Source organism: Embiotoca jacksoni, unplaced genomic scaffold (genome assembly GCF_022577435.1).
Source record: "Embiotoca jacksoni isolate LCO1_2020_lvr unplaced genomic scaffold, fEmbJac1.0.p SCAF_15, whole genome shotgun sequence".
NCBI lineage: Eukaryota > Metazoa > Chordata > Actinopteri > Embiotocidae > Embiotoca > Embiotoca jacksoni.
The window spans coordinates 11443776-11571275 of NW_027185285.1; the positions used below are offsets into that span (position 1 = coordinate 11443776).

The 127500-nt window shown below is 44.0% G+C and overlaps 5 protein-coding genes across 8 annotated transcripts in view; 2 read left to right on the plus strand and 3 right to left on the minus strand.

Annotated features, from left to right (window-relative positions):
• slc29a4a (solute carrier family 29 member 4a) overlaps nucleotides 1–7277 on the plus strand; it is a 20177-nt gene extending 12900 nt beyond the window's left edge. For all 3 annotated transcript variants that reach the window (XM_069149604.1, XM_069149602.1, XM_069149603.1), the window contains exons 8-11: nucleotides 10–130; nucleotides 410–597; nucleotides 3088–3328; nucleotides 3491–7277. In XM_069149604.1, coding sequence (XP_069005705.1) covers nucleotides 10–130; nucleotides 410–597; nucleotides 3088–3328; nucleotides 3491–3636 — 696 coding nt within the window. In that variant the 3' untranslated portion in view covers nucleotides 3637–7277. The remainder of the gene's footprint in view (nucleotides 1–9; nucleotides 131–409; nucleotides 598–3087; nucleotides 3329–3490) is intronic.
• A 7233-nt stretch (nucleotides 7278–14510) lies between these two features.
• Nucleotides 14511–61184, minus strand: tnrc18 (trinucleotide repeat containing 18). 2 transcript variants are annotated; one of them, XM_069149606.1, is made up of 30 exons: nucleotides 61004–61184; nucleotides 58876–59233; nucleotides 46767–46904; nucleotides 43532–43636; nucleotides 41298–43085; nucleotides 38915–39002; nucleotides 38509–38738; nucleotides 37133–37279; nucleotides 36192–36376; nucleotides 35353–35767; nucleotides 34045–35040; nucleotides 33819–33964; nucleotides 33572–33705; nucleotides 33310–33423; nucleotides 33013–33196; nucleotides 32604–32919; nucleotides 31407–31619; nucleotides 28695–28859; nucleotides 27712–28175; nucleotides 27099–27233; nucleotides 26319–26460; nucleotides 26108–26225; nucleotides 25189–25264; nucleotides 24372–24480; nucleotides 23940–24056; nucleotides 23164–23316; nucleotides 20524–22301; nucleotides 20172–20408; nucleotides 19817–19891; nucleotides 14511–19130 (listed from the first exon to the last, which is right to left on the minus strand). In XM_069149606.1, exons 2-30 carry the CDS (start codon nucleotides 59090–59092, stop codon nucleotides 18924–18926), a joined length of 9192 nt encoding a protein of 3063 aa, XP_069005707.1. In that variant the 5' UTR covers nucleotides 59093–59233; nucleotides 61004–61184; the 3' UTR covers nucleotides 14511–18923. The 2 variants fall into 2 exon arrangements, with proteins under 2 accessions (XP_069005707.1, XP_069005708.1); XM_069149607.1 differs by lacking the exon at nucleotides 61004–61184 and adding an exon at nucleotides 60462–60828.
• A 7414-nt stretch (nucleotides 61185–68598) lies between these two features.
• actb2 (actin, beta 2) lies at nucleotides 68599–73209 on the minus strand. Its single transcript, XM_069149608.1, has 6 exons — nucleotides 73102–73209; nucleotides 71255–71384; nucleotides 70681–70920; nucleotides 69827–70265; nucleotides 69531–69712; nucleotides 68599–69415 (listed from the first exon to the last, which is right to left on the minus strand). The coding sequence occupies exons 2-6, from the start codon at nucleotides 71375–71377 to the stop codon at nucleotides 69272–69274; spliced, it is 1128 nt and encodes a 375-aa protein (XP_069005709.1). The 5' UTR covers nucleotides 71378–71384; nucleotides 73102–73209; the 3' UTR covers nucleotides 68599–69271.
• A 27439-nt stretch (nucleotides 73210–100648) lies between these two features.
• Nucleotides 100649–118486, plus strand: fscn1a (fascin actin-bundling protein 1a). The gene is made up of 5 exons (XM_069149609.1): nucleotides 100649–101706; nucleotides 112435–112591; nucleotides 113592–113713; nucleotides 115456–115623; nucleotides 115999–118486. Exons 1-5 carry the CDS (start codon nucleotides 100860–100862, stop codon nucleotides 116205–116207), a joined length of 1503 nt encoding a protein of 500 aa, XP_069005710.1. The 5' UTR covers nucleotides 100649–100859; the 3' UTR covers nucleotides 116208–118486.
• A 7668-nt stretch (nucleotides 118487–126154) lies between these two features.
• rnf216 (ring finger protein 216) overlaps nucleotides 126155–127500 on the minus strand; it is a 19077-nt gene continuing 17731 nt past the window's right edge. Inside the window, exons 16-17 of the mRNA XM_069149610.1 lie at nucleotides 127201–127270; nucleotides 126155–126851 (exon numbers count right to left, since the gene is read on the minus strand). Of these exons, the coding sequence (XP_069005711.1) occupies nucleotides 126448–126851; nucleotides 127201–127270 (474 nt within the window). The 3' untranslated portion in view covers nucleotides 126155–126447. The remainder of the gene's footprint in view (nucleotides 126852–127200; nucleotides 127271–127500) is intronic.

Below are 127500 nucleotides of genomic sequence, written 5' to 3' on the forward strand. Positions count from 1 at the left end.
TCTCTTCAGGGAAACGGTGGGACAGGACCGTCCAATACAGAAGAAGGCGTTGAGGACTTTGTGGGTGGTACATATGTGCGGTTTGACGCCCCGAAAGCCAAGATAAGGAGGAGCTGGCCCGGTGTCCGAGGTACTCCCTGTTATAATCTTGTCTACTCACTGCTTAATTACCCTCTGACTCCAACAGATGGATTCAAAATTTAAATGCATCCCCTGGTGATTATTGGGATGAGGAGCGTGTTCTTAGCGAGCTGACCTGCACAAGTGAAGCATTAGAGTGTTAAATATGGCCCTGTGTGTGTGTGTGTGTGTGTGTGTGTGTGTGTGTGTGTGTGTGTGTGTGTGTGTGTGTGTGTGTGTGTGTGTGTGTGTGTGTGTGTGTGTGTGTGTGCGCATGTTCTCTCACCAGACATGATCGTGCATCGTTACGTGGTGTCCCGTGTGATCTGGACCTACATGCTGTCCATAGCCGTGACCTACAGCATCACTCTGTGTCTGTTCCCCGGGCTGGAGTCGGAGATAAAGAACCCCATGTTAGGCGAGTGGCTTCCCATCCTCATCATGGCCACCTTCAACATGTCCGACTTCGTTGGCAAGGTGAGTTTATTTTTAACCTGTCATGTAAAAACAAACAACAACAAAAAGATGTTCAGACAGAGTAAAGACAGTGAATGTAAATAGGCCTCACACGCCTTGATCAGACTACATTAATGTCAAGGAGCATTTTTTAGATATTATAACTTACCAGAATTTTACCTTTAATAAAAAGGTGGTTTCACTATTCAAAGCATGTACATGAGCCTACAGAGCTCCTTGTATCCTGTGTCGATGTAAGCGTAACCATTTCACTAGTTTCAGATATTTCCTCCCAGACGTTTGTGTGCTCAGACAGTGTTTCGAAATTGTTTATTGCTCGAATAGAACAGTTTTTATTAATGTTCTTAGTGAGACTGCTTTTAGTGCCTCGACCTGACTGGAGCTCCAATCAGCCAAAATAACTGAAACCACCTGTGTGGGTATGCCGGGCCTAAAAAAAACAAAAACCTTTTCAACAGATCATTATGAGATCTTTATTCATTTCAAATCTGTTTAGGATTTACAAAATTACACTAGAGGAAAACTTTTTCCCGTCTTGTGCTCTGTTTTAAGTTTAGAGAGTGGGCACTACCTTTTTTAAAAAAAAATTTTTTTAACACTGATTGAACAGTTTAGGAAAATCTGTGTTTCCTTCCATTCACATTATTATTTGGCTACATAGTTTATTTCAACTGGGAAAAGGGTATTAATCACAGTTAAGTAGGTGTTTTCACACATCTATGTTGTTGTAGGCTGTAAGAGTGAGACAGAGAGGTGAAGCTGTTAGTAGACGAGTGACAGGTGTAGAAAACGGTGGCAGTTTTCCAGTGCAGCGTTTATCATAGCTGTCAGAGGACAGAGGTCCAGTTTCCATGCTCTCACTGTATTTGGCTTCAGCAGGTAGCAGGTTTTTTTTTTTTTTTTTTTTTTGGGGGGGGGGGGGGTTGAAATTGCTCTGAAGCCCACATTACATCACCTGCCAAACAGACAAAGTTAGCATCTAGCTGGGGACGTAGTGGAACATATAGCAGCTATAGAGCCTCTCAGGCTCTATAGACCAAAGACGGAGATAAAAACAGATTGATCATTGGACGCATAGGCAAGACAACTTGAAGATACAGCTGGTATTCGTTAACTTAAGGCCCTTTCAGATATGGGATGTTTAACATTGTTGACTTTGCTGAACCGTTAAAGTAACAGTGAGTGACTCGTACATTAATGTCCCTTTCAACTTTATTCGGGCGTATAAACAACATTTCAGAAAGCCCTTTGATATGCAACCAATCAACTTTACACTTCCATTAGGATTTTTCTTTTGCAAAATATTTTTGCCTCAACAACTTCAAAAAATTCTTTGTTTTCAGTCAAACCTGTCACATCTAAAGTATGTGATGGACAAAGGTTGCAACCTTCTTAGTGTCATTACCACGGAGGTTGTGATCGTTAGTGACACTAAAAATGTCTTTCTGTCAGTTTGCCTACATCCATAATTCTCAGTAAAGTATTGAATCACAGTAAATAAATCTCAGTCTGTGCCTTTTTACTCATCTATAATAAATATTATTAGAGCCCATGCCTGTAAACAAGATGGACATGTAGTTGTGCTTTCAAATGTTCCATGATGTCGAAATGTTTTAGCCTTTGAGTTCATTAAGTTTCATAAAAAGCTTTGATTCAGGTTATAGTAATCATTTTGCAACCTTTAATCACCATTATGTGTATGACATGCAGTATGTTTGCTGAATGACATTTACATCTCAAGTTACTTCCTCAAGTATAAAATGCTCTGGATTAACTTGGATACCAGTATTGTTATTGTTTTCTGATGATCCCAGACATTATGAGGATGACTCCGGAGCATTGATTGTACCGCACATCAAGCATCACGGCTCTACAGCAGACAGAAAGAGAAAGTCATACTTAAACACCAGAGCTGACCTTGTGAAATTGTTAAAGTTGTCGCCCCATTTATTAAACCTGAGAGTAAGGCTGAAAAAAAAGTCTGATTATTTTTGGATAATTACACTTTGCCTAAAGGATTTAGTCAAATACTCAGAGGGAACTTATCTGGTGTCCTTCGGTTATAAATTTGACTTCGAAGGGAGAAAAGTTTGTTCAGTGAAAATTGTTTGGGTTGTATGCTGTGACTTTGTCCTCATGGCAATTAAAGCATTTTGTTGAAATGGAGGGGGAAAAGACAGATAAGGTAGGAGAGGAGAAATTAAATGGAAAATGGAAAAAGGAAAATGAAGGTAGCTTAGAGGTTTAAAAAAAAAAAAAAAAAAAAGAGGTCAGGATAAGAAGTAGAGGAGAAAAATATACCGATATAAATTAGTTTTCTTTTGCATTTTGGCCTATTTGTAATTCTCCCTGGCAGGTCACTTCTTTGTAAAGTGCTCTAAGCAGTAGAATTAGTGCACAGCAGGGTCTCATGTTCAGCAAATCCACATTTCATTTCTACCTTTCATTTGAAGTTTTCACAGAATATAACACCCCCTGCTATCTCCTCAGATCCTGGCAGCGCTGCCGTACGACTGGTCTGGAGGCCGCCTGCTCTTCTTCTCCTGCCTCAGAGTGGTCTTCATCCCTCTGTTCGTCATGTGCGTGTACCCAGCCAGCGCACCCACCCTGTCCCATCCCGCCTGGCCGTGTCTCTTCTCCCTCCTCATGGGAGTCACAAACGGGTATTTTGGGTCCGTGCCGATGATCCAGGCTGCTGGTCAAGTGCCGCCTGAACAGAGGGAGCTGGCAGGTGAGCGTTTACACCCATTCGTGACAAATAATTGTATGCAGGGAGGGGTACCTTATAAAGGCTTAAAGACACATTATAACACTTTATATTTGCTTCAGAAAACTCACCCCGACCCTGGATGAGATAGAGTTATTCACTGCTCTCTCTGTGTCCCTCTACCAGGGAACACTATGACAGTCTCGTATATGACAGGACTGATGGTCGGCTCTGCGGTGGCGTACGCAGCTTACAGCTTCACCGCTCCAGCAACAGGAACACACCCCCCCCCGCTCAACGTGCACGCACCTGCAAACGCTACAGGGTATTGAATGTTCACATAAATTAAAACACACATATATATATATATATACATATATATATATACATATATATACATTTACACACATGCAGCACGACCAGCCATTTTCACAAGACTGATGGACTCAAGTCCAGCTGCAGAGGATGACAAGACATCTGGGAGGAACTCAACCCCCCCACCCCCCACCCCCCAAAAAAGGAAAAAAAAAACAACAACCTGGCATTTAGTTTTTGGAGGAAATGATGTGGAAAATAAAGACACACATTTCTCCACTCTCTGGTGATCCAGTGACCTTCAAACGTCTGCTGTGATGAACTTCCCCGGAGGTGCAGAACAGGAGCTGTGCCAGCGGGCCGACAGAAGCCCTGCGAGTGTCACACGGTGAAATTACAGCGTGCATACGTGCCAACAGATCGTCTGACATTTGTACAGTGTAAAGTCAAGAGATACTCTGCAGCAGGAGAGCGAACGGCTCGCCACTTTAGAGGAGACCTTGTATCGTCTATGTTGCATTTAATGATTTCTCAGAGCTGTTGCTAAGTGGAGAGGTGGTGTTCGGAGTGGGTCCTGAAATGGTGATTCATATTTAGGTGATATCCTCTCACTGCAGTCGAGGGAGCCCTATTTAACTTCTAGTGAAACAGAAGTTATAGCATTGTTAACTTCTATGTTACATATTTGTGAGTAAATTGGATTATGTGGACTGAGTATTGTTATGATAGAGAATTAAAGTATTGGAAATATAATTAATGTTTCTGCAGAGTGAAACACAGCACCCTGCAATCCACTAGCTAACGGCAAAGTTTTATAGGATGTTAACTAGTTCCTCTAAATCACATTTGATTGAACACGTTTATATCTCACAAGGGAAGTTCACAAGGAAAGAGAGGGAATGATTAAAAATATATACTATTTTTGACATGTATTTAGCACCTAACAAGATAACTGAACAGTTAACATCACGACCCAGATTTTGAACATCCTGGGTTTTTGTTTATCTTTAACGTCATGCAAGATAAATTCATTTCCACCACATCAGAGTCGGTCCTTAATTGGCTTTCCTCATTAAAAAAAAGAAAAAAAAAAGAAAGTACTATAAATTAATGGTAAAAGAAACAGTGTCAAAATAAGGAAATAATAAGCAAATTTCACATCAATTCTTGCACTCACAGGTTAAAAAAAAGAAAATGTTAAAGTGGTTTGTGTCCTTCTGAGCAGTGCCTGTGTTTAACGTCCATGTCGTAATGTGGGATATCGGGGGGGAAAAACATTTAGTGCCAAAACGTCTGCCTGTTTGTGTCATTGGCTGAGCAAAGACTGAATGTTAAGTTGTAAAAATACAGACTGAAATGCACTGAAGGCATTGAAGAGCTTTTATTTTCACTAACGCAAAGCCTCTAGAGCGAATCAGAGTTCTATCTTTTGTAGCTTTATTTGGTAGAAGTGGTCTGGAGAGCTTAAAGCAGCAGCTTCTCAGTTCCTCCACTTTTCCTGTTGGATTGGATTAATTTTTCAGTGATTCAGTGAAGATCAGCGGAGTTCGCAGTTTATACATTATGAAGAAAAACAGGCCTCAGTGTAGAAAGCCGTGAAGTGCACTGCATTATGTAGGCGACGGCTTGAACGGAGCTGAACATCGGCTCCGTTTGAAGAACGGTAGGGTGCCATTTGGGAGCTAACCTCATTACTGTATGTATGTCCCGCTGTGCGAGGGGCAATAGATTTCCTGAGGCCTCACGGAGAGCTGCTGGGTTTGAAGGTGATTTGAGTTATTTTTGGTCCAATGTGTCATTAAAGGACATGAAAAGTCTCTTTTCTTCTCTTGCTCTCTCCGTCTCAGGTAGAAAAAAGACATTTTAGAGGGAGGGAGATCCCACTTTTCAAATGATGCATTTTTATCAAGAGTTCATGTTGAATTCACACCTGTCTGAATGACTCAAAGCAACAGTTTTAATGTCTAGAGAGGACTTTGAAAAGATACCTCTCTCCTGGTTGCAGCAGCCAGTAGAAGAGTTACAAGCTGCAATTCTCTTATTTTTGCGAAACTATTTCTTGGGAGGTCATTGGGGTCGACCAACAACACACACACAGGTTGTTGTTTTTTTAAAGCTTTAATGAGCTTCTGAGGGACTTGTAGGCAAATTCAGTTTTTTGAACATGGCAGGCTCGCAGTTTCAAGTCTTTGAGCTAAGCTAAACTGAGTAGGTGCCATGTCCACAATTTTATTTTGCTACTATAGGCTTCATAATTATAACTCTGGGCAAGAAAGAGAATATGTCAAAGATAAATTATTCAGTGTCGAGAAAAATGGTTTTACTGGTCTGAATAAAATAGTAAGCAGAAGTAAAGAAGAGCTGTTAGAAATAAGTAGTGAAATAAACTGTTTAACTTTAAACTGCTCAGGGGAGAAACTGAATCCTGCAGAATCAGACCACAATGATTTCACCACTTTAAATCTTAATGCTGACCTACTGTGAAACTACTGTATGCACATTCAGTTTTTATTTTTCATTCACCATTTCATGGACTGGTCCCTGGCATTATTTGCTGTATCCAGAGGGATTTATGAAGAAGAAAAAGCTTCACAAAAAAAGAGATCACCCAAAATTACCACAGCCGACCACTCTGACAAAATCACCATGACAGCAGCCACAGCCTAAAAGAGAAACGTGTCAGGAAAACACATTAAACAAGAGGCAGAAGGTATATTTGGAGAGCAACTAGACTGAGCTGTGGAGCAGAGGGCAAAGGATTATTTAAAGTGGCTGTGGAGTTTGAAGGTTATTCCACAGCTGGGGAACGACTTTCACAGAGACATGGAAACACATTGACCTGTTAAAACTGGAGGAAAAAAAATATTTTAATTATACACTTTATTTTATCCTCAAGGTCTGATGTCTTTCAGTCTGCCATGTGACTTCCTGTTTCTGTTTCTTCAGGCACAATCTGCGATAACACTAGTTTTTCTCACTGCTAACAGCAAAGAATTTCATCCGACACATCACACTGACTATTTTAGACTGAACATGTGACTGCACACTGTGAAATACCAAGATGGTGTAAAACGAAAGATGGTGCATATAGGTACTTTGTATAGACTGTATAAATATCCGTTGTAACATATGATATTTTGCAGATGACATTTGTGAAAAAAGAACAGTTTAAGAGCTTTAGGGAGCCTTCATAAAGACCAATTAAAGAATTTGATGCCATGAGATTAATTTGGCCTCCTGCTGGTGCCGATATTGCATGAAGTTTGGGTGTCTAATCAGCTGCTGCTGCAAAATCCTTATGTATAACTAAAGGTTTAAACCAAGTTACTCATTTTCTGGATTTTTCAAGCCTAGTTTCAGAAGTGGAGGGGAATTATCTCACAAAGTTAACCAGGGCTGGAAGCAACTTGCGGCTATTTGACCCTAAATGTTTAAGTCCTAACAATAGTTATACTTTGAAAATCATATAGGCTACAAAAATTAGCAAATTTGTGAGTAAAGGGGAAATATCTTAAATGACATGAACCGAAATTCTATTCTATTTAAAATATTTTTCAGGATTCCTGGTTTTGGTTTTGGATTTTGAGTTTTCACGTAGCAGTCTGTTCGGGCCCGACATTGTACAGCAACACTCAATAAAACACTTGTTTACATCTTTGCCTGCTGCCTCCATGAGTGTGTGTTGCTGCTATTTCTGCAGTTGTGTATTTATGTCGAAGGAGAAAAGACTTTATTCACATCTTGTGGTTTAGGTCAGAGCGCCTTTGTCTCTGTCAAAACAGGAAGAGGAAGCAACCACATTCAGTCGGTGGGATCTTTTTTTTTTTTTTTTTTCCCTGTTTAAACAGCTGACAGGAGAAGAGATCTGTAACCCCAAACTCCAAAATCTCACAAAATCTTTTTCCTGCTTTTACAAAAGCTTTTTACAAATGCAGCCATGATTATAAATGTTTGATCATTTTATCACTGTCTTATCTGGGCTTGTGGAAAACATGAAACATTAGAAGGAGGTTTGAAGGATGAGCAGGCTGTAGGTCTGCTGTGTGTCTGGAGGCAGTGAGCGGGTAAATGAAGAGACGGGAAACAACATGATAGCGAGTGTCTGCCCTGCTGAGGCGTTCCTGAACCAGACTGCAGGGATCAGTAGATGAAATAAAGGTAATGCCTGAGACAAATCTGTATTTGCTGCTTCCATCCAGCAGAGAGAGCTGCTGCTCAGAGGATAACACCAAGGACTGAGCTGCAGCAGGACTTCACACTGAAGTGGATGTCAGTGGTGAGCTTGTACATGGATCAGAGGTTGTGTCTCCCCAGAATGAACCAAAGAGGTTCCAGGAAAGAGAAATTCTCCTTTTTTGATGTTTGACCCTTTTTGTCACTGGTCTACACAACCATTGGTGAATCATTTTGACAAACACCTTCTCCTGTATGTTGCGTTCACAGTGTTATTGAAGTCACAGTGGCTGCAGGTGCATGCATGTACCTGTCTGGGTGCATTGCAGGCTCGTACGAGTGTCTAGTGGGGTTTTTGTGTGTGTATTTGTGTGCAGGAGTGCTAATTTTGGATGTGGCTGCAGGGAAAGAAAGTCTCTGGAGTGTGACAGAGCTACTGATCATTAGTCATTCTGCTCCACATACTGAGGAGAGGAAGAGAGGAAGAGCAAGATGGAGGAGATAGAGAAAGCTAGAAACACACTGTGGAAGTCTGTTCTCCACTTAGTGCTTCAGCGTTTATAGGGTCTAAAGCTTTTCAAACACACTGCATTGTCTTATTGTCAGTCACATGATAGTAACCCTTGTATCTGTTGTTAGTGCTCCCTTTTCTTTGAATTAAAACCATGTGCCTTATCTGTCTTCTTTTGAAGTTAATATCAGATTTGTCTGCCTCTCACATGTTTTGCAAGAAACTGCATGACTTTACGTCATAAAGCACCAAACTTCTCTGCCATCCGCCTGTTTATTTGGATGAATTGAAGCTTTGTATTTTTACTGATGTGAAAATGCAACAAGTGCCATTTTCACATCAGTAAAACGACTTCTTTAATGCCGCAGTCCTGTGAATCAAAATCAAAAGAGGGAAACAGGAGACATTGAAACTGTAATGCATTTGAAAATGGCATCTGAAACTGTTGGACTGACCCGTCACTTTATTTTCTGTAGCTTGTGTATGATATTTGCCCTTTATTATGAGACAGATATGAATCATTACAAGACAAGCTTCTGAATTTGTGCTAGTCACGTGAACAAAAACTTGTTGGACAATTTCATTTTTTACAAGTAATTATGGGTCTGTATTTTTTTTTTACTGAGAGATTTGAGGCCCCTTTCAGGGAATATATCAGAAATAATCCAGATATTCACAGATACTTATGATAGAGAAAGCAACAAAAGAAACAAAAAATTAAAATTCAATGAATTATATAAAGTGTGGAAGATGTAGGAACGTGTGTCTATAAGTCGGGGTTTGTTACTGTAAGTATTTTTAGTGATTCAGTGACCTGGATAGATTTTCTCAACATATACAGGACCCAGTACTTGTTCTGGAGTGTGCGTGTAAAAATACTTAATAAAATGAAATTATGTACAGGCCCTATTTGTTACTCACTGATTAATGCTCTTTTTGTTGTCGTCGTATTCAGTACTAACATGCAATAGTACCTAAATCTCTTAATAATGAACTGTCTATTTGTCTGTGTTTGTTGATGACCTCATTTTAGTCCTCCCACTCCTGTTCTGCATTTCATGGTCACAGCTAAATTTAAAATGTTGCAAAAATAAAAGAGCCTTAACAGAAGATATGAGAAAAAGTAACACCGCAGATCTTTCCTAATGTTTTCTGTAATTAACTGCACCATCATTTCTTAGCATCAGATCTGTACGTAACTCTGTTTTGTTTTTTTCCACAATTCTTCTACTTTTGGAAAAAACTACGGCATCTCCATCTCTCATCAGGTTCCAATTATCTTTCTGACCTTTAACTTTCTTTTTCCAGGATAGAGTATTTTAGCCCAAACAAATTGGGATTTGCCTTAACAGCTTAATGAATAAAGTAGGGAAGATAAAGACAAACAAATGAATGTTACATCCAGAGACAGAGAGGGCTGAGACTATAACCAAGGTGAAAGAGATTTTGAAAAATGGCAAAAAAAAAAAAAAATGTATGAAGGAAAAGGTGATAGATGAAGTGTGAGGTGTGAGATGTGAGAGAAAATCCGAGAACAGGTTAGAAGGACAGGCCGAGGCATCCTCATAAGAGACACAATGCTTGGATAAGTCTCATAAGTAGGATGGATAGAGGACGATAAAAACATTCTGCCCTGTATAACAAGATATAAAAATGAAATATGACAAAAAAATGTTCTGAAGGTTTGAGCACAGGGCCTCTCCCACAGGTGGCAGCGTTGAGCTGGAGAGGACTTTACTCCTCTGCCCCTGTTTCCTATTCAGATTTCAGATTTAGTGACATTTACCATAAAATCAAGTGAACCCGAAGCAGGTTGTAGGTTTAAACTTATTCACTACGTACTTACAAGTGTAATAATGTAATTCAAAATGCACTATACACTGTGTAATTTATGATAATTTGTTACAAAAAAATGTTAATACAAAATGCTGAATGAACAAACAAAATATATACTTTCAGCTCTTTAATAGCTCCTTTTAAAATAATTTAAAATTGATAATTTAAAACTTCAAAAAACATACATGTGACATAAGTGAAAAATTGCAGACCAGTGACACTGTAAATTGTTATTTTTCTTGGGGTGTTTTTGGCTAATTGTCTCAAGCTTTTTCTTGCATATGATGAGTTAGAAACAAAACTATGTGAAAACCTCCACATTTACTGATAGAATTACATTATATAAGTCAAGTAAATAACTAGCCTTTAATTATTGTACTTTCCATAATAATAGTAGTCATAAACATTTGAAATTCTATGTAGGCTTTTGTGTGATAAACTAATACCACTTAAAATCACCTATAGTTTGATATAATATTAGCATTTTCACTAAAAAAAAAAAAAAAAGGCTCCTGCTTCCTTGAATTTCCTAAACTTTTGAAAATAATAACTGATGTAAATCTAAATATACATCAAGTTACATTACCCCAAAACATGCAGAGGAGGTAGAGGTGCATTTTTTTTAGTCCAGAGTCTGCAAAACTCATCAGGCTGGTCCCAACAACCTCCACCAATCATAAGGGGGACGACAGCCTGTACAGTATGTAGCTTTGGAGGCCAAACCCAGGGGGAAAACGCCCACAGAGCACCTGCTGCTGCCTCCAAAACAGATGAAGGCAAAGTAGTGCATCACCATTTTTATGAACTCATATCTTACGTGGGTTTTAGAGCCTGGACAGTTTGGGGACACTGAAGAGAGATTTTAGAAACCAACTCATGTCGCCCCTTTTTTTTTTTTTTCCCCATATAAACGATGTCCATAACTCTTAATTGGAAGGAGCTGCCAGTCTTCAGCTGTCAGGTATTCAGTGGACATCACCTCGTCTTCACAGCTACAATGGGACTTCATTCACACTGATTCTCCTGTCTGAATACCCAGGACGGCAGCTGTGTGTGTGCGTGCGTGCGTGCGTGCGTGCGTGCGTGCGTGTGCGAGCGAGCGAGAGAAAGAGAGAGAGAGAGAGAGAGAGAGGTAAACATGCCTGAAATACAAAGACTGTGATGTTTCATTCATTACATTGTCAGCATGAATAATAGATAGCTAATTGAAATGCAGTACATCACGCACGCGCACGCACACACACACACACTTCCATATGGGATTAGACTCTGAACTAATATTTGTAAAACTCAGTTGTCATTTCACATTCAAATTTATCACAAGAGGGAAAAGAACAAAAAACACAGTGATGAGTGAGAGAGATCAAAAGGCAAAGAAAACAAAGACACATGCACGCACGCACGCACACACACACACACACACACACACACACACACACACCAAGCAAAACTGCAGAGGAGGGGGTGGGGGGAAATTAAAAACTTAAAATTACAGAGGAATTACAGAGTAAACTAGAGTTGGTTGGAAATGCCTCATCCTGAAGGATATCCCGTTTCAAGGTTTTTTTTTTAAACCTAGAATCAGAACCTCTCCCAACGAGTCACCAGACAGACCTGAGTGGTCTTGAGGTGATTAACAGGTTAATGAAGATAATTCAAACTTCCAGCGAACTGAAGGTCGGCTGCAACTCGGCTATTTAAAAATCACTTTTCTGTTTGTCACGACCTTTTATTAAACCAAATAAATAATCTTTTTACACTGCACTGTGACTTTTATTGTAGTATTTCATTTTCCATTCATTTATTATTTATCTGTTGCTTTTATATTTTCTCTTGATGGCTTTTATGTTTTATGTAAAGCACTTTCAACTGCAACATTATCCTTCTGGTATTATGTTTCTGAACACCTGATGAATGCATGGAAGTCCAATACCAGTTTGATTCACCTGCCACAGACCGACTACTGCAAATGTTCCACCAAACAGTTCCCCCCGGACACAGTTTTGCATGCTGGACGTATGTCGCTTAAGACGATTGAGACCGGTTTCAAGAAATAAAGAGAAGTCAGAGTGTTTTCCCGGCCTCACAATGATAGGAGGGTGCAGTCAGATGATTCTCCAGCGCCGGCACAGGTTAAGATTAAGTAAGACAATGCTTACTCTTCTTTTATCTCTGTTTTTGGTCTCCACCAACCCCTGCGGGAAGCTGCGAGATGCTTCGTTATATTCACTAACTGTGTTGGTCTGCTGTTAGTTGCCGAGCGGGTCGTGTGCAGCGAGTTATTTCTGAGATTGTCTGCTTCTAGTGAGAGCGAAACCAAAATAGTAAAGTTGTAGGCGAGAAAACCAAAGCAGTCACATGATAATTCTCTGTGCCTTCGTATTACATTTCACACACACATACACACATACATACATACATGTGTATTGATTGAAGTCCCTTAAACATACAGAAATGAATCTAGCGCTCATGTTTAAAATGTGAAACTTTTCCTCTTCTGGAACTAAACTCGGATGAAATCAAGAAATTCGGTTTCATGATAAAAAAATGATGTTTCGGGGGGGAAAACAAATTTCAGCTTGATGTGCTTGTTGCCAATAAAGCAGAGAGATGGAGGTAAAATTGGAAGAAAGAAAGAGTGAAGAAGATGGAAAGTATTGTTAGAAAATAAATTAATGCAGAAAACTTGTTTTTCTTTTTGACAAAACAGAGTTGAAGGACAAACACAGAGTTGTGAAAGTCTGTGAGGAGACTCCAGTCTGAATAACAAGCTTTTCAAACTGTTGTGCTCAGCGTGTATTTGAACACCCCCTCACTCAGATACCTGTCTCCTGGGAAACAGTGTGCAACACACACACACACACACACACACACACACACACACACACACACACACACGGCTGCTAGAAGAGCCGAGAAAGGTGGTGGTGGTGAGAGGGAGGGGGGGAATTCAAACACTCACATTTACAAAGACACACGCACACAAACACACAAACACACATACTCTCATCTTGGCTCCTTCTGCCCCCTGTGGTTACGCTGCAATGGAGCCTCAACCAATAGAATGCCTCTGTTTGTGTGATGTCGTCCAATCAGAGCGCAGCATACCGACACACCCACAGGAGGATGTGCAGGGCAATGCTGAGGTAGGATGGAGGGGGAGAGTGTGTGTGTGTGTGTGTGTGTGTGTGTGTGTGTGTGTGTGTGTGTGTGTGTGTGTGTGTGCGTGCGTGTCATAGGAAGCTCCCATCAGGTTCTGAGGTATGCTGATGCCGGTCCTTTGGGGGAAACACAGAGATGTCTCACTGTGAAACAGGAACACACACTCAGTTCATGTCAGCAAAGATTTAATTACACGTGGACACACAGGAATTCAAAAGACAAACACACAACACACACACACACACACACACACACACACACACACACACACACACATATTTTTAACTGCTTTTTGAGGGCAGAGTCATGAACAGTCACCAGTGGAAAATGTGTCTCCATGGTCAGCTCTGCAGCTCAGCAGAGGAAGCTGAACTTTCCTCCATTTTATCACAACCAGCAGCTTCATTACCGGGCTGCCAAAATGGAGGCCTGATGGAGTCCACTATTGATTAAAGGAGCAGTCTGCACAAACTGAAACCAGGCACAAGAAAAAAAAAAGAAAACAGTTGGTTTAGTGGGCTGCCTCCTCTGGTGAACGTGCAACCTGCAGGAGATGAGGTGATGGAGGGGAACGATCAAAACGTGCAATCGGCTGAATGTTCATGTGCACATCTGTTTTCTGGACGAGACCGAGAAATAATTGATGCCACAATCACGTCTAAGTTTCAGCCAGCCTGTTAGCGTAGCTTAGCATAAAGTCTGGAAACGGGAGGAAACGGCGGGCCTGATGGCAACCTCCAACTACCAGCACTGTCTTGATAATAACAAGTGTAGAAAACCTTTAAAAATAAGTTTCAGTGTTATGGGGATAACCTGGTGGATAAAATGATGCACTTTGGTTTTTGTGTTAATTAAATAGAAAATATATAACATGCCAATTCATTTTTTTTTTTTTATTATTATTACGCTATGATAAACTATCTGCTGGTTGTAGCTTGATATTTAATGTAGAAATATTAAGACCATCAAAATGTCCAACTATTCCTTTAACATATCTTTTCAGGTACTACGTGAAGATAGTTAGACGAACTAACACTAAATAAAAATGTGTTCATTTTCCTGCAAATGTATGCGTCGGTGTTTTGGCAGTTTGACGGGCACATTAGTGCAATTAAAAGCACCGTTATCAGAAAACAGAAAAGCTTGAATAGTCAAAAAAAAAAAAAAAAAGTTTGGTTTTCATGCCAGAGACTCAGAAGACAGAAGAAATACAGTTCCATCTGTTTATTGATTAACTATAAAATATTGAGTTACTAAAACAATTTCAAAGAAACACTGATAAGCGTGGTTGCTGTCTGTAAAAAAAAAAAAAAAGAAGAAAAAAAAACAGTCCTTACACATATAGTATAGGGTGACAGAATATATCTGGTTTCAGATTTATCTCTAAAATGTATTCTTTTTGCATTTTTACAAGATTAGACATGTGTACAAAGTATATTCTGATAGCTTTTTCTCCCCTCGACGGTGAAGGATCATTTACAAAACTTAGATGATTTTCTTTTTATTTTCAAAATAATCTTTTTTTTTTTTTTTTTTTTTTTTCTGTAACAGGACGATAACGATACTGAAGGAACAGCAGACGAAGAACCAGCCTCCAGTCCACCTCTCTCTCTCTCCCATTCTCTCTCTTTCTCTCTCTCTCTCTCTCCCATTCCTCTCTCTCTCTAGCAGCTAGCTCCCAGTGCCTGTCAGCAGTATTGCTTTAGAGGCGTGGACGATTGTTCAGAGAGGGGAAGCAAGGGGGAAACAAAAACGACAGAAACATGCAAAAAAAAAAAAAAAAATTAAAACAAACAAAAAAGAAACAAATAACAGGTGAAGAAAAAAATAATCACAGCAAAAACAATTCTTTCAAAAGACAAGCTAACAACACACGCTCAACAGAATTTATACAAAGTCAAGCCTTTTAAAACGTATGGCACCAAATGAAAGTGAAGGCGAAGTGGGGAACGTGTGAATGTGTGTGACTCTGTGTGAAGGCCTCAGGCTGGGCTTTGGATAGAGATAGGGGGCAAATAGAGACTGGAAGGCCATAACACACACCTTCAAGGGTTACAGGTGTGTGTGTGTGTGTGTGTGTGTGTGTGTGTGTGTGTGTGTGTGTGTGTGTGTGTGTGTGTGTGGTGATAGCAGGAGATAAGCGCGTGATGCCTTATCAGTTGCCTTGCCTTCATCCCACAGACAGACAGAGACAGACACACACACACACACACACACACACACACACACACACACACACACACACACACACACAGAGACAGACAGAGAGAAAAAAAGTGCTTTAGCAGCTCCAGGTGTAAACAAACATTCATAACGGGCACTTTAACTTGTTCACTCTGCAAACAGCGGTGCAACCTGTGTATCCGTGATGCTCCCCCGGCTCACACACCGGCCGGAGATCCATTTTGGCCGGCTGCCTCTAAAAAGCTTCGGGCTTCTGACCGCAGAGTGTCAGCGTTCAGACTGAAAGGAGCCGACATAAGAGCAGCATCTGGAGGAGCATGTGGGGCTTTAGCAGATAAGATTTGACTAACCTCAGAAAATAGAACATAGAGTCACTCTGTACCTGGTTAATTACTTTAAATACAAACAGACTAGCAGCACTTTATCAAACTTTCCTTTACTGGGTGACTATCATGTCTGAATATTATATAAATGCACACTGAAATGCTACTATACTGGCAGACGTCTTTTGTCATTTAACAAGAAAAATGCCACATTAACAACATTAACATCTCGGGTTGTCCTCCAGGCGTCACGCAGCTGTCTCAGAGTGAGTAAAAAAACACCATCATAAAAAAATCTGACAAATGTAGACAAACGCAAACGATCTCAAAAGAGTAGAAAATATTAAACCTATTGAATATCAACAAGACAATCTTCAATCTCTGCAGCCAAGCAGAGCAAAGCAGAGAGAGGGCAACGTGGTTAATAATCACAGATGTACACAGTGTAACATATACTGTGTACACACAGTATACTTTATACTGTATATGTGATACAAACTTTGTACATAATAATATAACTAGGTGGGCGAAGAGCTCAGGAACGGCAGGTTATCTGAACTATAAATCAAGAAGATGAAAGGCGTTTCCCGCCGTCAGCAGACTGGCGGCAATTATCTGATAATTCCTCGGCACCTATAAAAACCAAGAGGATAACGGTGGGATAAGTGGGCGGGACCTCAAAAGACATTTGGCGAATCATCATCATCATAAGGCCTGGGAGAGTAAGGCTGCCCAAAACACTCACAATCCTGAGCACGACATTCAACAGTCTCACCCTATAACACGGTTAAACTAGGCACATGGAAGAAACTCACAAGCAGCTACAAAGAACCACAAAGAAGAACGTGTTAGAAGGGACGTGTTCGCGCGTCGGTTTATCTGGTGAAGGGGAATCACTGGATGCAGAGGAGAGTCAGCGGCGGGAGTGTTTAGTAGATACACAAGGAAGACGTAAGACACTCCCAGTCACCGACCCTGCGTTCCAATATCCATACCACCATACTATTTAGGATGACCCAAAAAAAACAACAAAAAAGATTTAGTATGTCCCAATAAGTTAGACGTAGGACGCCAAAAGTACCAGGATGTCCTACGACATCCGGTCGTTTTTTGCAGTCTGCAGGCCAGGACGTTACTAGAGCTCTTCTGACCCACAATCCTTTGCGCAGCGGAAGAGATGTTACATCGACCGAGCCGCCGAGACAGTCGGTGGCGCTAATGCTGCGCCCGCAAAAGGAAGGAGGAGGAGAAGAAGCATTAAAAGGAAGCCTTACTCTTTCCAGATCGCATCCTTTTCCTTTTTACTACAAATGTCGCGCTACGGATCGCGACGGATATGACAAAGTGGGTCAAAGCTCAAGATGCATTTTTATGATGGAGTAGTACGTCCCAATTGTATACATACTACATGCAACAGTAGATACTTTTTAAGGGGAGCTGTAATCCGTACTAAAAGTAAAAAGAAATAGTACGTGATTGGGAACGCAGGGCGAGTCTCCTCTGCAGCGGAGCTCATTCAAAGTGCACTCGGGTCAAACAAGATTGCTTGGAGGGCAAAATGTGATTAGACAGGATAAAGGTGAACGTCCATAAAAAAAAACAGCAGAAGCAAAAAAAAAAAAAAAAAAAAATCTAAGAACATTTAGAGGTTGCAAACACTGCAGACAAAATGAACCACAAAGTGTGGGAGATGAGGGGTACAATTGAATTACGTTGATCTAATGAAGGCTGGCAGCTCGGTGGTGAATATCAGCGCCGCGACCTTGATGCATCTCGGACTGACTGCAGTGTTTACAACCCTGACAAAAAAAAAAGAAAGAAGAAATCCACCCGCTGGGACTCCGACACTGCTCGTACATCAGCTTGTACTCTTCAGTGCATTCACAGACGTACTTTGTGATCAAGTGTTGTGTTTTTTTTTTTTCTTCCTTGGTTTTGCTTGCAAACAAAAAAAGAAAAGGCGTTATACATTTTTAAGAGCGCTTTTCAACACCCTCCAGACGGGCCTGAAGGCGCCACATCTCGTGGCTGTGGAGATACTCGTGTCTCTGCCTCCTCTGGGATCTATTTGTCCTCAAAAGTGTTGTTAAACTCAAAAATGGGCAAACAACACAACACAAGACACATCGGCGGCAGCTGCTTTTGTTTCAGTGTTCTTTTAGGGTGGATTTTTCCTTTAAAATAAGGAACTCAAAGATGAAATGAGAAGTGCTTTTAATAGTACAAGATTCCTTCCTCTCTCTTTAGCCTGAGTCCCTGAGGGAGTCCGAAGTTTTAGTAGCATACGGGCAGTTTTTCTGCCCGGGTTAGGCTTGTCAAGGGGAATCGAAGGTGTTAACTTAAAGGAGGCTAGACTTTAAGTGTATTTCTCAATTGCTCTCTGTTGGACACCGATGGAAGGAGTCTACCTCTCTCTCTCTGTGAGCCTCTTCCTCTCTTTGTCTGTCGCTCCTGCTGTTCTGTAGATACATTTATATGACTGTAACATGACTGTAACATCACCACGGCAACATCATAATCACAACGTCACACCGGCGGACACCTGTGTGTGCGCGTCCGTCTGTCCGTCCTGTCGGGGCGGACGGACCGACACGGGCCTCTCTCTCCTGTTTCATCATTCACAGTTCATTAAAGCTTTTCGACTGTTTACCTCTTTAGAAAAAAGTACTCCGACATAAATCTATTACATGAAAATAAAACACTCATATTTTCCTCTATAGAACTGTGTTACGTGGGGTGAGTATTTACATTGTTTTTGTGCATGTGTGGGCATACGTGTGTGTCTGTTTACGCAGGGTATTATTTACATGTCAAAGGAGACCGAGGCGCTCGTGTGTGTTCTGCAACTTCCCCACGAACACAACAAGCAAAACAACGTGTCACTTAAGTTTGTGTGTGCAAATGTTTCAGGTGACGTGTTCCTTTTAATACTGTCTGTAGTGTCTCCCGTCTCTGTAGTAGTAGCTGTCTGACGTACGTCACGGCATCAGAGTGGGTCAGTTCGTAGAGATCCGTCACGGATGAATATCAGTGATTAGACCACAGGTTTGACTCCGAATGAGGTCCAAAGTACGTCGCGCCATGATTTGGTTTCATAGTGAGTTTCTGTGTTGGTTCAGCAGATGACCGGGACTCCGTCTGTGTTGAAGATCATGCCAGTGGTGGGTTCGTAGGTGCCGGCCAGGTAGTAGAGGTCTTCGCTGTCGGCGTAGCGGCGAGTGTGGGTCATCTGCTCGTACTCCTCCACGCTCACCACCAGGCACTTGTGGCTGACCGTCTGCACGTCGTTCTCGTCGCTGTGAGACGACTGGTAGAGGGCTCGCTGAGACAGAGACACACGCTTTTATTCTGAAAATACTCTGCGTCGCTGATTAAACATCGGCAGGTAGCCGCGGCTTTTCTGAGTGAAATTTACTGCATTCAACTGTTGTTCCCTACGGAGAACCGAAACCCTCAAAATATAGTACAACATTAAAAAAAATAATAATAATAAAAAAAAAAAGAGTGTAAAAGCAAATATGATGCAAAACTTTAAACTCCAATTCGTTGGTCAAAAAAAGGCTGGCATATTGATTAGTTGATTATATTTATGTAGTGTGTCTTAAAGGCAGTGTGAATTTAGGAAAACTGCCAACCACTGAAACACAATTGCTGACCCCAGCAGATAAAGTTCTGTTTTTAGATTTACCCCGGAGCCACAGGCAGATACCCAAAAATACCTGCCTGTCTCTGTAATAGGAAAACAGAGGAGTTGAAAATATAATAAGTTACCTATAGTTTTAATTACAAATTTTAAAAAAGCGTATACGTCTATGCAAGTATAAATCTTTATATTTCATAATTATTTATTGATGTGTTCAGTTCTGGTTTTTCTTCTCCTCTGATAAACCATTTAATAGAATTTTCTGGCAGGAGATGTCTCCATACTGGAATAAAAAGCCACAGGATAGGAAGCCTAAAAATGTGAAGTGAAAACCACAGGTAAAATATAATACATGTTCTTCTCACCTCCATGAAGTCTTTCCTCTGGATGGACGAGTGCAGAGCTGCTGGTAACGACTGACCGCACATCTGATCCCAGTTCTGAGGACGAAACCAGTCGGACATGAAGGAAGAAAGTCATCAAACACTCAACTTACAGCCTGACAAGTGTTTCTTTTATGAAATGGGTTTGAATGAATTACAAGTGTCATGACGACCTTTTAATGATACAGTATCACTATGTTATCAATAAAAAAAAAATGAAAAATGATTGTAGAGGGTTTAATCAGTGTAATAAGTCAAATATTTCTTCATAAATGATCTGCTAGTTACAAATATTTTACAGTTTATTTGATCAAAGTAACTAAGTATGAACAACCACCTTCTTGTCGGTGAGTTTCTTGCCAGGGTTGGTCTCCTCTGGATGATAGAACCAGTTGACCCGGACCACCATGTTGCTGCCCCAGGACTCCCACATGCTCTGGATGCGGCCAATGAAGGGCAGGTTGGGCCGGCCAGCGGACAGGAACACGGCACAGTCCCCGATGCGGATCATCTCTCGGCCACGTACAATGGCCTTATAGAAGAGCTTCTTAGCTTTGCCCTTCATACCGCGTCTCTGGAGGGGAACAGAAGAGGAAAAGAAGATTGGTCTCAGAGTGAAAGGAGTGACATTTGGATGAATATATAGGTTGATTTGTTTTGTTCTTTTTATAAAAGATTTTTCTCCTCACCTGAGTGGGTTTCCCAAACCACTTCCATAGCTGTCTGGCTGGAAGGAAAGCAGAGATTTTGGGCCTGTTCTCCACACTGGGAAGCCTCTGACGTTTAGCCAGCTCCTTGGTGGTAGGAAGGTGGACCCCCTCTCTCCGCTTTGGCCTCCCCGCCTTCCCCTCTCCTCCGCTGGGCTTCGGTTTCGGAGGACGACCCCTTTGCCCGGAGCCCTTCCCGGTAGCTGGTTTGGCAGGTTTAGTGGCAGCAGGAGCAGCAGGAGCTGGAGAGCTGGAAGGGGAGGAGGACCGCGAGGGAGGAGACAGCTCCTCTTCCACCACTTTGACCTCCGCCTCCTTCTTCACCTCCACTTCTTCCTCTTTCACTTCTTCTTTAAGTTTGTCCGGTGCTGGAGGCTTTTGGACGAGGCACGGTGGAGGAGTCGGGGTTCTCTCTTCATCTGAGCTGCACGAGGAGTCATCAGTCGATGAAGAGGATGATGAAGAGGATGATGATGAAGAAGATGAGGAGGAACCAGAGCAGGATGTAGAGGAGGAAGAGCAACTTGAGGTGCATTTCTTCTTCTTCTTCTTCATCTTCCCTTTCTCCCCCTCTTCCTCGGACTCGGAGCTGCTGCTGCTCTGAGATTCCTCTTTCATCTTTCTCTCCTCTCTCTTCTCCACCTCCTTTCTTTCCTCTTTTTTAGTTTTCTCCTCTCTTAAGTCCATCTCTGGTCCTCTACCACCGCCTCCCCGGCTATCTGCCTTCTCCTTAGCCAGCATCGGTGCTTTGTAAGCGGAGTCTTTCTCGGGCAGGCCAGTTTCTCTATCTGGAGCTCTCAGTTTAGCCTTTAGCGGTTTCTGATTGGCCGTGGCTGTGGCGATGGGGGTGTGGTCTCGCCGGACACCCCGACCCTCGAGCATCATGAGAGCTTTGGTCTTCTTGGTTTTGGGGGAGGTGACGCCTTCATGGTCGAGCTTAACGAGGGGTTCTGCTGACAGGGTCTTCCGCCTCACTGCCGAGCCCCCGTCACTTTGCCCCGAGCTGGACTTGGGTCTGGAGATGGAGCTGGATCTGGAGGACAGCTGGTCTGATGGCATCTTGAGTTTGGGTCTGGGGGCAGAGGATGATGATAATGAAGATGATGATGATGAAGATCTGGGAGTCAGGGAAGAGCTGAGTTTGCCTGGTGGCAGCCTGGAGATGGAGATGGGGCTGGGCAGGAGTCCAGAGCTCAGGCTGGTTCTGGAGCTGCCGTGATGGTCTGAGGAGGGTTTGGTTTTGGGTGAGGAAGATGAAGTGGACCTGGGCGTGGATGAAGCACTCGGCTTGGGTACGGTAGATGATGGCGTCATACTGGTCCTCGACATGGGCCTGTTGATGGTGGGACTGACGGTGGTGTTGTTCTCTCTGTCCCTGCGCTGGCTGTTGTACGAGCTGAGGTTGGGCTCACTGTACAGGTCCACAGTCAGGACTTTTCCATAGGTGGAGGGGTAGAGGGAGGGTGGGAGGGAGCGGGAGGTTTTAGGAGCAGGAGGCTGCGTTGAGCTGCTCTTCCTGGGCACCGGGCTGGGAAGCGTAGGGCTACTTGTGGGGGACGTAGAGGAGCTCTTGCGCCCTGCTTTGGCCTGAGTTCCCATCGTTGGGCGGGATGCGGGTCTCGGCTTCTCCTGAGCCGTTTTCTGGACAGAGGAGGTCCTCTCCAGGGCCGGCTTGGCTGGAGCCGGGGGTCTCTCTGTAGACTGGGCGGAGGAAGGTGAAGGATCAGCTTTCTCCCGAACATCTGCGTTCATGGAGGCCTCTGTGGGCAAAAGAAGGAGAAAAAAAGAAAAGTGAATTTAATAACTTGCTTTTGTTAGCCAAAGCAGTGTAACTGGGTTTATGCTGGATGTGCTGACATTTTCATTGTGTGGCTTCATGATTTTTGTGGTCTGCAGCCTCACATGCTGAGCGGGGCAGACAAATCAGCAAGGAAACATTTCTCAAATGAAACTTGCATTCAAAAAGTGCTTACCCAGTCGAAACACGGCCAGCGTCAGCAAATCGGACCAGCGACAACATGCCTTATGTTACAACTAGAGCTGTCTGAACTTTACAGAGCAACAAAACAGCTGTTTGAGCAAATTCATTAAACTGATAGCACAGTTGATAGACATTCTCAAATATGAGATGTCTGATGAACCTTCTGTTCATTTATAAAGATGACTCATCAGAAGATGATCAGCCTTTTACTTCTTTCATGAACTCTATGATAATTAAAACAAAGAAAGCAACAAACTGCAGTGAACTCATTTCTAGTATCACCCCCAATACCAACAAATATTAAGTGAATATTAAATACATAAGGTGCACAGTGTGATTACACTACACGGTGAGCACTGAGCCAAATAATGTGAAATCCACCTCTTATGTTTATGATGCTATGAAGACACATCTGGCTCCAGTGTGTGAGCAGATGTTCTTTACTGGTTCCATTGAATTCTTTGAAGTAGTAAACAGTCATTGTCAGTCATTTCTGTGAAACCACTTAATTCTACCTGGTTCACTGATAAAATCAAGCAAGTAGCGTGAAGATGAACTTAAGCTTTCTCCCTCAATGAACATGAGAATTTAATGTGACAAAACCAGACCGTCCATGACTCCTGCAGATTGTTTTAGCTCACCTGGTTTGGGTTTTGGTTTGCGACCAGGTTTTCCTTTGATCTTGGGTGCGGTGTCCTCTGGCTTTGTTCCCGCCTCTTTGCCCTCTTTGCTGCATTTGCGAACCCTCCTCCTGGAGCAGCTGGCCACGAGCAGCGCAGGGGACGGCTCGGCGCCTAGACAGCAGAAGAGTTTTGAAAGTTCTTTGTGAAGGACGCACATGACACGCTTCTCACTCTTAACAAGAAACAGCAAAAACTACTGAATAAAGGTCTGCTAGTACGGGTTGTCTCATCTGAACCGAGATTTTGGGCTGTTTTATGACACCGTTGTGCAGGTGTGTTGCACTCTGCCGTGTTCAATCCCTTATGAAGCGTGTCGGAAGCACCTCACTTGTGAAATGGAAAAATATTTATACAAGCCTGTGATGTGCAGAAATCAACAGAGGCACCCACAGAGAAAAAAACTAACGTACCGAGCCGTTTAGGGCTCAGCGCTCACTAAATATTCATTTTTTTTTTTAAGGAGCAAAGTGCTTCATGTTGTTTATCTCCGCAGGAAGCCCTATTTCCTTCACTGTATTTGACGTGAACACTCATGAAGCCTGAACTCTAACCAGTCCTGGGAAACACTTAGGAGACACTACAGTCCTCAATGTTAAGCCTCATTTGGCAGATGGCTGCATGTACCTTAGACCACTTCATTTTCATTCAAATGTACAAATGAATGTGCAATGACAGTGTGTGTGTGTGTGTGTGTGTGTGTGTGTGTGTGTGTGTGTGTGTGCGCGCGCTCTCACAGTGGATCTTGTAGTCTGGTGGCAGCAGTCTGATGTGGGAGAGGGGGATGCGGCCTGTGTCGCCATCGTCGAACTCCACCGTGATAAGATCATCATTCTCGTCAATATCCGAACTTCCTGTTTGGGGACAAAAAAATAATAACCACAGGTCAGCAGTCAACACTTGATTTGGACATGTTTTCGACATTAAAACAGCTGATGTGACGTGTTTTGATTTGAACTGCAAGATTGTTTCTCATTGTGGACTACAGCAAAACTAAGAAAGTGTTGAACAAGAACAGAATCCAGACCAGTTATATCAAGATCTTTAACATTTATTTCTGCTGCCAGCTACAATCAAACTGTTCATGTAACGTGAGGATAAATCATATCATGGAGGTGGTGTGTGTTTGTTTGTGTGTGTGTGTGTGTGTGTGTGTGTTGTTGTCGCACCATTGACTACACTGCCGGGGTAAAGGCAGCGGTACTGCTGGCTCCAGTAGGCAGCGATGCGTGTGCCCTCCGGGAGATAGCGCACGGATGGAGGCTTCACATCGATGATCTGAACATACAGAATGTCGAGACGACATCAACCACCACAACATATTTCCCGTTACACGTGTGCACAATGCTTTCACTTTTCCAAGTTCCAAGTCCTCAGAATGGCAGTACGACCTGAGGTTGTACAAACATTGTGTATTATTACCCGTGTGTGGTTTTTTTTTTGTGTGAGTGTGTTCTGGGCAGCTGATTGGTTCCAGCCTGGATGCTTTCAGGATAAAGGCTGCGTTTCCTCAGCTTCTACGTGACTATCCGCTCTTTATTTCCCCAATCAGCTGGTCAGCCAACATGTCAACATGTCCCTTTGTGGGAGTACTGTAAAATATCTATGCACTGATAGCAGCCCAGGTTCTGTAGAGGTGGGCGGCATTTTCTGTTTAATCTGTTTGCTCCTGTTTGTGAAGATAAATGGTCGTGCTTTGTCTTTTGGTTCTTTTTTTAAATAAGTTAGATCAGGAGGAAACCTTCCTTTTCCTTCTGTTTATTGTTTTGCCATCAGCACATCCTGAAGTGAAAAGTATTAAATAAACATTGTAAAAGGACTGAAAATCAATTGTCGCGGGTTGTTCTCGGGGACTGAAAGAGGGGTGTCTCCTTTTTCTTCATGTTGTGCCTGCTTTCATCTCGGCTGAGTCCTAACATTTATGTCTAAATAGAGGAATAGAGAGATATATGTGGCATGCATGTGTGAAATGTCCAGTTTACTCACAGCCTCCTGCAGCAGCTGTTCCAAGCAGTAGATGTGCGGTCGGTTCCCTCGCTCCCCCTCCACCACCACGCTGTATCTGCAGGGAGGAATTGTGGGAGACGAGGACAGGGGTTAAAGGTTTGGGGTCATCAGAATACCTCCAGAGCTACAGCAGCTCACTCTGAAGTGCAATTGGTCCCTTTACCGGAGACAGAGCCAAGTCCTTATCTGCCTGCTTTGATGAGTAGCAGGCAGAGGAATGTGTTGTCTTTTACTAACTACCACTGTGTAGTTTGGCTCGGACTAAAATAGCATGGAGCACCGCTTTTGTTTTAATTAAGCAACTCTGGGTCAGCTACATGCCTGACATCATAACTAAATGTTGTTTTTGGTTTTAATGTTTATGTGAATACAAGTTTCTGTGAGTTTAAAGGAATAGTTCCACATTTAGAATTTGTATTAATGCTATGAGCTAGATAAGAAAGGTTGATAACAGGCTCGTGTCTGATGATTAAATATGAAGCTACAATCAGCAGCATCTTACTTTAGCATTGGGAGTGGAAGCAGCTCGACTGGCTCTATCCCAAAAAAAGAAAAAGATTTGCCTAACGGCACCTCTACAGCTCAAATAAGTGTTAAGCCTTCTTTGTTTAATCCGTAAAATAATCAAAAAGTAGGTTTAAAATTAAGCTCAGCAGTTGCTGACTTTAAGTTTATGTTTCAGGTACAAATGTGAGCGTGTTACTGATCTTCTCTCCTGTAATTTCTCAAGAAAGCGATCAAGCATATTTCTCCTAAATGTGCTACTATTCCTTAACGAGATTCACTGCAAGCATAAAAAGTAAACCACAAGTTGAAATCTTTTTTTTTTTTTTTCCCTGTTGTGCATAAGAAGATTGAACAATGCTTGTCCATGTCTGCTCGTGTCGTGTGTACTCACATGTCAGGGGAGTGTACGGTGTTCACGTGGCCTGCGTACAGCAGCTGGTCGTCCATCGGGATCAAAACTCTGAGTCCATCCACCAGAGAATCTTTATCCAACACACACTGCACTGGAGCTGAACACAACGACACATCCAATCCATCAGTGACTACGCAGGTCATTGTTTCGGGTGTGTGACAGGGGGAGGTTGGTGTCGACGTGCACTGACCGGGTGTGGAGGACCTCTCTGACAGGCTGTTGCTTCGTGGTGGGAGGAGTTCGTCTTCGCTGAAGCTGCTGTCTTGGTTGGGCTCAAAGTCTTCGTCGGCCGCCATGCTCTCCATCAGCCGGCTCACCGCACCCCTGGAGGGCTGCAAAAAAACACAAACCTATTTGTTTACATTTTGAAAGCCCAAAGGACATTTTGTAAACATGCACAATAAGTGAAATCCGTCTTGTGCTCACAGTGTAACGAGCATCCGACCGTGGACTGAAGCTGACTTTTTCTTTTTGCAAGGTGATCCTGCTACTTAAGGTTAATTTTCGGCCCACCAAACTACCAGGCTGACACATCACAAATTAACCTTTCAAAGTCAAACAGTAACATATTACAGCGCTTATGCTGTTAGATACACAATCTTTTGTGCCGTTCCACCACCACCACAGAGAGCCCTGTGCACACTTTAGTGTTTCCAAAACAAACTCGAGTTTTGGCTGGTGGCAGATGGTGAGCAATGCAACACTTTGGCAGAAATCACACAATACAAGAGGTTTACTTTTTTTCTCTCTCAGTAACAAAACAAAACTGTGTTAATTTCAACACAAGCTAACAGTTAATTTGTTGAGACGCATTGCGACTGTGTGCACGTGTTTGTGCAACACGGCAAGCAGGACAGTATAGGGAGAGTACATTTAGCTGTAATAACTCTAATGTTCTGGTTTTGTCCTTGTCGGGATAATTAAGTTCACATCCATAATGACTCTGCAGTCTCTTCATCATTCTACTGACCTCTCTGGCTTTGGTCTTGGCTTTTGGTTGGCTCTTACGTGCCGGGCTGAGGCTCAGCGGTGCAGGGCCGTCTGTGATTGGACTGCACAGAGAGGACGGGCTCACAGGCAGAGGAGAGTCCTTCAGCTTCTTTTTCTGGTTTTCACAAATCACAACGCACAGAGTTAAAAGATGCATATGAATGAATGATAGCACCAAGGCTCTGCTGGACAGATTTACATCTGTGCGCGCGCATGCACGCACACGCGCACGCACACACACACACACACACACACACACGCGCACTGAGGGTGGGATGCTGCCAGGCTGCCTGCAGTTGTCCTTTCTTGTCAGCAACACGACACGGACAGCAGGGGATTGCTGCAGTGACTGAAGTCCTGGGAAACCCTGCTGGCACTCTGACACACACACACACTTAAACACACACTCATAAACATGTCAAGAGAGACAATAGGGTGTGAGGAAACTGGAGTTTGAAGGAGGAGAGAGGAGTGAAGTGGTAGCAGGCGGATGAAGAAGAAGAAGAAGAGGGGGGGAAAGACTTGAGTTCCTTTGTTTTTCATGCTGATCTCAGTTGGACATATAATAACAACTTCATGAATTATTGACGTACTTTCACCACATCTTTCCCCTCTCTGCTGGGTGGAGTGGGTTTGGGTCTGGAGGCGGGCTTTGGGGTGAGAGGCGGGGCCAAGGAAGAGGAGGAGCTCTGACTGGTGGAAGCAGAGGCCGACCCAGACATCTGATTGGCTGAGGTGGTGGCATCATGGAGGAAAATCCTCTCGCTGCGTCGGCGGGTCCAGCCCTCGTCCTCGCTGAAGCCTCCGAAGCCGGAGCCGGTGGCAAGGTCGAAGCTGAATCTCCGCGGCGACCGAGGCGTTGGGCGTGGTTTGGGCTGAGGCTTCCGTTTGACGGACAGCACTTCATCACGCTTGGTGGGGGACGTCTGGTCGATGCGGCGGGTTGCCGGGGGCAAAAGCGGGAGCTCTGGGGCCGAGCGTTTTCCATGCAGCAGGGAAGGGAACTTTCTTAGCCTCAAGTCCGAACCAGAATCAGACCATTCACACTCTGAGGAACCTGAAGGAGAAGAGGAGGGTCAAGTGTTGTCATAACAACCAAGCTCCTCCAATCAACTTGAAGCCAGTAATAAACTAAGGTGTTAAGATTCTCTGAAATCAATAACCCTGTGACTAGGACTATTGATCAAACTGAAACATATATAATTCAAGCCTGAATCATTACATGCACCCTGATGTGACAATTGGAAATGAATTAAAATCTAAGCATGAATCAATAAGAAAATCCTGAACAAATGCTCAGGCGGTGAACCTGCTCAACCACAAGAACCACAATTATAGTGAGGAATGCCATCAGGGAACCTGTGAAAGCAGTAAAAGCAGAGTTTGTGCAGTAAACAGGCCTTTCTGCATTTTCTTTCTGCACAGTGAAAGAAATGCAGTTCAGTACTACTTCCTACTTTTCTTGTTTCTGGTTCCACAGTAAAATAATACATTTCCAACTTTGTTCTGTGGTTTTGCAAGAACACGCCACTCAGTCACACACAGCTCATTTGTGTCTGTAGTTTTTTTTTTTTACCCAGAGTGCTTTGCCTGCTGCAGTGTTTGCCGTCGTGGAGGAGGCGAAAAGGGGCGGAGCTGACGGGCAGGGCGCTCGCTGCAAACCTGGCCAGCAGACCCAGCCCACTCTCCTCGCAGGCGCCGTTGTCCAAATCTAACTCGTCCTCCTCGTCCTCCGAGGTTTCTGCATCAGAGAAAAGATTTTCAGCTCGGAGATAAATGTGGCTGCAGCGTGGGTCCGGGCCAAAGGTCAAATCACTTCCTATTGTTTCTACCGACTGCCGCCAGAGTGCACCATAAAGAAGATGAATTAACACATGGAACAATACCACTATCACAGCAGCCTGGATCTTAGAGTAACAATTAGTTGAGACACACACACACACACACACACACACACACACACACACACACACACACACACACACACACAGCTTAACACGTAGGCTGGTCAGAAACAGCAGAGCGAGAGGAGATACTGTCCAAACCACTGCAGCCTGCCTTCACAATGGAAAGCTGTATAAACAAGACAGGCCAGGGAAACTTGGGGTTTTAACAGACACACACACACACACACACACACACACACACACACACACACACACACAGAGCGAGACTGAGTGAGCTGAAACTCTGACTCAGATACCATTTATAATTTAAAAAAAACCAACAAAAAAAACCCTTCAGCGAATGAAACCAGAAGTAAAAAGCTGCTCTTCTTCCTCTTACAAGCCAGTAGAGCACACAAAAAGGTCGAACCACATAAACACACACACACACACACACACACGCGTATATGTATATAGACTATAGTATACTGCTGGTTAGCTGTGTGTTGCTGGCAGTAAGCGGTTAGGTCCATGGCAACAGATGAACAAGAGCAGCGTCTCCTCAGGGGTTAGTGTTAACATTGAGGGTGGATACACAGTACAAGATCAACGTTGTCCTTTTTCTGGTCGAAAGTTTTTAAGCTCGTTTTAGGTCTGACCAGATCCAGCAGTGAACTCATGCCGTCCCGGAGGACACCTGCAGGTCACTGCATCATGGTGAGAACTTAAACCAAACAGTTTACTTTCGTTGTGGCTTCAAACAAGAAAAACAAAAAACAAATACAAACTTGTATGAAGTTGTGACAACTACCAATTATAAGAAGCAGATTTAGTGCGTGTTGTACTGTGTATCCACTGTGTGTTAACGGTCGCAGACAGACGTTACAACAAGCAGGCACTGAGAGGACAGCCCTGTGAGGCCCCTTAGTAAAATGCTTATAAGTGATTTGAGTAACCATGGTTACATTCTATGTTCCCACCAATCACCAGTCTTCCTTTAAAACTTCAACAAGTCATCAGGAGACATGTGCTTTGGTAAGTGGGGGTAACCGTGGCTACCATTGAAGCGCTTCAATTTGTGAGAATAAAAATAAAAAAATAAAAAAATAAAAAAGGTAATGTTCTGTGTATGTAGCTCAATTTTAGCAGAGTCCATGTTAGTGGTCAATAAAAAAAAAAAAATTAAAAAAAATAGAGGGAGGGGCACTTCCTACTTACAGAGCAGGTGACAGGGGTGTGGCCTCAGGCAGGGCGGGGCAGCGCAGTGGCCAGAGCACAGCCTGGCTGTAGCGTAGCGTAGCCTGGCCTTAGCACAGTCTAGCTTAAGCAAAGCTTTAGCCACAGCGTGGAATAGCCGTAGCGAGGCAGTGTAGGCTCAAGGCCGCGCTAGTCCTTGCCAAGCTTCTGTAATGTCGTGGTAGCAGCAGCACAAGCACATGGAACAGGCTGAGAGACACTCAAAGCATCATGGGTAGGACAAGAGGGGGGAGGGGAGGGGAGGGGCGGGATAGGGAAGGTCAAAGGTGAGAGGACAGAGCAAGGTGTCGGAGAGAGCAACGGAAAGGGAAAAGGGTTATTTGAAGGTTTAGTAGACACAGGAGGCGCTCTATTGTCCAAATATCCCCATCACTCTTAGTGCACTCACTTCCCCCTCAACATCAAACACCGGACCACGTCATCAATAAGCATTTAGTCTGATGTAACTGTAGCTAACACCTAAAAAAAAAAAAAAAACATGAGCAAAACAGCCAACTAGCATTTCATATCCATTTAATTACTATTCAAACTAAGCAAGGAAAAAAAAACCCACATCTGTCCAATCAGATCTCCGTGTGCTCTGAACTACTCTCCTCCTCACTTTCCAATTCAAACCTTTAGCTGAAGAGTGTTTTCCAACATTTGCCAGGAAAACTAAAGACTAAAGGGATATTTGAGGAACAGAGCACTCTGGAGGATGTGTGAGGTGCCGTGGCAGCTGGACAGACTGACGGAGACGGACAGACGGATGAAGCGGAGACAAGGACCACAGCGCTTTGCATTCTGTACCAAACAAATCAACACTTTTAATAAAGCTTGCATACCAAACTGCAATACAACTTTATAGAAAAAAAAAATCCAACAATTCACACAATTTTCAATGTACAAATGATACAAAAACAGTTTGCAATCCAGGCAAATAGAAAACACCGTAGAAATAGCTACTCCTTTATAAAAATTAAAAAAAAAAAAAAAAAAAAGCTACTTAGCAGAGAAGCCAGCAGCAAAAGAGGTAGGGATCGTCGAGCTAAAGCAGTCTGAAAACAGTTGCCTTAGCGAAAAGCAAACAAAGACGGAGACTCTTAGACACAGTAATGCCTGACTCAACAGCAAAGGGCGAGGAGCTGTAAGATTTGATCAGTAACCTTGGTCAAAGGAGTCGTCAGAGGAGCTGAGGCCCGCTTCTTCCAGCAGCAGGGATAAGTGCTTGTGTTTCTTCTTCTGAGACTTCTGACTGGACAGCAGGGACATCGGCGACGACGCAGATCGTCTCTTCCTGGCCAGGTTGCCGTGGGGACGCGTCCCTGAGAGAGGGGGCCAGCCCCCTCGAGCAGAAATGTGCTCCTCTGAATCGGAGTCTGGTGTGGAAAAAGTGCGGTTAATGATTCATGAGGCCACAAAGACGAAAACAAAGAGTCAGACACAAAGAGGATTTCTGCCTGACCTCAACATCACAGCCTGGGAGAGATATGCAGATTCAGCAACTCTGCTTGAATTACCGTTATGATTTCTAAACTACCGACTTTGAAAAGCTCAACATAACTGGACGAGCGCCGGTGTCCAGACAATGTTTGAGATGAAGAAAATGAACAGCCATCACTAGCTCCATCTCAGATGCAGAAAATAAAATTAATACATTTGGAGCGAATCCCATAAAAAGACCAAAACAAACGTGTTCATCCATTTCTTAAAAGTTTTCCAACTTTCCTACCCCATCTGTGGCCATCTGTTCTTGCAGCAGAAGGACAGTATATACAAATAATAAAAATACACATAGTAACAAAAGATGTCACCAAGTGCAGCAGTGTGCTTCTTTAATAGCTTTTGGTCAACGATGGAGCACATTCTCGGCTTTTTGTAGGATTTGTTGTCTTTTTCTGGATTTTTCTGCTTCATCTCACGATCTTCATTAGCAGTGAAGACCATGACATGTGGCTGAAAGCACCAGAAAAGTCTGGTATGTAGCTACGAGTTAAGGGCAGCACACGCCACCAGCGTATGGCGCGAGTCACAACACAAGCATCCATTGTTTTCTCTGCACAGTAAGCCTGCATACCAGCTGGGGCGCTCTTATTTTCTCAGCGTTGAAACTCTCCAAAAACCAAAGCAGCGATCTGATATTTACTCAGACCGGCACATTGCGGCTTCTGGAGCTTTTCTGTGTGTGCAAAAGGCATCAAGTGACGCATGCAAAATGCCCTAACGTTATGGGATGTAGCTTATGCGTTATTTAAAAGTCCAAGCCGTGATCATGAAAAATAAATCACGTGGCCATCAGCTAAAGGCGGGCCACTTTAAGATAGTGGAAAATATAAAGCCATTTCTGGTGTCCAGGTACTCACTGTTGGAGCAGCTGCTGAGCTCTGATCTCATGGGTGAGAACAAAGCGCTCTTCTTCTGACCTTTCACCTTCCGGACAGCCTCTGAAGAAGAAGTCTTGGCCACCAACTTGTGTTTCTCTCTTTTGACCGAGGGATGGATGCCTCGCTCCTTCATTCGACTATCGGCAGACTTGCCCTTCGACTTCTCTAATTTTGCGTTTGAGGAAAGTTTGTGCGATGCGCCGAGAGAGCCGAGCTGCGAGAGGGAAAGCGCTCGGTCGAGGTCTGACGCCAGCTGCTCCTGCTCACACACATGGCCACGCTTCGCCGTCAGCACCTATTAACGTCACCAAAAACACGTCATGAATTATTCAGAACAATGGCATTACGCTGCCATCAAAGTCACTACGTTCACCTCCATGTGGAATACCTCCAGAGCATGACTGGTGGATGGTTCCTGGTCGGTCCAGCTTTTCTTTTTCTTCTTCTTCTTTTTCACCTTCATTCCTCCGCTTCCCGCCTCCGTCTCCTCGTCTTCTCTGGACACCCGGAACTTCTTCCTCTGTCCCTCCCCGGCTTCAGAGTCCTCGGAGTACTGCACCGATCTACCCACCCTGAAACACGGAAATATTTACACTGGCTGAACAAAGAAAAATGATGCACAATGGAAGAAGAAAAACAAAAACACAAAATTGAACAGCAGATTAGCTTCAGGAGTTCCACTCACTTTCCAGGCCTGCTGTCCAGTTTGGGAGTTGTGGTTAAGTGCTTCCTCTTCCTGGGTCTTCCTCTGCCCCGCCTGGTCAGACTCCGCCTTTCATCCTCCTGCTGCTGCCGCTCTCTAACATGGTATTAAAAGAGTTTTGGGTGCATATTTGTGCGGGACGGAAATGTGGGAGCATTTTTGCGCGGGTGTGTAACAGGAGCAGCAGCATGATTAATTCATTTTGTATGTTGTTCTTATAATAAGTCGGTTGAATAATACTAACCGCTTGTCTGTGCGTCTCTGCAGCTTGCTCAGCTCTCGGTGCTTCTCCTTATATGTTTTCTGCAGCTCAGCCAGGCGAACTCGGTATTCCACCTCCACAGCATCCAACACATCCACAGACATTTTACTGTACAGCTGCGAGGAGGAGAGACAACAACAACAACAAAAAAGAGACAAAAAGTGAGAATATTGTCCCAACGTTTCACAAACACATTTTAATTTGTGGGTGACATTTTTCTTCATCTTACTGGCTCCTCCTTCCTCTGCTTCCAGCTGTACTTCCTGTTGGGGTCCAGTGTTCTGGGCAGATCAATGTGGGACTGTTTCTCTATGGCCTCCATTAAAATCTGTCTGCTCGCTTCAAGAAGACAGTCTAGACCCTCTAATGTCAGATCTGGATGGGAGAATATTAAAACATTAGAGGAATATAAAAAGCAAAAACGCAGAATTGATCAGATATTAGAAACGGCCTACCTTGCTCCTGGCACATGTGCTCCATTTCTTGCTGGGCCATTTGGCTGAGCAGTGCCATCCCCTCCAGCGCCACCATCTCCAACGACCCTGTGCTGCTGCAATCTGCACCCACAGGGAGGTTTTCTATCTGTCGCACGAGTGTCAGGGCGGGTGGGGTGCTGGGCCGGGCCTGAGCCATCTCACTGGCTGTTAGCAGGGCGAGCATGCCTGCCATGGGATCCTCTGGACCGATGACAAGCGGGAGGGGAGAGTTGGGGGCCGGAGGAGGATATACAGGAGGTTCAGTTACACTTTCCTTCTGAGTGGGAGCATGTAGGTTCATTGGAGTGTCTGGCTCTTCTTGTTCACACACGGCGCTGCTGGTTTGCTCGAGTGACGCGCACATCCGAGGCAGTTCCTGGCTGTCTGAATCGGCAGTGATGCACGATGGGTATCGCGGTCGGTCTGGATCCTTGATGACCTCTGGTTTAGGCTCGGCCTCTGTGAGTGGAGGAGGCAGTGGATACGCTGACTGACAGGGGTAAGATAACACCTCCATTTTGATTTGACCTGCATCCTTCTCTCCCTCTCTGACTTCCAGTCCTTCGCCGTGTTGTGGCGGAGGACTGCGGACACACAGAGGCAGCGGTTGAGGCCGAGTTTTCAGGGCTTCTCCGCCTCCCTCGCGGTTTTGGATTGCTCGGACGGGTTTGCAGCTCTGCCGAAGAGGACCGAGCGGCTCTGGTGTCAAGTCAAGCTGAGGCTGCTCCACACCGGGTTCCTGTTTGAGGAAAGATCCTGTTTTTGATGGATCTAGTTTCCGCGGCTTGATATCTGCGTCCAGAAGCCTTGGATGGAGGTGGGCTGGGGGCAACGGGGCAGCTGAGGCAGGAGAGCAGGGACGATGGGGTGGGACCGCCTCTGTGTTTTCCCCTGTGGGTGTTGGGATGTGATAAGACGGGAAATGTGAGCCAAATGGGGCAGTGATGGACTGGTACGGGTAACCTGGAGGAAGATCTGTCCCGAGAGAAAAGTTACAATACCGTTAGAGGAAAATATTTATCCAAAATCAAACGGGTCTGATTCATCCACTGCTCAAAACCTTATTTTTGTTCAGACTACAATGAAAACAAGTTCTCATCTATTAAACCTCCTTAGAAGCTCAAACGGAAATCAAACACACATCAGCTGAGCCCCAACATTTTATCCTACAATATACAGCTGGTCTGAAGCAGACATGGAGTTTTGCACTTTTCTCTCCCCTTTAGAGGCTCAGTTGAAATGATGGTGAGCAGTTACTGACTGAATGTTTGGTTCCTCGACACTCACCAGAGTAAATGCCTTGAAAGGGTGCAGAGGTTGGCTTCTGCCTTTCTCTGTGCTCCCGCTGTCCCACCTCCCTTTCCTCGGCCACCTCCTGTTTCGGCCGCCGTGGCGAGGACGGGGGAGGAGAGGCTGAGCGCGGCGAGGGAGGGTGAGGCAGAAGCTTCGGCGGGTGAGACAACACTCTCTGCCCACCTTCCTCTGACTTGAGCGTGGTCACTGGGGAGGGGAGCAGAGGCAGCGGGGTGAGGGAGGAGGTAGATGGGGTCGGCGATCGAGAGGGAGGGGGAGGTTTGCGGGGATGCAGGACCGGTGAGCGAGATGGGGAAGATATCAAGGAGGGTCGGGGCTTCGGGTCGCTGTTCCGCTTGTCTGCTTTGTCTTCCATCTCTGGCCGGTGCTCGCTGGCCTTTAAGCGCTCCTGGAACACAGCAGAGACGATATTTCTGACAGATATTTGCACTGTCTGTGTGTGTGTGTGTGTGTGTGTGTGTGTGTGTGTGTGTGTGTGTGTGTGTGTGTGTGTGTGTGTGTGTATAATGTGACAGACTTTGCTTTAGGTTATAAATATTTGCTGCATTGTTTAAACTTCCTTGACTGTATTCTTTTGTAGCTGCAGGATGTATCCGCTCACGGGATGTGCGCCACTTCTTTATTTTGTGGAGCCACAGACCAGTCAGAGTACGGAGAGTCAGGCTGACAACATTGTTAGGCTGCGTTTCACGTCATTGTGTGGGTATGTATGCAGGTCGTAATGTACAATAAACACCATATGCATTTAAATGTTTTTGAATATGGGGTTTGTTTTTGATGTGCATGTGCTTCAGAACACAAAGTCCACTTACGACTAGCTGTGCGTTCCTCTGCAGCTCCAGGACCTGCACTGTGTGCTGCTGGATCATGAGGAGCTCCTGTTGCCGGAGCATCTGCTGCTGAGAGAGGAGCTGCAGCTGGGCAGCGTGCTGCAGAGAGCTGCCTGTACCGTACATACCCGACCACACTGGGGCTCCACGTTCCAGTACATCACCTCCTGCAGGGCGACCGAGGTGGAGAGTCAACTTAGAAAGCCATTTCAACTGGACGCTGTTCTTGCAGCATTCTTTGGCGCAGTTTTCACGTTAAATATGAAGAAATGAGTCGGTGTCTAACAGAGTTGTAACCATTTCATTTCTTCAGATGAAGACTTCCCACAACCTCACCCACTTTTTAAGCTATCTCATCAGTTTACCCATTTGTCAGAGATAACTGTATTATAAAATACTGTTCTGTAATTGTTTCAACCATTTATTCATTATTATTCAGTTCAATGTTTAGACTTCTTTGGTTGCTTGCCCACTACTGTTGTTTTCACACACTCTTTATCACAAGATGCTGATGGTGCTACAGCTGGCGTGGATATTCATCTGAATGTAACCCTGACCCTTTTTCCAAATTAGTGAGCCACTCTTCAGTCTTTCCATTGATCATGTGGTAACTGTAGAAGTATGTCTGGATTAGTTTGTTTTCTGCTTCAGAAGAGAGTAGTCAGGTTTCATATGCATTACAGCTCTCTCCTGTTTGTGATGTAAAGCAGCAGGAGGCAAAATCAATTGGTAGACATTCCCCAGAACCAAATGTTTACAGTAAGTACTACAAGTCTCAAAGTGAATGTGGTGATTATTCATTTTCACTCAAATATAACAAATGGTCATTTTATATTGATGAAAAAAGTGCATTTCTACTAACCAACAACATTCACACCCGCTTTATATTTTATATGTACACACACGGACAACAGCCTTCATACCGTAGTGTGGCAGGTGTTCAGTAGGGATGACGATTAGCTGTCCAGATTGTGGGTCCCTGGCAAACTGGTAAGGGGGGGGCATGGAGCCTGGCAGGGAGGGTGGATAGCCTGGGGGGAGGGTCTGGTGGAGTGAGGAGGGACCCAGGCCTGAACAGGATGAAAAGGGTGAAAATGGAGACAGAAGTGTGAAAAATGTTTGATGAAAAGAAGAAAATAAACAGGGACAGCAGGTTTTTTTTTTTAGCTGAACTAAAAATGTACCCAGCATTATTCCTAATCCAGTATTTTTACCCACACTGAAAACATAATGGAGTTACATTTGGAAGCGCACACTGAATTTAGTTGTTTTGTTTTTTTTAGAGGATTTTGCGTTTGTTGCCCTTAGTGTCTAGACAGCGATGGCCCTCAAGGAGCTCTGTGTGCGCATGTATCTCTGCGTCTATGTTTTTCTGTGTGTCTTGGCGCTGTTATTTCTGGATAGCAAGCGTTGGAGAAGCAGGTCTGGAATGTCCTGCAAAGATCAGGAATGTCTGTGGCACTTGACCCCTGAAGGCTGCTGCTGGACGAACCACTCCACGCACACAACGCCTCCCTTTTCTGCGAAACCAAATCAGGAAAGGCCACACACGTGCGTGTAAAATTTTGCAAGCATGCTGCGTGCTGGGGTTGATCTCACTTAGACTCTGTCTTTACCACCAGGTTGGATAACTCTGATGACAGACAGTAAGATGTAGATGCAAGCTGAAAAGGGCAAAAGCTACTGGTCCATAAAACTCATTTCGAATGACTGTACTAATAGTTCCTTGTGTATGACGCTGTTTCTGTCCACATCTGGCATTCTGCTGTAGTGTACATAGAACATAAACTGTCTACGACAAGACACTCTTGCATACAACTGTTGTTTTATCTGGTTTCATTCATAAAGATTTTCTCCCCAGAAATTAAAGATGTAATAAAAAGTACAGTGTTTAGTCAAACTGCAAAACAAATGATCATAGTCACTATCTATTAATATGATTATTTTCTTTTATAATCTTTGAATTATCAACAGTTTGGTCTAAAAAAAAGAAGTGATAAAATATTCAGATTATAATCATAGCAGATAAAACTGGGACTATGATGTTTAAAAATGACTTAAATCTAAATCTACCCTGATTAATTTTCTGTTTCTCGATTAATAAATTAATCATTTCAGCTCCGAATCACATCTGATCGCTTTCCTCCAGATACATTCTTGAAATCACTGAATAAATACACGCCTGGCTTTGCCGTTATGCAGACGTGTAACGAGAAATGTTGACTGCAGTTTTGATAACATCTAAACATGTGCCTGTAGCAGTGAGCGAACGTTTGCAGTCACGCGTGTGCTCACGTACTGTATGGCGAGCCGGGGAGCCAGACCGGAGGAGCTCCAGGCCGGGGCATCCAGGGGTGAGAGGTCAGAGTTGAGGGGTCGGGAGGCCATCGCCCGGCCCCTCCTAGAGCTGCCCCTCCTGTGACCATAAGGTTGGGGGTCATTAGGCTTGGCGTCATCATACTGGGTGTCAAGCCGCTGGATAGAGGGGTCGGGTGCATCTGAGTGAACTCTGCCAGCTCCTTGGACTCTCTGGAAGGAAACAAGAGATATTTTTTATTTAAGAATTTCTGAACAAAAATATGCGTCACCCACTTATGTTTAGCTTCGGCTGAGCTGTAACCGGAGCATGTTTACACAGCAATTTTTGTTTGAGTTAATAATAATAATTTGGTACAAAAATGACTCAGTCAGCCACACTCCCTCACCTGAGCACTTTCTCCTGCTCGCGTTCCAGCCGGCCAGCCAGCAGTCTGTCATCATGGTGGCGAGCACGGTCCCCTCCTCGCTCCTCATCTATGACGGGTTCAGGCAAACAGGGAGAGAAAAGGATTAGACAAGGATGTTCAGTGGCTGCATCACCGAGTGTTTAAACCCTAATCCCGAGTGTCATATACAATAATGAAAAGAATATGAACTATGAGAAAAATACTTATTAGACAGTAGAGATAAGGGGAGGCAATGTTGTGGTGAGAAGGGAAAAATGAGTGACAGCAAAGGCGAGAGGGGGAGATGACAAGGTGACACCAGCTATATAATGGTGACGCGACACGGCACGTCAAAATAAGAGGAGAAGCTAAAAATATGATCTTGGGCTTGAGCGAGTGCACACGTACGGTACAAACACACAGAAATGCAGCGACAGCTCTCACTCCAACCGTCAGCTCTTATCAATTATTAGTGTAGCGCTACAGATGTGTGAACATGCCACTATTGCCTTACTACTGTATCCAAACACTCAGAAAGCCTTAAACTCATCCCGCTTACTATGAGGGCCAACCGCAGATGAAGATGGCGAGCAAAAGGAAAATAAAATAATATATAAGGGCAACTGCACTCAGCAGGGAAATCCAGAATAAACATGAGGATCTCCTCCTCCGTCTCTCCCGCTAACCCTCTTCCATCTCATCAGCGCTGACTGAAGGTCCCCGAGCAGCAGAAAGGTTTTATACAAGTGTGCTGAACCCTTCAGTTCTGCCCAAGAAGTGTGTGCGTGTGTGTGTGTAGCCCGTAAAGGGACAAGAGACTTTAACAATCCCTGACATGCTCCGCAGGAAAGGTTTCCAGACTGTTACCAAGGTTACAGAGAGCCTGTCCCACATGCTATTCCTCTCTGCATCAGAAAGCCAGCGATTAGCGTTGCACGCCACTTCTGCCTCCCCATTCCTCATCTCTGTTCTTCTCTCTCCCACTCTCTCTTCACTTCCTGACACAGCTCTCTCTTCTAGTCTATCAACCGATCGATCTACGTCCTTCTCTGTATCTTACGCTATCTTTATTTTCCTTCCATCTGCCCCTATCACCCATCTATGTGTTTTTAGTGTGAATCTTCCGCTGTTTATTTAGAGCTCTTTTCGCAGAGCGAGGGACTGACGCTATTAGATGAATCATTCAGTGCCAGCAAGGAACTAAATAAACGCGCCCCCCCCCCCCCCCTTTTTAGGGATGCATGTGTATGCACATGCAAACGCAGACATCTACAGCAGCGCATAAATACACACAATTCCTCATATACATACACACACACACAGTCACTCTCAAGACTGATCCATTGCTTAGCAACGCACCCATGGTCTTATTGTAATTCAAGGCTTGTTTGTAGCTTTTAGCTGCACTCTGTAATGACATGTTTAATGCAGAGAGGGTGGAGGTGGGGAGGGGTGGTGGCGCTGAAGAAAAGAGTGGAGAAAGAGCAAGGGGCCTGAGGTGGGACAAGGAGGGAGTGCCTCTACAAAGCCCCTCTCAGAAAGGAAGGAAGGGTGGGGAGGCAGGGAGACATTCAACTCAATGAAAAGAGCAAGAGACATAGAGAGAGGCTGAACTGCGGGAGGACAAAAAGAGCTCAATGACACATGGAGCTGAGAGAGAAACAGAAACAAGGGGAACGACAGAGATGGAGCGGGAGCACAGGAGCTGAATGACCTTGACGTCCAAGAATAGAGTGCACTATGGCAGGAATTGCTATGCAGCGTGGAGATTCCTCCCCTTTCAACAAAGTACACCCTATGACATAATTGGTAATTTGTGGAAAAGTTCTTTTTACCATTCAAACCACAATGCATGCATGAACAACTCAAAGTCAAACAAGGGCTGAGGAAATATGACTTTCATGCAAAAGAAAATGAATCTTCCATTATTCATGGAAATCAAAATGAGGAATCATTTGCTCTTGGTTCATTTAACTAAGGGGATCTGCGCTCCCTGCAGTATGATTCAGAGTGAAACCACAGTGGAAAGTTAAAAGCAGAAGCAGGAGAACGATGTTTCAAAGGTGTTAAGTAAGTATACTTGATTTAACTTGCCAGAAAGTATCAAATAAACCATGACTTGTGTATTCAGTTCAGTGAATTTCAGCACGTGACTCCTGAAAAGTAGTTTAAATCTTTATCCAGTGAAAATGGAAAGAATTTATTTTTATTTTTTATACATGATCACAACAGAAATGAGTCACTCAGTTTGGTTTGTAGCTCGATCATTCACATGCCAGAGAACTACAGTGGTTAGCAGGATGTGAAACAGGAGTACAGGTCTTAAAAACTGAAGCAGTAGAGCAGTGATGTACTGACTGAATTTTTAAAAAAAGATCATTACCTTTGATAGCAGTTTGCAGCAGGGGTCTCTGTGTGTCTGACGTTCCACTGCTCTGTTTACTAGAGGTCCCGCTGTCTCTCTGCCGGGCCACAGCTACAGCGATCCCTACCGGAGGGTGGCGCACCTCTCCCTCCCCTTCCCGTCCAAAAGAGCGGGCGCTGTCCGGCCGCTCCTGTTCTCTCTTCAGCTGCGGAGGAACCCTCAACGCCCCAGAACCACCTGGTCCAACGACTACCCTCTCCCTTTCTCTCTCCCTTTCTCTCTCACGCTCTCTTTCTTTTATCCTCTCCCTCTCGGCCTCCATCCCGATGTTAGCCAGACCACCAAAGGGCCCCCGGCCGTCTACCATGTGCCTGGAGGAACCAGGACCTTCAGCCGCGAAGTTTCCACTATATTTAATCAGGCTTTGCATGGCAGACACCTCGGTGGAATCCGAACCTACTGTCCCACCACGCTCTCCACCACCGGACCCTCCCACCAGTGAACCACCGGGTCGGTAGAGTGCCGACGGGTCCAGGTAGCGTCTCTGACTTCCCTCCTCACCTGCCCTCCCATGTCCGTGTTGGGAGGGGTGTGATTGGGGGGAATGGCTGTGGGTGGATTGTGAGCTGTTGTTGGGTCGGTGGGATGTGTGAGGGGAATGGGGCATCTGTGTGTGTGTGTGTGTCTGCTGGCTGTGGGGAGAGGAGAGTGTGTGTCCGTGTTGGGCTGCCAGGGCAGCCATGTGACTTGTGGCATAGTTGGTCAAAGGGCTGATGGTATTCCACTTAGACTCCGCCCCCGTCCGCTCTATGCCCAATCGGATTGAGTGTTTGGAAATGTCCCTGGTTTCTGGGCTGAACCTTGATTGACTGGAGGAGAGAGACGTGTCCTGGCCTCGTTTTCCAATGGAACCATTGGAACAAATAATAGAACCTTCCTCTCTTTGATTGCTTAAATCGCCAGACTGGGACAGCCGAGGATGCTCCATGAGGCTTTTCTCATGAAACCTGTAGCTCTCTCGGTCTCTGTCTCTGTCATGCTCTCTGTCTCGGTCCCGCTCTCGTTCTCTGTGTTTGTCACCGTGTTTATTGTCGCGGGCCTGTGAGGCGATCTGGATGGGTCCTACCCGCTCGTCATAAACCTCCACAGAAGGCACATATGTAGGTGCGCTGACTCGCTGCTCTCTGATAGGATCTCTGGGTGTGGACAGGTGGGGCGGACCAGTGGTGGAGGGCTGGAGAGCAGGAGGAAGGACGTAGGAGATGTGGAGGGTCCCAGCTGACATGTCCACAGAGTCATTCTTCCTCTGTCTGTCAGAGTGAGAATTTGAGTTGTTCGAGTTCGAGTTGTGGTTGTGATGGGGTCGAGAGATGCCCTCCTCATCCCGACCCCCTCGGTCTGTTTCTGGTCCGTGAAACCTGCCTGCACCTCCGCCAGGAGGGAAAGAGGACTGTGGAGGTGACAGCCTGGATCTGAGCTCCACTGTGGAAGGCTGGGAGTGTGACTTTTGCTGGTGAGGGTGGAAACACCAGCCGTGTCTGTCTCTCTCCGTGTCCCGGTCCTTTTCTTTCTCCCGCTCTCTGCTCGCCCTGCGGTCCTCGTCGTTCCTCCCGTCCTGCGTCAGGTCCACCACGCTGTGCGGACGCTGCTCCTCTCTCGAACGCTCCCTCTCTCCCCGATACGACCTGTCTCTACCCCCGTCCCGGGACGTCCTCTGAGGGGGTGTGGAGCTGGACGGGGCGGTCGGGGGAGCAGATGGAAGGTGGAGAGGCGACTGGCTCAAGGAGGATGGCACGTAATATCCATCTAAAACAAACAGAACATAACAGAAATCTTGAAACACAAACACTAAATGAACACGGACTGTTGAAACACATGATGAGGACTCGGAGCATCGCGGCACACAGGCAGAGGTAAACATAATAAATATTTATGTGTCAACTTGGCAAGAAAATGCAACAATGACACAGATCAACAGCAGATCTGCAGCCGCCGTGTCCCAGAAAAGGAGAAGTACTACAAATTACAGCAAGAAAGTAAAATAAGAGTCAAGTCTAACGTTGGTTCCCCAGTCAGATGGACATCTCTGGCTACGCGTTTGGCCGAGCGCCACAACCAACTGCAGGTCTTATCACTATAATGAAAAGGCTTCACAGAAAACCCAGTGCTATTGATGTATCACAAGATACGAGGAGATGTACACTAAATTCAGCCATTTGTCTCCATGAGTGTAGTTGGTGACGGCGACTGACCTTTATGGGAGTCGTAGAGGGGGTGCTGGGAGAGCGAGGGAGGCTCCAGGTGCCCCAGGGACAGGTATGGACTGGAGTACAGGCTGCTTGGGAGAGGAGGGTAGCCTGAAAACACAGAAAATGCAGTGTATGGATATTATATCGAAAAACACAACATTTCTGCTACTCAGCCATGTGACTAACATGACTTCTTTTTTTTTCTTATCTCTGCTTAGATTTAAAGCTGCAACAACTAGTCCAATGATCACTTCGTTGATGTGCACAAAATTGATCTAAAATTATTCAAATAACTCATTCACTGTTTTAGTTATTTTTCAAGAAAATATTTTCCGATGTCAGCTTCTCTAGCGTGAGGATTTGCTTTCTACATCATTGTAAACTGAGTATCTTCAAAAATTTGGACCTTTACAATGACAGCCAGCCTTTTCTCTCATGTGGGATTAATCGAAACATTAAACTGAACTGATGACAGGGCATGAAGGAAAAGGAGGGAGGGTGAATTTCAAATCATTGCATCATTCTGCAAAGCAGGACAGCCATCTAATGAATGTAAACTCGGGTGCCCGTTTATTAGAAACACTGAGCTAAAACAGTCCTGTAATAAATCATTCCGTCGAGAAAATTAAACGGTTCAGTTTTTGTTGAAACCGTTTCCAGAAGTGTTAGTTTAACTTCATGTAATTTTGGAGGCATCAGCTTGTGGTGCTGTTAAACTGGATTGGATCATACTTTTTTTTATAGCAGTGAAGAGGGACAAATCACATGAGACGAGGTCTGCAACTACCTGTCCTTATAATCTTCTTATACTATAACAATAATTAGAGTTTATCTCCTCCCTAAAATGCCTGATTAATAGCAATAAATGTCCGTCACACATTCCCAGAGTCTATGGTGACATCTTCAAATTTTCTAGCCCATAACCAGAAGATATTCTGTTGACAATCATAGAAAACTAGAAAATACTGACATCTGAGGAGCAGAAAACTTTAAATATGACACAGATTATCAGATAAATTGCAGATTTATTTGCCGTTACTAAATTGAATAATGAGATTTGAGAAAACTGTAAATTTTGGACACTGACTCCATTTTTAACTTAAACAGTTACAGGTGACCCCATGTCACCTGCACTGAATTGTTTGTTCATGGGTCAGGCGGAGGTGTTGGGCCGGAGTCTGCCCGACAGCCAGCTGCTGCTCCCAGAGACCAGTTCTTAATATAGACAAAGGCTTGCGTCTGGATTTCTGTGTTAGGACAGAGCTAGCTGCGACTCCGACGCTGACTGGTGTTACCACGATAGTCCGAAAGTGGAAAGAAGAAAAAAGAAAAAAAAAAAAAAAAAAAAAAAAGAGAGGCCGGCAGAGTGAGACATTCCCTGTTCTCACGCTGCTGCCATTCCAAGAAGTATTAACGACGCTGCTGCCACTGCAGCTCAAAGCACCGGGCTGCAGAGCCGAAGTATAAATCTGTGTCCTCTCCACTCAGAGGCAGACATAGAGAAGACGAGGGTGGCGGGTGGCGGGGGTGAGAGCAGTTAGAGGAAGGCATCAGGAGACAGAAATACATGAGGAATGATGGGACGAGCGTAAAGGCATGCAGGATGGGTTTCTTGCAAAGCTTCCTTTAACCACAGCTAACGGCTAACCTTGATCTCTTAACAGCTTTGATATGGGGTTCCCGTGGAGCTTCGGTGCATCCCAGCCACATCCATAGTCTGCCTCTTAGCTGCGGGCCCGGAAACACCTCCAGCTTTTAGTAACTTTAGCTGCTATTAGAGCCAGCCACCAGGTATTAAGAATCTCTGTTAGGCAGTGAAGGATTCTATTCATATCAGAGCAATCGAGTCTGTGGCTTCTTCAGGTAGCAGGAGGGTTTTAGCGTCTTTAGCTTCAGATATTGAAGCCTCAATTCCTGCTAAACTTAAGTCAAGTGTCAAAGTCCATTCAGCCCTTATCCCTCCTTCGTTGGCTGAATATAAAGTTTTTAAAAAGGGTGCATCTTAGCAGGGGTTGGCTCTACAGCATAGCATATTACAGAATAATTCAGGAAAAATTTAAATTTCAAGTTATATTTTCATTAAACCGAACCCTGTTTTTGATCCAATGTGTGGTTGGTTGTTGTTTTTTTTGGTAGTTTTCATTCTTAGTCCTCCATTCTTGTACAAGATATTCATATAAAACAGGTGCTAGATAGCTTAGCTAGAATGGAGATGGGAGAGTAACAGCAGGCCTGGCTTTTTCTGACATCAACAAAAGAAAATCACCTGCCAGCCGCATTAAAACATCTCATCTTGTTTATTATATCCATATAAAGTGTGAAAACAACAACTAACCACTTTATGGGGGAGTCAGGGTTATTATTTTTGCCTTTGAGCAGTTGCCAGGGAACCAGACTGCAACTTACAATCATTAGGTGCAGCATGCGCGTGTCAGTGCTTCTCCCTAGAACAATCCTTGAATTGAGAAAAGTAAGCTCGAGACAAAAAAACCCAATCCCACACAATCTGATTTGCTGTGTTTGGAAAGCAGTGAACAAGATCTGTGTCACACAGGCGATGCAATCAGTTTTAAACTGAATCCTAAAAGGAATCCATTTGCCCTTTTCCTTTTACCTTGCCGAAATGCATCGTGGGAAGCGTTTCCTCCTATCTGACCTTCTACTCCAGTGAGATTTGATAAGGTGTCACAAAAGGACACGAGGGAATGAGGAGGGAATCGAGATTCAATCACTTACTGAACAGGCCTTAAGAAAAGCACAGGGACATAAAGGACAGAGGTCCAAGGAGAGGACTCTCTGTCTGTTTAAAACAGTGTTCATTAGATGGGTCAGGAGTGAGATGAAGAAAAGTGGGACAGGAGAGCTAGAGACGCGGACAGAGACAAAGTGAATATTGGACAGGAAGCTCAAAAAAAGAAAAGAGAAGACGACAAAGGAAGATGGATTACAGTAACAGATGACAGACGAATGTGAGGGACTGGTCGAGGACAGAGGAAGAGAGACGCATTTAGGACACAGCCAGGAGCAGAGCTAGCAGCCGTGAGACAGAAATGGAACAGGATCCCAGTGGTGTAAGCAATGAGAGCCAGAAGAGGAACAAGCCTCGTGGGCATTGGACGGGAGCGGACAGGGAGAAATGTCATGAAAATATGATGCCACTTTGAATTATGTACCGACAGAGAAAAGAAGGGGCGAGACGGAAAGAGAGAGAAATGAAGTGTTTGTTGAGGTGATTTACCTTCATGATGTGATGCCCAGAGCTGAGCCATCTGTAGACTGCTGGGGTTACCCGATCGGTACGCGGGGTCAGAGGTCAGGGGGGAAGGACCTGGGTAACCTGACAGGAAGGGACTGGAGCCTGCTGGGAAGGCGTCGCCTAGAGGAGAGAACCAAGACTGTCAGTCACTCTCGTAACTACCAGAGCCAAACGACAACACAACATAGACCATTGATTTTTTTTATGCTGGACGTGCCGTCATGCTTTCTCCCGTGTGCGTTTTTGGGTGCGGGGAGCTCAATCAATATGTGCTGATGTTTCTGTGCCGAAGCAGTCTGTAGTAATCACATTATTACTGAGCAGCTATGCACTCCATTTCAACAAGACAGACCACAGACTGACTGCACTCAGAAAAGGACAGTTAATGTAACCGCCGACTAAAAACCACAAATGTCACAGCAGGAGTGAAACCATGTTGGGCGAAGTGGACGGGACTTTCTCTGCTGGGAAAGAAGGATTTGACGGGGCAGGGAGGAGTCAGCTCGAGTCTCGAGTCCGTGAGAATCCCCCTCGTCAGGCGCCGAGTTGTGTAAACCAGCAGTGGTTCAGGCCAATCGGTGTCCTATGAGGACTTATGACAACTACCGGCTTGGTTTAGGTGTGACGACAGCAAGAAGTAAATGTTCCAAAAAATAATGATCCGATTGGTTGAAGTTACCATCCGATCACTAATATGCAGATTTCAATGACTTCTCAGAAGGTTCTCGGTAAGTTAACTTCCACCACGTTGGATCAAACTGAAACTATCTGGTACCGATCACAGATGTGTCACTGCATGTAGATTTTACAAGGGGCACTCCCCTTTAGAGACTTCGGCTTTCTCCCCAAGTAACTGACAAATTGAAAATCTTTCTCACTTAGAAAAAGTTGGTGCGATTTTGTTTTGTTTGACCAGCAATGCAAAAAATGAAAGATATTCAATTTACAATGATGCCTGACAAAAGAAGCAGCAAATCTGAGAGGCTCAGACACAAGAATGTGAAACAGTTGCCGTCTATCTTTGCTTCAAATATGGCAGAAACATTTCATCAATCATCAAGATAGCTGCAGATAACTTTTCAGATGATCAGATTACTGCATCGCCCCCGGCCTGTCTTGTATGGCAGACTTTAAATCAAGCAAAGAAGAGGAGCAGATAAAGTGTGAAAGGGTTAGGCTCCGACTTCCCCTGCGGCTTTGTGAATGGCAGATAGAGGCCTGTGGTGTGTTCACTCCACACAAAGCCTGACAGCGTCACACACACCTCACCATTAAAACCAGCTCTGCAACATCGACAGAGTGAGTCCTCATAAAACATGTCATATCTCTACATGATCAATTGTTTTTATTAGACTCCACCCTCTTCGTGTGTGTACAATCTGACCATTAGCAAACTTTGAACCTTCGAACCATTACTGCCTCTCCCAATCACAACCTCTTAAGAGCTGGAAAAGGTTTAATGTAAGCCCCCCCCCCACCCCCGGTCCATTACTGAACGCACTGCACAGCCATTACCCTGATAAAACTAACCATGTGTGTAGGGGAAAGGGTGCTGTCTGTATATGGGCAAGGGGGGAAGGGACTGAGTGTGTGTGTGTGTGTGTGTGTGTGTGTGTGTGTGTGTGTTTCTGTATTAGTCTTGTGGGAATCTAAGAGACATGCTGTGCTTGCCGAGTTTCCCTGCATCTAAATCAGTACATTAAAACAGGACACACACACACACACACACACACACACACACACACACACACACACACACACACACACACACACACACACACACACACAGACTGTGCCTTTATTCTCTGCTCTGAAAATCCCGTTTGGTGGAGGCTTCCACACCCAGCCCTATTAGAAACACATTTATTAAAGTCTTTCCATGTTTGCATGTGTGTGTGCTGAGGGTCACTGTGTGCGTGGTGGCTGCACTGCATCACTGTATGATCACTTGTATGTGCAAACAGGCGTGTGTGGGTTAGCAGTGATTGCAGTCCGAGACACCGCCAGAGCTGACCAAATACACATCTAACACACACACACACACACACACACACACACACACACACACACACACACACACACACGCACACGCAGCGATGACATTTTACTTCCAAAAGACATGATTTACTTCCATCTACACAGAACACCAACTTCTCCGCTTTCATCCACTGTGACCCGTTCCTGCACGCACTTCAAAATATTGCTGATTTTGGAGTTAAGACAAACTTCATGTGGTTCAGAGTATTTTTCGTATAGTTTTAATGCTTAAGATTTGAGCCCTGGTTAATTTTGCTCCACCTGCGGTCACGAGTGGTGACAGCATACGAAGGTTAATAGTACAGCAAACAGTCCTTGAGCAGCAACTTTGTCAGAGCAACATGTGTATCTGTTTAAACAGCAGCTAAACACACTAACATGGTCTAAATAAAGACCTGTCACTAATTGATCCGTTTTCAGCATGTCATGAACAACAGTGATTTGAAGTGCAAATAGTTTCCAACTCTTCATCTAACAGATACAATTTACTGTTTCATTCCTCCCTTACACATTTCAAATTGATCAGGAGCCCAAAAAATGACTACGTCTTATTCTGTAAACACATATTTGATGAACGGTCAGTCAGTGTGAAACATTGGTGACATATAACACAGATTTCCTGCGACTGTTTTATATTAAAAGACACACAAACACATGTCTTAACGTGAACCAACAGCAGCATGTTTGGTTTGCATTAGCAGTAATTTAATACAGCTCTGATACATTATAAAGAAAGAAAACAATGATGATGTCATCGATTTCCTGTGAATCCAATTGCAGAGACTACTGAGCAGCAATGGCTGACTATCAGAAACAATCACTGCAGCTCGTAAATATTTTGCCACCATAAATAGAAGTATCATTATATTTAATTGAAATAAAAGAACGTGTTTAGCTGAGCTCATGAAAAGTTGACTTTTTGCTGATGCATGGTTTTTCCCAGGACTGTGACAGCATGTTTCATCAAACTGTCAGATGTCATGTACCGTGTCCAGCTGTACATTATATCACAAATAGGTTTGCTATTTGATGGAAGTCAGGGCTCTGCAGTGCGAGTATTACAAACGCATTTGGCCCTGAATATAGAAATGTGTGGAAATATCCTTTAGGAGCACTGTGCGAGTAATGATTAAAACCTACCGTAATGTTTTGTTACAACTGTGACCATTGTGATTATTATTTTTTTTTTTACTCGCATGCAAACACATTCCATTTGTTGTAGTTGCTTCCCAATAAAATCCTCCCACTGGTTCACTGATGGAAAGCTTTTACCACAACGACGAGACCAGACACGCACAATTTTGAAATTAAAAGCACTTGTTTCCTCGCGTCCTCTAGCATTTCATACACAGTCCACACATATCCTCGATATTCACCTCGTCTGGTAATATGAAACAGTGTCCTGTGTGTCTAGTAGGTATGGACCAATGTGTAAGTTATTACACACGCACACACACACACACACACAAGACCTAGCCTGCAGCACCAATACATCTGGTAATATATAATGTCAACAGGTTTAAAAAAAAAAAATTTCAATGTCTCAAAAAAGTTGTTTCAGTTCTTCAGTGTTCAAAAGAACTTGAACATGTTTTGAAAATCTCCTATTCAAGAAGCCGTCTTTCAACATTTAATGTTTTAAAAACCTGCTGAGTATTTAATAAGTTCTGCAGCTTTCCACTTCTATAGTCCTTCACCGTTTTTTTAGACCTTAATTGCACACAAACATGGGCTGTATAAATATGTATGTATTAAATTTTTTAATAAATCCTGTGTTCCTTGAACATATTTCACTGCTCTCCTAACTTTCTTTGTGTGCTCGCATTCAGGAGCAAATGTACCGTTTGGAAGAAGTTCTGCATAAAGCCTTGAATGTGTAACATGTGAGATAAAGCATGAATCAGCTCCAGCAAGTCGAGGTCATTTGATCAGGTTAATTATAAAGTGAACAACCAGGAGAAAACAGAACAAATTCCAGTTTCACTGCTTCCTTCCAATGTCTCAACCTCAGTGAGTGTGTCCATGTCTGTCAGGGCTACGTGCCAGCGGTGTTGTTCTAACAAATTATTCTCACTTATAATGCACTTTCTAATTGTTACCTGGTGTGTGTGAAAGGAACAAAACGCAGCCATACCCCCCCGACGAACATGCACACACACACACACACACACACACACACACACACACACACACACACACACACACACACACACACACACCACCTGTCAAGGATGTTGAAATCCTGGTAGGATGTCATCCGTTTCCATTTCTTCAGGCTAAACACCAGGGTCTCTCTAACACACACAGGCGCCTCACTGGGGTACGGATCAATCTTGAGCATCACAGCCGCCTACGGGCGCTCTCTCTCTCTCTCTCTCTCTCTCTCTCTCTCTCTCTCTCTCTCTCTCTCTCACACACACACACACACACACACACACTACAGTTATGCTTTGTGCCAGTGACCACGAAAAAAAGAAAAGAAAATAAATACAGTCCCAAATTCCCTTTTCCCTTCCTGAACAGTCTGAAGGAGGAAGAGGAGGGAGGAAGAGGAGGGAGGGGTAGAATGAGGGAAACATTTGCACTCCTTGTTCCAGAAACAACATCCAAATGGTAGCTGAGAGGGAAATGTTTCTTTAAATGTTTTGGAATGACTCTTTCATTACCCCCCTCTCTCTCTTTCTCTCAGCCTTTTCCTTCCCTCCTCTCTCTCTCTCTCTCTCTCCCCCTTTGCAACCCCCCAGACACACACACACACACACACACACACACACACACACACACACACACACATACATACTGCATTTGGCTTCCAGTTCACAAGACAGTTAGTTTGCCATATTGCGATAAGTGAGTTGCCAAGAAACACGCTCTCTGACTCCTAACACGTTCTGAGCCTCCATTTTCAGATTCTCATAAGAAACGTATCTTAATATCAGAGAAGAGAAGGCCTGCTGGAGATCAAGTCTGATAGAGATGACACACACACACACACACACACACACACACACACACACACACACACACACACACACACACACACACACACCATCTGTTATCTATCAGTGGTACTGGGAGCAGGGTTAGCTGGGGGGGAATCTCTATTGATCTCAGTTTTTTTTTATTCCCTGCAAGAAAAACATTCAAACAGTAAAACTCTGCTGTGCTATCCATCTCTGCCACAGCTAACTGGCACACTGACACAGGTAACCATTAATCCTGACTGTAAAGCCCGAGGAGAAGCCCTCACACACACACACACACACACACACACACACACACACACACACACACACACACACACAGAGCGAGGGAGGAGGGGGTGCAGGTTTGGCATACACACCTGGCAGCACATATTTTTCTGTATGAGTGCATTTATCCAGGCTGTGAACATGTGGTTCAAAGTGTGTTAATGATTTCATAATGTAATGTCTGGTTTTGCTTTGTTGCGACTCATTTAGAGGAAACGGTTTGTGTTTGCGAGCTTGTGACCTCAAGCTGAACACAAAACTTCACTTAGAAATGTCTCTTGATAAGTTGAAACACGTCAACTGTTAGTTTTACAAACCGCACCACAATGTGTTGACACCTGATGGCTTTCTCTCTCTGTACGATTGATTGTCCACAAAGAAATTACACAACAAATTTACAAAAGAGAATCTGATAAAACATGCACAACTATGCCAAATCTTCAAGATGCTCTACACATCCACCAAATCACACACGAGGGAAAGTCTCCTGTAAAAGCTGGATAAGATTCATTATCACACCTGAGATGAAAAGTAGGAAGTACAGTGTGGATCACACACATATTTTAGGTACATGTCAGACAACAATTCTGTTCTGCTACAACAAATCAGATGAAATAAGAGAAGTTGAGTTGTACGGTACTTCTGTGATCTCTCTAAAGAAAGCTTTATAGGACTTGACAGATATTTGGTTAAAATACTATTAATAGCCACTTGAAAAGCTGTTGGGATAACAAAAGACGAATGGCTTATAACGTTTGAAGAAATCCTCTTATTGGAAGTAAAATTCGTAACATTAAGATTCAGGATGGTGAAATCAGACTTTTAGATGTAATGATGAATGTGATTTTGTTTCTACTAATTGATATCTAATATCTATCTTTGCAGAATAGAATAAAGTGGAGACAAATACACTTTACTCTGCCATCACTTCTACAAGTAGCACATCACTCCTGATGATATAAGGGGTGTACGATCAAAGAGTATTTTTGTTGCTTGGTATTTAAAACTTAAATTACAAACTGCAGCCAAAACAGTTCAGTTAACAAAAAGTTTAGGAACAACACATGGTGCTATTGAAATGTAGAGCAGTTTGCAAATATGAGCTTGAAACAAGCTTTTGACCATAAAATAACGTGTAACATTGTGTAAATAGTAGAAAGATCACGGCAGGCTGAGATGTCACATTTGGATAAGAAGCTCCTGTCTTGATCTAAAATCTCATTCAACATCGTCTTTGCCGGTTTGGCTTGTTTAACAAGTTGAATGTATTGTATTCTAATTGACGGTATAGTTAACAGGACTACAAGCAAAAAGAGAAAAAAAAACATTGAAGACTAAGAAACTGGAATATCATAAAACGCCTCGACACTGAACACCTTCCTAAAAAATAATAAATTACAACAGGCCGACATTTTGACCCGTCATAAAATGAGAAATAGGAAAAGCGGGGTGTTACTAACGGCGTTAACGATGGCTCGGTGAGCGATGATGCGTGACGGTGAACCGTACCTGAAGCAGGTAGATGGAACCGAGACATCTACATCACAACCCAGCCACAACAGTACAGCTCCACAAACACCGAGTTATTCACCTCAACCGAGGGACGAAAAGGAAATCAAACTGGTGTCTCGTTCCAACTCGCTCTCTGAAACTTGTTGCTCCGACAGTCAGATGGAAACACGTTTCGTGCGTGTTTGCACTCATAAATGTCCTGTGAAGATGGCAGGTGTTATTTTGACACTGCTCAATACCAGCAAATGGAAACGCGCTCTCAACAGACGCACACACAAGCTCAGCAAGTGTCCCAGACAGACAGCGAGAATGGCAAGCACAGTTGCATAGTCACACAGATACATTGACACGCATACGCGTTGAAGAACATACAGAAACATCAGACACTATATTCTCAGCTGCTGCAGCAAACAGTTTTCACACCGCTGATGTGCCAACTAACAGGAAATTAACTCATGTTCTACCATAAAACAATGAAATGGAATTAATGTTATATGCACTTCCCGAGTGGAGAAACTTGTACAAACAGGGATTAATTTGATCGATGTGTATTCTAGTCAATCCTCGGATGATTTTTAAAGTCAACAGCAGATTTCAGTCGAACCGTCACATGTGCAGGTCGACTTTGTGGCACAGCTGACTAAAACGTGATCCGTGTCGTTAAAACACCGGCTGAAACAGACTCTCCTCGCATGGCCTACCTGCTCTGGGTGTCTCTTTTATGGCACTTTTGGATTTTACTCAAGTGTCCTGGGAGGAATACTGTTGAGCTTATGTAATGGGACACGTAGAGACTCAACATGCAGCCAAACAGACAGACATAAGGCAGTGTGTGTGACCTTTAGTGCGCTGAAGGCTGTTGTTTGCGTTTAAGGGAGGGTTCTGGCAGAGTGAACGACTTAGCTAATGCTTCGGGTATTTCAACATGCCTCTGCACGCTTGTTTGTTCGTGTGTACACATACACACATACACACACGTTTCACATTTGTGTGAGTGTTGTATATGCAAGTGTTGTGTGTGTGTGTGTGTGTGTGTGTGTGTGCGTGTGGTTTGTCTGCCTCTGACAGGTTTATTGTTGTAGGGCAGCAGTGCCTTGTGCTTTCTCTTAAGGAGCCTGTTTTCTCTCCTGAAGGATTCAATTAATCTGAGAGGGGATGTGTCGGAGCCACATCTTCTCACACTCACACACACACACACACACACACACACTTCTGTGTCTTGAATACATATAAACACAGACTCACCACATTAATTTTAAGCGCAAACAGACACACGAACCAAGCAGCGTGGAAGACAAATTGGTATCGGGCAAGACATCTCTGGCCTGCCCTGCAAGCTGCATGAATTATTATACTTACACTCCCGTGCCCTGTATGTGTGTGCGTGCATGTGTGCGTGTGTGTGAGAGAGAGAGAGAGAGAGAGAGAGAGAGAGAGAGAGAGAGAGAGAGAGAGAGAGAGAGACTGAAAGAGAGAACAACCGAAGGGCTACCACATTTATCTAACCGTGTATGAATGTGTTGTGGTCAGGGTAAACCTCTTCCTTTCTATCTGCAGAGTCCCGGGGGGAAACCCCAGCCCAAACTGCACTAAGCACAATCACATGCTCCTATTCCAATACAGAAGACCTCAATCCTCTCATCTGCACTGATACGCACACACGCACACACTCACAAACACCAGCTTTAGCTCTTTGAAAACAAAACACTGCTTTCCACTTTAGAGATTGTGCCCATTGAGTTCTCCTTTTCCATTTGTCTTGAGCCGTTCCATCTGCCTCTATTGACCTTCCTTCTCCAGACTCACTACAATGCCTACATTTACCTCCGTGTCTCAATCCCACCTTCTGCTACTTCTTTGTAGACACAAAACAAAAATGTGTGTATTAAAGTGACAGAAGAGGTGGGACGTGGCTGGTTTGGGCGTATTATGCCTTAAGTCCCACAGTTGAGGCGTGCCGCCTGGCCTGAGAATTTTTTTTTGTCCCATATCATTTATTTTCATTACCAGATCACGTACCGATACCTCGGCTTTGATAACAGTTCGTCAACGATGCTCTCTAGAAAATCCATTTGAATAAAAAGTAAATTACATCACACACTATAGTATAAATCTTTAGTTTTTAGACGGGTAGAGTGAAACGCAGGGTATTTTCTCGAGCAACCATTTACAGATGTTCCCCAAACGCCTCACATGCTGTCGGCAGTTTAGACTGTCAACTGATCTCTGAGAAAAGCAATGAAAAAGAGCACTTAGCACCAAAACTGACACTTAAATAGGAAAAAAGCTTCAACATTTCACCTCAACAACAAAGTGCATGACATTGAATTCTTGCTACATGCCGTTGACAATAAAATATTCTGCTGCCACTGCAACCTTTTACAGTTTGGAGGAAATAAAAGCATCCCTGGCCTTGTCTCCTCAGTGCAGTTACATTTCAGCAGGTCCTATCTCTGCTGCTCTGAGGCACGAGAGGGAGGGAGGTGGAGGAAAGAGACAGATGGCCTCAATCTGGTGATGGAGGCACCGGCAGACCTCCAGTAGACAGAGGACCATTTACAGCCATTTTACATCTATAAACAGTGACTAATACCTGATCCTGTTTAGAGATAACCTGAGTAGATAGAGAGGAATAAGCACTGCTGGGGTTCAAGGGAATAGGACCTGCTGATGGGAAAATGATGTCTTCACAGATGGCATTTTTGCTGCAGAGTTTACAAGCTACACAAATGAAAACACATTATTTGAAGATTCGCAATGCATTTAAAACAAATGTTAAGCTGCCTCGCACGCCGGCGAATCCAGAATTGTGAAAATAAGGGAGACACTCTACTCCATTAAGTCAGGTAGAAATCCTATTTAAACTCAAACCAAAAAAAATCTAATAAGGGAGACTCGTGGGAAATAAGGGTGCGCTGGCAGCTATAAACAGTCAACCCTGCTATCAAGAGCTCAGCCAAAAACAACTGTGCAAAAAAAAAAAAAAAAAAAAGTGTTGAATTCCAAGAAACACGTGTAAACAAAAACAGTAGCAGGGCGACCTTGCCTCCTCTGATTGCACAGCAGGTCCTTGCGTGCTGGATTCATGCTGTTTATTGCGATTAAACTGAAACATTAAGAACATTTGCAATTACCGGGTAATTATTATGTAATAGGGTTGTATAGTGTTATTACAAACATGGGACTGAGATCTCCGTCAGGTTTAGTTAATGTAATGTGTGGGGATTTGATATTGAGGAGCGCCATAAAGCTAAATGACCTGTATCGTACCGTGGTGTGTTTTAGTGGGCGGGGGATGCGAGTGTGTGTAGGGGAGATGAAATCAGAGAGTGAGAAGGTCAGTGTGTGGGCAGAATAAAATGTATCCCGTTTTAAAAAGGAGTGTTTAAACTGGCAATCGGGGCTGGAACAGTGGTTGGGTCAATTCCACTTAAAAATATCCCCCTCCTCCTTCTGGCCACACACACACACACACACACACACACACACACACACACACACACACACACACACACACACACCACAAGCAGTTTTCAGCTCGTTTCAGAGCCATGGGTGGGGAAAAAGAGGAACATCACATCAGCCCAGCTGAAACACACGGCTGCTGCTGCAAAGGCATTTCACCCAGCTACAGTTTTTGCTTCTTGTCCACACATCCAATAATTCCATCTGAAAAGGTTCTACGTTATTCAGGAGCTTTAAAATCGGTTCAAATAGCAGCAGTAAATTGCGCCCCCGTATATTTCTTTGCCACAATACACCCATCAATCATCCTAACACTCCCCGCGGTGAGTTGATTTCATCTCTGACACCTTTTCATGTTCGTGTGTGAGTAGAGTGTGTGGCCTCTGTCGGTGTGTCAAATTAACGCTTCATCAGAGCCCTGCCCTGCGAGCACCGACTCGCTTTACTAGACCCCCAGTACCTCCAGCTCCAAAGTGCTGCATTGAACCCACGCTCGAAAGACAAGGACGGGGGAACACGTATAAAGTGAAATATCGTTATGTTTGGGCTTCACCTCTGACAAGAAACCAGAGAAACTGTAACTGTATCTCTGTCTGCAGATACATGACTTCAGAGGGATGCAAGTAACTCGATGAGAGCGTTTGTCAGACTTTCCATTTTCCAGAAGACACAGCAGACTTCTTTCTCTCGCACACAAAACACATGGTCTGAGCATAAATGACAGTGCACACTTCCCCCGTGACTGACCACAAAACCATATGCAAAAATACATCTTATCTTTTCTTGTGCAATGTTATTTTAAGGTTTGAAATACCAATAGCAACAGCAGACATCGTTGCGCATGCAGTGACAGTAAAAGGAAAATAATCTGCTCAGCAGGGAACATATACTGTTGACGATCTACTGTATACAGCTGAGAAATACATAAACACATTTTCACAATGTAAACAAACAAATGGTGAGCACCGTCAGATAATGCCACACTTTCTCTTTTGATTCTTTTTAATGGCCAAACACACCAAAACCATCCAATTTACACCCAAGAGTGCTCACACACGCACGCACGCCCTCCCTCCCTCCCTGTCCTTCCCTCGTACAGATTCCTCAATGTGCTTGAAGCAGCAGCGGGGGTGTCCAGCACAACTGGTACAAATGCATGAAAAGAAGCATTTGCCAAATATTCCAGCAGAGTGCTTTTTACTCCAAATACAGAACCACAGTTCTCACTCACACAAACACTCCAGCAGGGTGAGCAGGGGTCTGTCATCCCTCTACGGTCACAACTTTAACACCCTCACTCCGCCAAACACAGATACCCACGCGGGCTTACACAAACTGCTCTCACAGCAATGACGGCGTAATTGTCCAAACGCAATCAGAGACCACTGCACCCTGACCTGCACACTGCTGCAACAACACCTCCAACACAGCCCTCAGCAGTCGGACCAGTTTGTGCCTTAAAGCCGACGCTGTGCGTGTGCGTGTGTGTGTGTGTGTGTGTGTGTGTGTGTGTGTTGAAAACTGCCAAGTAATTTTCCGCTAATGCGTTGCCCATCTCGAAGGCTAAGAATCTTCAGCACGACCTGTTCACATCTGAAACTTGTCACAGCTTTACAGCAGCCACTCCTCCTTCTGAAATCTACATCTGGGTTCATTTCCCACATAAGCCCGACATCCAAGTGATGACCGCGCATGCTGCTACAGACAGCCACAAAGTGTGCGCATTTTTGCGCAGCGTTATTTCAAGTTAATATTTCATCATTTTAGGCGTGTGCCTTCGGGGCACACACATGTCCGAACCGAGCAGTAAAACATCGTGTACTTACTGTGGTGTGGATGTAGGTTAATAGCCGATGGCAGGAATTTTCCGGAGTGGAGAGGCGGCGGATGATTCGCGCCCAAGTGACCGGGCGAGGGAGGGATCCTCCCGGCTGCTGCTGCTGCTGCTGCTGCTCCGAGTCGGTGAGACTCCATTGCGAGCCCCGCCAACAACGGAGGTGGTACATGGACGGATCGGGGAGGACCAAAATCTCTGCCATCCATTATCCACAGTGGGGAAAGTTGTGAAAGGAAATTGTCCGTTCGGATAGGCCCCCTATTCCGAAAAAGCCAATATTCTGGCTATAATAATGTCTTTAGTTTTCCAGGCGATTCGGGCTCCTTTTCAGCCATCCTGCCAATGACCTATAAAATACAACAAGAAAACATCGCTTGATACACAATCTGAGAGCAGACTGCAGTGTGGAGCAAACTGTTGGAAACTGGTAGTTTTAGGATTTCTCCTCTTTTCGGCGAACAGGCGGCCCATACGTGGAATGACGCAGTTTGGAAAACCACTTCAAAAACTAAACGCTGGATATTAGCTGGCGGTCAGTAGGACCATACGAGTAGCTCCCGTTGTATCCTAAATGCAGGTCTAAACGCGGCTTTTTAACTCCTATCTAGAAAATTAGGACGTGAGGTCGGAGCGGCACTCCACCACCCCCCACCCCCCTCCACTGCACACCGAGCAGGCAGGCAGCCGCTCCGGCTCCGCTTCCCGGGGAACCAGGCAGGAGAGGAGCGGCCATGCAGTTGCTCTGCCACCGGCCAAGAAAACAGCCCCTCGATCCCGCGATGGAAACGCAAAACGTCCGAATTCTAACAACCGATTCTACCTTTTCCGATTACCCAGTTGTTTTGCTGGTTTAGCAGCAATCCAGGCAGCGAGCCGTGTAAGCCAATACACCATACATACTGGAGGCGCATCAAATATAAATTTCAAACGGGTTAAAAATAAATAAGGTCGCAAAAGCCTGCATCATTAATCAGCGGGGTTAGCGGTGTTTTGTTGCCGACAGATGCGAATTTAGTCCGGGTTAGTTCGCAATTGGACATGGGTGCTGCCCGAGGGGGAAAAAAAAAAAAATCAGAAGCCAACCCGTAAACACTTGAGTCCACTGTTTAAAAAGCTACAACCTCATCTCAAATGATCGACGCTTTAATCTAGACCTAACTTTAAACAAGTATTACGATATAATAGTGTGTTTTACGTTACAATTTGACGAATAAATCGGTTTAATCAGAATCCAGCCGAGCAAATATGCGCCTTGAATCTGTAAAAAGGTCGATATAAATTGATTGTGAACAACATCTGATTAAATATAATCTTCGCACACACATGCGCGTGTTATATTAAAAACCATTAAAAAAAACAAAAACGGAATAAACTTCAAGGGGACGACAACAAGCAATGCGACTTTATCCAACAAGGCAACAAGGAGATTAAAAATGTAGCTATAAAAAAAAATGTATCACGTAGAATCTAACCATTTTTTACACATCGCCCGGAAATAAACTCTGGCTAAACACTTAATGTGATGAATTGAAGCACAAAAACAAAAACAAAAAACAAGGCGAAAGTCAAGTTAACCTTCAAAGGCTGCGAGCGAACACACCACAGCAATGACTCGTGATATGCAGGCGGGCGGGAGCTGAAGAAGGGCTCGTTCAGAAATCACAATAAACCCCCCCTTTTTAAAAAAAAAAAAAAAAAAAATACACCAGACACAAATGTTGCCCGTTTGAAAACAGGTTCGGGAGGTTAAGAAGTTAAAGTTGGAGCCCCTCTCCGTCGGGCTCCATGCGGCACGGCGGCGGGGAGATCGCGCATTTTGAGCCACGTTTCAAACTTTTTCACGGTTCCATTAGCGACACAGCAAACTTTCTCGGAGGAAACGTTTCGCAAAAAAAAAAGAAGAAAAAAGTGGAGTTTTCACACCAACAACAGTCCCACTCTTCCCACCCCCCCCAAAAAAATCCAACATGTCGCGTGGAATAACCTCCGCGCCCTTTTCAATCACATTAGATCCCAAATTAGGTTTTAAAACGGCGAGATCTTTTAGCTGAAAAAAAAAAAAAAAAAAAAAAAAAAAAGGAGAGGTAAAAAGAGAAAAATGCATGCCGAGCGCTTACATGAATGGGGGAAATTATCGGGTAACGAGCTAAAAATCTCTCAAAAATCCGTCCAGGTTGCTGGGAGAAGTGGAGTAGTCCATTACAGGCTTGTCCGAAGGTAAACTAACTGGGGGTTAGCTGTGGGGGGAGAGAGAAAGCCCCTGACGCGTCCTCCTCAGCAATGAAACACAGCATTGTTTTGCAGGCCCCGCCCATCTCCTCTGCTGCCACCCAACCCAGGACCTTTTACATAGCGCCGTTCTGATTGGCTGCACCAAGTGTCAATCAAAGTCCCCAATGTATTAAAAAAAAAAAAAAAAAAAAAAAAAAAAACGCACTCTGGCCGTTCGCCAACACTATAAAACCAATTATGGAGCAAGGAGGTTGGGCTGTTTCAAGGTCCCCTCTCCCTTCAAGACTGAGTGATCAAAACAAGCAGTGGGTTTCTCTTTTTTGAGTGTGAGAGGGAGGGGGCATTTTCAAAGCGAAGCCCCCACCCACCCGTTTCCACGCTCATTATTATAGACGCTGGAAGATTGGAGATCGGGAAACGGAAAGTATGGGGGCGTTGTGGCCCTTAAAATATGATTGCACAGGTTTTTAATGTAGTGTGGACCTCAGTTTACTTTCTCTCACCAGGTAGCAGTGAATAATTAACTTAGTCAGTGAATTACTTTCCATTACACACCTTTACTCCCCCCCTCCCCCCCAAAAAAGGGGAAAAGAATGCCACCTCAAGGAAAACGTCAAACTCAATAACAATCTCACAATTTGTCAAGGCGCTACTATTAATTCCAATTGAGTCTATCATTTGTGCAAACACAATTCGGTCGTTAATTGTTTCCCCAGACTCAACACAAACCACAATAGGCCAGTGTGGTTTCAGGAAAAGGAAATATGAGTGTTCCAAGCAAAACACATGTTAGCTCATCGTTCAGACCGAACCTTATCTCGGGGAGTCACTTAAGGAAGGGATCAAACATGAAAACTTTATTTTTTTGCACATCATGCCTTATCTTTATTCCATCATGTACAATTAAAGCCTGTAAGCGTATGATTAACAATTTAATTATAGTATGTCTTCACTCATCACTTTGATAGGTCTGATGCCCGATTTCACTGGTCATATCGAGGCATCCAATATTCTGTACGTCATATCAGACAGAAATCAACAGAGACTGTTGTCGCCTTCAGGATGATTACATTTTTGATTCCCTAAAACCGATTTCTCCCAGCGAGGAATAATGCCAAGCTTTCAGTATGCAAATAGCCAAGGCAGGCTGTAGGTGAAACAACGCTGGGATGTCTCCTTCTGCATAATCTGCACCGAGTTTGAGCGGACACACACACACACACACACACACACACACAGATTTGCATTAGAAGAGGAGAAAAAGTGGCGTACTCAATTAGTGTTATTATGTTAAAATTCAGAAGGGGGGGGGGGTCAACCTTTAGTGACAACCGGAGCTCTAATAAACCCTTGCATGGTTTCGCTGCCTCTCCGAACAAACACGTTAGCATCCATTTAGTTTTATTGTCCAACATGTTTTATTTGACGAGAATTTTACTATCTGCGTTACATAGTTGCAAAAAATGTTGATTAAAAAAAAAAATCGGAGGCGGTTTCAAGCTGCCCTTGCTCCCCTCCTTGTACTCCTCCAGCCCCTCCTCCTGCACTTTGTCGGTTTCAAGGCGGCCCTCCTCCGGTAGCTTTAACGGAGACCCAAATCGCTAAAAGAGAGGAGGGAGAGCAGTGCAGGCTCAGCCGAAGAGTTGGCTGCGGTGCGGACACTTTCTAACACAACATCGGGGAAATGTGTGGGGTTGTCCGGTGTTCCGACGCTCCTGGTGGTCACACCTCGTTGGGTATTTTTTTTTTTTTTTTTTGCACAATCGGACCACGACATCACAGCCGAATTGAGCAAAAAGAAGAGGCCGAGCAGCGACTGCCCTCACCCCGCTGACCTGTCTGCTTGCAGCGCCTATCGCTCCTGACGGGACCCGGGGAGGGATTTACCAGGCGGAGATCAGAGTGATGTCCCGGTCAGTCTGAAGGGACCAAGCCGGCCTTTGTTCTCCAAATCAGTCAGACTGGGAATTCAGACAATGCTTTCAAATTAGGGCCCTATTATTGCTCTCTTTTCACTCTGCGTGCAGGAGGCAGGTTTCATCTTCTCCTTGCTGTTTTTCTTGTCAAATACCGCGGCTTTTGCGGGGGCTGCCTCCACTTTGAGGTGGGTATGGTCACTGTATGGGTTGTGGAGCGTCGTGGTGGCATTCATAACAATTTTATGAAACAGCTTACTCATGATTGCCTCACATTATAAAGGTTACAATATACTTTATGTCGATTTTACGCATGTTTTACGCACGCGTTTACTTCAGTTGTATAACAAAAATTATTATATGCATTTTAATTTTTTTTTTAAATTACTCTGACTATATTATGAAATAAACTTGTCATTGCGTTTCTGTGTAATTGAATTTGCACGTTATTCAGCCTAATAAATCAGTGCACCTACAGAGCAACAGCCATACAATGAACAATGTGTGGTTTATGTCCAGGTTCTTAATAACAGACAGTACTATCTATTTATTTCTAAGTTATGCTCCTAGCAGGGATGTATTACTTCAGGAACAGATGGGACCATTTCCATTTGGTAGATTATGGTTTTTTGTTTTTTTTTGGCCTATACACCAACTGGGTTCTTTGAGGATGATCCAACTTTTAGGCTCCAAGCTTGTGTTCCATGTTGGGCTGTGGTGGGAAAGTACTGAAAGCCTATGATTTATAGCCCAAAACGCTGCTGAGTCAATATAATACCACAGCCATGTTTTTTTTTCATTCCACTAACATTTTTTATTCCACCAACCAAGAGATTACAGAACGAGAGCATTTGTTATGTTTTGCTTGCTCTTATCTTTGCCTGAACACCATATCTTTGGCTGTCCAAATATCATAGCTGGAGTTTGAGTTAATTCTGCCCTATCAGCTGAAGGATCAGGTAAATGATTTAATTTGATGGACAGACTATCTGATTTTCTTCGGGCATGCGGCTGCATTAACCCACAGGGGACAGAGCACGGAGACAGCATTGATTAATTCAGCTGGGGGAAAGAAATACATAAATGCAGAAGGATGTCTGCCTGTATAAGCACCCACCTCAACAACAGCACTTCAGTCAGCACATCTCACTTGGGGTAATGTGCTCATAAACCCTGAATGTATGGTCATGTTCCCAATCTCTACAATATGAGCAAATGAGAAGCAGAAATTAATTTTTTTTTAAAACCCAGTCCTAATACTTTATGTTACCTCTCCCAAACACCCCCCTCTCTCTGTCTCTCTCACACACACACACACACATACACACCAAAGAGCGCCTGCATGCCCACAGGGCTAAATCATTCGTCCTACCAAGTCTCACGTACTGTATTGTCACTGTAGCAACTGTCACTGACTGCACTGCAGCAAGATAAATGCAGAAAGATGTTTGTGAAAGAACCTAATTGCCGTTTCCTGATGGACCACAACAACCAGAAAAAACACACAATAAACATGCCAGTGAGTCTGACATCACCGCACACACCAACCCCCCACTTGAAGCGGACAAGCATAGACACATGACTCTCATGGGGTACCTGCCAATCATCCGACTGTGCCTTGCAGGGTTTTATGATGGACCACTTGTTAGGGGATGGAGTGTGGGTGGGGGAGTCATGGGGGTGGGGTGTTGTGTGTATGGGGGTTTGGGAGCTTTCTGCTGGAGGACAAACAGCTGGCCACAGGCACACTGCCCTGACAGCCATAAGACAAAGTAATAGCAGATAACATGAACACACAGGAAATCCAGATACACATGTGAGCACAAATATTCCCACTTCACTCCATTTCAGCCTGAGCTTCAATAAAATGAGCTATCACTTTTGGATGGGTAGTTGTGTGCATGTGTTATAAATGCATGCATATGTATGGTCATATAGGAGCTCCCATACATAACAGGTTTATTGCTATAGCAGTATTAATCGACCATGCACACAACACTACAGCCAGAACAAAAGAAGTGAAAAAAGCTGACACTTACCATAACAAAACATTTAATCTGCAGATTCACATTAGCACTCAGAAGCCTGTATAGTTGGCATTGATTTTAAAAACATTGAAAAATAAATAATCTGGAAGTGTTACAATGACAACGACATGCATAGAAGTCATAGCAAAGAGATTCCCATCTGCCACTGCCTCAAACCAACATGAGGGTTGGGGGTGGGGGTCTGTCAACTGTGCACGCAAGCTTGCAATAACCACGGTGTGTATTTCTGGTGCTTGGTCCTGTCCCTGACTCATGCGGCCAGAGCTCTGAGAACTGGTGAGGTTTTTCTCTTGAAAAAACGTCTAGCCTGGCCGCAAGCAGAAGGACTCAGCAGAAAAGTTCAGTGGCAGTGTGTCCGGACCACTGAATCCTGTCTGCCGTTGTGCATGCTATCCTTCATTATTATTCAGGATTGTAGAGGGTGGGATGATCTCTGGGGTCCATCTTGGGTATAGAATTTTTGATTTGAGTGAAATATGGGGGGGGGGGGGGGGGGGGGGGGGGGGTTGAGCCACATGGCCAGTTATTAAAGCCTCCTGTCAGTCAGTGCCTCTCTGACAGAAACACTTTACACCACACCAAATAACATCCAATGCAGAGAGGGTGCATTACCCCCAGTGAACATGTCACCCTCTGTAGAATGAAAAACACTCTGAGGGCTGCAAAAAGAGGATGTACAGTATTTGAGTGTGATCTATTTTTCTCTGCTGGCCTCCTTCTGTCAGCAGTGGTAGCCTTCTATTTGCCTTTCACCCAGTTTATACGCCAAACTAGACTCATGTGGTGCAGCGGCCCCATCTGTTGGGGTAAGATAAGAACTGCACACAAGCTGGATCAGTGACCTGACCAATGGAGCTGCTCTAAAGCTGCACGGCTGTAGTAAATGCAGGAACACACTAAGCCTCATTTTCTGACAAATTGTTCCCCCTCTGTGTCGTTCCTCAAGGGAGGACATTGTGCTGTAGCAGACATTTTTGAGCCGAATGCCTCATTCACTCGCACAAACACAGACCTGCAGTGCTCACACCTGCACCGACAACACACCCACCCACCCACCCACACATTCACAATAGCCACCAAGACAAGAGCAGAAAAATGGGATGCACACACACTCACACACACACACACACACACACACACACACACACACACACACACACACACACACACACACACACATGTACAGTAAACTACACACATGTCAAGCACTGTTTCCCTGGCAGTGAGTGTTTTGCTGGCGTGGCAGTAAAAGGATATCAGAGGGAAGCAGTCTCAGCAGAATCACAGGGGCGCGGTGGGGTGGAGGTGGTGGAGGTGTGGGCTGCAGTGAGATGTAATAAATTTCCAATACCAAACACACTTGATCTTCACTGTGTATGTGAGTGCACCGCTAGTCTGCATGCATATATGAATTCATATTGATGCAGGCGTACACTTCTGTGTGCACAGGCCTCCATGTAGCCCTGAAATACTGCATGAAAGTAGGAGAACCTGATTAATGGAGGCTGGATGACTTTGGTTCTAGTGCTGCTGTCTGTGTTGTCAGAAACAGGATATGATGCATAGAGCATGAGGGTGGGGCTGCACCATTCACCTCCAACAATCCATCTTTCATCTCTGTAATATACAAGTGTGGAGATCTGTTATTTTTAGAGGTGCACATGGAATAGGTTTGTATCAGCAGACGCTCTGTTCCCACAATTTTTGGGAAACCTTGCATTTTTTTTAACTGATGTACAGAACACACATTTCAGGCTCCGATTCACTGTCCATTACACAAGCTCAATAATCCCTATCAAATCATAATCAAATAACTTTATTCTTAAAGATGGGAATTCCAACAAAAAAACACGGTTTCATCTCTAGCTCTGTCCATAAGCGTTAATATTAGTCAGTGTGGTGAAATGCAGAAAATAAAGTCATCAGGGAGGACCACGCCTCCCTTTTATTAAGACTATAAATGAGCCTTCACTGCCATCTGCTGTCTGAACTGTGCAACTGCTTTAGATTTTTAAAGGGCGACCTAACTATCAGAACAAGTTACTGAAGCCAGTGAGCTCCAACAGACAGCCTGGGGTCATTTATAGCTAAATAACAATCCGTGACCTCATGATGATGTCATGATGAGATGCCTCAGGGTGGTAAATTGGCTTTAATGTTATTATGTAACATTTGGAGACTGACCTGCGTCCTCATCCTGTAGGACTGACTGACCTCACTGGGGCCTGTCCTCACCTTTCAGTCCATATGTTTACACCCTGTCACCTGAGCCGGGTGTAAGCAGCTAATAGGTCACAATGAACCCGAAACCACAGAACAGCAGAGAAACATAGATACGTGAAAACAGAGTAAGTTGGCCGGTCTCTTCACAAAGCACATTTTCAATACTTTTAATAACAATAACTGAGATAACAGCTTGATTTATTCTGTGTAGTACCACTCGACGGTGAGCAAGGAGTATGTGTTAATAGCAAGGCTGTTCTGATGGGTAAGCCAGATCATACCGCACGCGGTGTATCTGAAGATATGAAAGACTCCTCATGGTGTTTGTTTATGACTAGGCACCATCACTACTGAATAGGTCACTGAAAATAAAAAGCAACATGTAGGCCGTACATGTGATCAGAGTATTGTCCGGTAATTTATCATTCAACTTTTGATTCTTGCCTCTCATTTCTGACAAACTCGGGTCTTGTACTGCTGCTATTAGAAAACGGTTGTCAGAGGTCTCTAGAAGAGAGGCATGCAGCTGCTGTTTAAATACAGCATGTTTGGGGTTGTCCTATATTTGTAATCACACTTTCAATTATTGAATTGACCTCCCTTCGGCAGACAGTTGTCTGAGGAGCTAAAACTAGAAATGCAACACTTCCTCACGACAAGTTTTTTTTTACAACTTGTGAAGATCCGGCAGGAGCTGCAGGGCTCTACAAGGTCAGCCGTCCCGTGACCTCAACAGCTGCCTGCATACATGTGGTGTACATGGGATCAGACGGTACTATGGCCTGTAGTTTTATGACGCGTTTCTCTGGTCATACCTGCGGCACCTAAATCGATATGTTGAGCACTCTGCTGTCACTGGTGGTTTGATTGAATAAAAGGTAAACATGCATTCATCAGCAGAGGCCTCATTAGAACTACGCAAGAGCCAAAGTTTTGCCTGAACTGTCCAGTAGTTGTTTCAGGAGTCAACTTTAGGACTCGTAGTATTTGTTTCCAAACTTTAGTTTAAGATTGAGATTTAAATTTCCCTTTAAAAGAAGAAACCCACATTTAAAGACTGAAAAACATCAGCACGATGTACTAAAAGTGTATTTTTTTTTTTTCTATACCTCATTTTTGACAGCTCAAGGGAAACGGGGCTAAACTTGAACTGCTGCCTTTACATATTATTCATCAACTTTGTTTTGAACCATGTCCTTTACCGTTAGCGTTCTTGCACATCCTTAAAGCTGAAATACTGAAAGTCTTACACCCAGTTAAATGAAATATTTCACACAAGACAAGAGTCAGACATCATGTCGGAACACATGTGCACTTTATTGGGATCGTTTAGTCAGTGTACAGGTTGGCCCCACCGGTCTGGCACCCCATGTTACCCCATTATGTCGAGACCCCTCGCCCCACCACCCCGGGGATGAAACCTCCAATAGGGGGAAGAAGAGGTCGCGATTGGGTTTTGCATAACAAAAACAAAAAAATTAACAGGACCAAGATATTTTTTAAGGCTGAAAGTACAAAAAACCCAGACATAATTTACATACAAGCGATACTACAACCATGTTTAAGTATGCGCCAACCACTGGGCAGCCTTCACAGAGGCGAATACGTGTCTGAACAATGCAGTTAACATTTGGAATCATGTGTCTGAACAATGCAGTTAACAAACATTTGGAATGACTCAAAGAAAAAACAAAATGTACATTTTTTTAAGTCCCCAGATGCAACTGCAGAACCCTGGGGTGCTTTTTCTTTTTAACCTAGCCAAAACATTACTGTCTCCTTCATCGTTCCAGTTTTTTTTAAAATCCTGAGTCAAGCGCCAAAAATAACTGAAGCCATGCCAATGAGTTGGTCATCTAGGCTCTGCGCCTGAGTGTGTATGAGAAATGTGTGGTGTGTGGTTGTTTTGCACAGAGCTGAAGTTGTCGGGCGTTTGGTCGGGGAGGGGGAAGGAGGAACAGTCTGTTTAGAAGCATTTGCGGTGGACGATGGAGGGGCCGGACTCATCGTACTCCTGCTTGCTGATCCACATCTGCTGGAAGGTGGACAGAGAGGCCAGGATGGAGCCTCCGATCCAGACAGAGTATTTACGCTCTGGTGGGGCAATGATCTGCAGGAGGACAAGGGAAACGGCGTTAGCATTGAGCCTTTTCGTCAAGATACGCATTTGGCTAATCGGACACGCTAGCAGCAACCGAATGCCACCGTGTAGCCGGTCAGCTCACCTTGATCTTCATGGTGGATGGGGCCAGGGCTGTGATCTCCTTCTGCATCCTGTCGGCGATGCCGGGGTACATGGTGGTACCTCCGGACAGCACAGTGTTGGCGTACAGGTCCTTACGGATGTCGACGTCACACTTCATGATGCTGTTGTAGGTGGTCTCATGGATTCCGCAGGACTCCATACCTGAGGGCAGAAACCAAAACACTCGTCAGCAAGTGGCCGCGCAGCGTAAACACGAGCCGTCGGCGCGTATTCAGCATGTAGAGCGCGTGTTGGGTTTAAGGCGGGTGAACGTACCAAGGAAGGAAGGCTGGAAGAGGGCCTCTGGGCAACGGAACCTCTCGTTGCCGATGGTGATGACCTGTCCGTCGGGCAGCTCGTAGCTCTTCTCCAGGGAGGAGGAAGAGGCGGCGGTACCCATCTCCTGCTCGAAGTCCAGGGCAACGTAGCACAGCTTCTCCTTGATGTCACGCACGATTTCCCTTTCGGCTGTGGTGGTGAAGGAGTAGCCACGCTCTGTCAGGATCTTCATGAGGTAGTCTGTGAGGTCGCGGCCAGCCAAGTCCAGACGCAGGATGGCGTGGGGCAGGGCGTAACCCTCGTAGATGGGCACTGTGTGGGTCACACCATCACCGGAGTCCATGACGATACCAGTGGTACGACCAGAGGCGTACAGGGACAGCACAGCCTGAATGGCAACGTACATGGCGGGGGTGTTGAAGGTCTCGAACATGATCTGTGGGGGAGAGGAGAGAACATTTTAGTTTCCCAATCACAGCAAACGTATTTTGCTGTTGTGGCCACTGCACTCCCTACATGCATTAGAGTGAGACTGAAGTTAGTAGAAAAAAAAAAAAAAGTGCAGAAAGCACACATTCCTTCACACTTGTGCATGTCAGATGGCTATTAAGTGCCACTCTACTGGCTCTGCTAAACATTATTGACACAAGTGCAGATAAAAGCACACCGTCAAGAGACCTGTTGATGATAGATCATCTTATAGGAGAGAAGTCCTGGAGGAGAGGGGGAGGAAGGAGCAAGTGAGAATGGAATAGAGAAGGAAACTAAGGAGATGACGTAAAAGTCAATACTTTAATCTACCGTCTGGCTAAACTGGAAATGCTCAATTCTGCACAAGTGAGGGTGTGTACCTGGGTCATCTTCTCCCTGTTGGCTTTGGGGTTCAGGGGGGCCTCTGTGAGCAGGACAGGGTGCTCCTCAGGGGCAACTCTCAGCTCATTGTAGAAGGTGTGATGCCAGATCTTCTCCATGTCATCCCAGTTGGTCACGATACCGTGCTCAATGGGGTACTTCAGGGTCAGGATACCCCTCTTGCTCTGGGCTTCATCACCAACATAGCTGTCCTTCTGGCCCATACCCACCATCACTCCCTGAGGAGAGCAAACAGTTTGTTAATTTAACCAAACAGATAACGGACATATGGGGCTTTCCAGTCAAGTTCCAGGCTGCCACTCAAAACACATGTACTTCGGTGTAGAAGCTGTGAGGTTGTTAAATTAATGCCAAGTATAACTGGACTACAAAGAAACTGAACAAAACTCGAGTCATTTTCAGATGGCATCCAGTTAAAATTTTAGAATTCAGAGATGATTACTTTAATGGTGATTGCCTGCATTTAAAATAAAAGACAACAAAATGCTTAAAATGCAAATTCTGTGTTTATTCAACTCGAGAGTTGTACTTTATTCTGTGCACATCACCAACCTGATGTCTGGGGCGACCGACGATGGAGGGGAAGACAGCACGAGGGGCGTCATCTCCGGCGAATCCGGCTTTGCACATACCGGATCCGTTGTCAACAACCAGTGCGGCGATTTCATCTTCCATGGCTGAACTGTGAAAGGAGGGGGAAAAAAAATAAAATAAAATATTGTTAAAACACTCAAGTCTCACATCCGCCTATCAGCAGCTGCTCCACAGTCATGAGCTCCCCCCCCCCCCTCCCCCACCCCACACACACACACTTCCTGTTAACTAGGTGCAGTTCACCAAATCCGCCGCTGGGTGGAGCGCGAGCGCAAACATTCCGACCAAGCCAGACAAAAGGAAGTGGCACTGCATTCTGTTATTACCATATAAGGACATGGTTCGGTTTTGAGCAGCTTTGCGGCTACCGGCGTCGTGGCGCGCGGCCAGAGCGGCAGAGCACGAAGAAGAAGAAGAAGAAAAAAAAAAAAGGAACATTCGACATTATCAGACCCGGCGGCGCGAGACCACTCCCTCTGGTTCACGAGCTCAACCCCCCCCCCCACCACCACACACCCCCCTCCCCCCCATTGTTGCTCAATCATATTGGTTTTTTAAAACGCAACAGAAATCTTTAAGGTTTTAATATCACTGCGTCATTACTCCAACCGCCTCATTAAATTTCACAACGGCCATCCGACACGACCGAGTACATCTTTTACTTTACGAGTCAACATTCTATTAAAAAAAAAAAAAAAATTAAAAATTAAAAAAAAAAAAAAAACTCAAAAAGCCCGTGGACACTTATTAAAGTTCATTTATAAGAAAAAAAAGAAGTTGCATAATGAAGTCATGTTGACTCATGAATGGGTCACAAGTCCTTGACTGATGATCCATTTCCTGAAAGCCACGCCTTTTCCAGGAGTGGATGGTTTTTTTTTTTAACATTTGCAATTTCCTCCTTTCGTCGTGTTCAAGGTTGTCGAGACAGGAATTCATTACGAAGTATTAATCATTAAAAAAAATCAATTAAAAAAAAAATCAATCCATTAATCAATTTATGCATTTTGCAGGCCAAATATTCTTGGCTTTCTTAATTAGAGTGGCCCTTAAAAAAAAATATATATATATATATATATATATTATTATTATTTTATTTTTTTAAGATCGTAAAGCTGAATCTAACACGACTAACCGGGGGACACGCGAGTTTCTCCATGGCAACCGATCCCGATATAAAAGCGCTACTGTTGCAAGTCTGAAGGGCGTGCTAGCATGATGTGGCTAGGCTAAAATATGCTAAAGTAGGTCACACCCCGCCGCATCGGGCGCACAAAGGGGAGCAGCCGAGATCAAGACAACCTCAACTCGAAAAGCCTCTTTTCGAACTGCCCCGCTTCGGGGAGGGCGGAGGACGGGGACGCAAGCCAAGACCGAAATACTGCAAAAAAAGTTGCACCGCTACGCGGAGACAAAAACCCGGTTTTGGTGCGAGCCGTTGACTTACGAGGCAACATTCACCAGAAGCCGGCTACATCCATCTGGACCAGCGGCACCAAATTTACTTGCCACTACTAAAAACCTACCCAAAACAATAAAAATACAGATACTGGGTGTTTCTTTATTTGACTTTAACTTTAAAAAAAATAAATCAGCAGTACAGTTGATGTATGACAGGACAAAGAACCTCGTGGTCCCTCTGCCATTTTTTTTTTTTTTTTTTTTTTGCATTCAAATTAAAAAAAACATTTTAGACAACTGCATAAATTTTTTTTTTTTTTTTAAAAAGACGTTGTCAACTAAATGTTTACTTGATAAACATTCTATAATTAGAAATATGTAAATGTTGGTTTCTGTCTACTTACCTTTGGGTGGGGGGGCTTTTCGCTTTAAGGGAACCGGTTTCAGGCAAATGATATCCCGCACAAGCTGCGTGTGACGGAGCTGAGAGTGAATCCGTTAGCTGTGGGCGCTTGTGTTTTATACTGCGTCAGTTGCCCGGCTCTCGCCATAAAAGGTAAACTTTCGGAATTGCGGCCTCTGATTGGTCCAGCGTCATGCACTGGGGCACGTCGCGTGCACGCTGTGGTGCACTGAGCGCTCGCGATTTGAGAGCGAGAGAAGGGAGAGAGGGAGGCGATAATAGCGACAGGATTGTAGAAAATAAAAGGGAAGGGATCGGCGTCGCGAGGCCTAATACGTCTAATCTCTCGATGTAATGTTTTACATACAGGCTAAATGATATATAAAGTTTTAATATGTGTGCAATTCGTCTTCCGCACCTGATTTTTTGGTGGTTATGCATACTTGTATAACAAAAAAAGAAAGAAAGGAGCTCACCACCTAAGACTCCTCCCTGTGAAGGCTGCTGAGGCCCAGGACTTTTTTTTTTTTTTTTTTTTTTTTTTTTTTTATCCAAAAGGCTATTCTCCCTTCCCGGATCTTCTCTGTAGAAATAGCAGATATTATTTTGATATTTCAAACAATGTGAATGTGATGCTAATGTTGCTGTCCACTTTGTAAACCGGCTGTAGTCTCCTCAGTGGGAGTCACAGCTACTGCATCACCAGGTCAAACACATGACTCACATAACACACACACACACACACACACACACACACACACACACACACACACACACACACACACACACACAGTAGTGGAACTGCCCTGCCACAGGCTGGGGAATGACCACTTAGTGTATGTAGGCCACCTTAATCTGCAAGTTCTTGCTTTTGAAGTGAATTTTTTTTTTTGATCAAGTATTTGTGCTTTGTGGCGACACGATCTTGGGCTCCTCCTGAGTATCCTGTCACTGTATGCTTGCTACCTCTCCCTTTTTCTCTCTCCCAGACATACAATAGTAAGACAAAAGGTGTGTCAGTTCAGGATCTGTTAGCAGTCTCGGACTCTTGTGCTGCCTGTAATGTACTTTCAGTCATGTCATTTACTTATTTACAGGATGTCAGTATGATCACTATGAAGCAGGAAGTGCCAAGCCCATATCAGAGAGACCATCAGCACACCCAGGCCTCCAGCTTAATCAATAAAACACCTTTTGGTTTTTGTCCTGTCAGCAAATAAAGCACGGACACTTACAAACACATCGCTCTTGGTTCTTTGCCTTATTCATACCCTGAATATGAGGCCCATGTGACACTATCTCAGACTTATATTTTAATGCTAATCTTGGGCCCTTTATGCTAGTAAACTTTACATCCCTCATTCACTGCCATACTCGGGTTTAATACGACATCATGGCATGATGTCTACTATACTACTAAAATAGTATGTTGGGGTTTTAAACTCTGTTCTTGTCCTTTTCTCTAATCCCACTCTTCCTCTGTTGTCTTCAATTCTTCTTCCACCGTCTCCTTAATATACAACACATGACACACTTATTCATTCATTCATTCATTGTGCTCCTAAAATATAAATATATATGTCTGTGAAATGGCAGGGTGGCCTGCGTGCCATTTAACACTATAACACTGAGACTTGCAGCAACTTCTTCTCTTCCTCCTGTACCACTTCCCCTTCCCCCCCCTCTCTCAATTGCATCAACTACTGTGTGTCTGTTTTTTTTGTTCTTTTCTTCTCTTCCTTGTCTTCATTCATGCTGCCTAGTTGACTTTAAATGGACATTATTGTGTTCTCCACGTGGCTCACAGCGAAGTGATCCTGCAGTGTGAAACAACATGGTGTAACTGCCCTCAACCTGCATAATCTGATCTATTAATCAGCCTATTATCAGTTCTTTGAAGCCATTTTTACACATAGCCCTGCTGCTCCCAGGCTAAAATGATTATTTGGAGGTGGAAAACATTTATGAAAAGGGAACAATAAATGCTGGACCTGTCAATTCATTCATGTTGAGTCAGTGTTTTGACTCTTTTGAGAGTCTCTTTGTATGGACTCATACAGACGCTTTTAGAGGGTTTACGCATGGAAGGAAGGGTGTTTGTGGTGTTCAAAGGTCTACTGGTTCCACGTACTGATTTACAGGCCTTAAATCTCATCATTAAGGGTCAAATCTCAAACCTGGTTTATCCCCGTCTGAGCTATGTCGGCCCAGAAACACGTGTTTTCATTTACATTTGTCTTACCTGTGTTAGAATTGCCTTTACGATGTGGTAAAGATAAAAAAAAAAATTTAAAAAAAGAGGCTTGGTCCAGGTTACGCTGTTAAGAGAGTTTTGAACAGAACACCCTGAGAGGATTGTTACTCCATGTTGATGCTGTAATGGCACAAACAGGGATTGGCTGGGAAATATGTAATCCAGCCTCAAAGGAGTGCCTCTGTATTTTCAAATTCACATTGTGCGTCTGTAAGCTTGCACATGCATGCATGATTGCATCATTGTTCTGTCTCAGCCTGCTCAGATTCAGGTGAACAGGTACAGGCACGATAAATTCCTCTTTATTTACTCCTGAGCATAGAATGGAATGAAGTTAGTTTCTATATTACTGTGTTAAATCACTGTCAGGTATAAGTAGGACTTCGGGTGTATTTATGTATCAGGGTTTACGGCTCTCTGGTAGTAAGTGAGAGGTCTCTGGTTAAGTGGTATGTTGTCAACACTCTTCAGTGGGAATTTCAACTTGCCAAGTGCTTGGAATACTGTCCTGGAAAGACTTCTCCTCTCGTGTATCATAACAGTGTGTGTGTGTTTGCTTACACCCCGAGTGCCAGCTAAAAGGAGGCTCTCTGAACCTTACTGCTATAAAGCCACCTAATGAATTTTTCGGAGGATTTTTATTATTCGGACAGGGGTTTACACACACTCACTTGAGGTGCTGTGTATAATAACTATGATCCGTGGTTCTCCAAATAGACCACTTGTCAAACTTAGTGACACTTTAGCGGGATACAGAAGTGGAAGGTTGGGACTAAAACTTGTCATTTGGAGTCAGGGAGGGTCCGACAGCTACAGAAAATGACCTGTTAAAGCTGTCATGAAAACACCTTGTTATAAGTGTGTCATGTGTTGTATGTTCCTCCAAAATGCAACTTGGTTAGCAGCTACGACTTAAAGTTCACAACAAGAGTTGATACAAAGGTTTTCAGTCAGATGAATTGTCTGGGTGATCGTGCAGACATGGATTGAACACAGTTGTAATTTACAATGTTTCAGGTGGGAAAACCTCCTAAATTTACGAGCCTTACCAGCGATAGTAAAAGTCCTACAGAATGTGTGTAGGATTTTTACTATCTAAAGGCCTCGCTGCACAAATAGCTTACATTGGTAAAGTAGCCTGCATGCATCAATTGTCCAACCACATGACCAACAGTTTTTCCCATGATGTAATGGTTGATTACCTCATTTTAAATCATTAATTGTCTTTTCACAGTGGCTGGACTGTCAATTAGTGGGATGGGATGTTTTTAGTAATGAGCTGTCCTGGTGTAAGTGGAATTTCCTACATTTAGATGGAGCCTTACTAGCGGTTTCTGCCTGTTTGTGGTCTTTATGCTATGCTAAGCTAAACATAGCTGCTTACTAACTATAGCTTCATATTGTCCATATATATAATTTATAGGTAGTATTGATCTTCTCATTTTAACTCTTGGCATAAACTTAAATACGTGTATTTCCCCAATGGTGACCTAGTCCTTTAAATTATTGCCTGTAAACACATACAACCACAAATGACAGTTTTTCCAGAAGTCCAATGTGGATGTACAGTACAATTATCCACTCTTAGTTAAAGTCATTGGATGTTCAGCACCTGAAACAGCCTTGATTTACATTGTATAAGTAAAACGACAGGTGCTCTCGGTCACTGTTGTGCCTTTGGTCTGCTGAAGTCAGGCATTATCGTGGCATGTGACAAGTCAATCAGTAACCCTGTCCCACTGCAGCACGTGTGCTTATATGCGCATGTGTAATTCAGCGGTCAAAGAACTCAGAATGACAACAGCTAATCATAACCAAGCATTATCTTTGATGACATGTGCATTTCTGTATATGAGTAATTTATTGCTCAGCGTTAGATAGATAGATAGATAGATAGATAGATAGATAGATAGATAGATAGATAGATAGATAGATAGAAAGATAGATAGATAGATAGATAGATAGATAGATAGATAGATAGATAGATAGATAGATAGATAGATAGATAGATAGATAGATAGATAGATAGATAGATAGATAGATAGATAGATAGTTACTTTATTAATCCCCAAGGGGAAATTCTTTCGCTGCAGCAGCATTTATAGATACAGTAAAGAAATAAAATAACAGTAAAAAATATTAAATATAAAAATGCACAGTATATACAATAAAATAGAATAAAATAAAATAGAATAATTAAATTAAAACTAACTAAACAATAGTGCAAAGTTGTTGTTTTTTTATATATATATTTAAGCAACCAAGAAAAACAGACAACAGTGTTATTGTTGTGTGATGGATTTTGCCAGAGGTGAGTTATTGTACAGTCTTATTGCGGTCGGCAGGAATGATCTCCTGTATCTGTCCTTGTGACAGCGGAGCTGGAGGAGTCTTTTGGAGAAAGTGCTCCTCTGTCCCTGCAGCAGGTGGTGGAGAGGGAGGTCAGGATTATCCATTATGGATAATAGTTTCCTCAGCGTCCTCCTCTCCACCACCTTTTCCAGGCTGTCCAGTTTGCAGCCAATTATGGAGCCGGCTTTCTGAACCAGTTTGTTAAGTCTGTTGGTGTCGCCGGCTCCAATGCTGCTCCCCCAGCAGACCACAGCAAAGTACAATGCACTGGCCACAACAGATGGTAGAACATCTCCAACATCTCGCTGCACACATTGAAGGATCGAAGTTTCCTCAAGAAAAAGAGTCGACTCATCTCCTTCTTGCAGACAGCGTTGATGTTGGTCTTCCAGTTCAGTCTGTTGTCGATGGAAGCTTTACATAGATATATGGTCTGAGTGCATACATGAATATTAGAAGGGAGTGAGGGTTAAACAACACACCTGACTCTTTGCTCACATTTTAATTACATAAACACACACAACTTTACAAAGTATTCATACAGTGCCTTCTATAAAAGTATTCAGTATTCCTGTTTTGTTGCATTACACCCTGAAATTAAAATTGATTTTATTTGGATTTTATGTAACAGATCAAACAAAATAGTCAAATTTATTTTAAGTGGAATGAAAAAAGAAATAAAAAAAACTACCCCTCTTCCCTCCCCCCCAAAAAATGTGTTTATGTATTTGCTATAAAAATTGATAAAAATGCTATAAAATCCCTAAATAAATCAGTTCCAACCACTTCACTTCAGGAATCACACAATATGTTGATTAAGGTCCAACTATGAGTTTAAAGAGACAGATTATTTGTCAGATGATTCAGGTGTATTTCAAGTGTGTTTATAGTGACATCTGAAGGGCCTCTGAGTTGCACCAAACCACCAAACAGTCTTTGATAAGTATAGCTCGGGGTTGGGTTATGAAAAATGTCCCGTGGGAAACGCACTTCTCATCACCCCAAGATCACCATTCCCATAGTGGAGCATGGCAGTGGTGGCATCATGCTGTGGGGATGCTTTTCATTGGCAGGGACAAAAACTGGTCAGGATTGAAGACAAGATGGATGGCACTGAAAACAAGTAAATTCTTGAGGGAAACCTCCAGTCTGCCAGAGATTAGAGACTGGGACGGACATTCACCGTCGAGCAGGACAATAACCCTAAACTGGAATGGCCTTGTCAAAGCCCAGACTTGAATTTAACTGAGAATAAGTGGCAGGACTTAAATCCCAGTGGTTTGATGTGTTAATCTAATAAAAGACATATAGCTGTAATTGCAGCAAAATTAGGCTTTACAAAGAATTGACATCCTTTGTTGCTTTTTTACTCATGAGCATTCAAGAGTTCTTTTATTGGTCTTATTTATTTTTTGTCACAAACAAAAAAATATTTTTACACCTTCAAAGGGTAGCCATGTTGTGTGACTCAAATGTTACTTTCAAAAGGCGCTGCGGGCATGTGTCTATTTGAGCATATATATGTCTGTGCATCTGTGTAGTCTCAATGTTTACCAGTAAATTGAAACTGCTGTGACACTTTTACGTCACAGACTCAGGCTTTTCTCTTCAAATAAGGTAACCAACCAGTCAGCTCGGAGTCTCAACACAGAGGAAACGGTCTGTTTGTCAGTGTGGCCACTCCCTGACTTACTAAACCCATCCCACCAGGCTTTCTGTTCCTTTAATGAGATGCCCCAAGTTTCTCTTTGCTTTTAACCCATAATAGCCATCATTAACAAATTCACTCTCCTTCTTCCGCTTTCTGTGGTTCTGATCATTAGGAGAATTGGATATTTTGTACACATGGCACTGAGGCTTACAACAAGGACTTTTTGGTTTGTGTGTGGGTGTATTTCTGCAGAAGAGGAACAATGAAAGGCCTGTTTCTAATGGGTAAAGTAGGGCCATAGGGGGTTGACATGAATACTATATGATCACACACACACACTTATACATCTGCTGCCTTGAGTCTAACTACTACTAGACTGCAGTTCAATGCAAAAAACATTAGTTGCTATTAGTGTTGAGTGAGGCTGAAAGGAAATGTGGATGTCAGAGGAGAAATGGAAGACAATGAGGCTGAGATGAGAGCAAGAGATGAAACCACCAGATAGGATCTGGCTGAAGTAAAGATGGAAGCAGAGGAGAGGAGAAGTCGGACATGATGAGAAATGTTTCATGTCATCTTGGAAATGCGTCTTATTTGTCACCCTTGTGTCACTGCATGGTTGGACATGTGTTGTGTAAGTGTGTAAATGCCAAAAATCAAACTGAATGCAGCAATATTGGGATGTCCTTCTTTTACAGAAAAAAACATTTAAAAAATAGTTTGATATTTGGGAAAATACACTAAGTCATGTTCAAATTCTGAAAATGAACACCACTCTTAGATCTGTCCCATAAATTTCAGGCTACAGCGAGCAGCTGGTTAGCACAAAGATGAGAACCAAGAGGTAACAGCCAACCTGGCTCTGCCCAAAGGCAAAGAAACCCACCTTCCACAGCACCTCTATATCTCACTAATTCATGTTTCATTTGTTTAATCTGTACAAAAAAATGAATTGGCTGCTTTCCAGGGGAATATGTCCTGAACTATTCCCTGTCTGGCCGGGTACAGATAATTCCCTGGAGTCAATACTCAATAACAACAAATAGTTACACTTGGATTTTTGTCAATTAAAACAAACAATATATAAGGTGTTAATTGGTGCTTTTTGCTGGATTTTGTTGTACCTACGGAGACTAGCTGTTTCCCAATGTCCAGGCTTTGTGCTAAGCTAACAGGCTGCCGGCCATTTCCATCCACTCTCCTCACAGCCGCTCTTTCTCTCTCGTCTTTGCAGCCTCATGAAAAGTGACTGGCTGACCAATTGTTTGCCATCTGTGACCGGTCACAGTTTCAGAGAGGGAAGCCCTATTCACTGTTCTTCGCTCACCCCCTCACCCCATTCCTGCCTGGCTGCCCCTCACCCACCCCCTCCTTCCTCTCCACAGCACCCTCCTCCCCTGCCATACAGCCAATAGATTGGTCGTTTACAGCGTCATTGATCCGCGGGTCACCGTGGTGACAGTCTGACTGGAAGGCACGGGCCAGTTACCAGCTGTGTGTGTGTGTGTGTGTGTGTGTGTGTGTGTGTGTGTGTGTGTGTGTGTGTGTGTGTGTTGTGCCTGCCAGCTGGCCAGTTTGTGCTCGACTGGATTAGCTTCCCATTTACGGCCCAAATGGATTCTTAACTCCATCCCCCACTTCTTAAAAGCACACACTCACACATGCTACCAGTTCATAGTGGCCACACCCCACTACGGCATCCTCTCCAGTATCTTATTACATTCATCAAACCTTATGTATGATTAATGGAATACTTGTAATTCTCATTTGCATTTCCTTTTGAATGTCTGTATGTGTGTGTGTTTTGGAGTTCTCCCACAGCACTGCGACAAATAGCTCACATTACAAAGTGCATACTGTTGTGAGGTTCTGGACACATTTTAGTTGATTTACTGGTTTGGCACTTCCTCTTTTAAATCTTTGTCATGCCTCGTGCTGGTCTCGCTCCATCCTCTAGAATGCAACTCTACAACAAATGTGATTAGTTTGCACTGGCTACAGACTTAATGCAAAATATCTTCAGCGTATCATCAAAGAAAAGTAAACAGGAGTATCTCCCCGCTTTTTGAAAATCATATGATCATTGGGGCTAAATCTGATCAGGAGCTTCAAGTGTATAACCCAGTTTCCGGATGTTTTTGTAAGATAAAGGGAGCCTTTCTGTAATGGTTGAACTAATGCAATAACCACACGCAGCGCTTGAGGCTGTGCAGTGTCTCTGAAAGTTTTTTTTTTTTTTTCTGTTTCTCTTGAACACACTAGGCACTCTGTCCTCCTTTTTTATTCTCTTCCTCTTCCTTTGCACCCACCTCACTTCCTCCTATCGTTGTGGCCCCTTATTGGGCTAAAGTGAAGGCCGGGGTGCCTTTTAAGGGTTTGAGAGTTTTACTCAGGTGTCTGCGAATCAGGGACTGATGACAAAACAACTTCCATCACCTCAACCATTAATGGTGAAATGTCACAAGCAGCACATATGGACATCCTGATGTGTTTGCTAAGATCTGTTCTTGATTTAAGAGTGTGTAAAGACAAAAATGCATGCATGACAACACAGAGGTAAAAGGGAACTTTACAGAATCCGTGTGTTTGCACGACATTTATGCAAAATAATGAGCAATATCTTAAAGAAATCTTCTTCTCTGCTGCTCCAGCTAAGAAGACTGACAGACTTTTCTATCTCTGTATCTAATTCTGCTCACACACACACACACACACACACACACACACACACACACACACACACACACACACACACACACACACACACACACACACACACACACACACACACACACACACACACACACACACACACACACACACACGCGGATGCATGTGCACACACACAGTCCTTATTCACCCCCTGCATGCTGGTGGACCAAGGGAGGCTTATCTCTCCTCTACCATCTGTCTCTGTCTGGTGGGAGGGCTCCTCTTCTCAGATTGGATCGTTTCACATGCTGCCAGCTTTCTGATTGGCTCATTTGGGAATTCTGAGTCTCTAACTGGTCGTACTTCCTGATCTCCCTTAGTGCATTGCTGCCCCCCTTAGCTATAGCACAGTGAGAGAGGTCAGCCACCTACACACGCCCATGCTTTTGGTCCTGTAGTCCTTGGCAGTCAGCTCTGTTTGCACGTTTCTTACATAACATCACAGCCTTAAATGCCTCCCTGTCTTTTTATGTCTTTATTCTCTTGATATCTTTTCATATCTTGTTTTCATTCTCTACCATTTACTTCCTGTGTGTCTTCATCTTCTTTTGAGCCAAGTCACACCACATGTCTACATTCTCCTGTCAACCTCTCCTCTCCTCTCCTCTCCTCTCCTCTCCTCTCCTCTCCTCTCCTCTCCTCTCCTCTCCTCTCCTCTCCTCTCCTCACTAACTGATCCCACCCTCTCCATTCACTACCTAAAAACAACTTCAGTTGCAGCACTGCAGTGTGCAGTGGACCCAGTGCCCCTGAAACGCTGAGTAAAGTTTGCATTCGTTGCTTTGCTTTGTTGTTATTGTAACAACCTCTGTTTTTTTGTTTGGACCCAGCGGGCAGGTTTGTGTGTTTGTGCTATAGTGGGCTATATTGTTTTGTATGGGGCAATGCTGTTCATTTCTGTTTGTAGTTCCCACCCTTCTCTTCTCTCTCACCGGCTGTTTGAATGAGCTGCCTGCTGCTGCGCTGATTGGCTCACAGCGGCTGCCATATAAGGGCATAGGCCAGCAGCAGAGGCAGGAAGTGGGGTAAGGAGGAAGTTGAGAGCCGGCTCTCGGAGACCTACAGAGGATACACGAGAAACTGCCACACCTTTCCTTCGATCCCTCTTTTCTTTTCAGTTTATAACATATCATCGCTGAATTTATGACACAATTATTTCCTGTCCTCCTCTTCTCTTCGTCTTGGTGATTCTCATTAATCATCGTCTCTTTTCTCCTCTGTTTTCCTCCCCTTCCCTTCTTCCTGACTGTGCATCTTTTCCTGATTTCCTGATCGAGCCAGACACTCATCAGTCCTACCTGCTGTACTCGCTTGAGGCGTGAGACTGGAGGCCTCTTAATCGCTCATGGCAGCAATCTTTCAGCTTTGTGCTAGTTTTGCTTTACAGCCGAGGGTCGAGCAAAGTCCACTTGGAGCAGCCGCACATAGTGTTGTTATGCAGCAGATTGTTATATGAGAGCAGTATGATGTAATGTGTCAGGGTGAGGCATGGAGGGAGAACTCCCTGTTCATCTGTCCGCATCCAAACAGGAGACCAGAGAGATTGTAGGACATGAAATGGAGGCCAGTCTTTTCTAAGTCTCCTGCCATTACCTCCAGAAATCTCCTTCAGGAAGTTTACAATCAAAAACGTAACTATTCTGGAAATCTTTTGGGCTGTTGGATGTTGAATTTTGGACTTTTGACGTCTCCATGTCAGGTGTGCATGTGAAAACAATAATAAATCTTTTAAGCATTGCTCCCAGCAGGAAAAAGCTAAACAGTTTCCCCCTCCACAGGGAGTGCACACTGAAGCCTTGTTGTGATCATACACTAATAAACTGCACAAAGAGCTTTAGCACTGACGTCAGAGAAACTAATGATGGACAAACAAGACTTGTCTCTGCATTGTCAGACAACAACATAGGAACTGTGAGACAGAACTGTAATAATCTTTCTATTAACATGTTAACAGCAAGTTTCATGATCACAAGGAGATCATTAAACAGTTTTTCTGTACAGTTTTGTGATCCAAAAGTCAAGTAATATAGCAGCAGGTCTGAGAGTCTCAGGTTGTTGGAGTCCGGATATACCTGCAAAGTGTCTGTGACTTTTCCTCTGATTGTGATGACACACAGGCTGCCAGCCTGACATGGAGGTGGAGACCCCTTTTCGTCCAACTCTGTTTGTGTTTGAGCTGGCAGGCTTGTGTGAGTTGTTGTAGAGTACAGTTATGTGCCTTCTTCATTTGTGCCTGTGTTTGTGTGTATTTGTCGACCTGGGAGTGTATTAGTGAGGCAACGCCCTCCTGTTAACACTGACATCCATAAAAGGAGATCTTTAAGTTTGTCACATGACAACAATCTGAGGAATGCAAGATCGGTCACATGGGATGCCATCTCAAGGAAATCAGCTTCACCCCCTCAGGGCCATGAAATGATGTGTGTGCCTGTGTGTATGTGTGTGGGTGTGTGTTTGTCTTATAAGGTGTGTCTTCCTACTTGCAAAGATACATTAATACTTTCATGTATCAATGTGTCCATAATGAACAGAGTAACTTTATGTATTTTTATAGTTTGCCCCTGCTTAAGATTGTGTTTGTGTGTGTGTGTGTGTGTGTGTGTGTGTGTGTGTGTGTGTGTGTGCGCGTGTGTGTGTGTGTGTGTGTGTGTGTGTGTGTGTGTGTGTGTGTGTGTGTGTGTGTGTGTGTGTGCGCGTGTGTGTGCGCGTGTGTGTGTGTGTGTGTGTGTGTGTGTGTGTGTGTGTGTGTGTGTGTGCTTACAGGGGAATTCACGGCTCGAGAGTTTTCACTTCTCTTTCAGTTATTTTTTTGATAACTGGAAACTGCAGAGGAGGACGTTCCAATTTCCTTCTCTGTCAGAAGAAGAACAAGCTTGTGTGTGTGATGGATTGTGTACTTCATGTGTGGCCTGTAAACCCATGAGTGTTTGTCAGTCACCACAGTACAAATGTGGGTAGGTTCAAACGCATTGATTTTACATCATTAAACCAGAAATGTCTTTTAATTGTTAGAAAAATGTCACACCTACTTCCTGTTAGCACTGTGTAAATAAAGAGTGGAACTATAATGTATATTTGTGTCCATTTGTGTTCATGTAGAAATTAAAATTCGCACTCACACCACTTCCTAAAGCCGTAGCTGCTGTGTGGGCTGCAGCTGATGCTGCTCTGTAGTGCCTCCTAGCTTCCTGCTGAAACCACAAGGTTGTCACTTTTTTTTCTTGCTTCACACAGATAGAGACTTCCTCCTTTTTCACTACAGGGCACCATATAAGGTTAACATTTGACAGGTAGACACCACCCCAACCACAAGTGCAGCCACTGGCAAAGATGAGACAGTCAAATGTCGGAAAATGGAGCCTGTTTAAACCTTTTTTTTTTTTTTTTAATATATTTTACATGAGAAGTCTGCATATTAGTCATCACGAAGACAGGAAATTTAGGGCAACAGCCTGGTGAGGCTGTTAAGCTGTCATCAGCATAACATTTGTGTTTTTCCAAACTGGACTGACAACATGAGAGAGTTCCTGTTTGAGTGTCATTTAAATTTTCCTGAGTTGAGTGTTTTTCTTACCTGAGCAGCCTAACTGGCTCATCCTGCCTGTCACCATTTACCTGGTTTTGACAGAGCATTATTCTTCAAAAATACATTTCCTTCAAAACTTAGTCACGACCCGGTCTTCTCAACTGATGAGTCATTACAAGCTGCGTCTAACTTACGTCTTTAGGCTTAATACCCTGACTTTTGTGCTGTCCTGTAGACTCTAAAACCCTGCTGGTGCTTCTGTGAGGCTGCGGAGTAATGTTTTGAGCTAAAGGTTAATATCAGCACGCTCACAAAGACAATGCTAACTGATATAAAGCAGGTGTAATGTTAACCCTGTCCACCATCATAGTTCTCCGTGTTACCATGCTATGAGTACTTATTACCAGTAAACACAGAGCTACAAAGTACAGCTGAGACTGACGTGAACGTCATTACACGTGATATAACAAGTTCAACAATTTCAAGTTTGAAGTAGATGCTGTTGTTAGATAAAGAGTGTATCCGGATACTAAGCATATCTGGACCAAATTTCATGGCAATCTATTCAGAAAATGTTGAGACTAAACCCAGAAATGTAAACCTCAGGGTATAACTAGAATACATTTCAATGGATCACTGAAGTCATTCATCCCGTGGATGTTTTACTGTCCGTAAGAAAATCTGTCAAATTAGTTGAATAAATAGTCATTTGAATATTTCAGTGTGGAGCAAACTGATCAACTGACATCCCTATAAGTTTGCAAAATACATGGTGTGCTCTGTTTTCCCATGCAAAATGGTTGGTGAGACACAAAATAGCCTGTGTAACTCTTCCTGTAAATGGTGCCCCTTATCATCTGAAGAATGTGCTGTGTAGCTTTGCATAATTAATAAATAAACAGATTCTAATTCAGGCTTCTGTCATCTCCTGGCAGTTTATTTCTCTGTGCATGACCTCTGAGATCGAAGGCCACTGACTCAGCTCCACGGTCCATTCCCACCACCTCACTGCCACCCTCAGGCTTTAACGGTCCGGCAAAGAGTCTGCAAGAGAAAAAGAGAAAAAGAAACACATAAAGAAAAGAGGAGATGTGACAGTTTGGGAGAATAAAGGAGGAAACTTAAAAATTGAGGTGGATGAGAAAGAAAAGGGCTTTACAGAGATACCAGTGGACAGACAGAGATGTAAGGATACAGGCATGATCCTTCTCTGATTCAGGCATTCCTCTTCTCCTCCTCCTCCCCCAGCCCAGAAGCCCTCAATGCCCAGCAGAGATACCACCTCAGCCCTGTCTGCCTTCAGCAGCCTGACACACATCAGAGAGGAAGCAGGAAGCTACATTCCTCTCGTCTCTTTATTCATTTTTGACCGCATGCACTCTCTCTATTCATTCATTCACTTTCTCCTTTTCGTCTCCAAGACTTCGGTATGTTTTTTTGGCAGGGCAATTAACTGCACCATCTGTGTGTGTGTGTGTGTGTGTGTGTGTGTGTGTGTGTGTGTGTGTGTGTGTGTGTGTGTGTGTGTGTGTGTACCTTAACAAGCCGGTTTGGCACTGTCCAAATCAAATGCCCCTCCCCCCTCCCTCCCTCCAGACCTCCTCTTCTCCGTCTTGCATTGTTACATTGAGCAAGAGATTTGCACAGAACTGTGGCCTGGTTGCACTCCTGTTTCCCTTCTCACTGTGTGCACATATTCATTTCCTGTCAAAAGGTTAAAGTGGGAAACACGAAGAGCTGTCTTAAGGTATCTTTCACTGGAAGAGGAGACAAGAAAGGGAAGTTGTGAGAGAAAGAAGCAAAGTAGGCATAAGGAGAACATTTTGTGTGTCTGTGTGCGCATGCATGAGTGTGTGTACTGTGCATGCATGTATTAGTGCATCTGTGTTTGTGCTACAACTAAACATGTGGGATTCCCTTAGCAGTGGGGACCCACATTTAGTCAAACCCCAAAATGTAGGTCAAAAGGCACAGTGTTTTCCTTGCACTATTGCATAACCAGGAACTCTCTCACACACACACACACACACACACACACACACACACACACACACACACACACACACACACACACACACACACACACACACACACACACACACACATCTGTACACAATTGTGTAGCTAGATCCTGCACAACCAAGATACACAGTATGAGCTACGACTGTGCTGATGTGCATGGAAGAAATCCAGTGTAAACAACTGGGAAAGCGCTTTGTGAAAAATTCAGTTGCAGCTTTTCCCTGTAGTACCTCTACACATACACAGTGTGTGTGTGTGTGTGTGTATGTTTGTGTGTGTGTGTGTGTGTGTGTGTGTGTGTGTGTGTGTGTGTGTGTGTGTTCTGTATCCAGATAAGACTTTCACAGGTAGATGAATCGCTGCCCTGTTATTGGCTGAGGCCTGCAGGTAATCACCTGAACTGGATTACCTTTTAAGGGAACGCTGGTGACAGACCTGCAGTAAATCCCTCCTCATTCCTGTCTCATTCCGCTGCCAACTTTTCGATCCAGCTTTCGAACACACCCCACTGTGTTACGAAAGACTTACATGACAAGACATGACAAGGAGGAAAAGGAAGAAGAAGGAGAGATGGGGGGATTGAAAGAGGGGGAGTAATGTCTTTCTTGGCTCATTTGATTGTAAGCTGATAACCTGGAACTACTACCAAGCTGTTACATAAGGGATAGGAGACACCCTGAGAGACTGTGTGTGTGTGTGTGTGTGTGTGTGTGTGTGTGTGTGTGTGTGTGTGTGTGTGTGTGTGTGTGTGTGAGAGCAGAAAGTGTGTGATATAGTTTAATTTCTGTCATGTTTTCCACATGTTTCTTTAGTAACTAGGTTAGTTACTGCCATTTTTTTTTATGTAAAAGAATTTGCTTTTGACTGGTTCATTTGTGTGTGTGTGTGTGTGTGTGTGTGTGTGTGTGTGTGTGTGTGTGTGTGTGTGTGTGTGTGTGTGTGTGTGTGTGTGTGTGTGTGTGTGTGTGTGTGTGTTTGTGCGTGCGTGCGTGAAGAGACCACATTGTAGCTGAGAGTAAATGGAACATGTTGAGTGTGTGTGGTTCCTGGCTGTAATTCATCTTCCCAATCCTGACCTAATTTCATGATATATCACCATGTTCAATCTAGTGAACTGTTCTAGATCGCGTAAATTAAAGACCACTTGAAGGTCCCACTCAGTTGTTTGGTGGCAACGCACACATTTGTATCATTTCAGAAGTAAAACGAGGAGTGGAGGGAGGGGGGGCAGCTTGATGGGGAATTATCCTTCTGGTTGTATAAATCATTAAAAGTAAAACTTGTGTAGTGGATATTCCCTCGTCATTATCATCCCCTTTGATGCATCACCCTGTTTATATATGTATATTTTCATCTGAGCTGTAGCTTGATTAGGGATAAAAAAAAAAAAAACTTTATTATAAAGGTTATTTACTGTGACGCATCAGCTTTCACAAGAAATTTAAATGTTTCAGTATCAATTAAATAACATAGGATGTGCTCAAAGGCTGTATACAATATCGCCTTCCAGTACTGCAAAACACACAATTTTAAAATTTTTGTAATAGTATAAAGTAAGCTATTTAAATTGACTTAAAATGTTGTATTTAATGTATTTAATAAATAGTTCAACATGTAATAAATGTGTCCTTAATCAGACTTTTAAAAGATGATTGATACCCGTCTCATGTGCTGTAAATATTAAGCTTGAGCGAGCAGCCAGTTAGCTTAGCTTAGCATAAAGACTGGTACAGGGGTACAGGGATTTAAACCACTACCCATGAAGGTCATGAGTAAATGTGATGTGTTTTTTAAAAAAAAAACCCGAAGTGTAAAATCAACAATTTATCATTTTACGGTAGGTGATGTGCTGGACTACTTCTTGGCAGAGAGCAGTTGCCAGGCAACTAGGGGAGACTCCAGGAGGGGACGGCACCCAGCCGAGAAATAGTTGGGCCCGTACCCTGGACAGACTTCAGCCACAGCAGTCGTTTGAAAACGAGTCACTTCTTTCTTTGCCTATGGTCTAACCTTCCATTATTGATAGGTCATCGCAGAACACGGCACTTTTTTTTTCTAAAATCAGTAGATTATACTCTGTCATGAAAGGAGACTTGATTGATATACAGTTTAAATCAAACACATACTATGAGGACTGGACTGGTTGGAAATATGGGACAGCAGTATGGATTACTGACATTTGGGTGAGGTTTTAACGGTTACCGCAGTTAGAAGCTGAACTTCTATTATTGGACATTTGTCACATCTCTGGATTAAAAAAAAAAAAGAGGGTTAAGGTCAAATAGTCAATCCACCCTCTGTCCTCTCTAACACCTGCAATTCAGTCATTCAGCAGGGAGGGGCAGAACTGAGAGCAGGCTTACGTTTTTTGTAGATTTGCTATCAGTTTGGTTCATTTTCAGGTGTGTCAGGAACTGAAAGCTGCTATGACAATATAAATATGAAATAGGTTTCTAAAAATGTCCCTCCAATAGACAGAGGATCAGTAATTTGTGCATCAAACAGATGGTGATAATCACACTGCGGCCAATTAAACATCCAAATAAAGAAATTACGTTTTTGTTACAGATACAAATGATTTCTTCATACGTCCAACAATTCCTTTTAAAGGAACATTGAAAGCTGTGCGCAAACTATATACAGGAAAAAAAAAAAAATGCAATCCAGTCTACATATATACTGTATGTGACTGTATAGAGGGGTGAACCAAGCGTACCCTGTGGTTTGGCCCACGAGGATGGCAGCCCAGTGTGTATGTGTGTGTGTGTGTGTGTGTGTGTGTGTGTGTGTGTGTGTGTGTGTGTGTGTGTGCTTAAGATGGCCATTTGGGACAGATGTTTATGATCCCCCGGTGTGTGTACAGTGACTGTGTGTTAGCGTGGTGCATGTGTGTGTTGGCAGATGGCGTGTGTCCGTCACACACATGCTGTCTTCCATTATGAGTTCCCAGTCATCAATTATTCACACCAGGAGACTGAAACTAATGAAGAAAAAAAAGAAAAAAGGTAAAATCTTTTAGATCAATTACATTTCACCCGGAATTTAGTAAAAAATAAAAAGATAATTTGAAGTTAGGTGCTTTAAGATTGTGTTTTCTTCCTGGATATTTAACAAAAAGTGTGTGTGTGTGTGTTTTATATGAGTTTGTTTAGTATGTGCATCTGTATGCAAAAAAACAAGACCCAGAGCACCTAAATCTTTCAGGGGGTCTCTGTAATAAGAAGCCAACAGAGAACAGCTGGTGTTTGGTGTGTGTGTGTGTGTGTGTGTGTGTGTGTGTGTGTGTGTGTGTGTGTGTGTGTGTGTGTGTGTGTGTGTGTGTGTGTCTTTCTCCCTATGTGTGTGTTTGCTGGATGTGTGTCCAAAGAGGCTCTGTGAGGGGGCCCTCCAACCCTTTGTTCCAAGAGGGCATGTCATTAGCATGTAAAACTCCTCATTGCCGATAAAGAGAAAGAAGGACAAATGAAAAGCCGAGGAGAGACGAGGGGAGCGAGTCAGAAACAGAGAAGAAGAGGGGGAAAAAAGAAGGAGAGAGGAAGACTTGACGCAGTGGAACAAGAGGAGCCAGGGGATACAGCAGGAAAGTGGTGGTAATAACCAGCAACACCTGCCAGTTCAGCCAAATGTATCCTCTATCTGTGTGTGTGTGTGTGTGTGTGTGTGTGTGTGTGTGTGTGTGTCCATCCACTGAGGACACACATGTGTTGCTCTCAGTGTGGATCCGTGGGCGTGTGACCATGAAATCAATTCATAAGTAGGTGCTGCTGCAGTACACTGCTGCCTCCAGTGGGTGGAGCAACAGAGCTCCTTTAGACCTCAGGAGTGGTGTTGCCATAGACTGCATATGAGACAGAGGAAGAGGTTAGTCAACATAACATGACATAGGCTGAAAAGTAGTAAAAAAAAAAAAAAAGAGTGTATTACCTATAGCCCACTGTTTATAGTTATGGGTATATGTAGGTGAATAATAAACAATGAGCATTATATACATACTATTATAGGAATGTGTCATATACAATACATGTGCAGTAATACTAGGAAATATACTTAATCAAATGGAAAAGAATGCAGCGATATAGTATATAATGTATATAATGTAAATAAATACAACAATAACAAATTACTAGTCATAATACTAACATGATCATTATACGTTGGTATAAATAATGTAATGCAATGTATAGTAAATTATTGTTATGTTACTACTTTTATGGAAATATATAGAAGCCTACCTATATAATTCAGGACTAAGTGCAGGTGTTACAGTGTGCAACATTACAGTCACATTAAATACAGGTACTGTTATCCCAATGCAGTACTAAAGTATGTAAGTCGTAACTGAAAGGACAGATTTTATACAGACACTGAAGAGGTTTTATAAGTTGTTCCAGATATTTTAAGACCCAAGATAGCAAGACTATGTAGAGATATTATGATTAAAAATCTTCAAATATCAATAATATTAAAAAAACATAAAATGTAATGTGTTAAAGAACAGAGATTTATCACAGTTTCCTTCAGTGTTATGCAGAGTTTTAGTGTCTTTCAGCTCATTGTTTTGGTTTCATACCTTACAATGTTACTGTTTTGGTTGATTGTCGCTCACTGCTCTTCTCAGCAGCAGCAGAAAGCTCACTGTACAGTACCTGCCCAACACCCAAACAGCAGACAGACACAAGTAGTAATCACCTGGTGAACATAGAGCTCAAATGTTAGATCAGGACCAAAACAGAGCTAAAAGAGAGAGAGAGAGAGAGAGAGAGAGCAAATATTATAATTATATTCATGGAGTGGGCAGAAACACAACTAAAAATGACTGTCGCTGACTGTGTTATCTTTTTTAAGATATAAGGAAGTTTACGGAACACTGCAGCTGTTTACTGCCCCAGAGATCAAAGACCGTGTGCAAGATGTGAAGATAAGGAAGGAAATTAGTCAGGAAGGAGGGACAGTCAGACCACTGACCACAGTACCAGTGTTCATTCATGAGGACAGGATGTGATGTCATCGGTTCTCACTGAGAGGCAGGAAGAGGTATTTTTAGTGGCGTCCTGATCGAGTTTCCCTGCAGTCAGTGATGAAGGCGCCAATCAGTCCCCACTATGGGATCCATTCAACCACACACACAACCACACACATACACGCATGCACGCACGCACGCACGCACACACACACACACACACACACAAAGGCAGCTTGATGGCATCTCATGACCTTGAGAGGAGAATCCGCATCTTGTTTCATCTCCTACAAAAAGCCGTCTGCCTGCTGTGGGGCGATGAGAGAGTTGAAACTGAGATGATGTGACAGTCGCACACATAGCTGACCATCATGCTATCATACACACACACACACAGACATGTAAAAACACACACGGGGACACACACAGACGACACCAACATACAAACACAAAACACACACCCTGCAATGCCCCCGCTCATGCCTCACTGCTCTGTTTCTCTTGACTGACCTATATCTTTGTGTCAGCTACAGGCATCGTGGTCTCTCACACACACACACACACACACACACACACACACACACACACACACACACACACACACACACACACACACTAAGTGCACACATTTCATAATGTGTTAAGCAGAAGGAGAAGTTTGAAGTTCCCTTGCTGATCTTGGCTGGACTGCCTTGCTGTCGCCATGACAATAAGAAGGCGCTGGAGGAACCCCCAAGGCACACAAATATGGGCACACACAAGCACTACACACATGCTGACCTTTGACATGATCGCTGTGTGGTGAATGGGTGTGTGTGTGTGTGTGTGTGTGTGGTGTTCCCCAGTGGGCTCCAGCTTCCAGCTCTTTGTTGGTGGAGAGGAGGCCCTTGGTTTGGCTGCAGCTGTGCGCATACACTCACAAGCAAACATTCCACAGTGATTGCAGGAGACACCGGCACACACAGCACACTCACTTAAACAGCCCCATTGTTTCACTGCATCTTTGAAAAAAAAATATCTTAATGTAACATTTTCTATATGGCACATACTGTAAAATGATTTAATCTTCAAGATATTTCACTTACGACCACAAAAGTCAGCCGCACGGTGGCGCTAGAGGAAAGTCAGGAGATCACCAGAGTTTATAGGATTCATCCTCTGGGGACCATTTCTGTTTGTATATCTGACAAGCCGTTCAATAGATATTGATGTATTTCTGTATCAGAGCAGTCGACAGACATACCGATCAACACTGTGTCCATAGAGCAACGTGGCTACAAAGGATCTGTAATATCTTTTGGGAATCATGTTCCACCGTTTGGGAGAGTTTAAAGTCTGTTAATTTTGACTGACTGGACATTTAACAAACACACAGAGTAGAATCGTGCTCTTTCTTTTAAGCTTTGGTCAAGACTCTTAAATAGGGTTTAGCCTGGAAACAGGCTTTTAAGAAAAAGGTTTTACACACAGCACTTCTGCCTTGTCTTCATTGAGCTTTACAGGGTTTATTATATCCTGAGTTATTGAGCACGTGTATAACTCAACTCAACTCAACTCCAATAAACAGTTTTCTGATTCTTGCATGTTTTAGCTGATTACAATTGATCTGTTTGATCCCAATTGACTGATCTCCAAGAAGCCCAGATCAGGGATCAACAACAACCTAATATTTTAGTTTTCCAGTATGTCATCAGCATCAAAGGTTGAATCCCACAGATTTCCTGGCAGACTGTTGTTTGCTCCCAATCAGACAGGAAGGCGAGGGTAGGAAAATAAAGAGATGAAAAGAGGGATTTCTGTCCCAGGACATGTGCCATCAGGAAAATGGTCAATAAAATCAATTGAATATCCAGCTCTAATCATGGATGAGTACAACAACTATCAGGTCATCGACCTCCTCTCATGAGCGTGCAGCAGATTAGGAACCGAGTAGCGATGGGACTCTAAGAAATAATTCGAATTTCAGGCTGGAGATGCTGAGATATTTGTTGCATCCACCTTTCACAGCATCACATGACTGACTGTGTGACTGCAGCAGAAAAGTGGGACAGATCGTGACACGGTGGCTGATGTCTTCACTCACGTACAGAGCCACCTCCACAGAAACGCACACTGACCTCACCTGCTGCAGATCAGACTGCATGCATTCAGTTGGTCAACGGTCACAGTGAGAAGTAGGTTGATGCAGGAGAGGCGACACAAATCTTCACCCAGCGTGTTTATGAAAAACACGATCGAGCGAAAGCTGCCGCATGGGCGCTTTAAACCTGATGCCCTCCCAGAAATATGAGATCTGTTCGAATGCACACGCCTGTGCAATGTACAATGTTTTTTGGTGAGTTGGGGTCATCGGAGAAATGGCAGATAGAGTGAATGTAGGTCAGAGGAGAGACACAGATTCCCCCTTCGGCTATCCCCATCTCTCTGCAACTCGTATTCACACCATTCACTCGTTCTCGGGTATTCTCCTCACATCCTTCCTTTCTCAGCCTTCCACATTATTGTCTTTGCTATATTTCATTCAAGTCTGTGAGTCATGACCAAAAGCTGCAACCACTTCCACAGCTGCACCCCCCCCTAAAAAAAAAGAAGGGAGGAGATTTTGGCCATTAAATAAATAGAACTCGGGCTTCCTCTAAAAAAAAAAAAAAAAAAAAGTCCTGACTCTCCATTTTAATAACAACTTCTCCCACACAGGCCTTTGATTGGCCGTATTGTTCAGACACATGTTGAGAAGTGCTTCCTGATTAGCTGATTTTGTAATGCAGCAGTGAAAAAGAGTTTCTGGTTGGCTGCAGCTCAGAGGTGTGTGTTAAAGAAAGGATGCTGATTGTTCAGCTCGGTGTCTTCTGAGGCGTTGCTGCAGTGCTGCGCCGTCTGCAGGTACCCAATGCAGCAAGTGTGTCAGTGTGTCAGTGTGTGTGTGTGTGCGCTTGCTTCAGCAGACTGCCTGCCCTTCATCCACGAACAGATTTGAGGCTGGTCTCCATAGCAACCATCCTCAAAGCTCGGCTTGCGAACAAAGATAGCTTCCCTCTCCCTCCCCTCCTTCTGACCAGCTGTGTGTGTCTCCTGCGGCGAGGTCTCTGCAGAGGTTTGAGCTGGTGTGTGCTTGTATGCATGTGTGTCTGGGTCGAGGTGTGGTGTGCTGACAAATCACTACAAATCTCATCAATCTAACCACACGCACGGCCCACAATCTGTGAAAGAGATGCGTAATCAGAGAGAGAGAGAGAGAGCATGTACTGTATGTGTGCATGTGTGTCCGGTTGTGTGTGTGTGTGTGTGAGTGTGTGTGTGTGTGTGTGTGTGTGTGTGTGTGTGTGTGTGTGTGTAGCATGGCAGAGCATCTCCCTCTCTAACAGAAAATGAACTTTCAGCTGCAACAATGGAGGCGCCCATCTGGAGGGAGAGATAGACGGAGAACCACACACACACACACACACACACACACACACACACACACACACACACACACACACACACACACACACACACTCTGCTGTTAAAGTTCAGTTCAGTATACAATCAACTGTGTACATGATAAATAACTCGGCAACGTTGGCTGCTGTGGGGTTCAGGAAGCTTTTAAATGACTACAGTGAAAGCACCTTGATGATCATGATGCGATAACTATCCAAAGAGTTGCCTGTCAATGTAAACATGAACTGCTGCGATAATGTACATACTAAAGTGTATTTGAACTGTGCTTACCATCTTTAAGCATTGAGTCAAAGTGGATAAAACGACACCAGTATTTTAATGCGGTTTGAAAGCTGTCAATCTCAGTCACCACCGTAAGTAGCACCACTGCTAAAAGTGCTAAAATGGGAAGATTGATGTGATTCAGTTGTTATTTCAGCTCTTAAATGTACTTAACACCTATGTTTATGATTTATGCGCAGACTGTGAAGACCAATTTATTGAAATAGCCTTTAGAAATACAAAATGATGATTAGGATATCTATCATCGTCGAGCATTTTAAGCGATTGGTGAACAGCGTTCTCATCAATCATTGAATGATTAAACAAGCGCCTCATCAATCGTGCTGTATCCTTCACAAGATGACAAAAATCACACTGGACTCGTGTTAGTTTGAAGATACTGACAGATATTTTTCTAAACTTATATGGCCACATTATAAACAAAGCCAAACAAACTCACATTGGAGCATGAGTGAGTGTTGACTGTCTGCTAATCCCACAACAAACCTTATTCAATTATTAATTTCAATCCTTTTAGTTAATTTGTGCTGCAGCTGGCACAGGATAATGTGAGGGATTTTTCACTTTGGAGAAGGAGATTATCGATGCTGCAGTGCCAATCAATACCAAACAGCTGATTCTTTCTACTTTAGGAGCAGTAAACGGTCATCCCGTAGAGGTCTTTATTTGTGTTTGCAAAATGGATGCTCGAAACATGATCTCTAAAGAAATAGTTAGCTCAGTTTAGCATAAAGATTGGAAAAAAGCTAAATTAGAATTAGCACCTAGGGGAAGTATGCCGCCACTTATCCCCCAATTGATTGATTGATTGATTGATTGATTGATTGATTGATTGATAGATAGATAGATAGATAGATAGATAGATAGATAGATAGATAGATAGATAGATAGATAGATAGATAGATAGATAGATAGATACTGTATATACTTTATTAATCCCTCAGAGGGAAATTCTTATGCTACAGCAGCATACAAAATGCACATTGTATACAATAAAACAAGATCAATAATAATAAATAAACTAAACTAAACAAAACCTAACCTAAACAACAGTGCAATGAATTAGAATAAAACAACATACAACATACAAAACAGCAGTGTAAGGGAGTTATTGTTGTGTAATGGATTTTGCCAGAGGTGATTTATTGTACAGCCTTATTGTAGTTTACATGCAAACTGTCCAAACAGATGTTGCTGTTAAGAAGCTACAAATTCTAAAACGTGGATGTTTCATACATATCTTCAATCCTGACAGCACAGAACATCTGTACTATCACCACAATTTCTAGATAAACACCCAGAGACAATGTCATCAATTAAGTAGGTGCCATAAATGTAAAATTTGGTCATCTCCCCTTCTGCCCCTCAGTTATGGTGTTAAATAATAGACAGAAAAAAAACAATAATCATTTGATCCTATTATAGGTTATTGAAGTATGGCCAAAAATTTCTTTTTATAAACAGTTAATTTGACCAACCAATTCTGATCAGTTCATCCTTGAGTCCAAATGAATTTCAGGGCCAACTTTTAAGAAATCCCCTCCAGATGTTTCCCGATATCATGTTAACAAGCATGGGTCACTGTGAGGTGACTGTCACTTTGACCTTTGACCCCCAAAATCTCATCAGTTTATCACTGAGTTAAAGTGAATGTTTGTGCCACATTTGAAGAAATCCCACCCAGACATCCTGAGATATCGTGTTAATGAGAATGGGTCAAATTGGGGTTACCTTGGCCCTTGACCCCAAAATCTATTCAGTACATTTTTGGTACAAAGTGATTTTTTTTTTAGCCAAATTTGTAGAAACTCCCTCAAGGCATTTCTTTAATATCGTGTGCATGAGAACGGGATGGACGGACGGACATCCCAAAAACATATGCCTCCGTCTATGGCCAGCACTGAGGAACAAAATTAGCTAGCCTTTTTTCAAAAGAAACAAAGCACTGAACTATCTAGTTCTATTTGTTTAATTTAAATATCCTAATGAGTTTTATGGATTTTCTTGCTGATGTGTCATATTGAAAGTAAAACAAGAACTTTAAACAAGAAAATTACCATCAGTGCCAGTCCACTTCTTTTGTCTATATTTTATTCATTTTCTTCAAATTAATCTTAAATCACTGGCTGAGGAAAATAATAACAAACTTGATTATTACTTACTGTAATTGAGTATTTTAATTTTGATATTTAGGACCTGACGGCAGAATTACATCTGCTTTGCAAACAGTGCAAAAACCCATCTACATCAAACTTTGACAACCAAATGGTAAAAAAAAACTGATGAAAATGTTGTCTGAGAGAGACGAAATGGTTGAAAGTCTGAAAACTTGCTGACGGATCCTTTTAAATAAAATGAAGTGACCAGAGCATCAAACCGTCGGCTGATCAGTTGTACGTACTTCTTCTAAAATTCACTTCTGTAACTACGGCTGCTTGATATAAATATTACACAACGTGGTAAAGCAAAAACAGATCAGAGGAAGTCAGGTGATTTTATTAGAGTGGGATTCTGGAGCTGAAATTACACTGAGATTTGATTTGTTCAAAGAGGTTCTGTCTGCAGATTGGATTTGTCCACACTGCAGGAGAGGCAGACATGAAGAGATTACTGCTCAGTGATTAGATTACATTTTAGGGTCAGATTACTTTGAGTTTGCAAACCCAGCAGGATGCACAGAGGGAAATAAAACAAACAGGAGCATCGGGATTGGTCAGCGGTTGTATCACAATTTATGGATACTTGAAGGTGAAAAATATTGAATGGTTTTCTATAGGGTTGGTGGATTCAAAAATATTCAAGAGATTAAAGCAGATTTGGTGAGCTGTGATTTGAGGTCTTCGTCACTCTGTTGTTTAAAAGTGCATAAGAAACACTGGAACTTTCCTTAGTCCCTGCCAGCTGAGCATAGCAGTATGAATAATGTGTTTTAAAGTACACGCAGAGGGCCACAATGCAGAATAACACCGCAAGGGTCAACTGACTCAATATAACTACCTGTTCAATATAACACTTCACTGATTTACAGGATTCTACGCTAACACTATTCGTGCTATGCTTATACACCGACGTAAGACACTAGTGGAAAGCTTTAACAACAAGGTGAGAGTGTGTAATCAAGTGGGCACCTCCCCTCACGGCCCACGGCACCTCGGGAAGATTGCCAGAACTACTCCCCTCAATACTCACACCCACCACCACTGCTCCAACATTATTTTTGCCACAAGATCATAACTGCTACACATGACCACTAATACTATTTCTACACAGCCAAATCCCAACACTACCCTGTTCAGCTGCCTCACCTCCCTCATTCATATCCAGGTAATGTGAGTGGGAATACAATTCACAGTCTTTTCTTTACCTCTACTACTACTTCTATTTTTCCAATCACTCGTTATTGCTCAGTTCACAATAAAGCAAATAACTGTCCAAAAAACCCACAAAACAAACAAAACAAACAAACCATCCATTCTGACAGCAGTTTGCTAAAAAAAAAGTGTCATTCATACACTCACAAAATAATCAAATGATAAAGGGGAAGTCACAGAGCTGAAGATGTCACCGGTTAGCTTAGAGACATTTGCTGAACTTTGGTTCTATGTGGTTGAAGTTTGGTCAACACCTTCAGAGACTTTGTGATGATTCAGACAAAGCTGATGTGTTGGTATTAGAGGAGGTGGAAAACTCTGCGTGGCACACAGAGTGGGTGAGTGGGAAACCATAACAAAACTCGTGTAACCTGACTGGGCCATGACCAGCTTCTGCTTTGACCTTTGTATGTGTGTTTTGATCAAAAATAAACAGTGTTTTTTAGTGCACGCTCATGCAAAAGCACAGAGAAGATGCCAGCGTGATCTGTTTGGCCTCTTTGTTTGTGGAGCTGGGCCTTTCCTGTCTTCTGCTCATGGCGTGCTCAGGCCATGAATAGAGCTTTGTGGGTGGACACACACACACACACACACACACACACACACACACACACACACACTGTGTAGTTTGAATGCTGAGTCCATCTGACTAATAGAGAGAAAGTGATATGATTTTATTATCTGGTGGAGAACAGAATCCGTCTAGATAAACAGAAAAACAGAGTGGTGGTCAGAGGGTATCTTTTTGGACACTTTTTGGCACTCTTGTTATTGGACAATACTTTTAGATTATACTAAAGAGAGGAGAGGAGAGGAGAGGAGAGGAGAGAACTCGGCCTATATACCAAAGTAAAAGAGACAGGAAATCAGTAAATAGATAATTTGTCAGTTCTTTTCTCCGATTTTTGGCCATAAGAGGGGGCGTGGTTTGTGTCGCAACGTCACTGATGGTTATATAGTCTGCAGCTGTGGCGGCGGGCTCGCGCTGCTGAGACAGGCAGAGCACTGAGGACCGGCGGCGCGCGCTCACAGACTCCCACTCAGCCACGCACACTCCCCAAACAAAGAGAAGCACGCGAGGCAGCAGAGCATCCCACCCTTTCAGCCGCGAGCTCACTTGCAGAACCGCCCCCCTCCATCCCTCTCAAACAGAACCGGTCCGGTCCGAAGCTCGAGTGCACAGAAATGACCATGACGACTAACGGCGCGACTAACGGAACCAGCGACATGCTGCAGATCCAGTTCGGTCTCATCAACTGCGGGAACAAATACCTCACGGCAGAGACCTTCGGCTTCAAAATCAACGCCTCCGCCACGAGCATGAAGAAGAAGCAGATCTGGACTCTGGAGCAGAGCGGGGACGACTCCAGCGGGAACGTGTTCCTACTCAAGTCACATCTGGGCCGGTACATCGCCGCCGACAAGGACGGGAACGTCACAGGAGACAGCGAGACCCCGGGTTCGGAGTGCCGGTTCATCATCACCGCTCACGATGACGGCCGCTGGTCCCTGCAGTCCGAACCGCATGGGCGCTACCTGGGGGGAACCGAGGACCGGATCATCTGCTTCGCCCAGACCGTTTCTGTGGCGGAGAAATGGAGCGTGCACATCGCCATGCACCCGCAGGTGAACATCTTCAGCCTGACGCGCAAGCGGTACGCGCACCTGAGCTCCAAGGTGGACGAGATTGCCATCGACCGGGACGTCCCGTGGGGGGTGGACTCCATGATCACGCTGGTGTTCCGCGAGCAGCGCTACCACCTGCAGACCTCCGACAACCGCTTCCTGAGGAACGACGGCGCGCTGGTCCCCACCACGGACAAGACCACGGGCTACACGCTGGAGTTCCGCTCCGGCAAGGTGGCCTTCAGAGACTGTAGCGGCAAGTACCTCGCGCCCTCCGGGCCCTCCGGCACCATGAAGTCCGGGAAGAGCGCGCGCGTGGGCAAGGACGAGCTGTTCGTGCTGGAGCAGAGCCACCCGCAGGTCGTGCTCACCGCTGCCAACGAGAGGAACGTCTCCACCCGGCAAGGTGGGTGTGGTGGTTCAGGTCCAGGTCCAGGTCCTGTGTGTGTGTGTGTGTGTGTGTGTGTGTGTGTGTGTTGATACCCCCCATGGCAGAGCAGGGGTTAACGTGATGGAATGTGAGACTGCATCCCCCTGCAGCCCACACACACACAAACACAAACAAACACACCCTAAATGATGGATACAGGACATGGCCTACATAGTCACACTCAACAGGGCCCTGTGAGTATTTACACATGTTAAACAATGGCTTGTTTGGCCAGAATCCGCCTCCTTACATGAGAATTCACACACAGAAACACTAAAGGCCTGTAATATGCAGCACAGCAGCTTCCATGTGATGCACGTCACCACACTCTGAAGTTCAACACAGCACATTCTCCTTCTACTGTTCCCATGAATAGATAATTCACTGCTGCAGTGTTAACGGTGCTTTTGTGATTTCAGTGAATTTTTACAGACAACTGACATAAAAAGAGGGAAACAAAGAAGTGCACAGAGTCCTTAGCCACTATTCAGATGTAAAAGAGCTTTAAACTGAAAGGGCAAAGAACAGCTCCACAATTAGAGGGGAGAGAAGTGGGCACCAAAGATGCTCCCAGAAATGGCTAAATACTCCTAAATTTACTCAGTTTAACAATCAAATCACATGTGTAGAGTTTACTTTCGAGTTTATGGTACTGAAACATTTCACTTTGATTTGTCAGGACTTGAACATTTAAAATTGGTCATCGCCAGTGTCTGCAGCCTCAGCGGGCTATTGGACATGCAAACAGCTCTAATGAGTTGACTCTGTAGCTCTGAGAACAGCTCTAGTCATCAGGCTGACTCATGGTCCTTCATATAATTGTGATTTACACACAGTCACATGACCTTTCGACCTTCACTGCTGAACTGGTCTCCCTGCTGCATGTGACCACTGCCCTCACTTGAATTCAGGATTCTTCATCTTCTTCCCTTTTCCAGATTAGATGTGTGAGAGCTCATTCTGCCCATGTGTGCTTGGTTTTCAGCTTCAGGGATACGTGCTCGCTCCCTCCACCTTCTTCCTTCCTTCCTTCCTTTTTACTCCTCACCCCCCCTCTCCGTTTTCCATCTCCTCCCTCATTGTGCCTTAAAATCCTTCTCTGTTTCATCATACCTTGTTCACGTCTCCTCTGCCTCCTCCCCCACTCCTCCCTGCTTCGCCACCCTTCAGGCCTGGCTGCTGTGCTCGTTACCAGTGACACCCCTCCTGCTTCTCGCCGTTGATGGGCGTCTAAAAAGCCTTCATCCACCCTGTTCAGACCTGGTATTAAAATTTGCACCAAAGAATCCAACAGAAATTCTCTGAATAACCTGATTTGCATAGAGAGGAGGAAAGGGCCTGACAGCAGAGAGACTGTGGCGTCGACTGTCTGTAATGAGTGACAGGCTCATATAAGTGATGCTCTCTGAGTCTATATTTGGTGTCTGGTCAAAGGAGCACGCTGGTGAGAATCGGCGCGGTTTCCGTGGTTTTTCTTTTTCTTTTCAGAAAGGATGATCTGTCTCTCCTTTCATTTTCTCCTCCCGTCTCTCAGTCCCACCCTGGACATGTCTGTTCGCTCTCACTGCTTTGTTTACTCGTCATAGGGATATTTATCCACTTCCCCCTCCATCAGCAGTCGCTCCTTTTTCCTCACAAGTGGTGCTCACTCAGTCTCGGACACAAAATGGAGGCCAGTTATGAAGGTGGATGCAGAATATAAAAGAGTCTCTTGGAATAAGATGACAGCCTCTGCACTGAGAGCATGAATTGCTCTTTAATGATCCACCACTAAAACAATTACACATTGTTCAAACAGATTGTCTTTTTATTATCGAGGGTGCAGCTCAATGGAATATAGTAGCAATATCCTGCTGACACGAATTATAGTGGACAGAAAGCCTGACTGGACTCACATGATGTAATAGTAAAATTAATACATTTAGATAGACTTCATGTGTGTATACATAAGTGCTATCAGGAAGTGTTTTATCTTCTTAAATTGGAAACTTGAATCGTTTTATAGAAGTACTCACTGCTTATGGAATTTCTGAAATATCATGGAATTTTAAAATCTATTGCAGACATGGAAAGTCAGAGGATTTGATGATTCTTTCAGACAAGTAATATATATCTTGGAAATTTACAATTTTTTCGCCATAAATTAAAATCTAATGTTTTTATATCATGTTATTTCATGAGCGATTTTAGCCCCCTTGTCAATAACTTCAGAAAACATGTTTTTGGGGGTTTCTGGACCTTAAAAGGGCAAACATTCCCAGAAAATGCTACTTTTAAGTGCTTTGGCCACAAAATGGTGGCTTCAAAGACCGGGTGTGGAGTATAGATAGCAGAAAAGCTTTGGCCTCTTTCTTTACTAAGCAGATCGGGTATTGGCCATAATGTGACAGATTCACCGCGTAGATTTGCTCTGTAGATTATTTTGAAAATTCTGAATGGTGCCCCGCTTCCATCCATCTTCTTTTTCACAGCCTTTGGTGGCACAATGGCCTGTTTTGTTTGTGTGTCACCTCCACCAGCTGACATTCAGCAGAGCAGCCTGAAAACGGTCTGCCGGAATCTGTTTTCTATGGCCGTCTTGGAGGGTTTTTAACACACTTTTTAGTTCCCCCTTGTGTCACATGGCCTGACATGAGAATAAGGCTGGTAGATAGATTTAGGGTCGGTGCACCAGCATCAACATCTTGGGTGTCAGAGGTCAACCAGTAGTCCTGACGCCCACATCTTCGCTGCTCTGTGTACCACACCGCTGCCACAATCTGCCCATAATGAGCAGGAGACCCAAATCTTTAGAGGAAGAACATGTTCAGCCCGCCAACAACTGGATCATTGTGATGTGGATTAAATGTTGAGTGGACTAAAACGGGCTCCAGATGTTTTTCAAACCGACAGCTGCTCACAGTCCCGCTCTGCAGCAGCTATTTGTCGGGCGGACCGGGGCCAAGATGGCGGTTGAAGTGGGCCGGCTTCCATTAGCAGCTGAGTGGGTCAGTCCAAAAGCTGCTTTTGACCAATCACGGCTGCTGATTCTGTGACTCATGCTAAATTGTTGTTTATCAAGTTGACACACTTAAAACGCAGTAAATCTAGTTTAGACATCCTTTCATTAGTTGGAGCCGTGTTTGTCGAGTGAAAACGTGCCTATTTATCTTTACATAAACCTTTTTTTAAATACAACTCTAGTTTAAGTTCCATTATGGTTTAAAAAAAAAAAAAAATTCAGTTAAAGATTAAACATATTTCAAACCATAGTGACTAATATTCTGAGCTTGTTGCTGCTTGTCATGAGTTTGTTGTTGTGAATCCAAAATGCTTAAAAGAAATCGTGAGAAATAAATTTTTAGACGACGACAGCGATGCCACAGAGAAACCTCTTAACTCCTCAGTGTCTTTTATTTTATTAGAACCGGAAAGGACACTTTTAATGAACCCAACCGGGTCACAATATCCATTGAGACGCACTGAAGGATGCTGTTATGTCATTTAGGAACTCTTGAAACAAGTCTTAATTTTCCCTCTGACAAATATGAGCTCTACATTACAGCCGGCGCCTTTCGCCTCTGCTGTCCTCCAGTTTGAGCTCCCAGCATTCATAACTGCCACTAAACCGACCCTGTGCTGTTTCCGGCTCGTAGCATCCACTCTCTTCATCGCTGGTCACAAATTCCCAGAGAGACTGTTTAACGACCCTCATGTGGACTGGGGCACAATTATGAATCTGTTAGCCAGGAGCTCGGTGGCCTTTTAAGTGGCCTTTTGTGCCCCTAAACTGAAGCGCGAGTGTGAGCGCCGGTTTGTCGGCTAAATGGATGAGAGCCCGTCAGCGGGCCACCACTGCTCATTGTAACCTCTCTTCCTCTGAGTGGTGAAGCTGAGGTGACCGAGGAGGAGCTCCTGATTTGGAGTGTGACCCTTCGGATAGATAGTTGTGAAATTGAATAACCATTAAATTCCTTGTGGTATCTGGCATCATGGCGGTGAATGTTTTCGGTGACTAACCTCTAGACTGTTCACTGAAAACTGGAGACTCGGTATGAATGTTTGAAGCTCTGCAAGTTTTATAAAACATAACTGAAGCCACATGTAAAGATTTAAAGATGCCAAGCAGCTCTGAAAAATAACGGTATCATGCATTTAAAGGAGTACCTCAACATTTTGAGGAAAAAAAGCTTATTCCAAACTGCCTAATTTGTGAGCTCTCAAGGTGCTGACATGTGAGTTTTGTTACCTTTTGGACAGAGCAAGGTTAGTTAGACCCCTCCCCCTCCTTCTCATTGGCTAAGCTAATAAGCTATTTTACCAGCTTGATATATTGTCACGGAGCTCAGACTTTAATAGTTGTCTAATAGTTTCTGCTCCCTCCAGAATAATCTATGAGTACAGACTTCTCTGTAGTCGCCCAGCATTTTACTTTTTCGATTCACAGTTCTCATCAGGCTCGTAAACTCTGTTGTGTGTGTGTGTGGTAAACGGAAACAGTGGCTCCGTGTTGCGTCTGGCCATGAGTCAACCCTGACACCCTTTCTGTATCCTTCAACCCCCCCGCCGGCAGGAAATGAGACATGACACACACAACTCTGACCTTGGCTGGTGTGTGCTAATCCCTGCAGGTTGAAGGCTGATGATTTGCTCCCTCTGTCTGCTACACACTCACACAGTCACCTAATAGGCCTGAAAAAAAGAAGGAGAACGGAGCAATCGATTTCTGCATCCTTGGTAATACTCACTGCTTCTGACGGTGTACATGCTGACGCTTTAATGTGTTTATAAACCTTCTCTATCTGTGTGTGTGTGTGTGTCTGTCTGCCTCATGTCGGCTGCACAGGGAGTCTCTCCTCCTTCATGTACTTTATTATAGGTTAGACTTCAGCTGGTCTCCAGTGTGTCATCCTGCTCTGCTCAGGGTGTGTCTCCACATTAATGCCCACGAGCTGTACGACACACTGAACACACAGCGGAGTTTAAATCCATTTAGCAAAAGATTTGGGACATGCCCGGATACCGTCTTGTGTCTTGTGTGTCTGACCTTATTTTTTGGGGCTTTCTTTTTTCTTTTTTTTTTTCCTCCTCAAACAATTGGAAGCATCAGAGTGTGTGTGTGTGTGTGTGTGTGTGTGTGTGTGTGTGTGTGTGTGTGTGTGTGTGTGTGTGTGTGTCTCTCTCTCTCTCTCTCTCTCTCTCTCTCTGTCTCTTTGGATCAGAACAAAGGCCAATGATCTGGCTCACTGTTTGTGCCCCAGCTGGTCGCCTCCTCAGTCAGGCCTGCTGAACAATAGGACACACACACACACACACACACACACACACACACACACACACACACACACACACACACACACACACACACACACACACACTAACACGCACACACACACACACACACGCTTGATACAATTGTGTGCGTTCACAGCAGGCCTCTGGGCCTGGCTCTCAGCAACTGAGGACAACAGCCAGTGCCTGCTGCCATCAGGCTGAATGTGGTGGGTGGAGTGGACAGAAAGATGGAGGGGTTGTTTTCAAGTTTGTGTGTGTGTGGTTTGGGAGGATGTGTGGTCACTTCTTCTGGTGTGGTTTGCTGAGTGGGGATACTGATTGCAGACCCTCTTTTCCTTCTGCAGCCCCTGTGAGCTTAACACACTGATCAGGGTGTTTGGTTGTGAGGACACACACACACACACACACACACACACACAGACACAGACACACACAGACAGCCTTGGCCTCTCTTGGTCACGGCTGAGGCTACAGTGTATGTTTTTGTCTGTCTCTCTTTTATTTTCACTGTTTGCTTCCACCAATATTTCTCTTCCCTTGTGTCCTTGTGATAACGAGGTGTGTGTGTGTGTGTGTGTGTGTGTGTGTGTGTGTGTGTGTGTGTGTGTGTGTAAAGATGAAACTCTGACTGCAGTGAAAGATGCGTTCTTCTATACCCTGACTGTAATCCAATAGACTGACAACCACAACATCATTTAGTTTCCTTAGAAACATTTGCGTTGAATGAGTAGAAATAGCTTTTCAATTCCAGTCAAATTATGTTTGTGGAATAATTTATTCAAATCAGCTCAGTGGTAAGGTGTTATGCATTTCACAGTACAGCATACAAAATGTGCCTTTCAGTTTCCTTGTTTTATTTTTATGGAATTCACGTTGGTGTTTCTCGTCTCCTGTGACAGAAACTGACGGTGCAAGATGCAAGACTTTAAGTAATGTGTGTTTTGCACATCACATATACATACATACATACATACATACATACATACATACATACATACATACTGTATATTTGAAGTTTCTTATTTAACATTGAGGTAAAAGTGTTCAACCAAGAGTTGAGTTCATCACAGTCTAAACACAAAGAAATACAAAGCATAAACTAATCTAAATGGTATCCATCCATACTGGATTTTTGTAGACTGAACTTGAAAACAGTTCATGCTTTCTCCTCTATATATATTCAGTGTTTATATATTCAGCAGTTTCTAGTCAGAAGTAGTGATATTACTTCAATTTTGATTATTAATTCTGACAAATGGGTAATTAATCTTGATATTATTTGAGGGTGAGGTTGCTGTTCTGTCGGGACAAAGTGTCTCAAGGATTCATTACTTCAAAAAAAAAAAAAAAAGGATTTTTAACAAATGGATTTTTGGGAAGTAAGCTTGTTTTCTTATTGACAGTTAGATGAGAAGATTGACTCACTCTCATGTCTTAATGATAAATATGAAACTTTATCCAGCAGCTGGTTAGCTTAGCTGAGCACAGGGGCAGCTTGCGAGCTACTGTTTGAGAATGTGTGCGTTAAGTATCAATTTGTTATTGTTCACACAAAGAAATAAAAAGCTTATTCAACTGGTTTGGTGGAGCTCAGCCATGTGAATAAATATTAAAGCGCGACACAAATTGCTTCACAACTTTCATTTTGTCAAAGAAGCGCTCAGAGGAAGAAAGGTTGGAGACCGCTGGCTCAGCATAAAGACGAGAAAAGGGTGCAAACAGCTCGCTTGGTTTCCTGGAGTCTCGACTGAAACCTGGTCATTTTCCAGGCTTTACTTCAAACTGCTGACTGTTTTTTTTGTTTTTTTTTGTTTTTTTTTTATGCGGTCGCTTCCACATCCAGTGTCAAGCATATCCAATACCAACCTGAGATCTGTCATTAAGTAACAGATCCCAAGGATGTTTTTCTTTTGAGCGGGAGGGACGAACACGGCCCTTTTTGTCCGTTTTGTCATCGGTCGGCCAGATTTCTGACCAAAATCCCTTTTCAACAGTGAAATAACGCATCTGTGTTCATACTTATGAGGTTTAGAATAATAAATCAAACCCCGCGGACTTTTTGTAGGATGTCAGAAGGCCCTTGTTTCGTTGTGTGGATCAAACAGTCATCCTGCTGTAAGTTCCCGGTGGGTGGAAACGTCTAGCAGGTGGATGAGCCTCCACGGAGCCCCGGTAATGAATGGGCTCTGCAGCGCTACTGTACAGAGCGTCTGCGTTGGCTGAGCAGGAAGCAGTGAAGATTACAGGAGAGTTCAGTGATGTGACTGATGATCGTGGAGGCGAGGAAGGTCTCGGCCCTCTTTTCTCTTCTCATCTTTCCTCCCCTTGTCCTCCTCTAATGTGTTTTCTTCAAACCCGTCTTGTCTGCTGCAGCTAAACCTACATTTCATCTCCTCTGTCCCCTCCCCTCCACCATGTGCTTCTCATTATGGTCAGTTATATTTTCCTTCTCAATCGTGTGTGTGTGTGTGTGTGGGTGTGGGTGGGAAGGAGGGGTGTGGGTGGGTGGGGGGTGGGTAGGGGGTTTACGTGTTCATCCCCACATATTTCTGCAGAAACTCAATCCCAAGCTGACTTTAGGAAGCACTCGACAGCAGAGGAGGAATGTGCATTTGTTTCTTTTTGTCCTGACGGTGTGAACAGTAACTCTTCAACAGCTCTTGTGTAACACGGGCTCAGAGGTAACAGTCTCGACAAGGATCACGGTTACTTTTAATACAAAGTACATCTTTGGCTTCAGCTGGAGACAAACTGTGCTCGACTTGTATTGAGAGACCTCATCTGTAGAAAACGGTTATCACCAAACTGTTGGTTTGGAGAGCGAGGTTCGGCAAGCCTCAATCTTTTTTGACTTTTCTAACCAGCTTGGCCGTCCTCAGAGTTTTTAATATTTTCTTTGGAGCCTCTGCTCGACTTAAAACTGTCCGGCGAGAGCTTCATGAGGTCCAATAAATTGCTTCAGGAGATGTCACTCGAGTCGCTGTTGGTCAGAGCTGCAGACTACAAGTTTGAAAATGTAATAAAAAAAAAAAAAAAATCTGGAGGTGTGAAGTGAGAAAGAAGTCAAGAGCTCTGCAGCCAACTCATCATCTCTGCTCGAGGCCCGCACAGTTGCATTATGGGTAAAGAGCTGCCGGGTTTTGACAAAAAAGAGGAATGCGTAGAAAACTGATATCTCCGGCTTCGTTGCAGCCAGTTTAATGTGGAAAAATACAGTCTCACTGTGACTCCAGTAATATTATAAAAGCTGTAAATGATTGATGGGAACAATACTCGTCACATTATTGAACATTAAAAAGGGATTCTGCATTACTAAATAAATAGTTCAAGTCACATCAGCGTAAATTTGGCTGTAAAATATCGTGACCAGAAAACCTACTTCTAGTTTTGACAAACATGATGATGATGTATTTTTAGTATCATATTAGGACAAAGTTCCTTTTGATGTGTTCGGCCAGTTGTGAGACAGTAGAGCAAGAAACATGGAAAATATGAGCTGGAGGGGAAAAGAGGGCGTCACGCATGAACAGGGAGCTGGAGAGAGAAAACACGAGAGCCGTGGTTTGTTTTCTCAAACACATCTTTCTTTCTCTTTCCGTCTGGATCCCTTCGCACACATTTACACAGCGATCCAACAGACAGTCCATCCCTGTCTCTCTGTAAGCCACAGCCTATACATCCATGACTTCATCAGACACAATAGCCTGCATTGTCGAGCCAGAAGTGTGTTAGTGGATGTGCGTTCCTCCGATAGTGGAATCATATTCGTCTGCCTCTTTGTTGCTCAAAGTGCTTGCGAGAGATAAAGGCGATTTTAATGAGGTTTGATGTTCTGTGCATATACAGTCGGATGTGTGGACACGCACAGAGAGACATGGACTCAAAGCCTTGTAAGCTACAGATTTAGATCTGCAACTAATAATAGGAGCAATTATTGTCATTATTGAGAATTATATATATTTTTTTAAATGTATCAACCAAACATGTTGTCACCTCCCAGAGACACCAGGTAACATCTTCAAATAACATTTTGAAGATTTAAGAAGGTCAAAACCCCCAAATATCCACTTTACATTAAAATAAAGTAGAACCCCCACTGATATTTGATTTTCTGGGCCGATACCAAGAGGGAGTAAAAATATTCTGATACTGATAAATAAACACATATTTTTTGCAATGATCTCTCAAATGTTGTTATCTGGAACTTTTGAAATTTGTAATGGAGGCAGAATATTTCAGTTTATTGTTCACGCTGACATCAGTGCACTGAAACGGTAAACCTCACCGGGAATTGAATATTTATATATTATTATTATAAATAACGATAAAAAAAACAAAACAGAAATAGAGCAATTTGTAAATTACTCCAAGCATCTTTTTCTGCAGCATGTTTTCATACCAATAAATCTGAGATAGGCCAATTCACAGCTGGTTAAAATCCACCAGACAGTATATCAGTCATGCTCAAATGGGCTTAACATATTGAAGAAGCTTGATCCAGAGAATGTTTGACATGTTTTACATGCAGACAAACTGCTCTAAGGAGGGAAATATTGATTCGTATGTCAGTGTATAACACACTGCTCAAAAAAAATAAAGGGAACACTTAAACAACACATCCTAGATCTCAATGAATGAAATATTCCAGTTGAAAATCTCCATTAATTACATCGTGGAATGTGTTGAGAACAAAATAACATAAGAATGATCAATGGAAATCAAAATCATTATCCCATGGAGGTCTGGATTCAGAATCATACTCAAAATAAAAGTGGAAAAATCAGATCGCCAGACCATCGCTGACCCACCGCCAAACCGGTCATGCTGGAGGATGTTGCAGACAGCAGAACGTTCTCCACGTCCATTTGTGTTCCCCAGAGGATGAGGCCTACTGATCATAACCTTTTTTTCAAGCAACACTATCAACAGCTAAATACCCGCAGAAGTAACTTCATCCACGTCAGCTCACAGCCTCGGTCTCGCAGAACTGATTCACGGGTGAACAAAACTCCACTCTTCCAGTTTTATTTTCTATTGGTCAGTTTCAGCTCTTGTGGCATATTCGGTGAGCTTTGACTGTTCGCCATGACGACTAATTCTTTGAAGAGCAGTGAGGTCTTTCTGGGCTGTGACAGATGTGTGTGTGGGCGTTTGTGCAGCTTTGAAATCCTTCACTAATCTCAGCTGTCTGGTGTTGCTCATTTAGTGCATCTGATCCTGACCAAAGGATGTGTGTGCGTGCGTGCATGTATGTATGTATGTATGTGTGTGTGTGCGCGTGTGTGTGTGCGTGCGTGTCTACATCTGGACTGTTGGTTGTCAGTGGCCATCCTCTGTGGCAACTTGCTGCCCATTCATGACCCATAAACGACCACCAGTAGCCACTATCTTAGCTAAAGTCCGTCTCCACAACTCTCTGACCCCGCCCAGGTATGGACCTGTCAGCCAATCAGGACGAGGAAGGCGACCAGGAGGTGTTCCAGGTGGAGATTTGCCGCGAAAACAGGAAGTGCGCGTTTCGGACTGCTGCTGGGAAATACTGGACCCTCACTGCAAACGGCGGCCTGCAGTGTACCGCCTCCACCAAGTAAGAACACACACACACACACACACACACACACACACACACACACACACACACACACACACACACACACACACACACACGTACACGTACACGCACGTCATCATACGTCATCTCACTTCATCTGAAACTCGGTGAGATACACTGATCTGTAACCTTAAGATTCACCACAACCACACCTGCGAGTGACCTCATGGCTGTGGCATGCTGCGGGAGAAAAAGTGCATTTGTGTGCAACCTCAACCTGGAGAGAGTGATTTTCTTTAATGTGCAGTAGTTCTGTCCAAGTAGAGAGCTGGCTCTTAACCCCCTGACCTTTGACCCTGTGCTCCTGGATGATTGCCCTGTGAGGCCCCACAGGTTCAGGAGTCAAAGCTCAGACTCTTCTTCTCATCCTTGAGCAGTTAGATCCAGTTTTGTGTTTTAAATGAGTTTTATTTTGAAAAGAAAACAGAAGCTGAAATCTTAAAGTCTTAAAAGATGTGTACAGAAGTGATCCCGAACGGCACAATAATCTGATCTGGTGTCAGATTGGTCGGAGATAAATTGGAGGCAGGCGACACTTGATTATTTTGGAGATAAGATGGAGCAGAGACGATTCTCGCCACTGAAAGGGCACGCTGGAGGACGTTCAGTCTTGTGATTAGACTCCTCACAGATTACACCACAAAAATCCATTCTTTCACGTGGTGAAAGAATGGATTTCAGAGCTTCTTTGAATGCAGAATAAAACCCAACTTGAAAAATGAAGTGAAAGGATTTGGGAAGCTACTCAACCAAAGACCGCAGGCTTATCCCTCCACTCACAGCCCACCTATCCAATTACCCAAGCGTACTTAAACTGTAGACGAAACAGCAGGGTGGGGTTGTCTGAGCTGCAGGAGAACAGAATGCGTGTTTACACCCGGCACTCATGGAAATGTGCAACTGGATATTTAACTGCCAAGTGAAATTGAATTGTCTTTCTCACCTCTCATGCCTTTATTCTCTCTCTGTCTCTCAGGTCAGCTAACTGCTACTTTGACATTGAGTGGCGTGGGAAGAGGCTGACTCTCCGGGCCGCTAACGGGAAATACGTCGCGGCCAAGAAAAACGGGCAGTTAGCCGCCACCATCGACTCTGCAGGTCTGTGTGAGCCGTTGTTCCCGCACCGAGTTGTTTAACTTCTCAGCAGTGATGGCTGAAATTTCATCACAGTGATAGTAATTAAATCCAGTCTGGATGTTCTATTTTCTTTCTGGGCTCCGAACAGCCTCGCCACTTCTGTGTAGAGCAGTTCTGTTGCGTAACAGCTGAACGTAGCTGTTTATTGCTCGGGGGTTTTGGCTTTGTTGCATTAGTTTGTGCTTGTTTTCGTTGTTGCTGTGTGTCTTAAATTAATCCTGATGATTGGAAACATCGTGAGAAAACTCCTGAGTGTGCAGACTCACTGAATGAGTCATAAACAACTGTTTAGTTTTTTTTTTTTACTACCTTTGTGCCAAAAGTGAATCCATCATGGACATGAAGGTGTAAAATGTGTTCTTTCTTATGCAGAACGTTGCAAACTGAGCTGTACGTTACATGATACTGACCCATTTAAGGTAATACACTTATTTCAGTAAGGAGAGATTCAATTTTAGTGAACAAATAACTTTTTTTATTTTTTATTATTAAGCTCAAGAACAAGAGAGCAGTGTGCGACTGGATCCCGTTGTGATGTCATCATATTTAAAAGGGGGTGCGACAGTGTTTAGTACAGGAATCGCCCCCCCCCAACCACACATTTTTATACGGTGCCAAATCGCAACCTCACAGAGTCAACACGAGCCCAATCGCAACATTATAGACAGAAACCTAACAGCTCAGCGATTCCCACATGAACGACAGCTAAAGGGAGAAACAGCCTCCCTTTTAACAGGAAGAACCCTCCAGCGGGCTCTGAGGTCGGCGGGCATCTGCCTCGACCTGTCGGTGTGAGGGAGGAGCAGAGAGAGAAGACAACAGCGCCGGTGGACACGATGACAAACGCTCGGCGGGTCGTCGCCCTCACCTGACAGCAGATGCAGAAGAAGAACCGATTTAAAGTCTGACGGCATTGGAAGGACTGGCTGGTTGAGATCATGGCGAAATTTGATTTGGTTTACTCAAAACGCCGTGTCTGGTGATTAGAAGGAGCAGGAGACAGTCAATTGAGGAAGAATGAGCTGTAAAAGTAGTCTCCCTGATTAAGCTTACGCTTAAAGCTTGATTTCTTGGACTAGTTCTTGGCTCGGAGCATTTGCCAGACGAGTTGCCGCTCCCAGGCAAAAAAGTGGCTTTGTATTTAAACCCCATAAAACAACTTGTTTGTGCTAAATTTGCAGGCTTTAACTTTCTCTTGAATTGGCAGATATCAGACTGGTGTCAGTCTTATTTATGTCTCCTCAAGAAGATTTCCCGAAATGTTCAACGTTTCCTTTTAAAACCTGCTTACTCAGAAGGCGATGTGAATAGTTGGCACATAATTTAGACCGTCAGAACGACTGCTTTCAGAGGAGTCAAGTCAGCAAGCAGATCAGAAAAACGCTCCAATTATAGCCGGGCTGATGGACTCCACCAGAAGTGGATCAAAGCTGCAGCTTACTTTGTGCTGCAGTTTCTGATGAGACAGCCACACAGTGCTCTCTCTGGAAAACATTTCTGCATCACACACAGTTTTTTTTAGTTTTTTTTAATGAGGTGTACTCAGCATACTAAGTTTAAGCAGAGCGGTGGTAAGACTGGACACATTTTCACCTTTTAGATACAAGAACAAAACTGCTGTGGACTTTAAATGTGTTTTAAACCAACAGTTTAACCTGACAGTGAAATAAACTGTTAAGTCTGTGTCCTCCGTCTGTCTCCAGGTGAGTCTGAGGAGTTCCTCATGAAGTTGATCAACCGCCCGATCATCGTGCTGCGCGGCGAGCACGGCTTCATCGGCTGCAGGAAGGTGACGGGGACGCTGGACTCCAACCGCTCGTCCTACGACTACTTCACCCTGGAGTTCAGAGATGGAGCGTACAGCCTGCAAGGTCAGTCGTAGTTGCAGGATGTCGCTGACGGGCAAAACAGCTGTGGTTTATTGTAAATTCACATTTTCAGAAGACAGTAAATGGGTAAAGAAACGACAGCGTGTGAAGGGACCACCTGCAGGCACACACACGAGGGCTTAAATCATGAGGTCTTTAAGCAATTTTCATTGAAGACTTATGAGGCATCTGTGGCAAAAAAAAAAAAAAGGGATTTGATTCGGATAATTTCACATTATGTAATTCAAACAAAGCAATTTTAAGCCGAACCTTTTGTTCCTGCCCCAATTTTCAGACCCTTCCCCCCCCTCCCTCACCTCGGTGACACCACTCGCACACTTTTCTCCGTCTTTAATCCATCCCTTCCTCCTCCCGCAGACTCAACGGGGAAATACTGGATGGTGGGGAACGAGCAGTCGGTGGTGAGCAGCAGCGACACGCCCGTCGACTTCCTCTTCGAGTTCTGCGACTACAACAAGCTGGCGGTCCGCCACGCCGCTGACAGTAAGTACCTGCGCGGCGACCACGCCGGCGTGCTGAAGGCCAACGCCGACGACCTGGAGACCGCCACACTCTGGGAGTACTGAGGGAAGCAGGGGGGAAACCCACGGCAACGGAGGGGATGCGGTCGCCCACTTCTTTGATGATGCCGGAGAATGAGAGAAGTGTGACGACGCAGCACAACAGCACTACCCGTCCTTAAATCTACCTATCCACCCCCCCCCACCCCGCCCACCCTTATATTATATCTGTACTATGACTTTATATGTTGATAAACTGCACAGAGAGAACAGGAAGGATAGAAGAAGAAGGAAGGAGACACCTCTTTCTCTCCCGCCTCCCTTTCCTTCCTTTTATCCCTCCTTCCTCCCTTTCCCAGCTCCGCTCTGCAGTGCCGACCTTTATCTGTTGCCATAGTTACCATGGGGCTGTGCACTTTTCCTGTACCGATCTGGTTCGCTGCTCGACCCGTAACTCACTCCGTCTTCGCCTTACGATTGGGCTGACCCCCCTCCTCACCCCCCCCTCCTAGAGCAGAGCAGAGCCACGTTTAAAGAGCCCCCTCCTCGCCGAGTTAACCCCCTCGTCTTTCTACTCGTCTCTATTGTCTGTGAGCAGCACGCGGTGGCAGTATTTATGGTGTCTGAGCTGGTCTGGTAGATCCTTTTTCCACTTGATCTAATCTCACAAAAACAGATTCGCTCTTTGGTAAAAATCCACTCGGCTACTTCCTGTTAGCTGCCTCTGAAATATCAAGAAAGCGGCGTCTGCATTTGTGAGGTTGGATCTCGTATATTTTCTGCCTCTATCAGACCAGGTTGTTTGTTTTTCATGAGCAGGCCTTGTTGCCTGGGGCGACTGTGATATAACTGGAGTGGATTTGACGATGACAGAGATATTGAAGATGATAAGCCCCGCTCCTTTCATCTCAAGTGTAAAATAATGAAATGTAAACCTATTTCCTGTGTTGTTTTCTAGCTGTGTTCTCATTGGTCGGCGGGGAGTCTGATTTCCTGGACCAAACAGGATGTAGGAAGTTAAAACACTCGTCCTTTAACCCTTCTAAAAGCTAAAGCTATTGTCAGGAGAAGAGTATAAAGAAAATAAGTAAAAGATAAAAAATGGTGCGGCCACATACTGTATGTTTACTGCACTCATCTTATTTGAAAGAAAAACAAACAAAAAAAAAAAAAACACTTGCCGACGCACAGTTGGATTAATTTCTTTTTCTATGTCCAAGGCACAGACATTATCATGGGGAAGTGTACTGTAGGTAGCCATAGCAACAGGAGTAAAATGATATACAGATGCTTTGAGAGCTGCTTTTTGATTCCCTCGACCAAACCTACACCCTCAGCCTTTATGCAGACCAAACCTTTGATACTGGATCAATGAACCGTCATCTCACACAAACCAACACAACTGGAAACCTGGTGCTCCTGACCAACGCGTTCAGAAACGTCACCATCACGTCGAGCATCTCGCACACTGTCTGGACAAACAGTGATTTTACTTTTGCACCCGAGAACCCCGCGGCCCCTTTAACCTCTGCTTCTTCTTTGGTTTTAATTTCAGTCTGAGCAGCGTCGTGACAGCATTTCTAACGATATACAACGAAATTTCACTCGTTTTTTTTTTGTTGTTGGATTTTTCTGTTTCCGATTCGTCAGTGAAGGGGGGAGGGGGGGGAGGATTTGTTAAAAAACAGAGAAAAGAATCGGACTTTCAATTTGTCGTTCATTACATTGAAATGTTCTGTAACTGCAGTCATGTAGCACATCGCTCCCACCGATTCTCCACCCTTCAGCGGCCCGTTTTCTCCGCGACAGAAACGGTTTCCATCTGCAGATTTTTACAACACAGCAACGACACAATGCACTCGTCCCCGAAACCATCGGGCTCCTCCACCCATCACCAAGCATTCCTCTGATGTGGAAATCGGTTTGGAAAACCAATCACTGTAGTCCCATGAAATGATTGTAGCCAGATCCTCACCAAGTCTGTCGAACTCGGACGTTCTTTTTGCATGAAGGGTTGAGAATCTCAAGCGAACGAAAGGAGCGGCTGTCCTCGGTGAAAAACAGCATCCCCGAGGCAACCGAAGCTTAGACAAACGGATGTGGAAGGGGAAACATGTGGTAATGACTGTGCCTTACTCTTGAGTTTTTGGGCAGTAGGAAATTTAAAAAGAATAAAAAATAAACAAAAAAAAAAGAATGAAAGTCCACATCTTTGATTTGTATAACTGGAACTTCCTTTTGTATTATTATTTTGTATCATTTTTTTGATATTGTGGATTAATCTCTCTCGTGCCATTGGTTCACCTAAAATCCAACGACCAATAAAACTGGGATTTGGAACGCTACAGGTCTCCAGTTGTTTTTCTTTTCTTCTTTTCTGGGAAATTTCACTTGAGGCCTTCATTGTTCCCTTGAAGAAATAGTTTCTTTTTAAAACATACATGTAGTTAAAAGTCATATTGGACATTTAAACGGGTTTAGTTGCAGTTCTTCAAGCTCCACGAAACCAGGATGCAGTTCGGCTGACTTTTTAGTTTGCAGCTATTTAAACCCGAATGAACCCTCAGCCATTTTCAGGGTAATTTTGGTACCTTTACTTTCAAGCTCATATCAGTCATTATAGGGGCTAACCATTCATGCTATATCTTGTTTTGTTTTTTTCAGGACACCTAAGGCTATCCGAATCCTCCAATGTTTTGGTTTGATAATATTTTATATTGGTCTTTATATCAAAGGAAAAAAATGAATCGTATGATGTGATGTTTCTACATGTATCTCACCAGAGAATATTGGCAGTAGAGAAAGCTTTTCATCATTGTGTAGAATCTCTATCTGAATCATGTTTGTGAGACACCATGACTCGGCGTTATGAAAGAAATATTTGCCTAGCGCCTGACGGACAGAAATGTCATTGTTCTGTTCAGTCTTGCACACACAACTTTTGACTCACTGCTTTAAAAAAACAAAAAAAACAACATATAAATTCTGATTAAATTTGGACTTGATGGCTACATATTTGATTTAGTGCTAATGGACTATCACTAAACAGGGTTTTGAGAGCGTTTTCACTGTGCACACCAGAGCAAAGCTCGACAGCCACACTGTGCAACGTTACGGTTGCTAAGCTATAATTGGAAAATGTCTCTGTTTGAGGGAAACTGACGTTTGGAAAACTGCAAATATTTAATGCTCTCTCGTGCACATTTTACTTTTCAATTCAATGACTTTAGGGAACTTGAGACCGATGACATGTTTGATTGCGTTTGAAAATAAGCTCACGCTAAGAGGATCTCGGGCCACATTCTCCGTTGATCTCACCAAGTGATTTTACGTCCTCAAAGCTTCATGATAGTCATCGGCCGTCCCGCATACTTCTGGAAACCATTGTGTTTTCTTGCTCGGCTCATTTCTCATGTAATCACAGCTTCATGTCGGGCCTCCTGCCATTTTCAGACCACAGCGGCTACATGTGTTGTCCCACTTACACACACTTGTATGGAAACGCACACTTTTCCTGTCTGCTGAATAGAGCCTTTGTCTTGAAACATTTATTTGAGTGCAGAGAAAGGGCAACCCCTCTAAAACACACACACTCACACACACACACACACACACACACACGCACGCACGCGCACGCACACACACACACACACACACACACACACACACACACACACACACACACACACACGCACACGCGGTCCAAGGTGGTAATGCACTGATGGAGCCTCCCGAGCAGGTCTCTAATTCATTTCCCCTGTCAGGTTCACAGATCCCAGAGGAACACCCAACATGGCAAAACAAACACACACCAACCCACCACACTAATCCCTCTCCCCCCCCACCCTCCCACCTCCCTCCCTGCCTGCCTGCTCCAACCATCTCCTCCCTCCAATCCCTTTAATCCTCATACTCGTCTCCTCTCTCTCTCTCTCCCACTCCTCCCTCCTCTGAATGATTCTGCTGAAAAGATGAGTCACTCAAAATATGACCCAGATCCCAAGAATGGGTGCAGTGGTTTGTGGGTAAAATGTCAGACTGCAGGCAGAGCTGGGTAGTTGCCTGCCTCCCCCCACCCACCCGCTCTCTCTGAATAAATGAGTGAGCGAAGAGAGGCAGGGATGGGGGGAGGTGTTAAAGGAGGGAGGAGGAGAGGCCGTGTGTGCAAAATGGCCACCGTCTCCACCCACAAACCGAGTCCCCCCCCCCTGCACCCCAGCCAGCCACTGCGTTACCATGGAAACAGCAGCTGCCAGAAGCTTGAGAGGTCTGAATCAAAGAAGCGAGCGAGTGTCTGGCATCGTCGGGGCGAGAAATGTCAAAAACCTTCATTCATTACATCCTAAATGCCAGGGCCTCGTGAGGTTTGTGGAGGGGGTGGGGCTGCACAGAGAGCTAAGAGGGGACAGGAGGAGGAGGAGGAGGAAGGGGATGTCTCCCTTTGATCACAGAAGAGCTCATCATGGAGGAAACAGCACACGGCTGCACTCTGCTGAGCTCCTCTTATATCTCCTATATTCAACTGCAGTGTGTGTGTGTGTGTGTGTGTGTGTGTGTACACACTCCCCTCCATCTCTCATCTGACCTCCCCTCAATCAGCTCTCTGTGCTCTAATCAAATCTACATCCACCCGTGTTGTTCCACCCCTCACAGGTCCAGGCTGTCAGGCAGCGGGTCAGTCAGTAATCTCTTCAGGCGATGTGACGGAGCAGCACGGTGACTCCCAATCAGCCATCGGAGACAGAGCGGGCTCCTCCTGCGTACTGTCACACCTTCAGAGGACGATAAAGCAGTTTCCTGAAATCTAAAAGACACGAAACACACAACGAAATATGGCAACGCCGTTAAACACGTTCATTTCTGGGTAAAATAATCAAAGCCGGCCGTTGTGTTGACGGGTGATGCGTTCGGTGTGCGATTTGAAACAACACTACCTTCTTGAAATTCCAGTACTACACAAGTAAGAGTACTGACATGTAAGAGTACTACATGTTAGTGTACTGAGGGAAGTACGTGATTTGGGAGACTCTAAACCACAAATGTCAACCGAATGGAGGTGCTGGAGGAAGGTCAGGCGTCACACAAGTCAAAAAGAGTCTACCTCCAGGGACCATGAATATCTGAACAAAGTTGAATGGTGATGGCACATTTCAATGTGGATGTAAGAGGTGAACTTCAATGGCCCTACAGCCATGCTGTTAGTATTGATTAAACTCTTTTTTTTTTTTAATAAAAGACAGAACATTTTGTAAGCGGGATGTCAAAAGAATACAAATATTTCAATGTAATTTGGGTATCAGGCAAATAATTAAGACCTTGGTGGTGATCCAGATGTTAGATTTTGACCATCTGATGTGAATTTGCTTTTCGATGAGAAAATGGATTCAGTCGACTTGAAAGTAACAAGAAAGATGCCTTTAGGTGCAACAGCAACATCCCACTGAGACACATTTAAGTATTTAGTTTGTAAGTACGGAAACATTAAAAATACAAATGGAAACAGAAAAATTATAATTTGAACGGTATCAGCAATATCACAATAATCAGTGTGTGTGTGTGTGTGTGTGTGTGTGTAGGGGGGGGGTTACAGCTGTAAAAGCACACGCTCATTAAAAATATACACACTCATTATAGATACACACAAACAGTAACAGACAAACAAAGCCAGCGGACGTGAAGCAGCAGAAACCATCAGGGGAGCAAATGCTGCCAGACACCAGCAGTCCCAGAGGACGAGGCAACAGAGGGCTTCAATATATATATATACACACACACACACACACACACACACACACACACACACATACAAACATAGAAATGTGTGACTCTTGGGGTATGAAGGTCGTCTGGGTTACCACATATGATGCAGAGACTATAGAGCCTGTTCGTGTGTGTCTGTGTGTCTGTCTGTCTGTCTGTGAACAGACATTACCGTCACACTCGCTCCAGAATAACAGGAAGACACAGCAGAGGTGGTGTTTGTCCATCTCAGGTGTCCCAGAAGATATGTAGGTCATGTCTGGTTTATATTTTCAGGCAACAACTCAGCTGTGTTTCATTCAGAGCTTCGGGTCCACAACAACCATTCAGTGAGTGTTTGTTTGTCGGGATTCGAATAGAGGACGCTGTTATTGTGCTGACTGAACGGCTGATTCACACAAAGCTTAATGCAGTTAAGGCCAGACCATGTTCTCATACACAATGGTGATTCAAAGTACTTTGAATATCACATAAAAGACAGAAAACAAATAACCTAGAATAAAACAAGAAAAAACAAAATTCGTATGTACAAAGAAGTCCTGCTAATTGATATGCAACATAATGGGGTAGAGCTATAAATAGCATTGTAAACATACTGATATTTAATTTACAAGAATATAAGAAGCTACAGCCATATCAACTGTTCTGTGTGCTCGACTTAGACATCTAACAACTGCTTGTGTGACTTAAACAGTCGATTCAACTTAAAATCTCAAGTGTATGAGTTCAGGTAACTTTGTTTTTTTTTGTTGTTGTTTTTTTTAAACCCAACAAGAGGACTTTAAACTAATTATTCAACCTAAGTTCTGCTTAATCACATTTTGAAGGCAGCAGTGCTATTATGCTTGACTAAGTTGAAAGAACTTGAACCAATGAACGAGCTAAAAAAAAACAACGTGTCAATATTACTCGTTATTATTGTCATTCATTTGCCCAGACTGGTAAGCAGAAGAAATCAAGAATATATCGGTGAGTCCAGACAGATTGTAACTATTTCTGTGCCAGGTTTAGGCCCTTGATGAGCCATTTTGTAAAAGAGTCCTAACACGGGCCGAAAGAACCGTTTAATCAACAGATCCAAACTGGATACGAAACTTTGAAACTTTTATTTTTGTGACCAGGGTCTGGTCTGAACACGTGTGGCACAGGTATAGTAGGAACAATGCTGCTGCTAACGGGCAATCAGGAGGCAGGCAGAAAGGAATAATTAGGTTCATAGTCAGCAGGTGTGAGAGGCTGCAGCTTACCGCCACACTCTGACAACAACGCCTGACGTGCCTTCTCCGTGTCAATGGGACTATTGTGCTCAAGTCTGGCTCGGGTAATTTAAACTTGTGGGTTTTTTTTGTTTGATCAGTAACTATGTTTTATAACCATTGCAAGTGTTTTATTATTTGGGTAATGTGGAGATAGGCACCTTGAGATATTGTGTTTTGAATCGTTTATGTCGGTTTATAGGCGTGCCATAACGTTTTATTGCAGGGAGCTGAAAGGTGTTGGATTGTCAGCTGATGCAAAGGTCTGTTATGAATTCATCTAGCAATGCAAATCATTCTGACCTCAAAGCAAATTTGTAACAGAGCTCCTTTTGTGTCCATGTGGAGAACTGAATCTTGGTTGTTTAAGTGGAAGGGATTTTAGTTCTGTTATTTTGGGATATCTTTCCGAGTGTAATTTGTTTTAATCCTGTCTCCTGTTTTCCTGGTGCAGCAGGTGGAGGCCTCCAGTCACAGGTGTGGTCAGCACGCTGGGAGTGAGGATATTTATGGTTTGTGGTGGTGGTGTTATTTAAGTATGTTGTATTTTGTCACCTGGTAAAATACTTTAAGTGCTCCATCAGTGGGTGGTTTGGCTTCCAGCTGTAGTATGACTTTTTTTTTTTTTCCTGAGTGCTGGTCTGTGCGTGAGTGATTTCTCTGTGGACATGAGCTGAGAGCGCACATCAAATTATCAACTCTGGAAATCGGCAACGGAGAACCTTAAAATACTTCAGCAAGCTTACGGCAATAAAGCAGTACGCTGGGAGAGGTGTCTCTGTCCAAAACCAAAGAAGGCACTTCAGGCCAGGAGCTCAACCAAGCGAGATTTCTTTGCCATCCACAGGTCTCCGAGGGTCAGACTGTCAACGTTGAGTTGTCCTGCGATGTTCTGATGTATTTATGGGAAAACATCTGACCGCCTGAACTTGGGTTCTCCCAAAAATGTCAAAAACATCTCTAACAAAGTTGTAGGATTTATCCTCAGAGGACCACGAATGTCTGCTCTGTACCATCTAATAGCCGTTGAGATGCCCGAGTCAGAACTAAGGTTGCGGTTCAAGTTCACCGACCGGTTGCAAGGCAACAAAGATGAGCGCTGAATACAGTAGAAACCAATCAGGACACTTCAGTTTAAAATGTATTTAAGATCATAATAGGTTAGTCAGCATATTAACATGCAGCCTACTGTTGTCTGGTGATTGACTCAAATGTCCTTTTGTTGCATTTTACAGTTTTCGATCCTCGTATGAATTCTTCTGCTGGGCTTCTCGAAATGTTCTTAAAACAAAACAAAACAAAAACAAACTCGCTCCGTCTTCTAATCTTGGCTGCAGAGCGGGTGTTGGACGTATCAGTGTGTGTGAGTGACAGCGCTGCGTCCCCAAAAGTCTCCTTTTATTCAGCCTAATCATGTCAGCTAAGCCGGTCCTTTTGTTGTCTGAATTAAATGAGTCATTAGCAGATAATTCTCTTTAATACTATCCAACTGTAATCCACGACCCGTGCTCGTGCGCGTCGGGCCCTCGGGCGCCTTTCAAAAGAAAAAAACAGAGCAGCAGAAGATTTCTTGAGAAGAGAGGTTGTTTTCAGGGGTTCGGTGTCTGAGGTCAGCGTTTGTAGAGGGCGACCGCGTTAGTCATGGAGTTTACCGCATCACAAACTGCAACGGTACACAACGGATCTCTTTTTAAAGGTGCGGTGCCAAGACTTCGGATCAGTTTACTCCTCATGACGGCACCACTGAGCAGACTAATGTCTGCAGCGGTCCAACTGCTGAAAGAGCTTTGTTAAGTCTGGGAAATAAACCCGATGATGTCATCATGATGTCAGCAGCGTTAGCTGGGTTTTATAATACAACGGCAGGAGTTTGGAAAGCTTTAATCCAGCGGGGAAGGTCTGCTTTGCTTTTAGCCGTGCTCGGAGAACAGCAGGATGCCAGTGCTGCAGCTGCTTCAGAAACATCTCGACAACTATCGGGAGTCATCGGCAGTAACTTTGGAACAAGTTTTGATCTCGCTAAGACGAATCCCGCCGACTGAGACCTGGACTTTTCCTCTGGCACCACGAGGTTGTTCTTTTTTTTTTGTGTGTAATGTCTCAACATGTACCAGATACAAATACCTTGTACACGTTGAGACATTTCATTTGTCATATTTTAACATTGCTAATCAAATGTTGGCATGTTAGCACGGCTGCACAGTTCATCTGGTTCCCTGTGACAGTCCCTCAGCTGTCCGTCTCCTTTCTTCTGTCTCTCAAATGAAGTGCCGTAGCCGTGTGAAGTCATGTTGTCGTGCGGTCTGTGGAAGCCCCTCCCGGCACTGAATGTAGTTTAAATACATTGTAGATGATTGGATTCATGGCCGTTTGGCTGCTGCTGAATCTGATTAAAGTCCAACTCTGGCTCACAAGAAAAACCAGTCTGGTTCGTAGCACCCATGACCGAAACCAAGAGGACCCCAGGGCCAGGACGGAGGTTCGCTGTGCCGCGTTAACACACACTGCATGCAGAAACAAGAGGCTGTGAGTGTGTAACTGTTTGTGTGTGTGTGTGTGTGTGGCAAAGTGATTTGTCACACTCGCAGCACACTTGGCTGAACAAAGAAGTCCCCTCTCTCAGTAACATCACAAAGCTCAGCGGTCGCTACGCCGTGATTGGAGAAAAAAAAACCTCCGTCTGTCATGTGATTGGTGCGTTGCCCGGAGGCTCAGTTATCATGAGTCAGCCCCTTTTTCCTGCATGAGACGCGGGGCGGCGGGGAGGTCGGGGGGGGGAGGGGGGGTCTGGCTTTCCTGGCAAGTGTAGATCTGTGCGAGGGAGCGTGTCGAAGCAACGTGAACATTACTTTATTAGAAAACTGTGGTCTCACAAATGTTACACAAAAGATACAGAAGGGAATGCTAACAATTTCTTACGTACTCAAAAATATCTGTATAAACTGGAAATAAACTGATTCTCAACCCTCCCCTCCCCTCCCCCCCTCCCCCCCCCCATATTTAAACAGAAAAGGGTGAAAACGGAGCATGTTCGTTGTCGGAGTCCCAGGTTCAGCGGGAGAAGGCAAAGCGTCCGAGTGTGTGTGTGCGTGTGTGCGTGTGTGTGTGTGCGCGTTTCTCTCCGACCGCACTTCTCATTTCAGTGTGTTTCATCAGCTGGATGCAGAAGGACACGTTGAGATGCGATAAAAAAAAAAAAAAAAACCCGACGAAGAGAACGAAAGGCCCGAAAAACCGGCACCGAAATGAGAAGCGGAGCAGCAGCGAGCGGCCGTGCGTCCCAGCGCCTGCTAGAAGCGTCTGTAGTACTGGTGCGGGCGTCTGTAGTAGTGGGGCGGAGGTCCGTAGTGCATGGGCAGGTCTATGATGTCCATGTTGTGGTGGTAAGGGTTGACGGGAGGGTTGTTGTTGTTGTTGTTGTTGTTATTGTTCAGGGGGTGCAGGTGCTGCAGCGGGGGCACGTAGGGGGCCGGGGGCAGCCGGGGGATGAACCCCGGGTTGTAGATCCTGCCCTGGGGCGGAGCCGGAGGGTAGCGGGCGCGCGGAGGCACGAACAGGGGGGCCTGCACCGCCTGGGGGTGAGGAGGGGCCGCGGGGTGCGGGTTGGGGGGGTTTTCCAGGGGCGGCCCCACACGCGGCCGCTTGGTGTCCGTGATGGGCTCCGGAGGCGGTCCGACCCTCTTCCCTGAATTATCTTGAGAGAAGTGGGGGGGGGGGAGTTACTGATGAAGCAGCAGCATCCTCTGATCAACCCGATTTAAAATGTTTACTTCCCGACAGTTTGAATATTCCACAAACACACCGAGGCAAATCAAACACTGGAAAGACTGCTGCCAACGCGTGTGAATAAATGATGGTTAGAAGAGGAATATCGCTGCAGCGCCACATTTTCATACCAGGAAACGTAATTCACTTTTTTTCGACATCAATCAGAAACAAAGAGAGACGATAAACTGGACAGAAACGCTGAGCGATTAATAAAAGCTGCAACAGAGCTGTTCTGTTGCGTTTTATAAAGTGAGCTGAAGCTGCCGGTTGCTGACCTGCACTCTTCTTGTTCAGCTCTGCTTCACCTTCCTTCTGGATCTCCTGAATGATTCGCTCGTCATCTTGCTGCAGACACACAAACACAAAGATGTTGTTGGATTTCAGGATAACAAGCAAATCCCCTCCAGGAATCCGGAGCTTCTTCTGTGATCTAAAATGTTTGATTTTGTAAACCTGCAAGCTACATTGCAAGATTGCGAATCCGTGGAGAGACTGAACAGCTGTTTTATTACAGTAGATAATAAAGGAGTGACTCCTGATGATAATCAAGTGTAATGTGAAAGCAGCACAGGACA

Coding starts and splice junctions, on each gene's coding strand:
- tnrc18 (XM_069149606.1), bottom strand. CDS start 59,092: ATGGATGGCAGAGATTTTGGTCCTCCCCGATCCGTCCATGTACCACCT. Junction 37,280..38,508: donor GCTCCCCGGCTCGCCATACA/GTACGTGAGCAC, acceptor CATCCTGTTCAG/GCCTGGGTCCCTCCTCACTC. Junction 24,481..25,188: donor AACAGCTGCTGCAGGAGGCT/GTGAGTAAACTG, acceptor CTGTATGTTCAG/ATCATCGATGTGAAGCCTCC.
- actb2 (XM_069149608.1), bottom strand. CDS start 71,377: ATGGAAGATGAAATCGCCGCACTGGTTGTTGACAACGGATCCGGTATG. Junction 70,921..71,254: donor TCGGTCGCCCCAGACATCAG/GTTGGTGATGTG, acceptor TGCTCTCCTCAG/GGAGTGATGGTGGGTATGGG. Junction 69,713..69,826: donor CTTCCAGCCTTCCTTCCTTG/GTACGTTCACCC, acceptor TTCTGCCCTCAG/GTATGGAGTCCTGCGGAATC.
- fscn1a (XM_069149609.1), top strand. CDS start 100,860: ATGACCATGACGACTAACGGCGCGACTAACGGAACCAGCGACATGCTG. Junction 113,714..115,455: donor CGCCACCATCGACTCTGCAG/GTCTGTGTGAGC, acceptor GTCTGTCTCCAG/GTGAGTCTGAGGAGTTCCTC. Junction 115,624..115,998: donor TGGAGCGTACAGCCTGCAAG/GTCAGTCGTAGT, acceptor CTCCTCCCGCAG/ACTCAACGGGGAAATACTGG.